At 50.5% G+C, this 123,715-nt stretch overlaps 3 protein-coding genes, 4 long non-coding RNA genes and 1 other non-coding gene across 18 annotated transcripts; 5 read left to right on the forward strand and 3 right to left on the reverse strand.

Annotated features, from left to right (window-relative positions):
* Window positions 1-1,647: 1,647 nt before the first annotated feature.
* On the reverse strand, window positions 1,648-7,502 carry KLF8 (KLF transcription factor 8). Of its 5 annotated transcripts, none has more exons than XM_077185989.1 (5): window positions 7,353-7,502; window positions 3,712-4,258; window positions 2,990-3,092; window positions 2,749-2,882; window positions 1,648-2,581 (listed from the first exon to the last, which is right to left on the reverse strand). In XM_077185989.1, the coding sequence occupies exons 1-5, from the start codon at window positions 7,377-7,379 to the stop codon at window positions 2,400-2,402; spliced, it is 993 nt and encodes a 330-aa protein (XP_077042104.1). In that variant the 5' UTR covers window positions 7,380-7,502; the 3' UTR covers window positions 1,648-2,399. The 5 variants fall into 5 exon arrangements, with proteins under 5 accessions (XP_077042104.1, XP_077042102.1, XP_054497201.1 ...); XM_077185987.1 differs by having other exon boundaries at window positions 2,990-3,116; XM_054641226.2 differs by lacking the exon at window positions 7,353-7,502 and adding an exon at window positions 5,073-5,151 and having other exon boundaries at window positions 2,990-3,116.
* A 3,209-nt stretch (window positions 7,503-10,711) lies between these two features.
* Window positions 10,712-22,178, reverse strand: LOC129125730 (ras-related GTP-binding protein A). Of its 2 annotated transcripts, none has more exons than XM_054641322.2 (10): window positions 21,780-22,178; window positions 21,076-21,109; window positions 19,069-19,168; window positions 17,968-18,034; window positions 17,106-17,328; window positions 16,583-16,678; window positions 15,715-15,837; window positions 13,375-13,466; window positions 12,465-12,580; window positions 10,712-11,176 (listed from the first exon to the last, which is right to left on the reverse strand). In XM_054641322.2, the coding sequence occupies exons 2-10, from the start codon at window positions 21,100-21,102 to the stop codon at window positions 11,079-11,081; spliced, it is 942 nt and encodes a 313-aa protein (XP_054497297.1). In that variant the 5' UTR covers window positions 21,103-21,109; window positions 21,780-22,178; the 3' UTR covers window positions 10,712-11,078. The 2 variants fall into 2 exon arrangements, with proteins under 2 accessions (XP_054497297.1, XP_054497296.1); XM_054641321.2 differs by having other exon boundaries at window positions 21,798-22,177.
* An 89-nt stretch (window positions 22,179-22,267) lies between these two features.
* Window positions 22,268-23,172, forward strand: LOC129125799 (uncharacterized). Its single transcript, XR_008535001.2, has 2 exons — window positions 22,268-22,535; window positions 22,813-23,172. It is a non-coding gene; the product is annotated as an uncharacterized LOC129125799 (long non-coding RNA).
* On the forward strand, window positions 22,473-22,544 carry TRNAE-UUC (transfer RNA glutamic acid (anticodon UUC)). The gene has a single exon. It is a non-coding gene; the product is annotated as a tRNA-Glu (tRNA).
* Window positions 23,173-52,936: 29,764 nt separating the features above from the next.
* On the forward strand, window positions 52,937-64,418 carry LOC143695239 (uncharacterized). Of its 2 annotated transcripts, XR_013184325.1 has the most exons (4): window positions 52,937-53,146; window positions 53,359-53,845; window positions 61,065-61,176; window positions 62,498-64,418. It is a non-coding gene; the product is annotated as an uncharacterized LOC143695239 (long non-coding RNA). The 2 variants fall into 2 exon arrangements; XR_013184324.1 differs by having other exon boundaries at window positions 52,959-53,845.
* LOC143695240 (uncharacterized) lies at window positions 54,250-61,058 on the forward strand. The gene is made up of 3 exons (XR_013184326.1): window positions 54,250-60,324; window positions 60,390-60,669; window positions 60,741-61,058. It is a non-coding gene; the product is annotated as an uncharacterized LOC143695240 (long non-coding RNA).
* Window positions 64,419-68,619: 4,201 nt separating the features above from the next.
* On the reverse strand, window positions 68,620-83,947 carry C14H8orf48 (chromosome 14 C8orf48 homolog). 2 transcript variants are annotated; one of them, XM_077186217.1, is made up of 7 exons: window positions 83,868-83,940; window positions 83,134-83,211; window positions 82,560-82,797; window positions 81,898-82,041; window positions 74,713-74,930; window positions 72,074-72,226; window positions 68,620-69,083 (listed from the first exon to the last, which is right to left on the reverse strand). In XM_077186217.1, the coding sequence occupies exons 3-7, from the start codon at window positions 82,786-82,788 to the stop codon at window positions 68,979-68,981; spliced, it is 849 nt and encodes a 282-aa protein (XP_077042332.1). In that variant the 5' UTR covers window positions 82,789-82,797; window positions 83,134-83,211; window positions 83,868-83,940; the 3' UTR covers window positions 68,620-68,978. The 2 variants fall into 2 exon arrangements, with proteins under 2 accessions (XP_077042332.1, XP_054497609.2); XM_054641634.2 differs by lacking the exon at window positions 83,134-83,211 and having other exon boundaries at window positions 83,868-83,947.
* Window positions 83,897-91,291, forward strand: LOC129125897 (uncharacterized). Of its 4 annotated transcripts, none has more exons than XR_013184328.1 (3): window positions 83,897-83,998; window positions 84,426-84,535; window positions 84,787-91,291. It is a non-coding gene; the product is annotated as an uncharacterized LOC129125897 (long non-coding RNA). The 4 variants fall into 4 exon arrangements; XR_008535010.2 differs by having other exon boundaries at window positions 83,898-83,998; window positions 88,841-91,291; XR_013184327.1 differs by lacking the exon at window positions 83,897-83,998 and having other exon boundaries at window positions 84,055-84,535.
* Window positions 91,292-123,715: the final 32,424 nt, after the last annotated feature.

Genomic DNA, 123,715 nt, shown 5'->3' on the forward strand with positions numbered 1-123,715 from the left:
CCCACTTGTCCCCCGGTTGTCCCCTGGTCCTGCTGGCCGTGCTGTGGGTGGGGCCGGGCCGGGCCCTTTAAGAAGCTCCAGCCTCGACCGAGCCCAAGGTGGCGCCACGAGGCTCTTCAAAAGGTGACAGAATTCCCAAATCCTCTAAAAGTAGGATTTTTTCATTTCTGAAAGGAGTATTTTTTATCATTTCTTTGTAATTTTCTTCCCTGGAATGGGACATTTTTCATGCAAAATCCCCAAAAAGCTTCAATTGAAGAATTTAGAGATTTTTTCCTTAGCATTCCTTAGAGTCCTATATGTGGGTTTTCATCAGGATGAATGATGAAAACCCAGATTTTCAATCTTTCATCATTTCAGGATGATGAAGAGAACTGGGATGAGGCTGGAGCCCTGTGGCACTGCAGTAATGACAGGTGCCAGGCTGCTGTCACCCCACTCTGTCACCCTCCGTGCCCAAGCCTGGAGCCAGTTGCTGCCCATCCCATGTGTGCATCCAGCTGCAGCCCTGACATTTTGTCCAGAAGGACCCTGGGAGAAACAGGATCAAAAGCTTTGCTGGAGTCCAAAAAGATTCCATCTCCTGGCTGTCCTTGATCAGCCAGGTGGGATACCCTGTTGTGGAAGGAAATCAGGCTGGACAAGCAGGACTTTCCCCTCATGGAGATGTGACCAATGACTGTTGTCTTCCCATACCTCCCAGAATCATCTTTTCCATGATTTTACTGGGCACTGAAGTGAGACTGACAGGCCTGTGGGTTCCAGGGTCCTCCTTCTTGCCCTTCTGGAAAATCAGGACAACAGTCCCAGTTTCCAGCCAGCTGGGACCTGCTGGAGTCCCAAGACCATTCAAAATCATCAAGAGAGGCCTTGTGATGGAATCAGCAACTCTTGGAGGATTCTCAGATGAATCCCACCAGGTCCCAAAGGGATTTGGAGGGATCCAGCTGGAGCAGGAGATGCTGCACAAGTTCATTCAAGATCATTCCTGCAGTCCTGCTCATCCAGTTCAGGGCACTGGGACTCCCTTGGTCCATCCTCTGGACACAGAATGCCTTGAACAGCTCTGCCTTGTCCCTGTCCCCTGTGGGAGGTGACATCCTCACCCCGACCAGGCCAATCCATGCTATTCCTACAGTGCCTCTTGCCATTAATAGGTTTGAACAGGCATTCCCCACCTGGCAGCTTTCCTGCCCAGGCCTGCAGGGTGGGGTGGCTGTGCCAGGGGCAGCCCCAGCACTTGCCCAGTGCCCAGCCAGACTCTCCCCTCAGGCTGTGGGGTCAGGGACCACCTCAGGGCAGGAACAAGCTCTGCCCATGGCACACCCTGGCTGGTGGGTGGGAAGCTGAGGAAATGCACTTTCCCAAGCAGCTGTGAGTTGTTTTCAGGGGCCACAGGTCCCTGAAGTGCCTCCCCAGCCTCTCCTCACACCAGTTCCCCCATCCCCACACAGCCAGAGCAAAAGCACCAGCTCAGAGGGAGTCTGGGAACTCCCCACAGGGACTGCCCTGAGCATGGGAGGTGTCATGGTCCCCATCACCCTTCCCACCACCCAACAGCTCTCAGCATCCAACCCCAAATCCTGACACCCTCCCAGCAACCAGGGGGGTTGGCTGGAGGGGGGGGATGAAGAAACACTCCTCAAAAACCATTATTAAAAAGCAAAGCGTGTGGCCACAGCCGCTGGTTTAACTTAGAAACACTTCAAGTGGCCCAGAGTCTTCCAAAAAACCCGAGAGCTGCTGGCCCTCATCCCCCCCACCCTCTCCCACCCCCTCGTAGAATTCCATAAAAGAAAAGTTCCATGTTCCACAAAGTTTCCCTTTGTGTGGTGGTGATAGTCTTGTTTGTGGGTCACTGTTGGGTTGTTTCCCCCTTTCTTGATTCCTCTTTTCCTCCTGGCTCTCTGCACACCCAGCACTTCCCATGAAGCCCAGCACGTGCTGAGGGACACACAGTGAGGTGATGTCCCTTCTCCTGCTGGGACAGTCTGGGGATGGAGCAGGAATGGCCATCAGCTCCTCCACGGGGCCCATCACCCCTTGCCCCTGTCCTTGCCACGGCTCCCAGGCGCTGGGAGGGGCAGGGAGCACACGGGGGACAACAACGGGCAGGAGGCTGAAGAGCCAGAGGCAGCTGCTGGGTGAATTCCAGGTGAAGAGTCAAGGAGCCTCCAGGCGAGGACAAACGCAGGAATAAAAACAGCTGGGGACAAGAGAGAAGGGGCAGCAGTCCAGAATCCATTGTTTGCCGTCCCATGCCGTGCCGGCGGGGCTCCTGCAGCGGGCACGGCTCGGCCCCGGCGCTCCGCAGTCCCCGCCCCGCCCCGCAGGAGCCGCGGGGTGTGGATGGATGGAGGGAGGGAGGCGCTGCCGGCTCCCAGCGCGGCGGGCACCGCTCACATCATGACGTGCCGCCGGCGGTGCAGGGCCAGGTGGTCGGAGCGGGAGAAGCTGCGGTCGCAGTCCGAGCAGCGGAAGGGTTTGATGCCCGTGTGCTTGCGGAAGTGCCGGGTGAGCTCGTCCGAGCGGGCGAATTTCCAGGTGCAGCCTTCCCACGTGCATTTGTAGGGCTTCTCGCCTGCACGGGGGAGCACCGAGGGGTCAGCGCTGCCACAACAACGGGCCCCCAGAGCCCTCACAGAAATTCCCAACGGGGAAGCCCTCAGCACCCCCACCCAGCACTCCCAAAGGGCCACAGCACCATCCCATGGGGAATCCAGGGACACCAATCCCAGCTCTCTCTACCTGTGTGTATCCTCCGGTGGGCTTTGAGGTGGGAGCTTTTGGTGTAGACCTTATTGCAGCCCTCGAAGTCGCACTGGTGGATGCGCCGCTTCTTCAGGTCCGGGGAATCGGCCCTGGGCCCCCGCGCCGCCGGCCTGCCGGGAGCAGGGAGAGCTGGAGCCATGGCCCCACGGCCCACGGGGGGCTCAGGGGGGGCTCAGGGCCATCAAGGGTGGGGAGGCACAGGCAGGAGGACACTCACTCTCTCGGCAGGTCCTGGAAAGGCGCTGGGCCGCTCTCGGAGGCGCTGTCCTCGCTGTCGCTGTTCATGTCCATGGGGTACACGGAGCCAGGGTCCATTTTCACTGGAGGGGTCCGGGAAAGAAAAGCTTTAGGGCACAAAGAGGCAAGGGGTGAGGACAGAACAGAGACGTCCCCAAAGCACCCAGCCCACATCAGGGTGCAGCCTTCCCCCTGCTCCTGCAGTGCTCCTGGCACAGCCTGTCCCTACAGAGAATCAAATCCAACTGGGTAGATGGAGAACCGCCAAAGGGAGGAAACAACTTGGGGCACCACTTTTCGCTGCCTGCTCCTGCCCAGAGCAGGGCAGATCCAGGTCCCCCACCCTGGTTAAGGTGGGAAGCTGGGAATGTCCTGGGAAAGGGGATTGTGGGGGGCACAGAGAGCAGCTGAGCTGAAACCAGAGCTGCTGGCAGCAGGCAGCCAGTGGGAAGGGCAGGGCAGGCTGCCAGCGGCAGGATGGGTGGAGAACAGGCAGTGCCATGCCCTGTGTGTCCCTGCCCTCCCCATGTCCCCTGGGGGGCACAGGCTGGGGGCTGAGAGGCTTTGTATGAGAGTGGCACACGGCAGTGGCAGGGACACTCCACAGTGAAAAATGAGATTCCCCTCGAGGCTGCCCCTCCACGAGGCAGGACAGACACCCTCCACCCCCCAGATTCCAGCATTCTCCCCAGGTGCCCTTACCAGACCCAGCGTTCTTGCCGTCCCCCCCGATGAGGGGCACGGTAATGGCGGTGACGCCGTCCGTGGGCACGGTGGTGTAGACGACGGGGAGGGACTGCACCACCACGGGGATGGTCTGCAGGTTTCCCATCTTGCTGGGCAGGTTGACAGAGGGGATGGTGTGGATGACGTGGAGGATCTGCTGCCCGCCGCTGCCCTGCGTGGAGGCCAGGATGGAGCCGGGTGAGAGGACAGCCGGGATGGCCGAGGTGGAGCTGAGACCGGAGGGCGGGATGGACACGGTGCTGGGAGCGGGAAGCGGGGGAGCCACCAGCATGGGGGAAGACTGGACCGAGGTGGAGGGCGGTGGCGGCGGGGCCGAGGCCGGAGCCACCTTGGATTTATTGAGGGAGAGATCGACGGGCTCGGCCTGGGGCTGGCTGCAGTCGCTGGCCAGCAGCTCCTCGGGGGGCTCCGTCTTGATGTCGGCCAGCAGCACCGGGGGGTCGAGGGGGCCCTCAGCCAGCAGCGCCGACGAGCTCATGGCGGGCGTCGCCTTCCCCTGGCCCTGCAAGAGACCCGCAGCCCGTGAGGAGCCGGGGAAACTGAGGCACGGGGCGGGGGCGAAGGGTTTTTTTTAACGGGCTCTCACCAACCAACCGACCGGGGCGGCGCCTCGGGGCGGCTCCGGCGGGGCGTGGGGCCACCCGGGGGTCGCCGGGCATGGCGGGGCCGGGCCCGCCCGTCCCTCACGGACCCGCCCGGCCCCTCACGGCGGCGGCCGCGCGCGCCGAGGGCGGGAACCGCAGGCCCCGCCCCTCCGCCCGCGCCTTTGTGCCGGGCCGGCCCCGCCCCCCGCGGGCGGGGCGTGGCGGGGGCGTGGCCCGCGCGCGGGGCGGTGGCGGCCCCGCCCCGCTCCTTCCCCCCGCGCCTTAAAGGGACCGCGCCCCCCCGGCCCGCGCGCCCCCGCCCGGGGTCACTCACGCACTGACCCGCGGGGCTCCCACGCGTGTCCGCCGCGCCCGCAGCTCCCCCCCGCCGCCCGCAGCACCATCTCCCGGGCCGCGCCGGCCGAGGTGCGAACGGCCCCGCGGCTCCACCTGGGCTCCGCCGCGGGTGGAGCTTCTTAAAGGGCCCGGCCCGGCCCCCGCGGGAGGCACCGGGCACGGCCCCACCCGCGGCACGGCCGGCGCTGCGCCCCCGCGGGACCGCGACACGACCGAGGAACGAGCGGGACCCCCGGCCCCACCGCACCCCGCGCTGGGTCCCGGGGCACGCGTGGGGACAAGCGGTACGGGGGAACCCCCGGCCGAAAGAGCTCCTCGGCACCCCCCGCGCTGCCCCGGCACCCCCCGGCGCTGCCCCGGGCCCCCCGCACGTACCTGCCCACGCAGGGACCGTCCCCGCCCGCGGAGCCCCCACGCACCGGCCTCGCGCGGCGGCCCCGCCCCGCCACACCCAGCGCCGCGCCCCGCGCACACGGCCCGGCCCCGCCCGGGGGGGGCGGCGGCTACAGCGCACCCCCGGCACCGGCACCGAGCCCGAGCACCGGCACCGAACACTCCCGATACCGGCACCGAGCCCGAGCACCGAACACTCCCGATACCGGCACCGAGCACCGGCACCGAACACTCCCGATACCGGCACCGAGCCCGAGCACCGAACACTCCCGATACCGGCACCGAGCACCGGCACCGAGCCCGAGCACCGAACACTCCCGATACCGGCACGGAGCCCGAGCACCGGCACCGAACACTCCCGATACCGGCACCGAGCCCGAGCACCGAACACTCTCGATACCGGCACCGAGCCCGAGCACCGGCGCCGAACCCCACCGGCACCGCTACAGGGTCCTCAGCGCCGGCACCGAGTCCAAGGCACGGGCACGGAGCCCCCGCTCACACACGGAACCCCGAATTCACCGTGCCCATAGAACCGGGTTCCCCCAAAGCGCCTCCACGCTCAGGGCAGGGATCCCCCGCGAACCCCCGCACCCAGCCAGGGACCCCCCCAACAGACGCACAGAGGCACGGAACCCCCGAACAGAGCCCCCCACGAATCACCCCCAGGTACAACCGGGAGCCCCCAAACACACCCCAAAAAGAGCCAGAGAGACCCCCCCCGTCCCCAGAACCCGCCTCGTCACCTGGGGACCCCCAACACACAGAGCCCCCCCCCCCAAACAGCCCCAAACAACCCCAAACAGAGACACAGACCCCCCCCAGTACCCACATATTGGCGGGACCCCCCAACACAAACACTCAGCCAGGGACCCCCACCAAACACCCCCATAAGCAGCCAAGGACCCCCAAAGCATCCTCCTCACACGCTCACAAACTACCAGCGCCCCCAAAAACCTCCACTCTCAGGTAGGGACCCCCATAGACCCCCCCTCAAAGCCAGGGACCCCCAAAACACCCCCCAACCAGGAGAGACACCCGTCAAACGCCCCATGCTCAGTCAGGGACCCCCTCCAAATCCCCAGGTCCCCAAAGCACCCTCTCCAGCCAGACCCCCCCAAAAACACACCAGGGGACACCCCCAGACAAACACACAACTGCCCCCCGCACCTGGGGACCTCAGTGTCCCCCCAGAGCCCCCCAGGACCAGCCCCTCACACCAGGAGGGTCCCCACAAACAGGTTCATTGAGGGGGACTGCAAAAGGGACCCTGTCCTGCCCTGGGGGACCCTCCCTTACCCAAATTTGGGAGTCCCTTGTACCCCAAAGCCCCGCGGGTGTAGAAGGGTGCGGGATGGGGCAGCTGAGTGGGCAAGGGGAGGCTCATTGCACCCCAAATTCCTGCACTGCTGACCCTCCCCCCCTTTATGGGTGAACTGAATTCCTCCGTCCTCAGCCCGGTGTACCCCAAAGCCAGCCAGGGGTGCGGGGTGGGGGCTCGGGCCCCCCCCCTCAAACCCACATATCGGGGGGCGCTGTGCACCCCTCCCAACGCTTTATGTCCCTCACACCCCGGCAATAATTAGTGCCCCCCGTTTTTATCCCTAAACAGCTTAAGGAGGCATTTCGGGTGACCTTGGGCGGGGGGGTGAGCGTGGGAAAACGCCTTCCACGGGGCCCCCCCCCACCGCTTTGTCCCCTCCGTGTCCCCACCCCCTCCCCCCGCTGCGTGTCCCCCACCCGTGGGCGTGGGGGGGTCACACCCCGCCGCCGCCGCCACACCCCCCCGTGGAATTTCCTCCGCGCTCCACCCTCCGCCGGCGGCCGCTGGGGACACGGCGGGGGCGGGGGGGGCACGGAGGGAACACAGAGCGGGGACCCCCGTGTGGGGGGGGGAGGGCGAGGGGCACGGGGGGCTGGAGCCCAAGCGGGGCCTGTCCCTTTAAGAGCAAAGGGCGTGGGAGGGGAGGGCAGGGCGGGGCCGCTGTGACCTCCCGGCCGCGGGGGGGCGCCCTGCCCGGAAGCGCGCGCGGCGCACGGGGGGGGGGGAGGGACACCCCACGCGCGACCCCCTCGTGAGGGGCGAGGGGGGAGGGGAGGCCTGAGGGGGCGCGGGGGGCGGGGCCCTCCCCCTCCATCCCTCCCTCCCTCCCTCCCGTCCCCTCCCTCCCCGCTCCCCCCGCTCGACCCCGCGCTCCCATTCCCCCCCCCCCGGCCCCCTCAGGCCCCACGCGCGCCCCCCGCGCCCCCGGCCCCACGCACCGTCCCCCGCGCCTCCTCCGAGCGCATCCCCGGCCGCCGCCGCCGCCGCTGCCCCCGGGGCGGTGCCGGGTGGGGCGGGGTGGGGCCCCCACGGGCGGGGAGGGGCCGCGTGGGGCGGAGCTCCCCTCCCCCACCCTCTTTTTTTTGGGGTGGGGGTGCCCCGCCCTTGAGATTACATCATCGGCAGCCAATGGGCGGCTCCCCTCGCATCCGGCGTTGCCATGGGAACGCGCAGGATTTGGGGGAGGGGGGGTGGACCCCAACTTGTTCCCACCCCCCCACACGGAGTGCACCCCAAAACCCGGGGGGGGGCGGTGCTGGAGGGCTCAGCCCGGGGGAGCTCGTGGCACTGATGAGGGGGAGCAGGGACCCCCCCCCATTGGGGGTTTGGGGTTCTCCTGCACCTCCACCCACAGGCGCTGGAGCACCCCCAAACCCGAACACCCAGGGGTGCCCTGGGGGCGCTGTCTGCACTGCCCCTGTCCCACCCAGGTGAACCCCCAGGTATGTGGGGCACCCCCTCAGCACCCCGGGGGGGTCTCCCAGGGTGGCAGGGTCCTGCCAGAGCTGGGGGAGCCCCTCCCGGGGCTGCAGCCGCGGAGGGGTCTGGGGGTCCCCTGGCCCCTTCCTGGGGGCCCTGGGGTGGAAGTGCCAGTGGGAATCCACCCCCATGCTCCCTGAACCCCACTGGTTTTCCAGCCCTCATCCCAAGGGACCTGGCTGCTCTCAGCACTGTGTCCCCAACCACAGGGTGTCCCCAGCCTCGGGGTGTCCCCAGCCTGCTCTGCATTTGCCAGGCTGGGTTAATCACCCCATGTCCCCCCAAATGCAGGACCCCCACCCCCAGCCCTGACCCAGATCATCCCCAGGGATGGGAAATCCTGCAGATGGGGACTCAGCCAGGTGTCCCCTGCTCACCATGTCCCTGCCAGGGGTGACTCCAGCAGCAGGTCATGGCCACCAAGGCGGTGGCACACAGAGCTCATCCAGGGGTGTGGAGGGACCCCCGTGACCCCCACTTCTGCCAAGCCACCACACCATACACAAACAGCACCAAACCGACTTTGTTTTGGCAAAAACCCCTCTCCCTCCTCAGGAAACACCAGGGAGGCCCCAGGACAGGCTCAGGCAGGGACCCTCCCTCAGCCAACCTCCCCTGGGGAGCTTTTGGGGACCCTGCACCCAAAGCACCCCCACCCCAATGTCACTGAGCTGAAGGACCAGCAGCAGGCAGAGGTGACCTCCCAAAAAACACAGAAGAAAGGGGGGAGCAGTGCAGGGGTTCCACCCAAGGCCCCCTCTCCTGCTGCCCAGGGATGCATTTGGGCAGGAGGGGCAGGGAATGGTGCAGAGGCTCCTCACGAGGTGCCCACAAGGCCCAGCTCAGCAGTGACAGTCCAGGGTGACTTTGGAGACTCTGTGACCCCCTGGATGGGTTGGAGGAGCTGGTTCCAGCTGGAGAGCAGCGTGTGGCCACCACAGCCCCATGTCCTCCCCCCCAGCACTTCCTGGGGACAATTCTGTGCCACTAAGGAGGAAAAACAAGTGGAAGCATCCCCAGGGAGAGCCTCAGGAATTGTTGACCCTACACAGCTCATCCTGGGGGAAACAGCCTGGGCAGACCCCACTGGAGCCATCCATGCTCCAAGGCAAGAAATAAATGGTCAAAAAATCTGGAAGTAGCTCCAAGGCAGCCCCAGGGAGCAGAACCTGTCCCAGGGAACTCACCCCGGGCCCCACAGCAGCTCCCAGGGAAAGGAACTGGGCCAAGGGGGGATTTATTCAGGATCTCAGTGACATTGGCATCAAGTTTCTCCTCATTACAAGGTCAAGTGCTGAAGGAAAAGGCTGGATCACAGCCACCTCATCCAGGTTTGGGATGTTTGTGTGAGAAACATCTGGAGCAGGCATCAATATTTTTTTCAGAGGGCAGGAGCTGCCAGAGAAAGTGGGACGAGGGTGACGAGCCTGATCTCCCAAATCTCCCTGCTCAGAATGGAAGGGGCCAGAGCAGCAACCAACCCCAGGCTCCCAAAAAGGCCTGGGATCTGCTTTGGGAAGGGACAAAGGACACACCTCGGTGCCATGGGAGCAGGCAGGGCAGGTGCTGTGACAGAGCCACCTGTGTTTGTCACAGGCTGTCACTCGATGAGCACAGTGGCACCTTGGCCACAGCAAAAGGACCACGCTGATTCCAACAGAGCCCCCATATCTGTGCACTTCAGGAAAAGGGATTTGGAATGGGAGAACAGCAGAACTTCACTCCAACCCCACTGGGGCACTGTCCCAGGAGCTCCAGCCCGGCCAGGATTTGATTCCTGACAGCTCTGGCCATTTGTCCCTGTGTCACCTGCCCCCCACTCCACATCCCCTTTGGCATCATCCCACTTCCATGTTCTGCTGGGGTTTATTCCCTAAGGAAACCCAGCGGCAGCTCCTGTCACCATGGCAATGAGCAGCATTCCCAGAGCTCCCAGCAGGTGCCCAAAGCTCCTGAAGCCCTTCCCAGTGGGATGGGATATCCCAGAGGTCCAACCCAGCATCATCCTCTTGCTCCGGGCCAGGGTAAGGAGTGTGGGAAGCTGTGACATTCCCAGCAGGGGCTGATCCCAGGCACGGGGCAGCTCCAAGGGGGAACAGCGGCTGTGTCAGCGCTGTTCCACGATTCCCACTCCAGGTATTCCACACCTGCACCCCGGCAAACACAACCACAGCCACTGCCTGGCCATTCCCAGCTCTGCAGGGGCTCCCTTGGAGCAGCTCCTCCCCACGGGGACGATTCCCATGGAACTCCCCCAGCCCGAGGCACGGCAGCTGCCGGGTGGGCGGTGCGAGACGCGGCTGTGGAATTCCAGGAGGATGGAGCGGGGCTGGGAGCTCTTGTGCGGAGCCCCCAGGTTCTCCGGCCCTTTTATCTCCTCATTCCCACTCCTGGACTCAGGTTCTCCAACCCTTTTATCTCCTCATTCCCACTCCTGGACTCAGGTTCTCCGGCCCTTTTATCTCCTCGTTCCCCCTCCTGGCCTCGGGGTCTCCGGCCCTTTTATCTCCTCGTTCCCCCTCCCGGACTCGCCCCGGTGGGTTTGTCCCCTTCCAGCGGGTGTGTGGGCAGGGATACAGGGAAGAGCCAGGCACGAAGGCACCACACCCTTTTTCACACAGTAATTTGATGCAGCAAGAGAGAATAAAGGGAGGGAGATGCTGCCAAGCGATTCCCAGTGAAACTCTGGACTGGCTTTCGGCCAAATCCCCCCAAAACCACAAAAGGAGCCACCCAGCCCCTACAGCTCCTGCTTCCCAAAGCTGCCTCAAGATTCGGGAGAAAGCAAACCCACTTTGCAAAACTCTCAGATCTGAAATCCCTGGTAGCAAAAATTTATTTCCATGACCAAAGATGAGGAGAAATTTATAAACTTTTTCTAGCAACCATCCAAGGAAACAGTAAATATCCCATCAGCCGGCAGCAGCGCCTCCAGGAGGGCTCTGCCACACCCCCTGCGGGCACATCACCCTCCTGCCTCCTTCCCCACCCTCCCGTGCCAGGGAATCCGGGAAGGTCCGCGGCGGATCCGGCAGCCTCCAGCTCTAGTGTCCAACGTGATGAGGAGAAAAAACAAGCAGCACACTCATTTCAAAGCCCAACAAAGACATGGACAGTGTTAGATTCTCCTAAAAAGAAGTAGTCCCGGTGTGTTTTTTCTCCCCCCAAAGCCCCGGTGCCTGGGATCAGCGCATGAGCAGGCTGTGCTTTGGTCCATCCACCCTCTCCAGCTTCTCAAAGTGTTTCCTGGCGTTCCGGATGTTGATCAGCGTGGCCGCGGAAGCTGCGACGGAAAAGGGACAGGGGAGATAAAAAGAAGTTAAAAAGGGTGAGAGTCACCACGGCCTCGGGGCTGCCTGGCTCCAACAGCTCTGTCTGCAGGGGCTGGTGAATCCTGCTGCTCCCAAGCCAAGCAAAATCCACAGCGGGATTTTGGGCAGGGAAAAATTTAATGTGAGATGGTGTGGGCAAGGTTTAAGGTGGGATGGTCTGGGTAGAATTCAATGGGGGAACATCTGGGCAAAATTTGATCTGAGATGGCCTGGGTAAGATTTAAAGTAGGAAGGTCTGGGCAAAATTTCGTGTGGGATGGGTAAAAAGTAAGCATGGGAAGGTCTGGGCAAAATTCAGCATGGAATGGTCTGAGCAAAATTTAATAGGGGAAGATCTGGGCAAAATTTCATGTGGGATGGGTAAAAATCAAGCATGGGAAGGTCTGGGCAAAATTCAGCATGGAATGGTCTGAGCAAAATTTAATATGGGAAGGTCTGGGCAAAATTTCATGTGGGATGGGTAAAAAGTAAGCATGGGAAGGTCTGGGCAAAATTCAGCATGGAATGGTCTGAGCAAGATTTAATGTGGGAAGGTCTGGGCAAAGTTTAGTGTGGGATGGTCTGGGCAAATTAAATGTGGGATGGTCAGGGCTGTTGGCTGATCCCAGAAGAACATGAGGAAAAGCCTCTCCCAGGGAGAGCTGCTCATCCCAGAGCTGCTCCCCAGCCCAGCAATGCCCAGGGATCCCAGAGTGTCCCTAATTCCCCAAGGAAGGAGGGCAGGGAAAGCACAGCAGCAGGCCTGGGGTGTGCTGGGCAGTGTCCCTGGAGCCCCTGAGCTCCCAGCAGGAATTCCAAGAGCTGTGTAAACAGGGATCTGCTCCCAGGGGCTGTGGGCTGGCACTGCTGCAGCTCCTCCTTGGGATAAATAGAGGCTGCTAAAATTAGAGCCTGTCCACCCAAGACAGCCCAGCAACACCCAAACATGAGCCAGCTCTGCTTCCTCCCCAAAAATCACCAGGGCTGCCAGCTCCCAATGCCCAAAATAGGCTTTAGGCACGACCTGCTCAGCCAGGTCTGGTTTGGTGGCTCCCTGTGACAGCAGCAGCAGCAGCTCAGCTGTGCCACCACCACCTCTGCAGGGTCCTGCTCACACTCATCCCTCTCTCTTAATCAGTTCTGTAATTAAAAACTCATTTTTCAAGAGAAACACAGTTTAAATTGGACTAATTCCAGCTTTTTTTAGGTTTTTTTCTGTTTTTTTTTGCCCCAAGCAGGTTTCTCTTGGCTCTGACTTACGTATGGAGGGATCTGACATGACCACCATCACGTAGGTGTTGGATGTGAAGATGTCAATGAAAGCAGCAAAGTTGGAGTTCCTGACCTCCATGCTCTGGAAAGAAGCTGCCAGCTTACTGAAAAACAGGGAAATAAAGGGGAAAAAAGAGTGAATGAAGAGCTTTTGTGCCCACATGGCCAAAATCCCTGATCTGAGCTGTTGGGAACAAGGAGGAGCTGGAATTCCCACTTGGCAAGGTGTGGTTACAGCAGGGCTTTGGCTGGGCTTGGTTTTAAAGGCAAATTCCTCAGTTTGGGGCCAAATGAGAACAATATCAGCTGCTTGTGCATTGAATGAAGGAAATTCCAGACACAACCCCTCTGACCAGGCCTGTTCCCCATGGATACCAGGGCTCAGCCATTCCCAGCTGGACACTCTGGATGAGCAGCACAAATAAGCATAAAATGGGAATATCTGGAGACATCTGAACACCTGTAAACCCCCCTAGAAGCTTCTCCATTCTATCCAGCTCCACACACCCTCAGAATTAACCTGGCAGTGGAGCCTGAGGGCTGTGCAAAGCCAAGCTTCCCACTTTTCCACTGCAAACAGGGATAAACAGTGCCTGCAGCCCCATCCTCCCCAAGCAGCCTGTGGGCCTGGGATGGAGCAGAGCTCTCCATTCCCAGTTTCCAAGAGAAACACTTCTGATCACTTCAGCCCTGGAATTCCCCTGCCTTGATCCAGGAGAAGGAGGTCTGGAACAAAACAGCTCCAAAGCTCTCCCACCATAAGCCAAGGAGGATGTTAAATGAACATTTAAATGATTTGTGTCCCAGCAATATTCCAGCTGCTGAGGAGTCAAACTGGGATTCTCTGGAAAGAGCTGGAATAGCCCTGATGTGCCCAGTGCTGATGGGAGCAGCTCACCTGCAGCTCAGCTTGAACTGTTTGATGATGTTGCTGATCTTCTCAAACCTGTGCACGTCCCGCTGCTCCTTGCACTGGTAGTGGGAGATCACCTGGAGAGGGCACAGGCAGTCAGGGATCCCAGCCCAGCCCTCCCACAGCAGCTCTGGGAATGCCTGGGGAGCAGGGAGGATCCCCTTTGCCTTTGGCTGACTGATCCTGGCAGTTCTACAGAAACTCTTGTGGGGTTTTTGTGGAGAAAACTCAGTGACAGGATCAGCACACAAAGGATGGCACAGACCTGCAGGTGACACCACTGTCCCCTGAGGGCTTCACCTCAGCAGCAATTTACATCTTGATCCAAGAACAGGTGGAAACAGAGTAAAAAATGTGTCCATCCCCTCAGGAATGGGCTGAGTGCTGTGATGGATTTTCCCTCCCATCCTGCACAGGCAGTGATCCCAAAGCCAAATCAAGCTGCTCCTCCCCAAGAAAAGCAGCTCAAAGGCAGCTGCTTCCTTGGGAATCCCTTCTCCATTCCTTCTCTGACTCCAGTCAGAGCAGAGGGAGCAGCCCTGAGTGCCTGGGTGCCAACACCCAGAGGGTCTGAAGGGCTTTAGGAACCCTTGAAAACATCTCCATAAACATTCCCTCCGAGCTGGTGGCCCCAGGCCTTTATTCCTCAGCCACATGGAGTGAGAGCTGCATTTCCTGCCCACACAGCTCCATCCCCACAGCAAACCTGACAGCAATCTCTTCAAAACCTTAGGCCAGCTGCTTTGAACTCTTCACAATCCCAAAATCAGCTCTCACTGGACGTGTCAGGAGCCCTTGCACAGGGATCTGGAACTGCTCTATTCAGGGAGTCACATTTAACAGGTTTTTTTTAGGTTTTTTTCCTCTTTTTTTCCCTTAACCACCTTAAACCCAATTAAACTTGCCCAATTATTCCCACAAACACAGTTTTAGCCACATTCAAGACTTGCAGTTGCCAGTGTTCAATTTCCTTCCTAAACTTCCCAGATAAGGTTTTTCCACTACAATTTAAACACAATTTCAGAATAAGATTTCCCAAAGAGATTTTCACAGGAAGATTTCCCTTCAAGAGAAGAGAGTCCTGAGAGCGTTTATGAAAAAAAGGAAGGAGTTTTTTAACAAGTCACCATTGCACTTAAATTAAGCCCACAATTTTTGAAGCAAAGATAATTTCTTTCAGTTAAAAATTTTCCAGTTAAAAATGTCCTTGTAACAATCACACTATCACACACCCCAAGGTGGAACTATTCATTATCTCCAAAAGGTCAAAAAGCAGAACTTGCCAGGCATGGCAAGTGTTTGTTTCTGATAGTTTAAGGAGGAAAAAAAAAGTCATGGCTCCTTTCCCAAATTCCCTCCATCATTTCCAAATCACCAGCAAGGAAAACACTCCAAATAATTCAAGTATTTCCTTCAGCTCAGCAAGAGTTTGGTGCAAAGTGTGAAGAGCCCAGCCCAGCAATCAGAATATGGACAAGCACCAAGAGTGGTTTCATCCAGCAGCTTTGCAGAGGGATTGGAGCACAAAGACCTAGAAAAGCATCACAATCCTATGGCTGATCCCCCATCCATGCTCTGGATTTGCAGAACATCAAAAACCAAAAGAAATCAGGTCCAGCTCAAATGCCCCAGCAGGAGGAACTGAAAAGGTTTGGTTGTGAAGCTACAAAAGGTTCCTGCCCTGTGCAGAGGGGGATTCTCAGAGCAGTCCCACCACAATGGGGACATGAAACACTCCCAGAGCCTGCAAGAGGAAACCCCAACCAAAGCTCAGCTCAGCTGCTGCAGGGGGGAATTCTGGGATGGTCCCACAGGGTCCCAGCAGCTGCTGTCAGAATGCCAAGGCCTGGATCAGGGCACTCTGCACTGGGGCTGGCACCTCCCAGCTTCCATGGAATCCCACAATGGCTTGGCTTGGAAGGACCTCAAAGCTCACCCAGTTCCAACCTGACACCTTCCACTGTCCCAGGAGCTCCCAGCCCCAGTGTCCAGCCTGGCCTTGGGCACTGCCAGGGATCCAGGGGCAGCCCCAGCTGCTCTGGGCACCCTGTGCCAGGGCCTGCCCACCCTCACAGGGAACAATTCCCAATTCCCAATATCCCATCCATCCCTGCCCTCTGGCAGTGGGAGCCATTCCCTGGCTCCTGTCCCTCCATCCCTTGTCCCCAGTCCCTCTCAGGAGCCCCTTCAGGCCCTGGCAGGGGCTCTGAGCTCTCCCTGGAGCTTCTCCTGTCCAGGTGAGCACCCCCAGCTCTCCCAGCCTGGCTCCAGAGCAGAGGGAGGGAAAGGGAGGCTCCACCCAGGGAACCCTTGCCAGGAACTCACCAGGAACGTGGCTCTCTCAAACAGCAGCACCTCGTCTGCCTCGATGATCTGAGCAAAGTTCCTCAGGTTCATCTCCAGCTGCTGCACGTTGGGGATCAGCTGATAGACAATGCTGGACCAGGCCTGGACAGGGAGACACACAAAGGTCCCACCAGCTCCTCTCCTCAGCCTCTCATGAGAAATGTGCTCCCAGAGGGATTTTGGGCACTTCTGGGTGCTGACAGCCTGGGCAAGGCTGAGAAGCTTCTCCACCCTCCATGCCCAGGTCCCAGAGGGAGCCCAGACCTGAGGAGACCCTTCCCTGGCTCCAGCTCTTCTCCAGCAGGGAGAGAGACTACAGTGCTGCTGAACAGACTTAAATCATCCCTGCTTTAAGCTGGGAATGCTTCTGTCTCCTTGTCCCACTTGAATTCACAGAGATCTTTAATCCTGAGCAAGGTCAGCACACAGATGGACACTTGGCAGCTCATCCCTGACCCAAAGTTCCACCTTATCCCAACAGGCCAGGAACAAGCCCAGGAGGGGCTGGGGGATGCTGGGATCAACATCTGTGCTCATCCACACTCGGATTTTCCAAGCTCAGCCTCCCCTCCCTGCCCATCTGCAGACCCAGGTGTGGGGCAGTGGCAAACTCACCCTTCCCAGAGCCAGGGGGATATCTGGGATCCCTGTCTGCCAAGTTCCCAACATTTACCACATGCTCCTGACTTTTTAAAATTAATTAATAAACCCAGGATTAATTTGGGTTTCACTGCCACCCCGCAGAAGCAGCAGCTGCAGAGCTGAACACACCAACAGCAGCTCCAGGGATCCTCCTCCTGCTCTGCTCCCAGTGGGAAGGCAGATGTGGAGAGGAAGCTGCACCAACCTTGTAAAGAGTCTCATCCCAGATGGAAGTTCTGAAACAAACACATTCCAAGGGCCGGGAAAGGCGCTTCAAGTCTTCCTCACGCTCCTTAAAAATCTGGGGAGCAAAGAGAGTTGAGGGGTTGAGTGAAATGTTCCTGCCTGTGCTGTGGCTGCTGTATGGATTTATGGGATGAGTTTCATGGGATGGATCTCTGGGACACTGCAGGGGAGAGTGGCCAGGAACCCTCCCAGGGAGCAGCAGGGCCAGGGATGTCTTGCTGCAGAATCCCAAAATCGTTTGGGTTGGAAGGAGCCAAGGTGTGCTGGGAGCTCTGGAACCAGGCAGGAAAGGCTTTTCTTGTCCCTAAAAACCAGCACTGCTGTTCTCCACTGGATTCTAGCATGACACACTTTAAAAGAAGGCAGGAAAAGCTCTGAGGACACCTGAGAAAGCCTTCGAGGAACAGCCCCTCGGGGCTGCCTTTGAGGTGTGACCCACAGGGCACAGGGGATGCATTTCCATGGCAATGCCAGCTCCTCACCAGATCCCGCTGGTCCTCCTGCACCAAGTCCATCTTGTGCACCAGGCAGAAGATCTTGGCATCAGGAGAGTTCTGCAGGATGGCCTCCAGGCAGGACTGGTAGTAGTGCATGTCCTTCTCCAGCTCCCTGCTCTCCACGTCGAACACGTAGATCAGCACCTCCACGTTGCGGAAGATGTTGTCCCTCTGGCTGGTGAAGTAGTTCTCCATGAAGGTGTCCTGGCTGAGGGGCAGAGCAGGACACTCCCTTTAGGGCAGCTCCTGCCTGGCACGCTGGGTTTGTGGGAAGCTCCTCCTGCCAGGAGGGCAGGGCTGGGATTTGGAGCTGCAGCCCCCACTCGGGAGGCCAGGCTGGGGCTGCGTGCCCTGGGCATTCCCAAGGAAAGCTGGATGCTCCTGGAGAGCATCAGCCCCCCCAGTCCCACAGGAAACCAAAGCTTCCCTCATGTGCTGCTGCTTCTGGCCTCAGGTTGGCTTTAAGGAGCTGTTTGTGAAAGCCCACAGCAGCAGGAACAGGTGAAACGTGACCCAAAGCATCAGTTCAGCCTTAAATCCCAGGATTTAAATCTCCTTTAACTCTGGCTGAACATGACTGAGATGGTCCAGAGGCCATGGAACTGAGGAGGGGACACATTCCTTGAAAAAAGCTGCTTCCAGGAGCCACAGAATCAGCCTCCAGCATGGCCTCTCTGCACAAATCCCACCAGGATGGAGCTGGAGTGAGCAATTCCAGCACCTCAGGACAGCAGAAGGAGCATTCCCTTGGCACCACCTCATCCCAGGGAGAGAAAAATCCCCCCTGCTCCATCCCTGATTCCCCAGAGCCTCCCCCAAAGGCTGGGCAGGAATAATCAGTACCTACCCTCCACAGTCCCACAGGTTCAACACCAGGTTTCCCAGGAATCTGACGTGGGAATGCTCCACATCAACTGCAAAGAGACAGCAGGAGCTCACTGACTGCACCACAGCCAGGGCAGAGCTTGGCAGCCAAAAATCATGGAAATCAGCACCAAATCATGGAATGGTTTGGGCTGGAAGGGATTAAAGGCCTCATTCCAGCCCCTGCCACCTTCCACTATCCCAGGCTGCTCCAAGCCCCATCCAGCCTGGCTCTGGACACTTCCAGGGATGGGCATTCCTCAGAAAGCAGCCCCAGTTTGTAAAATCCCACCAAAACCCCATTTCCCAGAGGAACTCAGGCCTCCCTGCCCACTGCTCTCCTGAGAAGTGCAGTAAGTGTTCCCCTTCACTCACACATTCCCTGATCCCTGGGATATTGTAGGAATGACTGCAGGGCTCTAAGCCATCCCTGACAAAATAAACCAGGAACACAGGGAATGTAAACTTCAGGAAGAGGCCAAATCCATGGCAAGGAGGAAATGCACACCAATCCCTGACCTTAAATCCACACTGGCCCTTCCCAGTGAGAAGCACCAGATCCCAACAACTCATCCACCTCTCCCAGAGGAATCACTTCTTGCTCTTTCCCAGCAAAGGCTTTGGAAAGGGAAGAAGGAAAGGCATTCATTAAACCCAGTGCATCATCCTGCCAAAACCACGGGGGCAATGCAGGATCCCTGTGCTGGAGATCCCTGCAGGAGCAGGAACATTCCACCAACACACAGGAGGCTCTGACAGGTGTAGCTGCACCACAGGCTGCTTCCTGATCCCAAAAACAGGGAGTTAAGGATAAAAGTTAAATAATAAAGCAGCAAAGGCTGCTTTGTGACCCCCAAAAAAGGGAGTTAAGGATAAAAGTTGAACAACAGAGCAGCAAAGCCGATCCCAGCGCTGCCTTTCCCTTCCCTCCACTTCCTGCTGTCCCTGGCTGATCCCGAAGCTCCCAGCAGGGTGTGGCAGCTGCAGGGACACACCCAGGGGACCCAGGGATGGCTGCAGGGAACAGCCCCACCCCTCTGCTGAGGGCTGGAGCCCCGGCTGTGGGAACGGGGCAGGTCCTTACTCGTGGCCCCCAGGCGCCGCGTGTCCCGGGCGATGTAGTTGGCAAAGATAATGGATCTCATGCTGGTCTTGCCAGACCCACTTTTACCCATCAGCAGCACCTGCATACAGGGAAAGAAGGAAAAATGAGCTCCCACAGAGCACTGAGTCCCCCCCCAGCTCCCTCGAGCTGACATCTCAGTGCCAAAGGCACTGAACACAGCACTGGCACAGTCCAGCTGGGAATGCACCAGGACAGAGGCAGAGAGGAGCACGTGGGGAGCAGGACAGACACCCAAGCAGTCCTGGGTGTCACTGAGCCATGGCCATCCCACCTCCCTGCTGGCCTTGGTTCCCAGGCCATGGTCAGATTGAACACTTTCCTCCAAAAACATGGACAGGACCTGGGAAAAGCAGGAGCTGCCTCCCCATTCCCAGCCCCTCCCACCTGAGGCTTTGGGGGCACCAAAGGACTTTAAAGATGAGGAACAGCTTTGTCTCGACCCCTCCAGACCAAAAACAACCAATCAGCTCCTGGTTTTCCACCCCAAACACTCTGTCCCAACCAGAGAGGGTGGGAGGGACCTTAAAGACCTTCTAATACTGCTCTTCCCACAACATGACTAGTTTTCTTTTCCCTAAATACCAGGGAAATTCCCAGTTTCAGGTGCCAGAAGACCAAAAAAAGGGGAAAAGCAGATGAGACAGCCCAGGTCAGCATTCCCAGAGCAGGGGAGACCCTTTATGGCTCCAGTGATGCCCCTCCAGAGGAGACTCTTGGTTCCATGATGTCCCTTCCCTGCAGAGCTCAGGGGAAAGGAGAGGCAGCCAAAAAGCAGGGAATGCTGCTGGGGGTGGGGATGAGGGGAGACAGTCACACCAGGCAAGGCTTTACATTGTGATCTAAAAATAAAAATTAAACAAAACAAACCCATCAGTGGCAGCCAACACAGCGCTGCTCACAAAACCCAGCTGTTAAACAAGTTCCAGTCACAAAGCCAAATGCAGCTCCTGGCAGCAGCCCTGCCAGTCTGCCATCCAGGAGGGATTTCAGGAGAGCAGCCCAGTGAGTGCTGCCCAGCTCCCACCCCCACCCTGGGCAGCAGGGCAGGAGCTGGGCACAAAAGGCAGGCACAATTCCCCAGGGCCGTGTGCTCAGCTCATCCCTGCAGCAGCTCCGGGCTGGGAGCACCCTGGCCACAGGGACGCTGCCCACAGGCTCCAGGGGTAGGCAACAAGGAATGTTCCTGGCTCTTCCACACCCAGGAGGGCTGGGAAGGGCCCCCAGGATGCTGCCCTGTCCTGTCCCCTGAGCTGATCCCAGAGAACAGCCAAGCTCTTATTTCACAGCACCAGCACAAAATCCCAGGCAGAAACTCGATCCCAGTCTGAGGCACGGCCCAAACCAGCCTCAATTCCCAAAGTTTAGGCTGCAGAGGCCTTGCAAAGGGGTCAGACAGCAGCACGGAGAGCCAGACAGGGAACCTAACCCTACCTCACCATGGAGAAGCAGCCAGATATTCCTTTAAGAGCTCTGGACGTGCTCCTGCTGGGATACACCCACCCCTGCCATGCCCAGAGCTGCTGCTCCTTCCCCACGTGTTAAATTTCATCCTCCTGGAGCCCTGAGGGCATTGGGGCTCCTGGGACACCTCGGGAGGGTGGCCCAGGGACCGGGGAGGGACAGGAGCAGATCTTCCTCCCTGAGAACAGGGTTTTGCAGAGGGTTTTGCAACAGCCCCAGCAGCCCCCGGGGAACAGCAATTGCTGGGGAAGGCTCTGCAGGAACCCAGCCCATCCAGGCCAGGATTAAAACCGGGTTTAACCCAGCCCATCCAGGCCAGGATTGAAGCCGGGTTTAACCCAGCCCATCCAGGCCAGGATTAAAGCCGGGTTTAATAATGCCTGGCACCTCCAGCAGAAGATGCAGCACTGACTGAGAGGCACCAGAGCCCCAGCCGAGGGATGGATCCAACAAGCAGTGCTCATGGATGGGGATGGGGAAGGGAAACACCCTGTCCGTCCTTACCTTTTTCTTCATGGCTGTGCTTGGCATCACACACCTGCAGAGAGAAGCCCACTTTGGATCGCTGCTTCCCACACGCACAGGCTCCACTCACCAATCCCAATCCCAAAGCAAATGCCGATCCCAATGCTGATGCCAATCCCAGGGCCGATCCCAATGCCAATCCCAATGCCGATCCCATTGCTGATGCCAATGCCAATCCCAATCCCAGGGCCGATCCCACCCCCGGTACTGGGGAAGCGCTGACACAGTCCCAGCTCCCCTCCCCCTGCTCCGGCCCATGGGGAACTCCCGCTGCTGCCGGGAAACCTCCGGCGCTCCCGAAACCACCCGGCCCGGCTGGGGTGGCTGCGGCCGGGCCGGCAGTGCCTCCGCAGCCCCTTCCTTGCCTCAGGATCCCCGCAGCCCCTTCCTTGCCTCAGGATCCCCGCAGCCCCTTCCTTCCCTCAGGATCCCCGCAGCCCCTTCCCGGCACGTTCCACAGCCCCTTCCTTCCCTCAGAATGCCCGCAGCCCCTTCCTTCCTTCAGGATCCCCGCAGCCCCTTCCCGGCACGTTCCACAGCCCCTCCCTTCCTTCCCTCAGGATCCCCGCAGCCCCTTCCTTCTCTCAGGATCCCCGCAGCCCCTTCTCCCGGCACGTCCTTCCGTTCCCCCGGGATTCCCCGCAGCCCCATCCCCGCGATTCCCCGGGGATTCCCCGCAGTACCGGGCCGCGCCTCGGTACCTCCGGCGGCGATGGGCGGCTCGGGGCCGGCTTGGGGGACGATGCCGGTGGGACCCCCGGCACCTGCGGCGGCTCGGGGGACGCTGCCGGTGTGAGCCCCAGCAGGTCGGGCGGTGCGGGCCGGAGGCGGTGCGGGGCTCGGGCCGGTGCCCGGTGCGGTGCCCGGCGGGCCGCAGGCGGTGCCCGGGGCGATGGCGGCGCCCGGTGCGGTGCCCGGTGCGGTGCTCGGCGGGCCGGAGACGGTGCCCGGGGCGGTGCCCGGTGCCCGGTGCGGAGCCCGGTGCTGTGGCGGTGCCCGGTGCGGTGCCCGGGGTTACCCGGGGCTGTGGCGGCGCCCCCGTCCCGCCCCCCCCCCCGCTCACGGGACCCAGCGCTCGGCGGCCGCCGCCGGTCACGTGAGCGCGCACCCCTCCCGCCCCGCGCACGCGCGCGCCCCCGTTGTCACGTGACGCGGGCGCGGGGCGACCGAAGCCCCGGCCGCCATGTTGGGTGAGGGCAGCGTCTCTCTGGCAAGGCGGGGGCGTTTATTGGGGGCTTCTGATGAGTCCCGGCCATTCCCGGTGACTCCCGGTGTCTCCCATGGAACGGCAGAACAGGGTCCGGCGGAACCGCTCTCGTGGTGAGCGGGGCGGCAGTAGCTCTTTAGCGTGCTCGGGTGCAGCGTTTTTCAGCGCCTCCCATATGGTCTAGCGGTTAGGATTCCTGGTTTTCACCCAGGCGGCCCGGGTTCGACTCCCGGTATGGGAAGCTTCGCTTTTTTCCTGCCAGATCGGGAAACACTCCGCTCTCCTTTCCTATTTTTCCGCACGTTCTCCCTCAAAACTCCTTCGACACTTGATTTTTGCACCTCTGCGGTAAAATTTCTCGGCACTAGGAGCCCCCTTAAGCCTTAGGAAGCGCTTTGCCACTGCAAACCCAGCCTCACACCTATTTAAACCTTTAAGTGCATTGGAGCATAGAGGCCCCAGCTAATTAACATGCTGTTAATTGGCTTTTTCTCTCTTTTTTTCGCAAGCAAGAAAATTCCTGCTTGTGTCCCACGGTGTGTTTTAAACCACCCTAACTTCCTCAAGGCAAATAGGATTATGCTGAAGATACATATTTAGAAATCCACATATGATGTACAGATTTATACGTGTGGGGGCTCATTTATTGCTGAAGGTACTCCTGGCAGCTCCCCCAGACCTGTGGACTCAGAGATATGCTGGGGTTTCCTGGATTCCAGAGATCCTGGGAGCTGCTGCTGCCACGGATCCGGGGCCATCACCTTGGGTGTCCCCTCCACAGAGCCATCAGTCACCTTGGGTGTCTGTGAAAAATGTGTATTTTATGACTGGCTTTTTGCAAATAATACAAAATAATATTATATGTGTTATGTTAGAAAGTTATGCTGTGTTAATTTTCCTAAATCGTGCGTTAAATATAGTTTTAGGTTATAACATAATGTTAAAATAGAAACTATGCTATGTAGGATACTTTTTTTAAACAAAGGTCTCGCACTGAGACAGCAGCCACAGGACACCTAAATCTTTCAGAGAAAGAGAATTTATTGCTCCTTTATCAGAAGAAACGAACTTCTTCCTGCCTTGCTCAGCCCTGGAGACACCATCAGGATTCAGAGGAAAAAGTTGACACTGCCCAGACAGAATCCTGTGTTTGAATGGAATTTATGCATCATGAATGCATGTATGAATATGCAACAGGCTGTTGTTTTTAAGGGTTAATCCTCTGTTAACAGTGGGTCCTTTTTCGGGCTTATTTTCCCCAGAGAAGGTACCTGGACTGTCTATAACTCTTTGTTTTTATTGTCTCATATTGTCCTAAATCCTAATTGTCCAAATTATTACTCTAATTACATTGCTATTTTTATAATAATTTTATTACTATTAAACTTTTTAAATTTTAAACAAGTGATTGGTGTTTTTCACAGTGTCCCCTCCCAGAGCCATCAATCACCTTGGGTATCCCCTTCCAGCCTCATCACCCTGCGTGTCCCCTCTGAGCCTTGTCATCCCCCTCAGTGCCATCACCCTGTGTCCCCTCAGTGCCATCACCCCGTGTGTCCCCTCAGTGCCATCACCCCGTGTGTCCCCTCTGTGCCATCACCCTGCATGTCCCCTCAGCGCCATCACCCCATGTGTCCCCTCAGTGCCATCACCCTGCGTCCCCTCAGTGCCATCACCCTGTGTCCCCTCAGTGCCATCACCCCGTGTGTCCCCTCAGTGCCATCCCCTCAGAGCCATCACTCCCTTGTGTGTCCCCTCAGTGCCATCACCCTGCGTGTCCCCTTCCAGCCTCATCACCCCATGTGTCCCCTCAGTGCCATTACCCTGTGTCCCCTCAGTGCCATCACCCCATGTATCCCCTCAGTGCCATCACCCTGCATGTCCCCTCAGTGCCATCACCCCGTGTGTCCCCTCAGTGTCATCACCCTGTGTCCCCTCAGTGCCATCACCCCATGTGTCCCCTGAGAGCCATTACCCTGCATGTCCCCTCAGTGCCATCACCCTGTGTCCCCTCAGTGCCATCCCCTCAGAGCCATCACTCCCTCGTGTGTCCCCCCTCAGAGCCTTGTCCCCATCTCCCTCCCTTGGCACCTGGCAGCTTCAGGCAGCTCCAAGGAAATTCCAGCCTGGCAAACCTTGGACTGTTCAATGGGCGGGAAAGGCAGTGCTGGTCCCACAGGATTCCAGGTTTTGAAGCTTTTTGAAGCTTTTTTTCCCCCCATTCCTTAAAGCTTTCAAAGCAAACATGGACGTAAAAATGGGTTTGGATTTCTCCTTTGAAAACCAGGAAATATGTCAGGAAAACACCTACCCCCCTTCCTTCTTGTACTGGACTTTAACAAGTGTTTTCTATTTACATTTCAAATATTCTTGTCAGACCCTGAAGCCCAAATTGCAGTTTTGTCTGACTCTGGGTGTGTTCGTGTTATACTCATGCAAAACAGATCCCAGGAGAAGCTGTGACGGTAACTTTGTGTCCCCTAAAACTGTGCCAAGGTCCACAGAATTTGGAGCCATTTTACCTCTTTGTTCCTCTTGCTGAGCTCTCAGATATCCCAATTAAACAGAAAAAAATTCCAAGTTTGATTAGCTGTGAAGGGGGAAGAGACTAAAATGTTTTTTTTTTCTCTCCCACCCCCCTTCCTTCTGGACCTCTCCTCTATTTTTAAAGCAGATTTTTGAAGAAAATGGTCCAAAGTCAGAATATTCTGATAAAATCTGTCTAATTCCCTGATGTTCTTGCAGGAGAACAACTTGTCTCCAATTTTGGAACTCAGTTTCTAACTGAGCTGCACAATGACAACATTCACTTGCTGCCAGCAGCTGCTCTGAGCTGTCCTTGTTCAGCACGAGCCTTCTGCTCACAGATCCTCTACACTCAACTTGTTAATTTTTGAAGTTTTATTGGCCAGGTTTTCACTGAAGAACCCAAAAGCTGTAAAAAGTGCAGCTCAGGGGCTGTGCAGAGATAACCCCTCACTCCAGGAGCCAACTGCACGCCCTGCACAAGCACTGAGCGCTTCAAACTCCTGCTTTTGTGACTGTGGCAGACCACAAAGAGCTGAAGGAGGTGGGGCTCAGCTCCTTCCTTGACAGACTGCCCTGGATTTGGGATTTAGGGCTGTTGGCATGGAGCTATAAAGATCAAGGCACCAGCATGCCCTTCATCTTTAGCAGCAGCTCAGGAAAGCAGGCAGGAAGTTGTGCTCACTCCCAAAAATATCCCAATTTATAAATTCAGCCCACAGGACAAAAATAGCTTCACCAGCAGGTATTGTTTAATTCAGGAGTGCTCTGAAACAAACCAGTGACCCCACAGAATCCCTACTGTCAAGGAGAAAAACCCCAAAGTGAGCTGCCAAAACCCAAAGACTGAAACATTTTGTATAAAATGTGCACAAAAAGCAGCCTGGGGTTCACTGCTCTGATCAGAGCTGTACTCAGGGCTCAGCAAATGCTCCAAGGCTCTCCCTGCCTTCACTGAAGGGTTTTCTTCACACAATGAACATTTCCATCGCTTTTAGGGAACAGAGAGCCACAAAATGAGCAGGAAGGTGTTTCACACAGGCACAAAGTGCTCCCACCTGTCCGTGCCCAGGGAAATGAGGCACCTTTAGAGCTCTGGGCAATTCTGAACCAGGAGAAGTCACCAGCCAGGCCTTCCTTTGTCTCCCTGGCCCACCCTGACTGCAGGGGATCAATAAATGTTATTTAAATGCAGGGCAGCAGTGCCTTGTGTGCAGCACTCAGTCTTTCCAACGCCCCAAAAATCAGCAAAATCCTCTGAAGGACGTGAGGTGGGCTGAGGGTGTGAAGGCTTTGTGTCAGTGCTGCTGTGGGTAATTAGCACAAGGTCATTAATTACCAGACTGGTTTGGGCTGGAAGCACCTTGAAGCTCATCCAGCTCTGCCCCTGCCATGGGCAGGGACAGCTCGCACTGCCCCAGGGTGGCACTCCCTGGGCACACGGTGGTGGCTGTCACAGCTGCTCTGCTGCTCCCCAGGCTCTGTGCTCCCCTTCCAGCTGCCCCTGTCTGCCCTGGCAGGAGCTCTGAGTGTGCAGGGGAAAGGAGGGGAGCAGGGATGATCAGAGGTGGGTGCCTTGTGTCCTGGATTGCCAAGCAGATTTTATTCTATTTGCCATCTGTATGGCAGTTGTCTTCTGTTCAGTGGGCAGTTTTCCTTATTGTTGGAACCCAGGAAATTCCTCTGGCTGCCCTGGAGGGCTCGAGCCCCTGCCCAGGGGGCTCAGAGACCTTGGCACAGAGCCCCAGACCCCTGTGCCTTTGATTTAGCCCTTGGAAAAAACAATTACCAACCTTGTATGAAGAATTACAAGCCACGAAAGTTTCAGTAGAATGAGAGTGAATTTATCATGGGGTGAAAAAATAGATTTTTGGGGTTTTTAGAATGGGGGTTCAGGGGGCAAGATGGAGGGATCTGGGCCTGTCCAGCCTTTCTCCTTCTTCTTCTTGGCCTCCATCTTCTGCTGTGATGGTGGCACTCACAGATTGGTTTAGAGTAGAAGCTCACTGTCTAACACAGGTGATGGGTATTGGAAAGGAATTGTAAACATTGTACATATAATTTTTAGTATAAAATATAACAACACCGCTCCAAGGGTGGGCAGAGTGCCTGGAACTGTCCTGCTGAGCGGACCTCGGCAGGACAGGAGAAAGAATTTTATAGATAAGGAACAATAAACAACCTTGAGACCGAGAAATGAAGAGCCCTGACTCCTCCTTTGAGTGCTGGGCTGGGAAAAGAGACTTTCTAACACATCTCGGGGTCACTGTGAGCAGCAGAGACCCAAGACCTTCTCTCTTCCACACCCACTCCTCCCTCTGGGGGACACCTGCTGATAACAGCCATTGAATGTCCCTGCATGGCTGATAAGAGCTACAGCATCCCACTGGGAGATGTGAGCCCAGAGGAGGAGCCAAGCATTCCTACCCAAATAAAATCTGGAGATTCTGGAACACCAGCACAGCTTCTGCACTGGATTGCCCAGAGGAACAGCAGCTGCCTCTCCTTCCACTGGATCTTCAGAGGAAGAGACTGCACCTTTCTCCAGGATCCCTGCTCCAGCAGAACCAGCCCTGACACTGCAGGAGGGCTGAGCCACAATTCCAATGGGACTGCTGCCAGCACCCTGACCCACAGGGTGTCAGGTTGTGTTCTGACTCTGTCAGTGTTGGTTTAGTTTACTGCATTTATTTTATCTTTTTATTTTCTTCCCTAGTAAAGAACTGTTATTCCTGCTCCCTTATTTTTTGCCCGAGAGCCGCTTAATTTAAAATTTATAGCAATTTGGAGGGGGGGGGGGGTTACATTTTCCATTTCAGGGGAGGGTCCTGCCTTCTTTAGCAGACATCAGCAGCAGAACAGGGTTTGGGGAAGCTCATCATGGATTAACCACAGCCTGGAGCAGCTCCTTGACCACCTCCAATTCTTACTTTGGAGAGCATTTGTGACCGGGTTTCTGCCCTTCTCCTGCTGCCTGCACCTCTGGGACACGAACCAGACCCAGCCTGGAAAACTCCCCCGGCACCAGCACAGCGCCAGCCTCTTCCACGGCGCGTCCCTCAACCGAGATCTGTCACCCACAAACGGCGACTCTTTCCTCTGACCCTCCTAAAGCCACCGTGTGACCCCTGGGACGCCCTGGTCCAGGTCCCGGAGCCCGGGGCCGAGCCCGGAGCCCAGAATCGCTTCCGGAGTCAAAATGCTCCCGGAGCCCAAAACTGCTCCGGAGCCCGGGCCACTCCCGGGGCCGGGGCCAGGGCCGAGCCCGGAGTCCAGAACCGCCCCCGGAATCCAGGGCCGCTCCCGGAGGCCAGAACCGTCCCCGGAGCCGCTCGCGGTTCGTTCGCCGCCGCTTCCCGGAGCGGGGCTCCCCCTCACAGCCCCTGTGACGTCACCGCCACGCCGCCGGCTGCGATTGGTCGCTTCTATTCCCGCGCCTGCGCACTGGCACAGCTGAAGCGGCGCTTCCGGGTTGCTGGGGTTCGCCGCTCTCCGTCCCCCCGCCGCTCCCGGTGCCCGTGGTGCCCTCAGTGTTCCTGGTGCCCCCGGTGCTCCCGGTGCTCCTGGTCGGGCAGTGCGACCCCTCCGCCGCCCGCGCGGTGTCTGAGCCGGCCCGGCCGGGGCGGCGGACACGGGAGCGGGCGCTGCGCGTGCGTGAGGTGCGCTGCTCCTGGCGCCCCCTGGCGGCCGCGGTCGGGGCCCCTCAGGCGCCGGGAGCCTCCGGGGCGCTCTTGTCCCTGAAGGATCGCTGGGGCTGGAAAAGCGCTCCGGGGTTATCGAATCCAGGTTTAGCAAAACCGGGGTTAGCAAAACCGGCCTGTGGCCCGTCCCCACCTGGTCACCAGCGCACAGCGTTCCTTGGCCACCTCCAGCGATGGGGACTCAAACCGCACCGGGCAGTTCCAATCCCTGACCGCCCTTCCCATGGGGAAATTCTGCTGATTTCCACCCTGACCTGCCCTGGCCCAGCCTGAGGCCGTTCCCTCTCCTGTCCCTGTTCCCTGGAGCACAGCCCGACCCCCCCGGCTGTCCCCTCCTGGCAGGAGCTGTGCAGAGCCACAAGGGCCCCTCTGAGCCTCCTTTGCTCCAGGCTCAGCCCCTGCCCAGCTCCTCTCCAGGCTCTCCTGGGGCTCCAGCCCCTTCCCAGCTCTGTTCCCTTCCCTGGACATGCTCCAGCCCCTCCAGGTTTTGCCGGGCTTATCCCAGAGCTGTCCCCAGCACTGGAGGTGCCCCAGCAGTGCCAGCTCAGGGGATGAGCACTGCCCTGCTCCTGCTGTCACACCATGGCTGGCACAAGGTGCCCTTGGCTTTGCCCACCTGGGCACACCTGGGCTCCTGTCCAGCCACTGTCCCGAGCACCCCCAGGGCCTTTCTCAGTTTTCCAGCCCCACTTCCCCCAGCCTGGAACATTCCATGGGGACCCAGGGGCAGGACCGGGCACTGGGCCTTGTTGACCCTCACAGTTCTGCTGTCACCCCATGGATCCAGCCTGTCCTGATCCCTCTGCAGAGCCTCCCTGCCCTCCTGCTCTCAGTGCAGGGATCAGCATTTGGATCTCTCCATGGATCCATCCATGGATCCATCCATCCATCCATTATCCATCCATCCGTCCGTCCGTCCGTCCCTCCTGGCAGAGCAGGAATTGGCTGGGTGGCAGCCAGGTGTCCGTGTGCTGCTGGGTGTGGCCCCACTGGTGACAGGGACATTTCTGTCACTGCAGTAACCCAAAGCTGGACAATTTCCGTTCCTGTCTCCGGGAGAGCAGCGGGGTTGGGCCTGGGAGGAGTCGCTGCTCCAGGAAGGGATTTCCAGGGCAGGGATGAGCGCAGGCAGCAGCAGAAGGAAGAGGCTGTGCAGGAGCTGCCCTGTGCTGCTGACCTCAGCTGGGCTCCGAAGCGTCCCAGCACCTCACCACAAGAGGCATTTTGTGGTTTATAGTGAAAAAATCCCTTTTCAGCGAGTCCCCAGGTGCTCTGTCCCATCCCACTGCCCCAAGCAGAGCAGAGAGATGGAGCTGAGGCAGGAACACCCCACAACATCTCATGGCTGGACTTGAGCCAGGATTTTCCCTCCTTCTGGAGGAGATTCTGGGTCCCCTAAACTGCCTTTCTGCTCCATTATTTTATCCACTTAGCAGGGATCCCTCAGAAAATCCTGTTCCCCTCATGTCACCTGGCACCATTTGTTATCCTTGGTTCCATCTCTAGAGCAAACATATTCTGTGAGATTCTGTAAAATTTAAGCATCAGTTTTTACCAACTACTTTTTCCTTTTCTTTTCATCTTTTCTTTTTTCTCTATTTTCTTTCTTTTCTTTGTTTTTATTCTGCTTTCTCTTTGTCACATTATTTTTCTGTTTTTACATTTATTTTTGTTTTTAATTTTATTTTTACATTTTATTTTCCCATCTCTTTCCCTTTCTCTTTCCCATCTCTTTCCCTTTCTCTTTTCCACTTTCTTTCCCTTTCTCTTTTCCATTTGCTTTCTCTTTCTCTTTTCCATTTTCTTTCCCTTTCTCTTTCCCATCTCTTTCCCTTTCTCTTTTCCACTTTCTTTCCCTTTCTCTTTTCCACTTTCTTTCCCTTTCTCTTTCCATTTGCTTTCCCTTTCTTTTTTCCTTTTTGTTTCCCTTTCTCTTTTCCATCTCTTTCCCTTTCTCTTTTCCATTTCCTTTCCCTTTCTCTTTTTATCTCATTCTCTTTCTCTTTCCCATCTCTTTCCCTTTCTCTTTTCCACTTTCTTTCCCTTTCTCTTTCCCATCTCTTTCCCTTTCTCTTTCCCATCTCTTTCCCTTTCTCTTTTCCACTTTCTTTCCCTTTCTCTTTTCCACTTTCTTTCCCTTTCTCTTTTTATCTCATTCTCTTTCTCTTTCCCATCTCTTTCCCTTTCTCTTTTCCAACTCTTTCCCTTTCTCTTTTCCATTTTCTTTCCCTTTCTCCTGTCTCTTTTTCCTTTTTCTATTTATTTTTCTCTTTCCTTAAGAAAATATTTTAGCACACCACTTGCTGTTTAATGCATAACTCAAAATTTTTTTGAAGCAGTAAATTCCACATTTAAGCTTTGATTATTGGATAGGGAGTTCCCCAACACCCTTTAGGTCAAATCTCTTCATTTGATTCGCATTTATCTCTAAAAACCACAGATTGATTATCCAGGGTTCAAATTCCACCCTCTTTGCTGAGGAGCAAAACTCTCAGACCAATCCCTAAAATTTTACTGGAAAATGCAGCTTCTCACACATCCATGTTCTGGAGCTGTCCCATGGGAAAATCTGCCAGGAACAGGGAGTAAAATCTCCTGTAAAATATCCTGTAAAATACCCCCTGACCCTGAGTTAGGTCAGCAGCTGTGCCCTGGGAATGTCCAGATTGCCTTCCCAGGGTGTGAGAACAGCTTTGGCCAAGGTAAAACCCCCTCTGGTGCTTCCCCTCCCTCAAAACCACCCAAACCCCCAAATCTGAATGGGATGAGTTGCATAAATCAGGATTAAAATCACATTTAGGGCATTTGTGCCTTAACCAGCCTGGGTGAGATGGAATCATGAACTGGGGGTTCACTACAAACCCCAAATTCCCTGGAGGTGAAGGGTTGGCCGGGAGCTGGCTCCTGCAGGGACAGGGGGTGTGGGGAGGGCCCAATGCTCCCCCTGATCTCTGCACGGCAGTCCAGGCCCAAGGGGCCATGGGAGCTGCCCAAAGAGAAGCTGAGAAGTGAATTTTGGAGTCCTTGTGGTCACACGTATCCAGAGCCTGCAGGGAGCAGGAATTAGAGAGTGACATCCTGTGGGATTCATTCTTTGAACCTGAGAGAAGCAGAGAAAAGAATGATTAGAACAATTCCTATCTCATAGGCTGCTTGTGTGTTGTACCAAAGCAGAATGCAATATGGAGATTGTTTACCCACAGTGATGGGGTTTTGTTTCCTTGGCCTGGCAGGGCCTGTCAGGGCCAAACACGTGTGCAGAGTGTGGGTCAGCAGACAGTCAGGAGATTCTGGGCAGTTGAGTGCTTGTGCAGTTTCAGTTGAGATGTAGGGTAATATAGTATAGAATTATACAGTATAATGTAGGACAAGAATGTGGCTGTTTCCTTAGAGCCACATCCACAGCTGGCCTGTCACACCAGGCCCCTGCCAAAGCTCCTCTCTGTGGGATTCACATTCCCTGAACTGAGAGAAGCAGTGAGAGAAGCAGAGAAAAGAATGATCAAAGCAATTCCTATCTCATTGGCTGCTCCTGTGTTGTGCTAAAGTAGAATGCAATATGGAGATTGTTTACCCCCAGTGATGGGGTTTTGTTTCCTTGGCCTGTCAGGGCTCAGTGTGTGCAGACTGTGGGTCAGCAGACAGTCAGGAGAATCTGGGCAGTTGAGCTGAGTTGAGTTGGGTGCTTGTGCAGTTTCAGTCAAGATGTAGTGTAATATAGTGTAAAATGTAGAGAATAATATAGTATAATGTAGGACAAGAATGTGGCTGTTTCCTTAGAGCCACATCCACAGCTGGCCTGTCACACCAGGCCCCTGCCAAAGCCCCTCTCTGTGGGATTCACATTCCCTGAACTGAGAGAAGCAGTGAGAGAAGCAGAGAAAAGAATGATCAAAGCAATTCCTATCTCATTGGCTGCTCCTGTGTTGTGCCAAAGCAGAATGCAATATGGAGATTGTTTACCCCCAGTGATGGGGTTTTGTTTCCTTGGCCCTGGCAGGGCCCAGTATGTGCAGAGTGTGGGTCAGCAGACAGTCAGGAGATTCTGGCCAGCTGAGTTGAGTTGGGTGCTTGTGCAGATTCAGATTAGGTGTAATGTAACATAGTGTAATATAATATAGAGTAATAGAGTATAATAAAGTAATTAATTAGCCTGCTGATATTATGGAGTTCTCTCCGCCATTTCCTGCCTTTGTGGCCGTTGCCCTGCTTTCACTATAACATCCCATAATGTTTCCTCACCATCCTGAAACCCTCTCCCAAACCAGCTGAAGGAACATTTGTTTGGAAGGCACTGGTTTGTTTTTAGGGGTGGACAGGGAGGGCTGGGTTTCCCAGAAATGTGTGATGATGCTAAAGGAGACTCCTGTTATTCCCAAATTCCAGAGCTCCTTCCCACTGATCTTCAACCTTTCCACACCCATGGATTTTCACCTCCTCAGCCCAGCACCACCTTTTGGCTTGGCAAATTGGTTACTCTGATTTCAGGTTCCCAACAGCCAAGGTTTTGTTGATCCATCCTCTGGATAAACCACCTCCCATGGGAGACAGGAATGAATGAGGGGAGGCAGTTTGCAGAAAATGGCCAAAACTCCTGGTCCTGATGCCTAAATTTGCAATTAGCAGCTCATTATTTAAGCAGGGCCTTCCTGGATTTGCTCAGACACTCCCAAACCTTTCTGAAAAGCTCCTCCAGTCTCAGCAGGTCTGAGTCACTTGGAATAATTCTTTCTGCATCCCTCAGAAGAGATTTTAACAAATTCCATCGTAACCTCTGGATTTTAATAATTGCAGAAGCTGCAGGGGAAGAAGTAAAACCAGAAGTAAAACCACTTTCCACTTATTATGAGTTTACCAACATCATCTGTAACATTTAAAACCCAGCAGCAATAAACCCACACAAACACTCTCCCCCTAAGGAACAACCCCATCCTTTAACAATCCTTTTTATCCCCCAGATTTAGCAGGGATGGAATTAGCACTACTCCAATAACAACATTATTTCTGTGTTCTTCAGCAGCTTGTGGCTCGGGGCTCTAAAACCATTCTGGTGTTGGGAGGATGGAGCTGGGCTTTCAAACACACACCAGCAGCAGGTCCTGAGCAGATGAGCCTGGAGTGAGGGATTCAGTTCATTATTCATGGTTCTTGAGGGAATTTTGGTTCACTTGTTATATTTGGGGCTCTTACTTGTTATATTTTGGGCTCTTCTGGTCAAAGAAACCTGCCAGGTTCACCCTCCTACCAGGTTCTCTTGCCCCCATTATCCTGCCAAGCAATTTAGCTCCTTCTTAGTGAATTGCTCTGGAATTCAGTGGGTCTTGCTGGAGGAATGAATCCCAGAGTGCAGGGAATGTTCTGTGGGGCTCAGTGCAGCCCCCCTGAGCAGAGCCTGACAGCTCCACCCCGCTCAGGGAAGGGCTCCAGCAGCTCCTGCCAGGCTCTTTGGGCCCAGTTCTGGCTCCTGAGCAGGACTGACTGCCCTGAAATCGCTGTGTTTTACAGGACAGAGAATTCCCATTTACAGAATTCTCTTATTAAGAGAATTCTCTTATTAATTCTCTTAATTCTGAGCTCCATGGGATTTGTCCAACGCTACCTTGCTGGTTCACAAAACACCTCAAGTCCAGAACAAGAGAAACCACCTGTGTCCTTTCCAGAACCTTCCAGGGACACCTTCCACTGTCCCAGGCTGCTCCAAGCCCTGTCCAGCCTGGCCTTGGGCACTGCCAGGGGCAGCCCCAGCTGCTCTGGGAATTCCAGCCCAGCCCCTCCCCACCCTGCCAGGGAACAATTCCTCATTCCCAATATCCCATCCATCCCTGCCCTCTGGCAGTGGGAGCCATTCCCTGGCTCCTGTCCCTCCATCCCTTGTCCCCAGTCTATTGTAAATAAATGCAGGGCCACCAACAAAGGCAGGAATGATGCATCTGACTCCATCTTATCAAAAGGCTAATTTATTACTTTATTATACTATATTATATTAAAGAATACTATACTATACTAAAGAATACAGAAAGGATACTTACACAATGCTAAAAAGATAATAATGAAAACTCCTGACTCTTTCCAGAGTCCTGACACAGCTTGGCCCTGATTGGCCAAAGAGTCAAAACAACTCCCAGCAGAATCCAATGAAACAATCCCCTGTGGGTAAACAATCTCCAAACACATTCCAAAGGAGCACAACACAGGAGAAGCAAATGAGATAAGAATTGTTTTCCTTTTTCTCTGAGGCCTCTCGCTGCCTTTCAGCTTCCCTGGGCAAAAGGATCAAGTTCAGAGAATGTGAATGCCTCATCCAGCCCCTCTCCAGCTCTCCTGGAGCCCCTTCAGGCTCTGGAAGCTGAATCTGTTCCCTCACTCTGCTCCCAGATGGATTCACCAAACCTCTGCCTTCTCCTGGAACTCTGGGGTTTGGAGCAGCCTGGGATGCTGGTGGAGGGGACAGGGAGAGCTTTAAGCTCCTTCCAACCCCACCCAGGCTGGAATTCCATGGTTCTGTCATTTTTTACCCACAGGGGAGAACTCTGAAGGTTCAGTGGGAATCAACATCCAGCAGAGATTCCTTCAGTTCTGCCCTTTCCACGGCTCTGGAGTGAGGGCAACACTGGGGTGGGAACAGTTTTGCTCTGGAGTTCACTCACCTGAATGACCCTGCTGGAACCCCCCCAGAAACCCCAGATCCAGCAGTTCTTGTGCATCCCAGAGTGGAGAGTCCCTTGTGTAACACCCAAAGACTGGGAGCAATTATTTCTATTATTTCTGTTTCTATTTCATGGTTAGTTATAGTTATAGTTATAGTTGTTATAGTTTAGTTATATTTACAGTCCCTTAGCTGTGTTGGCCAGGAAAGCAAACCTCCAATTGTTGATGAAATTCATGCCTGGATGAGACACAAATGAGGAAATGAGGGATGCAATAAATACAACTGCAGGTTTCATTGTCCAAGGGAACTGCTGGAAGTGTGAAGGGAAGCAGATTCCCAGTTTTTTACACATTTATAATATGAAAACCTTCCTCTCCTACAACTGCCAGCTCCCATGGCCATATTAAGTAACCTAATTTTTAAAAAGTGGGTTTGGAACATACTGATTTGCTCTCTTTTGCCTGTTTTCATTCTGTTTGCCCACAATGACAGAATATATGACAGACAATAACGACAAAATCCAAATGTGTGTGGCTGTGGCTGTGAGGAGAGAGAAAAGCAGGAGGCTGGGCTGTGTTTCCCCATTTTCCCCATAAGGGGATGTCTGTGTGTCTCCTTAACCCTTCAGGCAGCTCTAAGATATATTTAGAGAGAAGCCAGGGAAAAGGAGGCTCTAAATAGCTTCAGTTTCAAACCTATAAAATGAGAAACTGGGGAAAAAGAACGATTGACAAAAGAGGAGAATGTGGTAAAGATATTCTGAGATGGTTCCAGCACTGAATTCCTTCTGTTCCCTCCCACTGTGGGGATAAAGAGAGATTGTTACATTTATAAAATAGGGAATAAATGAATGCCAGTGCAGGGTGGGATGAAAAAGGAGCTCCAGCCCTGTGGGAACAGAGCCAGAGGTTCCTGGACCCACAGAGGACCTGGCCCAGCACAGCTGGACCTGCTCAGGGCCATTCCTGCTCCCTCACTTCCCTCTGCTACCTGGAGCTGGTTCCAAGCTTACCTGATCCACTCAAACCTCAGGGGGGAATAAATCAGTTCTGAAATAGAGGGAAATAAATCAGTTCTCAACCAGGGGGAGATAAATCAGCTTCTCCTCCCAGCCCTGCCTGTGTTAATCTGCATTTCCCACTCATTTTTCACTCTGAGTACAGCTGGAACTGAACAGCCCTGCCAGCAGCACCTGGCAGCTCCAGCTCTGCCTTCCCACACAGATTTAAGCCTGGCCTATCTCCTGATCTTCAGTCAAGGACCTGAGCTCTGTCCTTCAGGAAAAACCAAGCTCAGCTACCCCTGGCAGCAGAGTTAGGCCCAGCCTTGAGGACAGAACTGATTTCAGGACGTTTCTCTGCACATTTTCTCAGCTTCAGATGAGCTGGGCTTACCTGGACAACCTCAAACTTCCACCTGAGGGGAAAATGAGTCAGAGCTCTCCCCTGGCTGGGTTTACTGGGGCATTTTTAGGCTGGTGAGCTGTGAAATACAGGATTTTCTGGGGGCACAGCAGCTCCAGGATGGATCCTGAGCCTCTCTTTAATTTTGCATTCTCCTTGTCCAATAACCCTGTAAATAAAGGGTTTGAGGGCATTTCTGTGGAGTTCTGCTGAGCAAGAGCACAGAGAGCTGCTGGGTTATATTTTCCAAGGATTTTATAGCCATAGAAACAATGAAATCCTTCAATATCCTTCAGTTCCTGCTCACTCTGAAGGCAGAGCTGAACTCTTGTGCTTTAATTCTTGCTGCCAGTGCCAGCTCCAATTCTGCCCAGTCTAAAAAAGCCACCCTGGAGCATTTATCCCTTTAGAAAACAAATTAAACACAAATTAAACACATTAAGGAAGGCAGTGCTCCCTGAAACCTTTGAACAACAGAAATTAAAGGCACCCCAGAAGGTTGAATCAACAAAAGTGAGCCCAAAAAAGAACTAAAGGAGATGAGAGCAGGGAGGAAAATAAACCTGCAATATTCCAGCTCTCAGTCCAAGGGATGAACACATGGCACCTGAGGACATGGACTGTGTCACCATGGTGGTGGCTGATGATCTTAAAGGCCTTTTCCAGCATTAAGAACCCTGTTGTCGCAGACATCTTTAATGAAAAATCCTTTCTTAGGATTTTTCCTTGTGAGAAGCTGCAGTTTCAGCAACCAAAAGTAACCAATGGTTATCTGCTTCTGTGGAATGCAACAGGTAGACCTGTGATTGGTCTCCTGTGGGTGTTTGGATTTCCTGACCACTCATGGCAGAGCTGGCTCTTGCTCTGTCTGAGACACAGATCTTTGTTATTCATTCTTTTCTATTCTTAGCTTAGCTAGCTTCTGAAGAAACCTTTTCCTTTCTATTTCTTTTTAGTATAGTCTTAATGTAACATATATCATAAAATAATAAATCAAGGCTTCTGATCATGGAGTCAACATTCTCGTCTCTTCTTCATCCTGAAAACCCTTGTGACCACAGTCACACCCTGTGATTCCAGGATTTTCTGCCTTTTTCTCCTGCTAATTTAGGAAGGATGGCACACTGACATTTCATCCTGTCTGATATAGCCTAATGCCTTTTCCAGCATTAAGAATCCTGTGATTCCAGGATTTTCTGCCTTTTTCTCCTGCTCTGGGGCTGAGGAACCCCTTGACTGGAGCCACAGGCTGCACATGAGAGCTCTGCAGCATTTTGAATCCATCTCTTTGTGTTTATGGAAGGTGGCACAGGAAATCTCTCAGCCCCAGAGCATCTCCCAGCCCTGCATATCCAGGACAGAGCTGAGGTGAATGATCCCCTCCAAGCTCCTTCCAGAGCCATTCCAGTGGCAATCAGAGGCAGCAATTCCTGGAGAGATAGCTCCTATCAAATTTAGGAGCCTTCCCTTGGGGAGGAAACATCCATTTCCCCTTCTACCTGTCATTCTTCTTCATTTATGGGCTGAATAAGGCACCAAACCTGGCAGGCTTTAGGTAAAAAATGAGCTGTTCATGGCAAAGAGAGCCTCAGTGGATTAAAAAAACCAAAACCCAATGGTTGGAATCAAGATGCAGTTAATAGGAGCAAAAATAAATAGAAACAGGCTCTAAATGTAAATGAACATTACATCACCACTGGCATTTCAGCTCCTTTTCAAACACAGAAATAGAAGCAGATTTCACTTGCAGAAAGTTGCTGTGTTCACACAGCCTGAGCTGCTTTGGGGGCACAGCCCTGAACCTTCTGCTCCCCAAAACAATTCAAGAAAGGAGCAAGAGGGATCAGGCAGAGGGGGCAAATCCCAACTTTCTGCTCAGAAGAGGTTGAGAGAAACACAATTAACCCTTAAGCCCTGTGGAGATGGGATTTGTTTGTGTTTGCCAGCTCCAGTGGAGCTCACTCCACCTCAGGCAGATTGGAGGTGAAAGCAAATAATTCAATTCCAGCCCAGGAGAAGGCTGGGCCCTTAATGAACTGAGAGAGATGACAGAGACAGGGAAAGAGCTCCAGTGCAGTTTCAGCAGCAGATTTCTTTCCCAGCTGTCACCTCAAATCCTCGAGATCCACGTTGGCCACGCAAATCCTGGCACAATTTCCAGCCTGGAAATAAACTCAGAGTGTTCTTGGAGTGAGACCTGAAAGCTGGGGCACCTCAGGAGCCCCTGCCCAATCCCTGCCCCCAGATATTGCCAATCCCACCCCATCCCAGGGGGCAGAACCCTCCTGGGCACTGAAACTTGCCCAGTTCCCAATCCCATGGCACCCTGCCCATCAGTGGATTTCTCTGGTCCTCAGGCTGTGCCAGGGGAGGCTCAGGCTGGATGTTGGGAATAATTCCTTTATGGAAAGGGCTGTCAAGCACTGGAATGGGCTGCAGGGCTCCTGACATGCTCAGGTCCTGGAAAAGGTGGGGGAGAGCAGGGAGAATTCTGCAGCCTTTAACAGGGTGCCTCATCCTCCAGGTGTTTTAAGGGATTTCAGGGAATGAAGGGTTAAAGGGCAGCAAACAAAGGCAGCTAAAGAAGATTTGAGATGATTTTCCTTACCCACCTCAGACATTCCATTTTATACAAGTTTGTGTCTCAGAGCTAAAACCAAATTCTTCTCTGTGGGAAGGAAGAGATGGATCCTGGGCTCCCATGTGCCACAGCAGGAGTGACAGAGGGAAGGATGTTAATTTAGGAAGGATGGCACACTGACATTTCATCCTGTCTGATATGGCAGAGAGATTTCATTTTTTTTAACAGGAAGAGCTTCAATATTTCACAAAAAATGTGTTGCCTGTGATTATTTGTAAAGCATCGAGGATGGACTTGGCACTTCCCTGACAGAAACACTGGCAGGTCCCTGCCTGGAGGGATCTATAATTGGAGCAGAGCAAGGGAAGGTGATGGGAAGAGTGGATGGGAGGACAGGGAGGCAGCAGAGGGAGATCAGGAAGAGAATTAGGGATTTTTTATTCTTTACTGGATTTTTTTTGGTTCTTTTCATGTCATCTGTTTTAAATCCAGGCTTAAGATCTGATTCAACTTCAGATTTTTTTTATTTTCTGCCCAAACTTTCCTCTGGCCCTGACTGGAGCAGAAAACCAAAATGTTGAGATTCCTCCTGGAATAAAGAGAAGGATGGTGTGGGAACAGCCTGGCTTTGCCAGGTGGGAGCATTTCCCTGCAGGTTCATCATTCTGGAACCAATTCTGGCCCACAGGAGGGGAAGCAGAGAGGGGCACACGCAGGGAGTGACACACCAGGGCACAGGGAGGCCTTGGGCTGTCTCCAGGTTTGTTTGTGGAAGGTTTGGGTGGGTCCCTGGCAGGTGGGCTGCAGTGTTTCTGACAGAATGAATTGGAAACAATCCCCCCGTGGATCCCCAGGATGCTCCTGCAGTGCAGTCTCCAAGGGCTTCATGGAATTTCTGCTTTTTCCTGCATGGATAACAGAGCACAAACCCTTTCCTGGGTTCCTGCAGGAGCCCCAGGCACTAAAAATCCCCAAGCTGCACCTCAGAGCTGCCCAGGAGCCAGGAGGGGAAGGGCCATGTCCTCAGCTCCTGGCTGCCAGCTGGGGGAATATTCTGGGATTTAGGAAAAACCTTGGGTTTCCACCTTTTCCCTGCGTGGGAGGAAGTTTCTGCCACCAAGGAACGATCTGGGAGCAGCAATCCCAGCGTTCCTGGAGAGAATTCGTGAGGATTAGCTGGGGATGCCATGAGCTGCTCCATTTCCCTGTGCCTGGGGACACCAGGTGAGGGCAGGGCAGGGCAGCAGGGATGTGCTGGAGACCCAAACCCCACAGGATCCTCCTTTTCCATCCTGTCGGGTCCTGGGGAGGACAAAGCTGTGCTGCAGCCCAAGGCTGGTTGCCAAAAACCCCAAGAGGCAGCGTTCAGGAAGGGCTGGGTGGAGGGGTGAGCTGAGGAGGTGCTAATTAGATTAGGTGCTAATTAGCTGTGCTGCTCGGCAGAGCTCAGCCTTCAGCTGTCACTCACCCACTCCCCAGCCTGTGGAACACATTCCTGGGCGAGGGAAGCTCTGCCACTTCCCTCCTCCTGCAAAAGCACCGGGATCCTGTCCCTGGGTGACCAACCCCAGGCAGGGCTGGAGCCTCAGGAGGGTTCAGAAATGTGGATGTGGCACTGGAGGACAGGGGTTGGTGGTGTTCATTGTCCTGGTTTGAAAAGATGCTGAGGAAGGCAGAACTTCCTTTGAAATGGAAAATGCAAACCCCCTCCTCTGAATTATTATAATTTTGAAAGGGGCTCTCAGGCAAAGATATGGGAGCAGGAATAACAGTTCTTTATTAGGGAAATTAAAAATACAAATGCAACAGTACAAAACAAACCACTGCCAGAGTCAGAGCAGTCCCTGTCCCCTGTGTGTCAGGGGGTGGCACAGCCCCATCCCATGGGGGCTCAGCCCTCCTGCAGTGCCAGCTGTGGCTCTGCTGGAGCAGGGATCCTGCACAAGGGGGGAGTTTTCCTCTGCAGCTCCAGGGCTGCTGCAGATGGGCCTGGGCTCCCTCTGGCCATGCAGGGCAGCAGAAGCTGCTCCTCTGGCAATGCCCTGGGCAAAGGCTGCTGGGCTGTCCCAAAGCTCAGATTGGATCCAGGTAGGAATGCTTGGCTCCTGCCCTGGGCAATGCAGCATCTCCCCATGGGATGCTGGAATTGGATCAGCCCTGCAGGGACACTCAGTGGCCATGGACAGCAGAGATCTCCTGCAGGGAGGAGTGGCTGGGGGAGAGAGAAAGAAAAAACTGCCCCAAGAACAGCAGAGAACTGCCCCAGCTCTGACAGATGGGGACAGAACACACACGCCAATAACATCTTGCAACCTGAGACACCTTGCTGGTGGTGCTGGTGAATCACTGGACTTGATGATCACAAAGCCCTTTTCCAGATATTCTCATGCAAATGGAATATTTATCTTAAATAACACACAATTCAGAGCTCTTTAAACAGTTACATTTCAGTCAGAACTCTGGAAACAATCCCTATGTGAGGTGTTTTTCGTTCCACCTTCCCTCTGCAGCAGCAATTCCATGATTCCAACGTGGATCTCCAGCCCCCTTTTGCATTTTCTGATTTTCAGGCAACATCTCTCAGCTCCAAAAGCTTTTGTAGATTTAATTAAACTTAGATTGAGTCTAAAGTGAATTCAAGCAGGGCGTTCAGGTGTGATGGATGCTGTTAGAATGGCACCAAAATCTGGTGGCTCTAATCCCAGGTGTCACATCCCATTAAACCTCCAGCTCCCTGAATTAGAAAGGAACTTCAATGGTTGGAAAAGAATTCCCCAAACTGAACTGAGAATAAGTGAAGGACTTGGAAATCATCAAAACTGGAAGTCAGATGGATTCAGAGCTGGCTCAGGTGCTGGCACAGGGACGGGAGGTGGAAGTTGCAGACCCTGCCCTGGTTCCTCTCCCAAGGGGGACAGAAAGCTGATGGTGTTCCCAGCTCGTGTGAAATGCAGGGACAGAAATGCAAAATTCAGCAGCGATGAGGAGGCAGCAGCTGCCTGGGAACACTAGAGGGAGCAGAGACGGGGAGCAGGGCCAGGAGGGGAAGGAGAAAGCGCTGCAGCTGCCGAGATGGCTTCCAGGGCAAGGGGAAGGGAGCACAGGGACAAAGGGACGTGTGTGACAGGGTGTGCAGGACAGGAGGCACGGCCTGGGATCTCCTTTGGCCCAGGGGAGCAGCTCTGCCCAGGCTCAGCCAAATCCCAGCTCCCTGTGACACCTTCAGTTTTAGTTTTCATGTTTTCCAGGTCCTGTCCTCCATTGGTGTATAACTCTGAATTTCATGTTGTTAAAATTCAACACATAATTCTACAGGCTAAACTTTAAATGCTTAATTCATATTGCTAACTCAAGTGAACTCCAAAAATCTCTATTTCAGTATAAAGTGTCAGCAGCTCTCCTCACAGCTCAGTCACACAGAACAATCCTTTTCCAGCCCCAGAACCAAGGACACCACTGCAGCTTCAGGCCCAGAAAGTGCAAACAACAGAGAATTGAGGAGAGCAAACTGGGAGGATGGGACTGCATCACCTGAAGCTGGAATTGGACAATTAACCCCAACATGGAAATGGACCAAAACTGATAAAACTTATAGTGAGAACTTGTGATCCTCATCCAGCTTGGGTGTAGCCCTGGCTGGGCTCTTGTGCTGCCCAAGGTGAATCCTGTGAAGGCCTTTTAATAAATCCCTGCTTTATTCCTTTAACTCTGTCCAGCCTCTGCTCCAGGAGCTCCCAAGGCATCACCTGCTGGGGAGGGAACAGCAGGAATGAGTTGTGCTGTGTCCTGGTGAGCCCCAGGAGGGACAGATCCACCTGGGTCTGTCTCAGCTTTGGGCTGGAACTTCTTTAAACTTCCCACACCACTTCCAGGCTTTCCCACTCTTTTCCTCTGTGAAATCCAAACAGCTGCACCTCCCTCTCTTTAAATAACCAGGATATGGCAGGGCTGCTCTCTCCACAGTTCAGTTCTCTCTTTCAGAGTTATTAGGAGCTGTTTGCACCTCAGTTTTCCCAGCTCTGTCTCCAGCAGCCAGCTCTCCCTGAGCTGCACCTGCCTTGTTTCAGAGTTCATTTGTTTGGAAGCAGCTCCAGGCACTGAGGAGATGCCAATTAGTGTCCAGGCAGTTAATTTGGAGAGGGGCAGGAGGAAGCAGAGCTTTAAACTGCTCCAAGGCTTCTTCCTCCTGCACTGGGAAGTACAAGCAGCACCTGAGCTGCTCAGCAGGGCTGGTTTGGGGCCCTGGAGGTGAATTTGGAGCTGATTTATTGCTCAGCAGATGCTGGCCATGAACTGTGCATGTGCTGCTCTGTCAGGATGGAGCCTTCCTCAGCTCCTGATAAATCCTAACCCTCTCCTTTGCTCCTAATGAATCTCCACCCACTCCAGCAGAAGGTTGGCACAGCCTCTGAGAAGTGGCATTTTGACAGGAATATTTTTTTGAATCATTAATTTTTGTTTGCAGATTTCCCTGCAAAGTGCTGGATCTGCATTGGGGTGAAATTCCTCAGTGTGGCTTCTCATCCCAAAAATACTCTGAAAAAGGAGATTTGCCTTCTCTGGGTACACCCTGAGAAAGCCTTTGGAAAGGATTTATCCCAGTCTTAGCATATTAATATGTATTTTAATTATTATTATCAGTAGAACTAATAATTAATAATAATGGAATATCTACAGATTAACAGTGATCAGGAGCAGCCACACAATTCCATGGAGGTGCCAGCAGTCCTTTTGTGGCAATCTCAGCCCAGTTCCCAGCTGTCCAAGGGCTCCTTTTGCTGGCACCAATCCCACTTTTGGCAGAGCTGTGCAGCTCAGTGATATTAAAGTCAGCAGAATTCTCAAGTAAAACTCATTTTCCAGGTTTTGTTCAGGAGGGGACACTCCTGAGGTCAGCCCTGCCCCGTTTGCTGAGGCAGGATTTCAGCCTCCCTTGCTGGCACAGAGCTCCAAGGGAAGGAAAGTTGTTTTGCACAAATCCAATCAAACTGTGCTGGGGGGAAGCAAACACCACAAACCTGGGATTTGCTGACACAGGGGCTTGGCCAGCACACAGCTTTCCCTGTTCCTGGGTAACAGAGTTATCAGAGATCTCCTGAGGAGCTACACCAGTAAAAAACCTGATTTTTGCAGCCCAGGGGCAGCTGCATAAAGGTTTGGATGGCAAAATAAAAAGAATTTGAAATCCCACCTTGGAGTGAGATCGTGCTGGGTCACAACAACCCCAGGGAATGCTCCAGGCTGGGGAAGAGGGGCAGGAGAACTGGGAAAGGGGCTGGGAGTGCTGGGGACAGCACTGGGTGGGCCCTGGGAGAGGGAACAACTGAGAGCCACGAGCCACCAACAGACTCCTAACAAGTGACACCGGGTGGGAAGTGACTTTTCCCCCCCAGAACTGAGAATGCACAGCCCAAGGCACGTGCACACCCAGCAGATAGAAAGGGTATTTTTATTCCCAGCAAGTGCTTGGGAATGAAAAAACCTCAGCACTAAAGCTTGATCCCCACACAGCAACACAAGAGTTACCAAACAGCTGCCAGGAGGAACAAAACTCAGCAAAAACAAAGCAGAGAGGAGCAGAAACTTGTCACCATCACGTTTTCTGAAAAATCCCTTTGCCAGGATTCTTCTCCTGGGAAGCTGAGCAGCCTCAGAGAGAAATGAAAACAAGAATTATCTGATTGCTGCTCCTGTGTTTTGCTGCTTTGGAATGTGTTTGGACATTGTTTACCAACTGGTCATTGTTTGATTGGTTTCATGTGAATTGTTTTGACTTAATGACCAATCACAGCCCAGCTGTGTTGAGGCTCTGGAGAGAGTCACGGGTTTTTGTTAATATCTTGTTAAGCCTTTTGTAAGTATCCTTTCTCTATTCTTTAGCATAGAATTCTTGACTATAATATAGTAACATAAAATAATAAATTAGCCTTCTAAGAACATGGAGTCAGATTCATCATTTCCTTCCTTTGTCGAGGGACCCCGAAAATCCCACAGAAATTCCTGGTGCTTGCTGTGGTTCTGAGGGTGACAGGGACTGCTGTGCAGGGCAAACTGGGAATGAGCACAAACCACAGAAATCCTGCTGCAAGCCCTGCATCTCCCTCCCAGCAGGAGGGACATGGAGATTCCCCGTGGGGATCAGGAATGCAGGACTCCCATCAGTCCCTCAGGAACACCCAGGGCTTGTGTTTCCAGTTCTGCCTCCTTAGGGCTGCCCAGAGAGGTGGGAATTTCCCAAATCCCTGGAATGTCCTAGGTTGGGAGGTGTCCCTGCCATGGCAGGGGTGGCACTGGGTGGGCTTTGAGGTCCTTCCCAGCCCAAACCAGTCTGTGAATTTTGTAATCCTGAGATTATCATTACAGAGGTGGAACTGGAAGAGCTTTAAGGTCCCTTCCTAAAAAAACCCCAACAAACCATTCCCTGACTCTGTAACTCCTGGAGCTGTTGGTCAATTGAAGTCCAATTTCAGAGCAGCTCAGAGGAAATGGTGTTTTGGGAAGAACAGAGTGGATGGAACAAAGGAACAGGAGCAGTCTCCTTAAGCCACCCCTTGTGACTAAGAAAAGCATCCCTGGCTCTTCCTAGAGCACCTGCTGACTCACAAGAGATGGAAATGTCCCCTGGTCCTGGGAAACCCTCCCCAGGGCGTGAGGTGGGGCTGGGAGGAGGCTGAGGGGCCTTGGGCCCAGCTCCAGCCTGGGATTTGGGCACATAACCCCTGCTGGGTTCTGGTAGAACATTCCTCCTTCCCTCTCCTGCTCAGCCTCTGTCCCACTGCCAGGAGTGGCCCTGGAGAAGCTCCTTGACCACTGATCCCCTATTATTAAATGGGAGATTAATTAAAACCCTGAAGCATTAATCATTGATTTCCAGGCCTTGCTGCAGTGTTACACCTGCCATCCTCGGGGGTTAAACCTCTTGCTCTTGCTTTTGTGTCAAGATTAGGAGATTTAGAGCAAAGAATCACTTTTCATTTACACTCAGGATAAACAGAGCAGAAGGACTCCAAGATAACAATTTCCTTAACTAAGGAGATGGATTAAAACCTCTTTGTTTCAAAGTCAATAATGAAACCCCACAAGTTCCTATTCACCAGCCCTGCTCCCTGCAGCCCAACATGCCCACTCTAATGATGAACCCAAATTTGGTGTTTTGCCTTTATTCAGCCCCACAGGGCTCTCAGGGTGGGAGCTGGGCTCTGTCCTGGCCCAAACACGGGGGCAGAGCCCAGTTCACCCAGTTCAGTTCTGCTGCCCAGCTCCACCAGTCTGGCCCTCACCCCACACTGAACTCAGAGCTGGCAACTGGAGCCCCCAGATTTGTATTTAGGGAGAGCATCAGATGGAGAACCCACAGAATCAGTGCCAGCAGAGCCACCAAACACCTCCCATGAAATGTTTACACTTTGCTCCAGAAAACAGCGTGGGGAGCAGTGAGAGGAGTGAGCAGCCAGGAAAGCTGACATTTGTGTCACTGCTGCCAGCAAAGCTGACATTTGTGTCACTGCCTGCCTCCAGTCCCTAACCCTGCAGGTTCCAAAGTCCATCCCTTGTTTTAGCACACCAGCTGCCTCTCCCTGACAGCAGGAGTGTGAAAACCCACCCAGCTCCACTCCAAAACAACATTTCTGTACCTCACACTCACTGTTCAGATCACAGAGCCCCTCTGAACGTGCTCAGGTGAATTTTGGGATATTGCCAGGGTCAGCCATCCCAGGAGGGAGGTGCAGCCCTTCCTGTCACCTCCTCTCCTGCTGGAGGACTCTTCCCTGCAGGACCCTGCCTGGCTTGGTGGAGAATTCTAAATTAACGAGCAGCAATTCCATCTCTGTTTTCTCTCCTTGTGCAGCCCATTTCTGGTGCCTTCCCTCCTCAGGGGTTGCTCAGAACAGCTGAGCACCTCCCTGCTGGAATGTTTTATTGCAGAACAAGAGCATTTCCTCCCTGCTTGGTTTAACCCACTTTACTCCTCCCAGCTCACGTTCTGCTCTGAGCACACATTGTTAATTTATTCCTGGTTTTTCCAAAGTTCACACTGCAAATGCATTTTTGAGTAACTTATTGTCCCATTTTTATTCGACTCACTGGTGAATAAATTGTTAGGAAGTTGCTGTGTTGTGGAAGTGTTGATGAATTTGGGATATCCAGTTTGGCCTTGGCAGGAATGGGGACAGCAGGACAGAATGAGGGACACTGGGAATGAGAGCTGAGGATCTTTAGGCTTGGGATGAGAGAGCAGAGATGGATGCACAGGGGAGTGGAAACCACAGGGGTTTTGTGTCACAGAATCCCAGAATGGGTGGGGTGGAAAGGGACCTTAAAGCCCATCCAGACCCCCCTGCCATGGGACAAGAGGGAATGGAAGGAACTTCCAGGGGTGGTGCTGGCAGGGATCATCCTGGGGTTCCTCAGGGTCATCTCAGAGGGCACAGGAGCCCCCTCAGCAGCCCTGACCTTCACATCCCAGCTCTGCAAACAGGGCCTGGCTGTCCTATCTGCACTCCAGCCCACGTTTCCAGAACATTCATCCTTTGATCCAAGCTTTTTCCAGGAGGGTTTTGATCCAGCAAAGAAAGGGAACTCAGCTTTCCAGTCAGCAGCACTGGGGATCTGTGTGCACAGAAGGACCTCGGGGGAAATCCAGATTTATCTCCCTGTTGTGAAGCTGAATTTCCTCCTCCTGCAGCAGCCAGGAGTAGAGGGAGCAGAAGTGTCTGCAAGGATGGATCCAAGGCTGTTTGCTGGATGGATCCAAGGCTGTTTGTTGGATGGATCCAGGGCTGTTTGTTGGATGGATCCAAGGCTGTTTGCTGGATGGATCCAAGGCTGTTTGTTGGATGGATCCAGGGCTGTTTGTTGGATGGATCCAAGGCTGTTTGCTGGATGGATCCAAGGCTGTTTGCTGGATGGATCCAAGGCTGTTTGTTGGATGGATCCAGGGCTGTTTGTTGGATGGATCCAGGGCTGTTTGTTGGATGGATCCAAGGCTGTTTGTTGGATGGATCCAAGGCTGTTGGATGGATCCAGGGCTGTTGGATGGATCCAGGGCTGTTTGTTGGATGGATCCAGGGCTGTTTGTTGGATGGATCCAAGGCTGTTTGTTGGATGGATCCAAGGCTGTTGGATGGATCCAGGGCTGTTGGATGGATCCAGGGCTGTTTGCTGGATGGATCCAGGGCTGTTTGCTGGATGGATCCAGGGCTGTTTGTTGGATGGATCCAGGGCTGTTTGCTGGATGGATCCAAGGCTGTTTGTTGGATGCATCCAGGGCTGTTTGTGCAGCCCCAGCTCCTGACCCTGGGCTGCTCTGAAGCTGCTTATACACACCCAGAGCTAAAGGGATGCAGGAAATGTGCCCCAAAAGGGAATTTCCTCCTTGTATGTGCTGAGTTACAGCCACAGGCACTGCTGACATTCTGGGTGCTCCCACCCCCACAAGGCACCTTCCCAGGAATCCTTCAAGGCTTCCAGCCCCACAGCACACCTGCAGCAAGGAATTCCATGGGGGAACTCTGTGCCCTGTACAGCAGCATTCCTGACCATTCCTACCATCTGTAATGCCTTTCAATTCCTCTCAATCATTCCTGTCCATTAATATCATCTTTCCTTTCATTTCCTTGCAATCATCAATGCCTTTCAGTTCCTCTGGATTCCTCCTTACTCTCCCCAAATGGCAGATTAATTAGGAATTGCTGACTTCCTGCCCCATGTTTCTGTATTTTCACACCCCCTTTCTGCCTCCTCCCTGGAATAAAGGATTCAGGAGCTGTCAGTTTTCCTCAGGAGCCATTTCAGAGGTGAGGGAGCAGCCTGAGAATTCCAACAATGCCTCAGAAATCCCAGACCTTATTCCACATTTCATGATCAGGCTGAATGCAATTAAAATTAGTGAGACTGAGAGATCAGCAGTGCTGGCTAAGCCACTTTTACATTATGAGCTTTTAACTGTTTTTTTTTTTTTTTTTATTAAGTCAATTTTATCTCTCCTAATAAAGCCAAACCTTCCACTAGGATGGAAGGGAACAACAACCCTGCTCAAACTTTCTGCATGATGAGCTTTCATTTCACTCTGTTTGCCTCTAAATTTTGCTCTTCCCCTGCAGTCAATATTTATAACTTCATCCAGTGAGGAGGAATTTGATGGTCTGGTGTTGATGGGAAACTTTGCTTTGAATAATTCTGGTTTTAGTGCCTCCCTGCTCTGTTGAGAATAGGAAAAGCCACATTCCTGACTCTGCTCCAAGAGGAGGTGGGGACCATCAAAGGTGAGGAACCTGCTCCAGTCTCTGCATGAGAAGAGCACCTTGACAGCAGCATGGACATGGAGAAAACAACATTTCCCTGGGTGTGCAAACCCAGGGCACCACAGGGAATATTTCTCTGTCTGCTCTGGGGTGTCCTGACCCCCAGGGCAGCACTGACTTTGACCCTCACTCATGGAGAAAGTTTCCCAGACTTCAAGATAGACTGGAATCCACAAAAGTGTGGAATAGATTATAGAGAGTAGTGTAGATGTAGCACTTGCTGAGAAATTGAGGATTTGGGATTCTTAGTATGTTGTGGATGGAAGCAAGATGGAGGGCACAGGGTGTCATCCTGGGTTTCTTCTTCGTGCTGCTTCTTCCTCCTTCTTCATGGGTTTGGGTGGCATTTTGTAATTGGGCAGAAAAGTCTGCATTGCAGCTCTTTGGGATCAGTTATTGGGTTAAAAGGGGAAATAATCCAGGTGTCAGCTCTTAATTGGATAGGTTAGTCTTAAAAGACCTTGTAACAAGAGATTGTTGGCCATTTTGTGCCTTCTAATGGAAAGCTGTTGAGCTCATGGTTGTGAGGCTGTTTCACTGATAAGAAATAACCAACACCTGAATCTGAACATGAACTACCTCCTCAAGTGCCTTCAGTCCAGACCCAGAGAAACCCCACAACTGGGAATCCTCTCCTGGGGTCACCACCTGTACCCAGGGACACTTGCACTGTCCCAGGCTGCTCCAGCCTGGCCTTGGACATTCCAGGGATCCAGGGCAGCCACAGCTCCTCTGGGAATTCCATTCCAGGGCCTCCCCACCCTCAGAGACCAGAATTCCATCCTGAAGTCTTACTGAAATCAAGGTTTTCCTGATTTTCTGGGAATTGTAAGTTTTTCTGGGGGCAGCAGAGCTGTGCCACATCAACACTGTCCCTGTCCCTGGCCAAGAGCTCCCTGAGAGCCACAATCTCCAGATTATTGATGCAATTCCTGACCTGTGGCAAGCCTTAAATAGAGGAGATTCAGGAAGTGGAAATCTGATAGTGTGAGGAATTTGAGTGGATTAGTCATAGAGGATTAAGAGCAAGCATTTGAAGAAAAGCTTAAATGTGGCATAAAAATATATTAGAATCTTTTCAGACATTCCTTATGGGCTTAGCTCATTGGCAAAGTGTTGGGGAGGGTGAAATGTAATAAAACCAGAGGAAAAACTCCCCTTGCACCAATGCAAACAGGGAGGAATTTGCATTCCCAGGTCTTTGCATATGTATTTGGGTGAATTTATATAAATATGCATTTAGACACAGATTATGTATAGATTTTCACTTGACATCAGACACTTCAGCAAGCAGCAGGGTATAAAAATATAAAAGGAAAGTTTCATGAAGTGCAGGAGACAGAAAACTTCAGTTGGTGAGGAAGAAAGAACTTGGGGATGGGATATAAATAAGGGGTGACCAGGGCTGGGAGAGCCTTTGGCAGGTCCCCTCCTGCCTGGCAATGCAGGGAGATTGTCACCAAATAACCCCAAACACCTGGAGCTGCTGTGCACAGGGATGGATCCTTGCTGGGCTGAAATCCAGGCCAAAGGAAGCTGCACACCAAGATCAGTGCCCAGGTCCAACCCCAGATTCACCTGGGGAAATCTCCCTGTCTGAACAGCCAGGTGTGTGCTGAGGAGGGCAGGAGCCTCCCATGGAATGGAAAATATAAACTGTACACCCCCTGCTCTGAATTATTATAATTTTGAAATTAAGGGGCTCTCAGGCAAAGATATGGGAGTAGGAATAACAGTTCTTTATTAGGGAAATTAAAAAATACAAATCACAGAGAATCACAGAATCACAGAATCACAGAATGATGAGGTTGGCAGAGACCTCTGAGATCATCGAGTCCAACCTGTGCCCTCACACCTCACCCAGACTGCAGCACCCAGTGCCATGTCCAGTCTTTTTCTAAACCCATCCAGAGATGGTGACTCTGCCACCTCCCTGGGAAGAGCATTCCAGTGCTTTATTATTCTTTTGGTGAAAGATTTCTTCCTAATATCCAACCTATCCCTTCCCCGACATAGCCTGAGTACTAGCAATAGTACAAACCAAAAAATAAATAAAAAAACCCTGCCAGAGTCAGCCCATGCCCTGTCCCCTGTGTGTCAGGGGGTGGCACAGCCCCATCCCATGGGGGCTCAGCCCTCCTGCAGTGCCAGCTGTGGCTCTGCTGGAGCAGGGATCCTGCACAAGGGGGGAGTTTTCCTCTGCAGCTCCAGGGCTGCTGCAGATGGGCCTGGGCTCCCTCTGGCCATGCAGGGCAGCAGAAGCTGCTCCTCTGGCAATGCACTGGGCAAAGGCTGCTGGGCTGTCCCAAAGCTCAGATTGGATCCAGGTAGGAATGCTTGGCTCCTGCCCTGGGCGCAGCATCTCCCCATGGGATGCTGGAATTGGATCAGCCCTGCAGGGACACTCAGTGGCCATGGACAGCAGAGATCTCCTGCAGGGAGGAGTGGCTGGGGGAGAGAGAAAGAAAAAACTGCCCCAAGAAGAGCAGAGAGCTGCCCCAGCTCTGACAGATTAAACAGAGCTCACATCCCCATTTCCAAGCCAAGGCACTCCCATGTCCCTGTGCCAGGCCCAGGCCGGGGCTGTGCAGGAGCAAAGCTGCAGAGAGCTCCCTGCACTCTTTATTTGCCCTCCAAAGAACCAGCTGGGGCTGAATCCTCCCTCCAGCAGGAGCAGCTGCACTCCCTGGAGCCTCAGGAGCCACGGGAAGCAGGAGCCTGGGACAGCTTCTCCCTTTTCTGGGAGAGGAAAGCAGGGAATGGGAAGTTCTGCTCCAGCCAGGACTGCAGTGCCCACCGAGGGACTCAGCTTTGCCTTTGGGTGCTCTCTGATGTGAGGAATGTTTTCCTGGTGTGATATCCTCATTTATATCCTCATTTACATCCTCTCTAATCCAGAGGCTTCATTAAGAAGTTGCCAAGAATCAACATTTTGACTGTTCCAGCCTTTAAGTGCCAAGGCTGGATAATTTTCTGCAAGCTGGAGGAAGGAAAGTCCCTCTGTAGGCAGCTGCCACTTGTTCCATGGCTCCTTGAGCCGTTTTTGGCTGCAGCATTCACCCTCCCCTGGGTTCTTACCCTCCCTGGACACATCAGTGGCAATTCCCCTGGTTCCCAACTCCCTCCCCTGGGTGTTTTCTGCTCCAGGATGGATTTTCTGTGGGGCAGGATGGAGTTTCCTTTGGGCAGAAAGCTCCTGGCAGCAGAGGAAGGAGCCAGCCTACTTTGCACAGCTCATTTCTGTCTCAAAGTGTGGACATGAGGAAGGTGGAGAGGGTGGGATGTGACTTCAAGGCAGATGGAAATGCAGAAGAACAGTTGCTTAGCACCTATAAAAGTCAGGCCCACTCCTTCACAAGATCCGTGTGTATTTAGGGATCCACACTTGAATTCTGGCCTCTGAATAACCCAAACCCATGGCAGCTCTTTGGGAGTGTGTGCTGATGAAATAAACAATGGTATTAAAAGTCACACGGATCCTGGCAGCCAGCAGGGCTCAAATTTGGTGTTACCCCTGCTTGGGAGCTTTGCTGGCCATTAATGAGTGAGAAAGAGCAGGAAAAGGGGCTGGAGGAGCCCAGCTCCACAAGGATTCCTCAGCCCGTGGGGCAGCAGGGACCAGCAGCAGCTCCAGCCTTTGTCTGAGCAGGAGATGCAAATTAAAGACAGAGAGATGCAGGTTTGAGGCAGAGGTGGATATTCCACCTGGGCTGTTGCATGTGGTGCTTGGGAATGGGTCCAGCATCCATTTCTCTGGGGCTGGATCAATGCAGCCAGAAACGGGCAAAGAAAAGGCTGAGAAATGCTCGACAGGATAGATGGATGTGCTCGAAAGCGCTCGGGAGCTGAAAACATTCCTTTCACATCGCTCTCTATTTCGTACTTGATTAGGAAACCGCACCTGCTGAAAGGAGCGCGAAATTTACCCCGTTCCATGGCCAGAGAAGGGGAGGAAGGAGCCGAATTCCCGGCTGCTCCCCTGCCTTTGTCTCGGCTCTCTGTGCCGGTGGCCGTGGCTGGCTCGGCTCTCTGTCGGTGACCTGATTCCGCACCGCACGCTCCTCCCAGCTCGGTGAGGCTCCCATGTGATCCATTCTTCCCTCTAAATAAAGTTGACAAATTCGGCTGGGCTCAGATGGTGCTGCCGAGGGGGTGTGCGGCGCTCCAGCCTCGCTGCGGCTGCGGCAGCGCCGGCTCGGGGCCACCGCGGGTCCCGGGGCTCCCTGCCCGGTCCCGGGGCTCCCTGCCCTGGCTCGGGGCTCCCTGCCCGGTCCTGGGGCTCCCTGCCCGGTCCCGGGGCTCCCTGCCCGGTCCCGGGGCTCCCTGCCCGGGCTGCAGCCGCGCACAGCCCCGCAGCCGGAGGACGTGGCCGGAGCAGGTGAGTGAGCGGCTGCCGCGGCTCCTTTGTGCTGGAGGGACGGAGGGACAGAGGGACGGACGGAGGGACGGACGGACGGACGGAGGGAGGGAAGGGGCCGCGGGGCGATGCCCAAACAGCCCCAGCCCCGTGCCCTGCCCGGAGGGATGCGGGGATTCCCGGAGCAGCGGCGATCGCCGGGCGCGGGCAGCGCCTGCGGCACAGCCCGGGGATGCTCCGCTGCATCCCGGCCCCGCAGCCCGCGGGGACACGGCACGGCTGGCACGGCACGGCACAGCATGGCATGGCACCGCATGGCATTGCACGGCTGGCACGGCTGGCACGGCATGGCACGGCGGGCACGGCATGGCATGGCACGGCACGGCATGGCACGGCACGGCTGGCACGGCATGGCACAGCACGGCTGGCACGGCACGGCTCGGCTGGCACGGCACGGCCGGCACGGCATGGCTGGCACCGGCGGGCACGGCACCGTGATCCCGCGTGCAAGGCTGGCACTGGGTTGGCACGGCACAGCCCCGGGCAGCGTGGGACCGGCTGAATGGCACGGCGAGGTACCGGGGCAGGCAGGCACGGCACTGGGCAGCGCAGAAGCTGCCTGGCACGGCACTGAGATACCCGCGTGCAAGGCTGGCACGGCTCGGCACGGCGATCCCCGGGCTGTGAGGCTGGCACGGCACGGTCCCAGTGACTGGCACGGTCCCTGGCAGGCTCCAGGGCTGCCCTGCCCACCCCGCTGCCCCCGGCCCAGCCCAGGCCGCTCGTGGTGCCCACCGGGCTCCTGCTCCTGCCCCGAGTGTGCCAGGGGTGCCCCTCCTGCCCCAGGTGTGCCCCTCTGGGGTGGGTGCCCCTCCTGCCCCTCCGCTCCCAGGGCTGTGCCGGGCCCCTCTGGGCACCCCTGCCCTGCTCTCCGTGCCGGGCTCCAGCCCTCCCTGAGCCTCCCATCCCTCCTCCCGCACCCGAGTGTGCCCCTGCGGGTGCCCGTGCCCTCCCAGCCCGGCAGCGCTGCCACCTCTCCCAGCATTCCCGAGCCCACATCGGGGCTTTTCCCGGCTGGAATGGGCTTGGCAGCCCAGAGGAGGGGCAGTGCTGGCAGCACGGGATGCTCCGGTCTCCATTCCCTCCTCCAGCTGGGACCATTCCCTGCTCACCAGCCCAGCTCCCCGGGCTGCAGCTGGGCACAGCTGGGAAGCAGCTCCCAAATCCCACAGAAACTGTCCCCAGTCTGTGCTGTGGGAAAAGAAATGTGATTTTATTCCAGAAACGTACAGACAAAGTAGCTGCCTCTAAACTGACACTCATCACTCCCCCTCCCAGCCCCTGCTCCCTCCCACCCTTTAACTTCTTCTTTCCCTGCACAATTTAAAGGTGAAATTCCCTGAGCACTGAATTTATGGCAGTCCCAGACTGGGCCTGTTCATCAAGAGCAGGAGAGTTTTCTTTTGAAAGGAGATGGATGAAAACTGGAATGTTCAAACAATCTCTTGCTCTTTTGCAATATTTTTTAAAAGAAATCTATCCCTGCAGGAGTTTCAGTCAGATTTTAGATCCAAGAGAAAGGCTGCAGTGTCTCAGCTGTAATAGATTTCCTTGCTCCTGGTAGGGCAGGAGAAAATGGGAAAAGAGAGATTAAATAGGGAGGGGGATACAAACCCAGATCTAATTTGTTCATCCCTTCACAATTAGGCCAGAATTAAATCCCTCCTTCACCTGCACACAAAATGAGAATTGAACAAAAAGGCCATTGGTTGGCCCTGGTTGTATTTTATGGGGGTTCTTAGGTTTGGGGTTTTCATTTGAGTTCAGCTCTAAACAGCTTTTAGTTTCCATTTCTCTTCTGACTCAACCATTAATCATCCACCTCTACCTGCACTACTTGTCCTGGCTCCAAAATCCTGGAATTTTGGGGCAAACTGAGCTTAAAAACAGCAAATGGGGAAAAAAACAATCACTGAGCAATTTAAGCTCAGTGCAGGTTTGGGGACTGCTCACCCCAGGGTTTGTGTTTGCACAGAATAACTTCTAAATTATGGACCAAGGGGAAATTCCCAGGCTGCCTCTGTCATCAAAGGATGGAGCTGCCCCTGATTTGGGAGGGAAGAGCAGCATAAAAATGAGTCTGAAGCAAATCAGCAGTGAGTGAACCACAAAACATCATTTCAAAGGGACAAAGAATCCCCATTTTGCAGGGTGTGCTCTTGGGCTGCTGATGGAAGCTCCTGTGGCAGGAATGGCTGAGCAGGAAAATCCACCCTCCAAAAGCAGGAATTGTGCTGCTTGGAGAAAAACAACTACAGAGCTTTTAAAAGGAGTGAAGCCTCTTTGGAAGGGAACACCTGGAAGGATCATGCTCAGGGAGAAGCTGGATACAGCACTGTCCTCCAAGCTTAAAAGGGGAAAAAACCAGACCCTTTCCTAGAGAAAAATTATTATTGTTGTTGTTATTATTATCATTATTAATGAAAATAATAAACCCCAGTGTCTCCTCCTCACATGTTTGTGCCAGCTCAGTCCTCACACCTCTGGGAGCATTTCATGGAGATTCAAAGCCACCCTAAAAATGGCATCTGAGCATTCCAGTGCTCAGGATAATAAACTTTCCTCACATTCCCTGGACAAGAAGGTTCAAATGTCTGTCCAGGTGCTTTCCAGAGGCTGCTTTAGGGAGGGAATCCATCCAGTGTTCAGTCTGCCCATGGCTGAGGTGCAGTTTGCTCCTGGGAACAGGAACCATTCCAGAGGGATTTGGACTTTGCACAGAGCAAAGCTGAGATTTGCCAAAGCAGGCAGTGAGAAGGAGGCTGTGATCACACCCTCAAAGCTGCTGCTGTTTATCAAATCACACTTAGGCTAAATTAACACATTAAACTATCAGAGGTCACCAATAAAATCAGTGGGATGGAGATCAGCTTGAGAGAGAGCCTAAATCCAGGCACACCTGTGGCTTTAATTAATCTCCACTTCAAGGATTACTGAACTAAAATTAAAACCAGAATTGGTCTCACATGGGTCCTCTGTCAAACAAATGCCAGGAAAGCAGCACCTTACATCCATGGCCCTGCTGAGCACAGCCCCTGCCCACAGCAGCTCCCAAAAATGGATCCCAAAAGTCTCCAGGGGTGGTTTTTCTCAGGATCCTCCAAGCAGAGGGAAGATGGGATCAGGCTCTGCTGTGAAATTTCCTGGTTTTGTTGTGCACAGAGTTCTCCAAGCCCAGGGAGAATCAGGATCCCACCAGACACTGATCCTTTTATAGGAGCACAACTCTGCCCTGGTTCGTGGATCTGGCCAGGGCTGGAATGAGAGATCCCAAAACTCCCAGCCTTTTCCTCTTCTTCAGGAATAACAAAGGCAGAACACCTGAACAGCAATGGAGAGCAGAAATTTCCTCTTCTCTGGGGTAAAAGCAGGGCTGGAGTTTTGTGCACTTCATTAAAAGGTTACTTTGCCTGCTCCAGCCTTTCCCTAAGGTGCCATTTCTGGCACTGGGGCAATCCCAAGGGAATTATGCAAATGTTGTTCCTAGGGGTGACCACATGGAAAAACCTAACCCAGATCATGGTTCCTCTTAGGAGATTAACTCTACAGAAGAAAGAGGCACAAAGAGGTTTAGTGTGAGGACTTTGCAGGGAAATCTGTGGTGCTGAACACCCACAAACCTGGTGACCCTACAAATACAGTGCCTGGGAGCAGCACACACCCCAAAGGCCACAGAACCCCCCAGGAATTAAACTCAGCAGCACTTTGGAGACTTGAAACCTGCAGATTTCCAAAAGAATGCAGTCATCCCAAATTAAATACATATATATTTATGGGCCTATTTTAAACACTCTCAAAGCCTGGCCTTCTGTTCCTATGAGTTTATAGAAGATGCAGCAAGGCTAAAACATCTCACTGTGCTTTTCCAAGCATTTTCTGCCTTCTCCCATCCCTTCCTCCTCCTCGTCCCCCTCCCACTGCTCCCACTCCCTTTTATCTGAGCACAAGTGCTGGAGTTGATGTCTCCAGCTCAGGGGGAGGAGGAGAAAGGGCCCTTTCCACCCAGGTTGAAGCATGAGGGACACCTTTCATCCCAATGTTTTCACATCAAAAAGATGCAAATGCAGAGAGAGGAGCTGCATTCTTCCCTAATGCAATTAAAATGGAAGAGGCAATTTGAAAGGCTGTGGGGACATTTACAAGAAAGCTGAAGGCAAAAGGGAAGAAAGCAAGCCTGAAACCATGTTAAAAAATCAATATATATTTAGAGTTACATAAATGAAGGGAGTAACTCAACAGTGGGAAGAGCACAGTGAGGGGAGGATGAGGAGATGAGACACAAAGACAGAACCCAAGGCTCTCCTGCTGTCAAAGAGATTTTTTCTCTCAGCTCCCAAGGAGGGTTTGTGGTTTCAGGGCACTCACCTTTCCTTTGGAAGCTGCTTTTGTGTTCCTCTGAGAGCAGGGCTGTTCCTTTTCCCCAGGTTTGATGTCCTGATCAGCCCCATCAGGAAGTGTGAGTTATCCTGGGCTCAGGGATGTGCCCTCAGCTGCAGCTGCTCACTGGGACTCCTGCCCTTCATCCCTCCAAGAAACCTGAAATTCCCAGACATTCACTGAACTCAGCCACTCAGACTGAAATCAAAACCAGACTTCTCCAACTACATAAAAGCCTCAAACCATATCCAGTAAAACTTAAGTCTCCTCTTCCACACGTTATTTGGATTTTAAAATTTATTTCTTTTTAGGAACACAGTGCAAATTGTCATTTCTGTCTTGACTGCAAGACTGATAACATCATTATTGCCATGTCTGGCAAACAGAGGCAAGGTTTGCCCTGATGAAAGGGAGGACTCCCAGGGAAATCAAAAAGCTGTTGATGAACATTCTTATCTCTTTTGAGTAATTCAGTATTTGACAGATGCCAATAACCTGAATTCATCTGGAGACACTGCCTTTTTTTGCTGTCATTTCCTTTGTTCCTCTCATACAAATCGCTTCCAACCCTCTCTTACTTTCCACCTTCAAAAACTGTAAAAAACCTCAAAAATCTATTTCTCTCTGAGGTTCTCAAAGGTCAGACTTGGAGAACAAAGGGAAGACAATGCCTGTCCTAAGGATATTGCAAATCAAGGAGCAGATTTTGTCTTCCCCATCTTGTACTGAGTTGTACTTTACTTTATAACTTGCTAAAAAAGACAAGGGAACATGAGCCAGGGCAGGAAGGTCCATCCCAAGGCAAGGACATGCAACATCAAGAGCCTGAGCTTGTGTAAGTCCCAGAGTAAAACAAGATTATTTCATTAAAAGCTTTCAAAATGAATTCAACTTTCAGATATTCTAATGTGCTTGCACAAGAAGTTTATTCTAACCAATTTCCAGATTGAAAAAAATCACATTATTTTTGTCAATACTTGAATCTTTCTAATATATTTTAATGGGAATTCAATGTGCCCAGCCCTGAGCTCCTGATTGCAATGTTTGCAGTGCTCAGGCCAAAGCCACTGAAGGCTTATGACTCACACAAAGCCAAGCAAACAATCTCAGCTTTATTTATTCTCTGCTGCTGGAATTCAGCTAAAGCCTGGAACAGGAAGAGGTTTGGGGGATTTTAATGGGAAATGCCTCCTGAGGATGTGCTGCCCCTTGTATTTGTGGGGTTCCCAGATGGAGGAAGGAATGATGAGTCTGACTCCATGTTCTTAGAAGGCTTAATTTATTATTTTATGATATTATATTATATTAAAGAATGCTATACTAAACTATACTAAAGAATAGAGAAAGGATACAGACAGAAGGCCAGAAAATAATAATGAAAAACTCCTGACTCCTTCCAGAGTCCTGACACAGCCTGACCATGATTGCTCATTGAGTCAAAACAATTCACATGAAATTAATGAAGCAATCACCAGTTGGATAAACAATCTCCAAACACATTCCACATGTGAGCACAGCACAGGAGAAGCAAATGAGATAAGAATTGTTTTCCCTTTTCTCTGAGCCCTTTCAGCTTCCCAGGAGAAAATCCTGGGCCAAGGGATTTTTCAGAGGATGTGACTGCCCATGGTGCCAGTGAAATTCCAGAGGATGGGATGGGATGGGATGGGAGCTGATCCTCCCAAAGCCTGAACCTCACCGAGTTCCTCTGCTCTGGAGAGAGCCCAGCCCCTCTGCTTCCCTGCCTGTGCAGGAGCAGCTGCCCCACCTGTGCCACCATCCCTGCCATGGCCACGGGAGGAGCCTCTCCCTGCAGCTCCCTGGGCGCTGCTCCTGCCTGTGCCCACACCAGCCCAGGCCTCCAGCCATGGATGGCACTGCTGGGGTGTCTCAGCCTTTGCTCTGCACTCTGGGTCCCCAATCCATCCCTGAGCAGCAGCAAGGAGCATTCCTGGCCCTCAGGCAGCAGAGGTGGCACTGCTGTGTCACCCACAGGAGCAGAGGTGGCACTGCTGTCACCCACAGGGGCAGTGGTGGCACTGCTATCACCCACAGGGGCAGTGGTGGCACTGCTGTGTCACCCACGGGCAGCAGAGGTGGCACTGCTGTGTCACCCATGGGAGCAGAGGTGGCACTGCTGTGTCACCCACAGGGGCAGTGGTGGCACTGCTGTGACCCACAGGGGCAGTGGTGGCACTGCTGTGACCCATGGGAGCAGAGGTGGCATTGCTGTGTCACCCACAGGGGCAGTGGTGGCACTGCTGTCACCCACAGGGGCAGAGGTGGCATTGCTGTGACCCACAGGGGCAGGGGTGGCACTGCTGTATCACCCACAGGGGCAGAGGTGGCACTGCTGTGTCACCCACGGGAGCAGAGGTGGCATTGCTGTGTCACCCACAGGGGCAGTGGTGGCACTGATGGCACTGCTGTGTCACCCACAGGGGCAGTGGTGGCACTGCTGTGACCCACAGGGGCGGAGGTGGCACTGCTGTCACCCACAGGGGCAGTGGTGGCATTGCTGTGACCCCAGCTTAGGTCCCTGTCACTCTGAGGCCACAGCACAGGCAGCAGCAGAGCCCTCAGGGGCTGTTCCCCAGGGATTTGCCCCAAACCACCTTTTCCTTCCCCAGATGCAGCCAAGCCCAAGCAGAGCTTGGCAGCTCTGAGGTTGAGAAGCTTTGCTGGTTTGGTTTGGGATTTCACCTCCTGCACGGGCAGGGCAGGGACAAACCCACCCTGCCCCTCGTGGAGCAGCACAGAGGCAGCTCCATGGTGATTTTGTGTTTTGTTCTCTCCTCCCCAGGATCCCGAGAGCTGTGGGCACAGATGAGATGAGACCCAGGCCAAGGCAAGTGTGACAGAATCAGATTTCCCCTGGTGCTAAGACATTCCCCCCTCTGGACTTCCCTGGCCAGGTGGGCACTTGGCTGCTCCATCAATCAGAGGCCATTTCTCAGCTCCTCAAGTGCTTTTATTGCAGTTCCTTTCTTCAGGCTGCTTGAGAGAGATGTTGAACACACGGGGAGCACTGAAATGTTCTCTTGTCACCCTCCTGATGCATGGCTTACCAGCAGTGCCCCTTGCAGACATTCATCAAAGATGGGCCACTGGGTCCCTCCTGTGAAATGAGCTTTCCATCAGCTCTCCCTCAGCAAAATCTGAGTTTCGAACTCCCTTGAAAATCCCCATTTCTGGCTCTGTGAACATATTGTTCCAAACTGGCAGGAACTGTTATTTACATCTTTTAGCACCAACAGAATGCTGAGCTATATAAACAGTGGTTATTACTAATCAGAATGTGCTGTTAATTAGGAAAAGAGACCCTCAGTTCTCTGCGAGCCTGAGTGGGATGAACTTTATTTCTATAAAGAGGATGAACTGCATCCTATCAAACACAGCATCTCCAAACAATGATGCTCCAAGATCTCTGAAACCTAATTTTGGCCTCCAAGCATTTGGGAGGAGGGTGGGGGTGGTTTGGAGCAAGCTGTTGTTTGAAATAAATAGCCCTGAACGTCCTTACAGCTCCTCAGAGGAAAATATCCCGAGGCAAATCCTCCTGTCCCGATTGGAAGCAGGAATCCAGAGCAGAGCAGCCTTGTTCCTCAGGTTTAACTCCAAAATGGGATTTGGATCAGGGAGGGAATGGGGAGGGCAGAGCAGCTTTGGGCTTCAGAACGGCTCAGATGAGTGAATTTTTTAGGATTTGTCACACTCAGCTCATATCAAAGGCAAATGACTTAAAAGTCTCTGAAATTCCAGCAGAACTGTGGAAGGGTGGGGGGGTTAAATTCAGTTTACAGCTCAGTGCCTGTAGGGGAGCTCACCTCTCCACTAATCCGGGTGGTTTTTCACCCAGGACCTTTCTCCAGATCCCAGATTTGCAATCAGTGAGGAAACCTCCTCAATCCCACTGTAACTAAAACTCCAGAGGATTTAACCCCAAATTCCAGCCCAGTCCAAGAGCAGATGCATAGAAGAGGGGAAATGAAACCCCTTCATTAATGTGAGAACTCCCATTTGCAGCTGATTTTGTTGCTGTGGGTAATGTACAAAACAGGCCTTTGATTTCCCTCTCTTCTGGGAATATTTTGGCAAAGAAAAAAAATCTTCCACTGAAACAATTCCTCTGATAGAAAGTTACACTTGTTGCAGCACTTGGTTTGCTTTCAGCCCCAGGACAAGCTCTGCCACCACTGGAAAACTGATTGGATTTTCTCCAATTATCTCTTGCAGAAAGCAAGGAATCCCAAACTGGCAGCTGGCTGAGCCTTCCCTGCCCCTTGATGAGGAAAGCAGCACATTCCTGACCCAAATCAGGGATAAAGCTGGGATATAAAGCTGGGCTAAAGCTGGCCTGTGCTGGAGGCTTTGTGCCCAGGCTGCAGCTCCTGCTCTCCACTGCTGAGCCTCCCCCATGCCTGCAGCACCCAAAGGTGGCTCCTGGATGTGACAGGGCACTCCTAGATCTGCTTCTCCAGCATCCTGAGAACACTCCTGAGTCCCAATGAGGCCCAAGTTGAGGGAGGCTCCTGGAGCTGCCCTTTTGGCCTCAGCAGAGTATGAGAACTTTGCTGCTGTGAACTCCACCGGGGACACGGAGAGCGAGCAGCTGCAGGGCTCCCTCTCGTCCACCATCGCCCTCATCGTCGTGCTGGTCATCATCTTCTCCCTGGTCATGACATCCCTCATCACCTACTGCTTCCACAAGTGGAAACTCAGAGGGAGAAGACTGCAGAAAGCACAAGAGGAGTATCAGAGAGACCAAGAAAAGAGCATTTGCCAAAGCACGCCTGGACTTGTTTCATAAAAAGAGAAAACCAGGATCCGCCATGAAGGACTCTTGAATTACCTGAAAATGAAAATCGTGAGAGAACTGCAAATTTGGAATTTCCAAGCAAATACATCCTTGTTTTATCTCATTTCTAAGAGTTGTTAGCAGTTTGGAGATTTCCTACAGCTTTATTATACATATATATATATATATATATTTATACATTTAGTCTCATTTGTGCAAAGTAAAACCAATGCAATGATGTATTTTTAATCTCTTCTGTCATTTTAATCCTCACTGGGCAAACTGGCAGTGCCTGTGAGGGTGGGCAGGCCCTGGCACAGGTGCCCAGAGCAGCTGGGGCTGCCCCTGGATCCCTGGCAGTGCCCAGGGCCAGGCTGGAGCACCCTGGGACAGTGGGAGGTGTCCCTGCCATGGCAGGACTGGAATGGGATGAGTTTTTAGCTCCATTCCAACCTTAACCACGATTTTCTGTAAATTTTTTCACAATTTCCAGTAGTTCAAGTATTTCAAATATTCCAAATGTCACCCAGTTGCTCTCACTGCTCTGGGGTGCCCCAGGAGCTCAGCTGCTCCAGCCCAGGGGGGCTGAGCTGTGCTGGTCCCAGCAGGGCTGGAGGTGCTGCAGTGAGAGCTCCCAGCTGGGGCTGCCAGGCTGCTCCCCCAGAGCTGCTCCTGGGCCCAGAGGGACATTTCAGGGCTTCCTTCACACCAGGGCTGTGCTGAGAGCTGCTCCTGGCATTCCCACCAGTGGATGAAGGACATCCAGTGTTAATGGAACTCAAATTCCTAAGGGAAGAGACAGCCTAAACCCCTTTTTTTAATTAGCCATCAAATCCTTTTTAAACCACCCATACCACGGCGTGTTTCTATTTCCATAGCTGTCCTGTGATGTCACAGAGAAATGACAGATTTCTTGTGAGTAGCACATCTAAGTAATCTTTTCTAACCAAGTGATGGATGTAATATTAATAAGTGTCATTGTTTTATAAAGTAGAAACCATGTGAAGTTGCCACCAGCCCCCTGCTCCAGTCTCCAGCTTGCTTGCAATTACCAGTACTGCTGTATGTATTTTTAAACAAGCTATAATACTGTGATGATGCTGTAAACTTACCTCTGTAGGAAAAAATGTTCTATTTCAAAATGTCAGGATGAAGGATGTAAATGTTCTGAAAGTGCTATCAACAACAACAACAACAAAAAAAGAATTTTCACAGAATATTCTAAAGGATTCTGTTACATGCTACAAATCTATTTTACAAGGGTATTTATGGATCATACAGCCTAGTCTGTGAGAACAGGACTATTTTATTACAGAATAAATAAATGAATAAATAAGCAGTGAATATCCATGCCCAGAAGCTGGAAAATGTTTGGGTTTTTTTTAAGTACCTTGATCAATTCTTTAGGTAATCTGGAAAATGGAGGATCCTGACAGAAGGAATCCACTCCCCCTCATCTCCCATCCACATCCTGGTGTTGTCAGTGCTGCCAAAGATCTTCAAAATCAGTTGTGGAGGGAAAAAAAAAGGACAAAGAGTTGCATGAAACCAATGCAAATGTGGTGTTGATAAGATAAATATCAGTGGACAGGATTAATATCAATGGATAGGATTAATATCTGTGGATAGGATTGATATCAGTGGATAGGATTGATATCAGTGGATAGGATTGATATCTGTGGATAGGATTGATATCAGTGGATAGGATTGATATCTGTGGATAGGATTGATATCTGTGGATAGGATGGATATCTGTGGATAGGATTGATATCTGTGGATAGGACTGATATCTGTGGATAGGACTGATATCTGTGGATAGGATTGATATCTGTGGATAGGATTGATATCTGTGGATAGGATGGATATCTGTGGATAGGATTGATATCTGTGGATAGGACTGATATCTGTGGATAGGATTGATATCTGTGGATAGGATTGATATCTGTGGATAGGATGGATATCTGTGGATAGGACTGATATCTGTTTTGCCATCATTTAAAGGCAGAGCAGGCAGGAAAGCAGCCCTGGGGCAGGCAGGGCTGATCTGCACACACCCAGTGGCTCCCTCAGGGGCACAATCAAAAGTCACTCTCTGAAAATCGCATCCAGTGGTAATAAAATCACAGCTTGAGGAATGCAAGGAGATTGGAAAATGCTTGAAGAATGCAGAGCTGGGAGCACTGCAGCCCTGGCTGGAGGATATGTGGATGGTTTGAACTGCTCTCAGCTCAGGATTTACTGAGAGCTGGGGCAGCCCCAGCTCCCAGGGGAGCCCTTGTCCTTGGTGCCAGCAGCTGGAAATTTCTGTCAAGTTCCCAATAGGAATAAGTGAGTTCAGCTCCTTTTCTTGGAACCTCATCAAACTGGCTGTGGTAAAAAATAGAATTAAAAAACCACCCAAGTCTCACCACACCCCAACCCTGTGAGGGACATTTCTGAGGAGGCACTGAGGGTCCCCAGGGGAGCCTGGAGCATTGCAGATATTCCTGTAACTTCAGAGAAATGTTCAGGATTAAGGGAAGGAGGCCACAAAGGTGCTCTGAGGGCTGGAGCCCCTCTGCCCTGAGGAACAGCTGAGCTTTGGGGTGTCCAGCTGGAGAAGGGAAGGCCCCAGGAACGTTCCTGTACCTGAAGGGGGTCACAGGAAAGGTGGGGCACAGCTCTGAGCAGGCCCTGGGCCCCCAGGACAGGGGAGGATGGTTTTTCCTGCAGGAGGGCTGCTTTACACCAGATACAAGAAGGTTTTTCCATTGAGGGAGGGCAGGCCCTGTAATAAAATTCCCAGAGAAGCTGTGGCTGCCTCTGGATTCCTGAAAGTGTCCAGGTCTGATCAGCCTGGAATAGTGGGAGGTGTAAGGTGGCCTTTGGAAGGTCTCTTCCAACTCAAACTCTTCTCTGATCCTACACTGGACCAGTGGGGCCACAAAGGGTTTCCTCAGTAGCTGGAAATCCAAATTCAAATATCCCAGAACTGTGGAATGGTTTGGTTTGGAAAGGACCTTAAAGCTCATCCAGTGCCACCCCTGCCATGGGCACGGGCACTTCCACCAGAACAGGTCCTTTGGGAATGCTCAGCTTTGTTGCCAGCTCATACCCAGGGAGTGAATGCCACTAAAACTTCATCCCTACCCAGAGCTGGGCATTCTCACTCAGCCTGCTGGGACTGAGCTGGAAGATTTTCTAGAGGTACAAATTCCCAGAGCAGGAGAGATGGCTGGAAAGGAGACAAGGAATGAGGGAGCCTGGAGTGCAGGGTGGTTTTTAGAAAGCTAAAGCAAATGAAAGGGGAAGTTCCAGTGCTGCAGTCCATGGGAAATTGATTTTAATGACAATGTGAGGAATGCAAGCTTCTCCAAAGGGTCAGTTACACAATCCAACACCCCAGAAGTGGATATCAGCACACACAGAGCATGAAACAACTGAGATGGGAGAAACCTTCTCTGTGAGCACAGAGCAATGAACCCCACCACATCAGCAATCATCCAGAAGATTAAATCATCCAGCTCTGGGTGCCATGAAAGCCACAAAGGCAAAGCTGCAGAGCACTTTGAAGAGGCAGATTGATTTATTTCACAGCTGCTTTGCCCAAGCAATCCCTCCTGAGCCACCCTGCTCCTTTTATGCCCCAGCAAGCACAAACCAGGCCACAGATGAGCCAATATTCCTTGACCAGAGTTTTGAGGTTTCTTTGGATCAAAAGAAAAATCTCCTGCTGGAGGGAGGAGCTCCTGGAAGGGGAAAAAGGAAGATCCATCACCCACCCTCATTCCCACATCCTCCCTGGCAGAGTTCTGGATCTCCAGCCTCAAAAAGCGCAGGATTAGAAAATAAATTATTTAGGAGATCAGATCATTCATTCCATTGCATATCTCTAAGAGCTGCTAAAGAAAACACTCAGATCTCAGAGTCATTGCTGATAAAAGAATGAAACAACTGTAGTGAGCAGCAGGAAAATGCATCCAACAGCCATCAGCAAAATCTGCTTTGATTTTCCTGAGGAGTTACCTGAGTTCTGTTTGTAACATTTATGCAAACAAACAAGAGCTGTGCAGGCACTGTGTGTGAGCAGGCTGCTGTTCCACAGACAAATACTGTCAGACTCATAACCCAAATAACTCAAAGCTCAGCATTCCCAGAAAGGCTGACAGCAGCTGCAAAGAAATTTCAGTAGCTCTAGAAAGCTTCTGTGTTCTGAGAACAGAAATATCAACATGTGCATGGAAGTCACTCTCTGTGGGTCTGCAAGGGCTGAAATTCTGTGCTACAAAATGACATTTTCAAAGGATTCAGTTCCTGATCACCTCCTGTACACCTGACAGCCCTTCCAAGGCTCCACCTGAAATTCTGGGAGCCTCTCCCAGTGTCTGCAGACACTTCCAGAGGCTCAGAGAACCAGGGAGTGCAGAGCAAAACAAGGAACAGAGGGGGGGCATCCAGGAGGAGATTGGAAGGCAGGAGATTGAAGGGGTTTAAACATTTCCAAGGATCCCAGAGCAACAGGAAGGAACAAGCAGAGTTCATTCATTATCCAGGTGCCCTGCAGGGCCAATTGAAAAGGGGATGCTTTTGGGGGAGTATTTTTGATGGACTATTAAAGCTGTTTGCAAGGACAGGCAGCACTGAGGAACTCAGGGCTGGGCTGGGCTCCCACCTGGGCTTGACCTACTCAGGATCCATCCCAGGGAAATCACTCTGAGCAGGTTTTTAAGCAGCAGAAGGCAGAACTTTGCTAACACTTCTGTTTATATCCCAGCATTTCCCTCCAGGTTTTCCATGGTTTGTGGGAAGTGAGAACAAGAGGCTAAACAGCCCTCAAGGACTCTGATCAACAATCAGAGCACGGGGAGGGAAAGAACCCCATGAAGTACAAATCCCAGGTCAGCAGTGAGGGCTCTTGTCCCAAAATGGGGGAAGAAAATCCAACAGGGGGATTAAACTCCCTCTGCTTTGGCACAAAATACAGTGTGGGTTCACAGATAGGGATATCCCTCCAGGATTTCCACAGGGAATGCAGAGAAATCAGGAAATGGGAGGGTAAGGAGAGTCAGGCCATGGCTGGAGCAGGGGGCTGAGCCCCTGCTTTGGTCCCAAAGGGCTGCAGAGGTGCCCACAGAGCAGCAGCAGGCTTTGGGGGCCACACTGAGGATGATTTCACTGTCTAACCCAAAGATTCCCAGCACAATTCCATCTTATTTGGATGTGTACTGAACCCCAGATCCAGTCTTTGAATAACAGTGATTTCATCATCTTGAAAAAATTACAAATTCCAAAGTATTTTCTTGCAATTCTTCTCCCAGTTTTCATCTGTTGCTTGTTTTTCTCTATCTTACATAGATTCCATGGTTAATTTATTATCATTTCTCATCCTATTGGCATCCCCAGTCCTGCTGATTGATTTCTGTTACAACCTCATTAATTCCCTTCTATAAATACTTCATTTCATTTTACTGTTTTTTATAGTTAACTTTGCTTTTTGTCTTCCACCTGGGGCTCTCACTTTCAATTTACCATCAGGCAGTGGGCAAAGCCTGAGCTGAGTTGCAGCAATTCCACCTCCCTGCCCTGGCAAACAGAATCATTTATTTTCCTTATGGATGGAAGCAGCTGGGAGCTGCTCTGCAATCCCACAGCAATCCCACAAAAACAATACTTCTGCCTTGCCAGATTAATCATGGAAACTGTTGGCTTCTGGAATTTGAGAAACCTATGGAGATGGATTACAATATACTGCAACATTTGCATTGAGGAAAGGTTGACTCACACCCCTGCCAGGCAGATCTGGTTCCACCTGCAGGAATATTAAAGCAGCAGCCAATCCATCACTGCCAGAGCAGCTCAGATCCAAAACCATTGGAATTCTGGAGCTGAGTGCCCACAGGAAGCTCTCCCAGTTCTTCACCCACTGCAGTTATGGTTCATTCAGTCTTTGCACTCCTGACCCTTCAGCCTTTGCCACAAATCCCTGGGATCCTCTGAGGGTTTGGGAAAGCTTCTGAGTGCTTCTCCTAGAAGTGTGAGCATGTCCTGAAACAGAAAGCAAACATGGGATTATTCAGGATTGTATCCCTGCCATTTCTCATGGCCTGGAGCACACACCCAGCCCCTCAAGCCTAGCCAGGTGAGCAGCACTCATCCCCACAGTTTGGTGGGTTTGAAAGGATCCTGTTTAAAAACTCTGGCCCAAAAAGCAGCATTCTTCCCTAAGGAGGGACAGGGAAAAGCAGCTGGCCTTGCAGGGAAGCAGGGGGGAAAAGTGGGAAAAAGTGAAGCCTCACGTGAGGCTGAAGCTCTCAAATCTTAGGTAGGGAGTGAGGAAGAGTCAAAATTCTGGAGAGTGGAATTACATTAGGGAAGAAAGGAATGTGTGGTACAGCACAAACTCCCAGCCTGCTCATCAGCTGGGATGGGAGCTGGGAGCTGCAGGAAGGCTCTCCCATGGAAGGGACCTGGGAGCTGCAGGAAGGCTCTCCCATGGGAAGGGAGCTGGGAGCTGCAGGAAGGCTCTCCCATGGGAGCTGGGAGCTGCAGGAAGGCTCTCCCATGGGAAGAGGAGCTGCAGGAAGGCTCTCCCATGGAAGGGGAGCTGCAGGAAGGCTCTCCCATGGGAGCTGGGAGCTGCAGGAAGGCTCTCCCATGGAAGAGGAGCTGCAGGAAGGCTCTCCCATGGGAAGAGGAGCTGCAGGAAGGCTCTCCCATGGAAGGGGAGCTGCAGGAAGGCTCTCCCATGGGAGCTGGGAGCTGCAGGAAGGCTCTCCCATGGGAAGAGGAGCTGCAGGAAGGCTCTCCCATGGGAAGGGAGCTGCAGGAAGGCTCTCCCATGGAAGAGGAGCTGCAGGAAGGCTCTGCCATGGGAGGGGAGCTGCAGGAAGGCTCTCCCATGGAAGAGGAGCTGCAGGAAGGCTCTCCCATGGGGGGGGAGCTGCAGGAAGGCTCTCCCATGGGAGGGGAGCTGCAGGAAGGCTCTCCCATGGAAGAGGAGCTGCAGGAAGGCTCTCCCATGGGAGCTGGGAGCTGCAGGAAGGCTCTCCCATGGGAGCTGGGAGCTGCAGGAAGGCTCTCCCATGGGAAGGGAGCTGCAGGAAGGCTCTCCCATGGGAGCTGGGAGCTGCAGGAAGGCTCTGCCATGGGAAGAGGAGCTGCAGGAAGGCTCTCCCATGGGAAAGGACCTGGGAGCTGCAGGAAGGCTCTCCCATGGGAAGGGAGCTGCAGGAAGGCTCTCCCATGGAAGGGACCTGGGAGCTGCAGGAAGGCTCTGCCATGGGAAGGGAGCTGCAGGAAGGCTCTCCCATGGGAAGGGGAGCTGCAGGAAGGCTCTGCCATGGAAGGGGAACTGCAGGAAGGCTCTCCCATGGAAGGGGAGCTGCAGGAAGGCTCTCCCATGGAAGGGGAGCTGCAGGAAGGCTCTCCCATGGGAGCTGGGAGCTGCAGGAAGGCTCTGCCATGGGAAGGGAGCTGCAGGAAGGCTCTCCCATGGGAAGGGAGCTGCAGGAAGGCTCTCCCATGGGAGCTGGGAGCTGCAGGAAGGCTCTGCCATGGGAAGGGAGCTGCAGGAAGGCTCTCCCATGGAAGGGGAGCTGCAGGAAGGCTCTCCCATGGGAGCTGGGAGCTGCAGGAAGGCTCCCCCATGGAAGGGGAACTGCAGGAAGGCTCTCCCATGGAAGAGGAGCTGCAGGAAGGCTCTCCCATGGGAAGGGAGCTGCAGGAAGGCTCTCCCATGGGAAGGGAGCTGCAGGAAGGCTCTCCCATGGAAGGGGAGCTGCAGGAAGGCTCTCCCATGGAAGAGGAGCTGCAGGAAGGCTCTCCCATGGGAAGGGAGCTGCAGGAAGGCTCTCCCATGGAAGAGGAGCTGCAGGAAGGCTCTCCCATGGAAGAGGAGCTGCAGGAAGGCTCTCCCATGGAAGGGGAGCTGCAGGAAGGCTCTCCCATGGAAGGGAGCTGCAGGAAGGCTCTCCCATGGAAGGGAGCTGGGAGCTGTGGAAGGCTCCTCCCTTCAGGCTGCCCCCTTGCAAGGAGGGAGAGAAGAGCTCTTCCTTCAGGAGGATCTGTGGTGGTGTTCACAGGGGTCTGAGGATGAGGGAAGAGATGAGAATGTTGACTCCATGTTTCAGAAGGCTTGATTTAATATTTTATGATATATATTATATTAAAACTATACTAAAAGAACAGAAGAAAGGATTTCATCAGAAGGCTGGCTAAGAATAGAATAGGAAGGAATGACAACAAAGGTTTGTGGCTCGGACAGAGAGTCTGAGCCAGCTGACTGTGATTGGCCATTAATTAGAAACAACCACATGAGCCCAATCCCAGATGCCCCTGTTGCATTCCACAGCAGCAGATAACCATTGGCTACATTTTGTTCCTGAGGCCTCTCAGCTTCTCAGGAGAAAAAAAAAATCCTAAGGAAAGGATTTCTCAGAAAATATCATGGCTACAAGGATCCTCCTGAAGAACAGCCACAGGAGGCCCAGGGAATTCTGCACATTTCACTGCTCTCCCAGCTGCTCCAGAGGCACTCCCTACCAACAAAGCTTCCATCTCTGGGACACTGGCACAGAGACAGGAATTCCAAGAAGAAATCTCAGAGTATCCCAGAAAAAATCCCAGTATTCCAGAAAAACCTCAGCCTCCATCACACACTGCAGTGTCCCACTCCAAGATTCCCAAAGGACGAGCAAGGAAGCCCAGCAGGGGCAGTTATCTCCTATCTCATCATTTAATTTGCCATTTCAGCTTGGGCAGCCCAGCAGAAAACAAACTGGGGAGACACAACCAAAAGAGAGCCAAACCCATTCCATGACAGCCTGGGAATGACCTTCAGCTTCCACAAATCAGCAGCTCAAATGCCTTGAGGAGAATGTTGGTCCCAAGCATTTTATTAATGAAATGGACCCAAATTCTATTTTGGTTTGCACTGATCTCACTGCCATAAATCAGGGAGAATCTGAATTACAGATTCTTTCATTACAGCACCTAGAAAGTGTAGCATGAAATTTTTTTCAACAATATTTGCTTACCCTGGAGTAAAACTGTTCTTCCACTTTCTCCTGGATTAAAGCACCTTCCAGCAGAGTCTTTTTTTGCCTGAGAAAGGCAACCTTGGCCAGCTCTGCTTCCTTCTGCTGGCAGTCAGGACAGGTTGAAACCTCATGGATTTCAGCTTCTGTCACCTGGAAGAGGAAACTTTGATGTCATGAGCAATGTCAAGCCTGGCAACTTGGAGAACAATCCAAAAAATACACTCAAGACAAAAATTGGCTTTTTAGGCAGTGGTAAAATAATTCAGAGTCACAATTCCATCATCTATCACTGTTCCTATGCTGGCTGTGTGCAAGGCCTTAAGCAGCAACCAGAGGGGCTATGATTATAAATTATATTGATACATTTTATAAATAAATTAAGAGGCAAATAAACTCTGGAGCCATTAGTTCAAAGATGCAGCTCTGAGCCAGAATCCAACCCAGACTCTGTGCTTCTGTGTGTAAGATATTCAGTGCTGCTCAGTGATTCCTGGGTCAGTTCATCCACCATGAAATCTTAAGCTTATTTAACAGCATTACACAAATCCCAGGGTTTGTGCTTTTATGAAATATCAATGGTTTTATCTGATCTAATTGACTCAGATTCCATCTGGCTCCATAAACACATTCAATTGCTACAAAGACAGGGGAATGAACCCAAGAAGTCCCATCCCAGGCCTCTCTGTCCCCTCTTCCCTCACTCCTGTGGATAAAAATGTTGTTGTGTGGAGCTACAGACAGAACCAAGCAGAAGAGCAGATGAAGTCACTCTTCTCAGGGAATGTATTCCCACCATGGAAGACAAAGAAAGAGGAAATTTAAAATTCCACTAAATTTGTAAGGTGGGTTAACATTAACAGAAATTTAAAAAGCAGATGGCTGAAATGTCAAAATTGTTTTAAAAGACAGGAAGCCTGAAATAATTATCACACCAGAACTGACTTTAAAGTGTTATTTTTAGATGCAAGGCTGAGGGGAGGAGCCACATCCCATCCTGTGGTGGGAAAAAACCACTGGGCTGGTGACAAAAAAAAGAGATTTGAATAGGGTAAAGATGAGCCAGAGGCTTCTTAACCAGGGACTGAGGTCAGCAAGATTTTATTGGAATTGCTTTTATCAATATTATTTAATATCTGAGAAAGCTGGGAGCACAGGGAGATTTTGTCTTTGGAATTTTTCTAATCCTGGAGTCACAAAGACTTCATAACAAATAATATGCAAAATAATTTGATAAATAATTGGGGCAAGCACAATCAGAGAAAAAGGCTTTTTCTATCAGCTGATCCAGGGCTTCTTGTAAAATAAATGATGACCTCAGCCTTGCTTAAACACAGAAATCAGGATTTTATCAGCAGATACTATTTTATGGTGATTATTTGCTACCATCTACAGTGATGTATTGTGATGGTGTTTGCAGGGGTCTGAGGATGAGGATCTGACTCCATGTTTCAGAAGGCTGATTTATTATTTTATGATATATATTATATTAAAACTATACTAAAAGAACAGAAGAAAGGATTTCATCAGAAGGCTGGCTAAGAATAGAAAAGGAATGGAATGATAACAAAGGTTTGTGACTGACTGAGACAATCTGAGCCAGCTGGGCTGTGATTGGCCATTAATTAGAAACAACCACATGAGCCCAATCCCAGATGCACCTGTTGCATTCCACAGCAGCAGATAACCATTGCTTACATTTTGTTCCTGAGGCCTCTCAGCTTCTCAGGAGGAAAAATCCCAAGGAAAGGATTTTTCAGAAAATATCATGGCTACAGTCAGCAAGATTTTATTGGGATTGCTTTTATCAATATTATCTAATACCTAAGAAAGCTGGGAGCACAGGTAGGTTTTCTTTTTGCAATTCTTCTAATCCTGAAGTCACAAAGACTTCACAACAAATAATAGGTAGAATAATTTGATAAATAATTGGGGCAAGCACAATCAGAGAAAAAGGCTTTTTCCTTCAGCTGGTTCTGGCCCTCTTGTAAAATAAATTATGACCTCAGCCTTGCTCAATCACATAAATTAGGATTTTATCAGCAGATACTATTTTATGGTGATTATTTGCTACCATCTACAGTGATGTATTGTGACCGTGTTCACAGGGGTCTGAGGATGAGGGAAGAGATGAGGATCTGACTCCATGTTTCAGAAGGTTTGATTTATTATTTTATTATATATATTATATTAAAACTGTACTAATAGAATAGAAGAAAGGATTTCATCAGAAGGCTGGCTAAGAATAGAAAAAGAAAGAATCATAACAAATGCTTGGACAGAGAGTCTGAGCCAGCTGGGCTGTGATTGGCCATTAATCAGAAACAACCACATGGGCCAATCCCAGATGCACCTGTTGCATTCCACAGCAGCAGATAACCATTGGTTACATTTTGTTCCTGAGGCCTCTCAGCTTCTCAGGAGAAAAAACCCTAAGGAAAGGATTTTTCATAAAATGTGTCAGTGACAATGTCTAAGAAATGAGAAGATTAAATCTTAGGTTGTCAACCCAAAACCTCTTGCAGAGGCCTGAGCCTGGCATCAGTAAGGCCTGCCTGCCTTGATCCTGTTATTATGGCTTTTTTTTTGCAGTTGTTCTCCAAAATTTAGGGGAAATCTCCCTTTGTCTCCCCCAGTACCTGTTTCACAGCCTCCCTGGTGTTTTCCAGCAGGATCCTGTTCATCAGCTGGGCAGGAACAGCACAGGACTCTGCTGTCTCCGTTTGCCTTGCTGGGCCTCCCCAGTGCTGCCTGCTGCCCTTCTGTGCCCGCTGCTGCTGCTGCTGCATGCTGCTGATCCTCCTGCTGCAGAAATGGCTGAGAGCACCCAGCTCCCCCTGGGACAGCCCAGCAGCTCCTGCAATCAACGGGACAGGACATCAGTGCCTGGGGCAGGGAGAGAGGAACGGCTGCTCCTCATCTGTGGGACCTCGCGCTGGCCAAGGAGAGCCAGGCCAAGGAGCAGCCCTGCCTGCAGGAACACAGCACAGCAAACACAATGGGATGGAGTGCAGGAACCTGAACATTAAATGGCTCCAAAATCAGAGTTCAAACACACTGGCATGGAGTGCAGGAACCTGAACATTAAATGGCTCCAAAATCAGAGTTCAAACACACTGGCATGGAGTGCAGGAACCTGAACATTAAATGGCTCCAAAATCAGAGTTCAAACACAATGGGAGGGAGTGCAGGAACCTGAACATTAAATGGCTCTAAAATCAGAATTTAAACACAAATGAGATGGAGTGCAGGAACCTGAACATTAAATGGCTCTAAAATCAGAGTTCAAACACACTGGGATGGAGTGCAGGAACCTGCACAAGAAATGGCTCCAAAATCAGAGTTCAAACACACTGGGATGGAGTGCAGGAACCTGAACATTAAATGGCTCCAAAATCAGAGTTCAAACACACTGGGATGGAGTGCAGGAACCTGAACATTAAATGGCTCCAAAATCAGAGTTCAAACACACTGGGATGGAGTGCAGGAACCTGAACATTAAATGGCTCCAAAATCAGAGTTTAAACACAATGGGATGGAGTGCAGGAACCTGAACATTAAATGGCTCCAAAATCAGAGTTCAAACACACTGGCATGGAGTGCAGGAACCTGAACATTAAATGGCTCCAAAATCAGAGTTCAAACACACTGGGATGGAGTGCAGGAACCTGCACATTAAATGGCTCCAAAATCAGAGTTTAAACACACTGGCATGGAGTGCAGGAACCTGAACATTAAATGGCTCCAAAATCAGAGTTCAAACACAATGGGATGGAGTGCAGGAACCTGAATATTAAATGGCTCCAAAATCAGAGTTTAAACACAAATGGGATGGAGTGCAGGAACCTGAACATTAAATGGCTCCAAAATCAGAATTTAAACACAAATGGGATGGAGTGCAGGAACCTGCACAAGAAATGGCTCCAAAATCAGAATTTAAACACAAATGGGGACGGGAGATGTAGCAACTTGCACAATAATAGGCTCAAAAACAGACTCCAAAATCAGAATTTAAACACAAATGGGATGGCAGTGCAGGAACCTGCAAAATAAATGGCTCTAAAATCAGAATTTAAACACAAATGTGCATGGGAGCTATGTGAACTTGTACAATAAATGGCTCTAAAATCAGAATTTAAACACAAATGGGATGGCAGCTGCAGGAACCTGCACAAGAAATGGCTCAAAAATCAGAATTTAAACATAAATCTGGATGGGAGCTGTAGGAACCTGCACAATAAATGGCTCTAAAATCAGAATTTACCCAAATGGGGATGGGAGCTGCAGGAACCTGAACAATAATTGGTTCTAAAACAGGCTCCAAAATCAGAATTTAAACACAAATCTGGATTCGGAGCTGTAGGAACTTGCATAATAAAAGGTCCTAAAACAGGCTCCAAAATCAGAATTTAAACACAATGTGGATGGCAGCTGTAAGAACCTGCACAATAAATGGCTCTAAAATCAGAATTTAAACAAAAATGGGGATGGGAGCTGTAGGAACCTGCACAATAATTGGCTCTAAAACTGGCTCCAAAATCAGAATTTAAACAAAAATGTGGATGGCAGCTGTAGGAACCTGCACAATAAATGGCTCTAAAATCAGAATTTAAACACAAATTGGGATGGGAGCTGTAGGAACTTGCACAATAAATGGCTCTAAAACAGCTCCAAAATCAGAATCTAAACACAAATGGGGATGGGAGCTGTAGGAACTTGCACAATAATTGGCTCTAAAAAAGCCTCCAAAGATGTGAGGAACTAAAAAGACAAAAGCTTAATGGCACAGGATAAATAGATTAGCAAAGCAAGCAGTTAAATACTATGGCATGAAATAAACTGGCTGTCAATAATACAGATTTAGCACCTCACCACCTGAAACTGCAACTTGCTAACCCAAATTAATTAATATATCAAGAGAGATCTCATCAATAACTCTAAGGAGCAATTTGTAAGAAGAATTAGAGGCAGTGTCCACTGAAGCCACTCTGGAAACACCTCCAATAAATTCCACAACTACAGAAAGGCAATTTTTTTGGAGAAAATGCAATTAGCAAACACTTCTTATCTGAAGCTTCAACAATCATTTCCTAAATTCTTGATAAGATCTTCTTTCAAAACCATCATTCCCTCTTTCATCTTCCCTTCTCCTTCCCAGTGGCAGTAAAAATAAATAAAGCAGAGATCAGACTTCAGCTGGGCGGGTTCGGATGGATTTCCAGCTTCATTCAGGGCTTTTGGGGAGATTTTCCAGAGCTTAGGGCACAATCAGTGCAGTATTTCATGGACAGCACCTCGGGCTGGGGCTCTCCAGGTTTCCATGGGCAGATTTCCCCCAAAGTCAGGCAGGTGGTGACTCCAAAGTGTGGCCAGTTGAACCCCGAGGATTCACCCCCAAATTCCAGCTGGGAGCCTGGGTTTATCATTTGAACAAGACCTCCACATTCTGTCTTTTCAGGATTAAATTCAATTTCCACACAGGCACTTTGATTCCAGTCCCACAAGAGAAATCCTCAAAACACTGAACCACTGGAATATAAAACTTCCCCCAAACTCCATGGGATTTATTTAGTCCTGAGTGCACAGGACACAGTTGTGGAATTCTGCAAAGAAACTGAGCATCTCCTCAGAAATCCAGTGTTTCTAAAGGATGAGGGAATCCATAATTAAAACTAAAAGCAGGAATTTTGTGGCTTCACTGACAGCATGGAAAATGTGTTTATGTTCAGAATTGAGCATCACAGAGCAATTTACTCCTCCTAAAGAAGATGATGTATCAAAATGATTAAAAGGAAAGACAATTTATAGACACATAAATAAGGATTAGCAACACCTTCAAATGAAATTTAATTTTAAAAAATTCTGAGGGAGCATCATAAATATCTGAGTGGAAACCTCCACTTCAGTCATCAGGTGATTTTCCTTACAAGAATTGTGTAAAAAAGTGGAAATCATGTGCCACTACTGGGTTTAATCACACTAATAAAATATTCCTGGCAGGTTCATTTATGTTGAATATAGAATGAATAAAAAGATTAAAAAGTTACAATTGTGAGGGGGGAAAAAACCCAGAACAAAAGCATTTGAGTACTCAAAGGGAGAAGTAAAACACATCAGGTCCACTGAGCATTTAGTGACAGTTTAATACCAGCCTGAATAACTCACTTAAGGTTCTTCTGACATCCACAAGTGCAATTTTATTAAGAATTGGTTTCTAATAATGCATAAATCCTGTGCTGCCACACACCCACCCATCTGCACCTCCAGACTTCAGAAGAAACACTGGCAAAGGGAACAGTAATTTTTAAACCTCACTGCACGACTCAGTGCTGGAGTTATTCCTTCATATTAAGTCATGCTTAACAGGAAGTTCAGAAAGAATATAAATTAGGGATCAAGGACTAGAATTTTTCTGCAAGAAACCCAAAAAATGATGAGGAAAGTTTGTCTTTGAACTGAAGTATTTGCACATTCAGACTGCCCCTCCCAGGTGTGGGAGATTCACCTGCCCAGGGGATCTCAGCCCCTGCTTTGGGGTTGGGTTTATTCCATGTCTCTCACACATTCCCTGTTTTCCACGTGTGATCCAGACCTGCTGCAATGCTCCTGCTCCAGCTGGGGTGGCAGATCCAAGGGCAGGGCACAGAATCCCTGCCAGTGCCACTGACTGTTCCACAAGGACATTTCCCTGATGTTTGTTACTCCAAACCCAGTGATCCCTCTCTTCACTGCAGAAGGGTGACAGAGCAGGTGACAAGAGCAGCCCAAGTGACAGCAGCACAGCAGCAACCCCAGCCCCACCTCACCCAGCAGCAAGGTCCCAAAATGTGCAATGTTTAGGCAGCAAAGCCCCAGGAAGCTGCTGTGATTCCAGCAGCCCAGGAGAGACCAGCCAATCCTCATGTCTGCACCCCAAACCCTGCTGAGGGGGTGCAACTCAGTGACCTGTGTGAGTTTTGGAGGTTTTTTTCAGTGACCTATGTAGGTTTTAACTCCAGCCTTAAGTGTGACATTTGAAATCCACCAGGAGGGAGTAAAAGAAGAAAATATTTATGAGTTTTCTTTTCCTTTGATGTCTAACTTTGACTTAATAGGAAAACTGGCAGGCATTTTGTTGTTATTATTCCCTACCAATACTCTATTTTAAAGAAGGTAAAAAGAGATAACTGTGGAAGGCAATAACCAATAACTGCTCTTCAGTAAGGTTTTACTTCTGCAGCTCCAGATTGCATCTTCATAATGACCTAGATTGATTTTCCAGTTCAGATGAACGTGCTGACAGCCTGACCAGCAAAGAACACGAGAAAGACCCCGGCAGGTAACACAGGGCAGAGGAACAGGCTGAAATGTCAGGCTGTTCATCACAAATAGGAACTGAAAGTGAGTAAAACTCCTCCAGCACAGTGAATCATCCCAGGGTCACACAGCAACCTGGGCTGCAAGGACCTTAAAGCCCATCCAGTGCCACACTGGGACACATCCCCCTGTCCCAGCTGCTCCCAGCCCCAGTGTCCAGCCTTGCCTTGGGCACTTCAGGGATCCAGGGGCAGCCCCAGCTGCTCTGGGCACCTGTGCCAGGGCATCCTGACCCTCCAGGGAACGATTACAGGAACAGTCAGAAAAACAACCAGGCAAAGCATTTGATGGAGACACTTTACAAAAGTGAGAGGCAGCTTGTGAGCACAGCACCAGCCAGGGGGCTAAAGAGCCCCACCTGAATTCTCAGATATAGCCAAGCTGAAGAATTGCCTTTTCCTGAGTACATTTTAAAGATGACTAACATGGAGCAATCTCTGTGGAACTGAGGATTTACACTCATGTTGTGATGCATTTGCCTAACAACAGCTCATGCTTCCACACTGGGGTGCAGGGACAAAGAACTCTGATGAAAATTTCTCACTTCTCCTGAGGCCAGTGTGTTTTCCTTCTTTCAGCTCACAAAGAAAACCATGAAAAATAAAAATGACATTCCAGAGTGTTCCTGCAGGCAAACCAGAACCTTTTGCTCCCCCCATCACATTTAACCCTATTAGCAGTAAGATGAGAAGGAAAGTCTTGAGGCAATAAAACAAACCCCAATTCAGAGTACCCTGTGTGCTCAGTGATTCACTGAGCTGAGTGTTCTGAGGGGACTCACTGTGCAGCAATCCACTTCCAGGTGAGCTCATCTACTGCACTAAAAAACATCTCCAAGCTGCTAAAACAATACAAGAGTTGGAGATTACCAAGTGCTGAAGGATGAAGTTCAAGAGAAGCCTTTACAGATATCAGAAGAGTTGCTGTGTTTATTTTATGGTAATATTCTGCAATAAAAAAATGCAATGCCTGGCTAATTATGATTGATTTGGGGATAGCATGGCTGGGCACTGTGTTTGCATCAAAGAAAAGCATAAACCATATTTTGTGCTTTTCATATGGAACACTGGAAGCACCAATGTACCTGAGGCTGCCACAGGGACAAGTGACAGCAGCAGCAAGGACAAGCCAGCTCTGCATCCTTCACCTCAAGGTCATGGCACAGGATTTGCTGCTCCAGCCCTAGTGAGCACTCTGACCCTCCCTGCCATCAGCAGCCACCAGCCAAAGGCACAGCATTCCCTGGTGCAGAACTGCAGGGATCTGCAAGGGCTTCCATGAATAAAATCCTCTGAGCACAACTTTCAAGGGAAAACATCCTCAACCTTCAGCTGTGGCTCATCCTTCCTTCAGTGCCTCTGAACCCACCAGGTCCCATTCTGTGTCTCCAGGAATCAGTCACAGGACTTTGATGTATTTTGGGAAGATTCTCCTGGAGGAAGAGGCCAGGAAGAGCTGCTCACACTCCCCTGAGTGCAGAGCAGAGGAGTGCAGGAGATGAGTCAGGAGCCCCCAGCACTGCCACTGTGGGGAAGGAGCTCTGCCTCAGACCAGCCTGGCAGTGACCTGAGCTGCTGCTTCCTTAGGACAGGGGGTTGTTCTGAGGATGCTGTGCACAAATCCCACACCATGAAGGGCCCAGGCAGGAGGATCACTGTCCCACAGTGACCTACAAAACTCCAAGTGTGCTCACCTCCCATCAACATGTAGATTGAGGACGGTTCCCCGGCTGCTCCCATTATTTTTTGCTCAGTTACAGCTTTCTTGCTCTTTTTTCTTAATTAAAAATAGCATCTCTGACCCACTTTTTGACAGACTTTAGCAGGGCTTGCATCCCACCATCTGCTCTCACAGTTCCTTGCATAACTGGTACATGGAAATGGATCCTTCCTTCCTCCTTTCCCTTCTCCTCCTCCTCCTCCCTGCACTCCATCATTATTTGGGTAAAGCTGCTCCATTGTTCCTGCCAAAATTGGTGCCCTACTGCCTCCCTCAGCTTGGGAAAGGAACTAAAAAAGGGCAAACAAATAATTCAATTATCAATCCTGTTGATTAACAAGGGGGAAAACCCGTTTCACACAATAAATTCTGAGGTCATGTTTATTTTGGAGGGGAAAATGCCCAAATTTCCTAGTACCTCTACAGCTGGAGAGAAAAAAACTGAATTAAATTAAACAATTAAATGCCAAACATGGGGACATTTTTGAATGTACTTTTCCAGGTTTTGTGGTAATGCATCACCAGGATAATGTCACTACATGGGGGCAGCATCAAAGCCATGTGTGATATGGGACACAAACTGCTCTCCAAGAAAGCATAAAAGAGAAACTTTGCACTTAATTACTTGGCTAATTAAGCCAGGCTAATTAGCTGGCTTAATTTAATAGCCTGTGTATAAAATTTAAGTCAAGTTTACATGTCCTTCCAAAAGAAACAATTACAGGCTCTGCTGAAGTTACCCAACTCACCAGCAGGAGTTCTGAGGACAGATTTGTCCGGCCTAATCCCAGTGTCTTTATTTTTCAGATCAATCCATTTTCCCATGGCATCAATCCATTTCCCTATGGCAGCTCTTTCCACAGCTGCAGGATCCACTGCTTCAAACTCCTCCTCTGCAAAGAAAAAAGGCAACTTTGAACACACATTGTGAGGAAAGCAAAGTGGGAGGCAAATAATCCTCCACTTGAATGTGCCAGTTCTCCCTGCTAGGGAGGAGAAACCCTGAGCCACAGCAAAACACAGATGAGGCCACAGATTTCAGCTTCTGCTTTATCCCTCTTCTGCTGCAGCTTTAAGGTCCTACCCAGCCCTCTTCAGTATTTCAAATCATGGAACTATCCCATGGAAAAACTGTTTTATGGCCCAGCTACTTTTCATACATGGTAAAAAGTAGCTTGGAGAATTGTTTTTTAAGATGCCAACAGAATTTCAGCATCACAAGATTACTAAGGAAGGATTTCCATGGCCAAGTCCTTCCCATGGAGCTGTCTGAAGCATGGATCTGGTGGGCACCTTGCACAGCAAGGACACTGTATGCAGTTTTCACATGTTTATTTTTACTGATTCGAGTCCCCCCTGCACTGACTGAGGCTGTGGAAGGCAGGCCTCAAGCAGGGAGAGCTCTGCATACCTGCAGCACTTTGCCCTGCCAGTGATGCTGAGCTTTCCAAAGCCTCTGACACAGCTGCCCCCTCCAAATCCTCTGTGGAACACCACGATCCAGGTGCTTCACTCTCCTCCTCCTCGCTGAAGGACTCAAAGGTGTCTCCTGAATAGTCCAAGGCAGAGCTGCTGTGACCCTGGCTCAACCCCAGCCCCTTCCCATGGCTCTTGGAGCTCTCTGCTGGGGCAGCTGCCATGGGACAGCACTGCAAACAAAACCAAAAACAAAATCAGGTTCAAAGGATTGCTCACAGCAACATGGGAGGAACACTGGGATGCTACAGGCACATCCCACCAGATTTAACCACCACAACAGGTGGGTAAAATCACAACTCAGTCGTGATCAAGCCAAAGCAGGATTAGAGCAGCACACGTTCAGATCCACAGGGTAAATGTACAGAACCAACTACCACTGAACATGAGCTGTGAAATCTGAGCACTGTTCTTTTCAAATCTGTAGTGGATTACAGTAATGCTTGGATAAAATTCTTCATTAAAAAAAATTCTAATTTCCCCCTTTCTAGTGTCTAAAAGGAACTTACAGGAAAGAAAAGGTAGGACTATTTACAGGTAGGTAAGCCTGTTTAACAGCAGGTAGTGTCAAAACAAGGGGGAATGAGCTGAAATGGAAAGAGAGTATGGTTAGATGAGAGAGTGGGAAAAAACCTTCCACCATCCCAGGCTGCTCCCAGCCCCAGTGTCCATCCCAGCCTTGGGCACTGCCAGGGATGCAGGGGCAGCCCCAGCTGCTCTGGGCACCTGTGCCAGGGCCTGCCCACCCTGCCAGGGAACAATTCCCAATTCCCAATATCCCATCCATCCCTGCCCCCTGGCAGTGGGAGCCATTCCCTGTGTCCTGTCCCTCCATCCTTGTCCCCAGTCCCTCTCTGGAGCCCCTTTAGGCCCTGGCAGGGCTCTGAGCTCTCCCTGGAGCCTTCTCTGCAGCACTCCCAGCTCTCTCTGGAGCCCCTTTAGGCCCTGGCAGGGCTCTGAGCTCTCCCTGGAGCCTTCTCTGCAGCACTCCCAGCTCTCTCTGGAGCCCCTTTAGGCCCTGGCAGGGCTCTGAGCTCTCCCTGGAGCCTTCTCTGCAGCACTCCCAGCTCTCCCAGCCCGGCTCCAGCCCTGGAGCGGCTCCGCAGCTCCCCCGGCCAGGGCCGTGCCCGCCCCTCACGGGCTCCGGGAGCTGCTCTGCCCTTCCCTCACTGCTCTCAGCCCTCAGGGACGGGCTCTAAGACCGGCTCTTCCCCCCTCTGGCCTTCAGAACCTCGCTCCTTACCCCGGCCCGGCTCCCCCGGGAGGGAAGGGGCGGCCCCGGGCGCTGAGGGCGGAGCGGGGCGGGGAGCGGAGCCCGGGCCGGCCGCGGCTGAGGCGGAAAATCCGGCCCTGAAATCCTGCCGGGTTTGTGGGGTCGGTGTTGGATGGTGCCGGGTTTGTGGGGTCGGTGTTGGATGGTGCCGGGTTTGTGGGGTCAGGGTTGTGCTGCACGTCCCGTCCCGGCTGAGCCCCACAGCGAGTCTGGGTCTGGAGAGAGCTCTGAGGAGTTGGAGCGAGTGCGAAGGGTGAGGGAGCGGGGCTGGGGGAGCTGAGCTGGGTGTGTTTGATCCCCCCCGGGTGTGTTTGATCCCCCCTGGCTGTGTTTGATCCCCCCGGCTGTGTTTATTCCCCCCCGGGTGTGTTTGATCCCCACAGGATCCCCCATTGCACAAACACCGAGAAAGGGCTGCCCGGAGCTGTGACAGAAAAGCCCCGCACGGTCAGCTCCAGCTCTGCCACAAGGACACAAAAGCCAAGAGAAACACTAGGGGATTTTTTAAATTACTTTTTTTACCTTTAGGACAGTGTATTACACCCAAGAAGATGAAGGCAGATGGCCTTGGATGTGACACTTCATGGAAATAAGATGCAAAAAGTATTCCAGGGCATGAAATCTTTCTGTATTTTCAGGTACAATTGCCATAGGTTATATCATGATAAAAGCAACTCTTCTCTATTCTGGGATCTTGCTTTAAAATTGCTATTTCAGGTTAGCTAATACCACTTCCTGTTTTGGTTTTTTTTTGAGGTGTTTTTTTTTGGTTTTTGGTTGATGGTTTGTTTTTGGTTTTTTTGTGTTGGGTTTTTTTTTTTTTAATTGGGATTTTTTGGGGTTTTTTTGGTTCTTCTTGTTGTTTGGTTTTTGTTTTTTTTCACTGAAGTCTTTTTTGGCAAGAAAACCTGATTCTCCAGTCCTGGGGTGCAGTGTTATCTGTCACTGGGGTCTCGTCCTCATGCTGAGTTTGGACTGCCTGGCCAAAGGACAAGAGATTTTTGTCTTCTCTCACATTTGAAGTGCAGCAAAAGTGATCTTGTGTCTCTTGGAACAGAGAACTCTGTGCTGATCTCTACATTTCATATAAAGAAGGATTGGGCAGCATGAGATGGATGCAGGAGAGTAATAAATGCATTGATGCAGTGGTGGAATCAACAGCTCTGCCTGCCCATTGTGAAGTTGGAACATTCACTTGTTTGCTGAGTGAGCTGCTTGGGGCTGGCCCTTTTCTTGTCGTTTGCTGCAAGAAATTAAAATAATTTATGTGCGATAAACATTTCTTGTACCCTTTGTGCCCATCCAAACCAGAGCAGTGATCAGAGGGGTGTGTGAGTGGAAGGGCAGTGCAGGAGCCAGCTCAATGCCAGCAGCTCTTGGAGACAGGAACCTGGAATTCTGGGATTATGGAATTCTGGAATTCTGTACCAGCCAGACCTGCCTTGTGTCCTAAACCTGTCCAGCCCAGAGGTTCACCTTGCACTGGCTGCTCTGAGGTGTTTTCCTTCTCAGGAAGATAATGTGGCAGCCAGGCTGAGAGAGGTCAGGATCTGGAAGGATCTAGAAAATAAAGTGAGAGATTTCATGCCCTGGGTTAAAAACCACAGGGAAACAGGGCTGGGAGAAACATTTCCTTTTCTTTAAAAAACTAATCAACATGCACAGAGAATAACACAGGATAACTGAGAATAACCCAGATCCCCACAGCTCCCACTAAATGCTTTGATTATTTATCATTGCCCATTTTTTATGGAAACAGTTGACATTAGATTATTAGTGACCTGGGTGGTATTTGATTTTTTTCCCCTGGAGGTTAAAGACTTTGTAGTTTCCTGTTCTAGGTCCTTTTTAAAATTCATTTTAGAGCATGAAAAATATATTGTTCCGTCAAGTTTATTTCTCTGACATTTATTCAGTGCAGAGTGTGATCCTAATATTAAAGGTTTTTGATTTGAAGCCCAGGATACAGACAAGGCTTTTCAGTGGTCTTCCCTAAAACAGGACATTTCAGCACTGCCTGGGAAGTTATGATGTTGGAACAGCATAATTATTTGAAGGAGTATTTGTTTTTCAAGGATTTGTGGGTGATATTAGATGGCTCAGCCCAGTTGTGTCACAAGGTATTAAGGTTTCTGCCTGCTGAAGGCATGGAGCTGGGCCTATATAGAGCCATAAATAAAATTGTGGGGGAGCCAGTGACAGACTTTGACTCCAGCTCAACTCTTTATTACTTGTTATATTAAATTTAAACACAATTGTTGAATTCCTTGCTCTGGGCAAATGCTTTTTGATGTCTCCTTCTATTAAAGTTGTACTATCCCTTTTAGCCTGTGAAACTCACTCTTGCCAGGTGTGTTTCTCCAATAATTAATGATGCCAGCAGAATGAATTGGGCTGTCAGCACGAGGTTGGGTATCCAGTTGGGAATGATGGGGTGAGGCCAGTGGAATTAAGCACATTTGGATTGTGGGGAAAGTTCCTGGGGCTCAATAATGAGATGCTCATGGGCATTACTCTGTAGGAAAGGGCAGTCTCAAGCTGGAACTTTTTTTTTTTAACTCTGGAAATATGAAGGACAAATGCAAGAACTCTTAGGAAATTTGCAAGCATTTGTTGACAATTTAAGATACAGTCAAGGTTCTCCTCTTTATCAGCACAGAAAGTACTGCCAAGGAGCCCCCAGACACCATAAATCATCCAGGAGAGTGCAGAGGCTGAGAAGATGACAAAGGGAAGGCTCTGGGGCAGGCAGCAGGCTGAGAAGTCATTGTTTAGGGGCTGCTGTATTTCAAGTGGTCATTTCAGCTGCCATTAACTCCCATCCCTAATTAGCAAATGGATTGATCTTTGCTGGAGACTGGCAGGTGTCCCTGGCAGATCAGAGCTCTGCATACCAATGAGATGGTGAACGTGGCAGCTGAGTTCCAGACAGGGGAAAAAAAGAAAATCCATATTGTGGGCAGCTGTTGTTAATTATGCTTTGGGGTTGGTGTTGGAAATGACACTCCAGTCAGCAAGGCCATCCCTGCCCTCCTGGTTTTCCTTGTGCTTTTAGCTGGAGAAATATCCTTCCTCCCCCTGTCCTAAGGAGGTGGGAAACAGCAAATTTCATCTTCCTCCTTTGTGCCTGCAAACTGCAGATTTCCTCCTGAGTCCTCCCTTCTTACAGAATTTCAATAACCCAGTGGGAAAACATCTGAAAATGCAATAAAGTTCCATGAGGCAGCATTATCAAATCTCCATTCACAGGGATGGATATCCATGTGTATGGAAACATCCAGCTCCTCAGTGGACACTGAATTTCTAATTCCCATCTTCCCCAACAGCCTCAAACCTTTTGTGTGTGAATAACTCAGTGCTGCTTCACACCAGCAGCCTGGAAAAGCCCAGGTCCTGCTGCTGCCAGGGACACCCAGAGGGGTTGGTTTCTAGCTCAGTTTGGTTGTTTGTCTGCAGGTTTGCATCAGTTCTTTTTCCAGAATTATTGTACAGAGTTATTGCAGGGGATTTAAATAGCTGGATGTTGGAGAGCAGTGGTTTTTCCTTGTTTTTCCAAGGAATGTTACAGCTTGAACATGACATGAATTCATGGGAAAGAGGAGAATCAGAAACCTGTCTAGTGAAGGCTGGAGATTCCTTCATTTTCTTCTCTCCTTTTATTATTTTTGCCCCATGATTTCCCTGTGGCCCATCCTGCTGAATTCCCAGTGCATTGCAGTGGGAAGAGCTTCCAAGGGGATCAGCAAAGGCATCCCCTGCTCCTGGCAGATCAATCCTGCACTTATTAATCAGTTTGCTTTGGTAATAGGTTGACTCTTTTGGGAATCTGTCAGGACTGCCTTCAAACCAATGAGTTACTTTGCCAGTTCAGCAAATGCTTTAATTTAGAAATTAGCAGCTTTTTATACTGACTCTGTTTTAGCCTAAAACTACAGAATTTATTCATTCCTTATTCATTCCAATTTCTTGAAGCACTGAAGTGCCCTACACCTGCTGTGGGTCCTATCAGCAAGGGATTTTCTGTTTTCCTTTCCAGTCCTTTGCTGGTGGAATATTATTTCTACTGGAGAACCTGGACTGATTTTGTAGTTCAGAGGACTTGTAGAATCTCTCCTGAGCTTAAGCTCATTTCTGAGCAGCCTCATGGTCCTGGAGGCAGGAACATCAATGTTGCTCTGAGCATTTCCCCTGTGGGAAGGAGGGGACTTGTTTTGAGTGATTATATTTTTTGGGAAAGAACTTCTCTCTTAATTTTCTGTGGCTGTTTGATAACTCAGAAAATAAACATTCATCTGAAGTTTGGCAACTGGTTTGTGCCACTTTTGTGTGTAGATATTTGAGGACTTCAGTGTCCTGCTCTGAGCCCCTATAATCTTAAATAGTGATTTTATTTGTGGACCAGGCAAATTCCTTGCTGCTTTCTGGAACATTCCTCAGGTCTCTGTGCTGAGTAATGCTGCAGCTACTGAGTAAACCTGTCCTTCCCTCTGGTTATAAACATAACAACTGTAAAACTGGTAACTCTCAACTCCCATTAATAGAATGACCCTCAGGTGTCAGTTCTGGTCCCAAATTATTTCAGGCTTTTAAAAGTTCCTATTAGACTTGGGAGCATGCAGATGCCTAAAATGGCCTTAAAACCCAATTAAGGGTACAAATGGGAAGACAATTTGTACTGACTCATATAATTTTGAAGACCATTTAAAACACTGATTACTGTCCAAAGACAGGGAAAATAAGGGTGAGTGCTGGGAAATCAAAGGCATAAAGAGAAAATGGCTCCTGTAAGGTGGGAGTGGCAGCCTGGATTCTCATTGGGGCACTTCTTGCTGTGACAGATGTTATTCATTATTAACCTTTGTTAATTGCTTGTATCATTGGGAGTGAATCACCTTTCTCATCCTCAATATGGGACCCTCACAAGTCCTGTGCTTTCCCCCCAGGTTTCCTGAGCTCACTGGTGGGTATTTGTGAAATGCCTGTGCTCCATGTGAGAGGCTGAAGCACCAGAGCAGGAGAAGCTTGATGGGAGGAAGCTGGCAGGGAGTTTGGCAGGCAGGTCACACATGCCATGCCCAGGAGATTCCCAGGTGTGGGGATGAAGGGGATTTCAGGGTGCACAGCCTCCCAAATGTTACAGATACATATTAAAATATTGGCTTTTTGCAAGTATTAAAATGGATTTTATATGTGTGGTGTTAAAGTAACTTTGTTATAAAGTTTTTATTTCTGTTGTTTATTAAGCTCAGTGAAATAGCTGATATAAGTATGCCTGTGTTAAAATGCTGCTTGGATGGGATCACATCCAATAAACACAGCATGAGGACCCTGCTACAGATATTCCAGTTATCAGCACCCAGTGTCTGAAGGTTTGTGGACCAAGGCCCAAAACCAGGAGATGATAAGAGTGGACTAAAACCACAAGCAAGGAATCTGCATGCCCTAAAAGGTGGAAGTGAGGAGGAGCCATGCTAAACAATTCTTGGAACATGTAAACTAGTTTGGGGAAAGAGTTTACCATGCATAATTGTTGATGAATATGTAGCAGGCTGATGCAATAGAAATGGGATATAAAGGTGTTCCCAAACTAGCAGGTGTGCTCTTGGCTGATCCCATAATAACCTCTGCTCTGTGGTCCCTGTCTCCCATGGTCTTTTATTAAACTTTTGACATTTTCCCAGGACAGTGAACGTGTTTTTCACACAACCCTGTCAGAGGCAGCCCAGGTCTCCTTGTGGGAACCACAGAGATCCCTCCTGTGTGTCTGAGATGCTGGAGCCCAGCTGTGCTCCTGGTCCTTCCATCTGATCTCTCACTGATCTCTGTTGGGGGATGGAGGGAATCAAGGCCAGGGTTTGTGTCTGAGACCTTCAGCTGAAGGCTCCTGCTCTGCTCAGGGCTGTGCAGGGGAGCAGAGGCTGATTCCCTCTGACTCCACCCTGAGCCAGATTTCCTGAGCTCTGCCTTCCTCTCTGAGAGCTGCCAGCCCACATCCACCAGTGCCACTGAGCCTTCCTGAGCTGTTTATTGAATTTCTAGAAGCATCAGAAAAGCACTAAAGCGACAGGCTCAGCTCAGCCCTGGTGTGTGCTCTGGAGTAAATCACCTGTGCCATGCCAGGAGATCAAGGCTCCAGCAGAAAAGGAACTTGATGATCTGATTCTAATTAGTTTCTTGATTTAATGGCAGTAATTTTACTTTCATGGTGGTTGCCATTGCCCCAGCTAGCAGGGATAATAGACTTGGTTTCCTCAAAGGCTCATTTCTGATGCAGCCTCTGTTGAATCTTAAGCAATAACAACCAGAAGCCCACAGTTACCTCAAAATTATGGCATTTCAGTGGTTAAAAATGTCATGTTCTCTCACCTGAGGAGTTGACTGGGAATTGCCAATATAAGAAAATGAACAGTCATAAAATTAAAATATAGCTTGAGTTGACTCCAATTCCTTCTAAGATGATCTTTTTGTTTCCTTGCTGATTTAAACACCTGCAAGTTAAAGTCCTCTTGAAACCAGAAATGGGCAAATAAAATTTTTAAGGAAATTAAACAGCATGGGATGGGATGTGTTTCCACCAGTAGAAAACCAGAATGACTCCACAGTAGATAATGAAAAACAAGGGAAACAAATGGACTGATCTTAATGACCTAATGGGTGAAATTTCATTAAAGTAACGTTCAGTTAACCAAACTGTAATTTTTGTCAAAAATTACACCTGAGCTGCAGAGCTATCAAAACTTGTAGCTTTAATTATTTTATTTTCCTTTTTAACTTGTAAAAATTTCACTCTCCACAGCTGGATTAGGATTGGATGAGGGATCTTCACTTTTCCCCCTCTGTGATTTGTACAATCCACTGATGGATTCAGCTGGGGAAAGCTGTCTGAAGGTTTTGCCTGGTTTGAGCTCCTTGCCAAGCTTTATTCCCTTCATGAAGGGTAATTCTACATCCCCTGCCTTTGTCCTGCATTAAATGGAATTTCCCATTATTATCTCTTGCACCTATTTACCTTTCTAAATTCTTCAAACCGAGGAGTGCTTCCAGCTCTGAGGCCTTGAGCTCTCCAATTCCTCATCCACAGAACACCTGCTGACTCCTGTGATAACTCAAAAGCCTCTGCTGGATTGTTCCTGAATTTTGAAAAGCAAAATACAGTCACAGTCCTCTCCTAGTTATGAATAATAATAATCCAGACTCTGATCCACTGCACACTTATTTATGTGTAAAGGTGTAGCCATATGTGTAGTGCCTTGGGAGCAGTTTATTAAAGAAAAGCCAAATTGATTCTATGTTGCATTTTCTGTGATGTTCATTAAATATTTGAAGTAAAATACTTGTAAAGAATGTATGAAGATGCATTTTGAATGAAAATACATAAATGGAGAAAACACACACTGGAATGTGCTGATTGTTTTCATTAAAACTTGAAGTGTGAAGATGTATTTCTGTTCTGCCAGGGATTTGTGCTCAAATGTTCTGGAAGATTCACAGCTCCTGAACGTGTTCCCATCCTGCAGAGCCCCAGACACACAGGATTTGTGAAGAGCTCTTCTGTTTGCAGAGCTCTGTGACGAGCAGCCTGAGTGTCTCCAACAAGGGATTGCCCTGAAGTACAGGCCAGAGCACAACAAAGAGCAAATCCCAGGCAGAGCAGAGAGGAAATACCAAAACCACGGCTCAGCCCCCAGGGGGACAGAGCAGGATGGGTCAGTGAAGCTGTGGCACCATTAGCAGGGAACAGAAGCAGTTCTAGTGCTTCAATGCATTCTGCCCCAATAAGAAATAATCAAATCAAATCAAATTGCTTGTCCTTACAGCAGGGCCTGTCACTGTGGGCCCTGGCAGCAGCAGGGAGCATCACACACCAGGCTGCTGTCTGAAAACTCAGGAGTTTGATCTCAGCTGGGAGAATCACAGCAGCTGCAGGAGTTTTATTATAACCTAAAAGCCAGGCTGTTGTTCCAGCTTTATTCTCTCCCCTCCCCAAATAAAGGAAATGTTGACAAAATCTCCTTGTCTGGCTGGGCCAGCTGAGGGCAGCTCCATGGGGTGGGTGCTGGCTGTGCCAGTCCTGTGGGGGCTCTGGGAGATGCTGCTGTTCACCAGGATTGCTTGGGGGGTCACACCTGTGTCCCAGCCACAGAACCATCCTGGCTGGAAAAACCCTCCAGGCTCATCCCATCCACTGCAATTCCAGTCCTGTCCCACTGCTGCTCCAAGGCTGGCTCATGGGGGATTGTGGTGGTGTGAGGGTGCCCAGGACATGGTGAGAGATGAGAATTTGACTCCATGTTCTCAGAAGGCTTTTATATTATTATTTATATCATATCATATCATATCAATCATATCATATATATTATAATAATGTGTTCTAATAATATATGATATATAATTTATAATATATAATAATATATAATAATATATATAATATATGATATATAATTTATATTATATTATATTATATTATATTATATTATATTATATTATATTACATTACATTATATTATGCTATACTAAAACTCTACTAAAGAAAGAGAAAGGCTACATTAGAGGGTTTAACAAGAATGAATAATAAAAACCCGTGACTGACTCAGAGTGTCTGACACAGCTGGACTGTGATTGGTCATTAATTAAAAACAATTCACATGTTTGGACAAACAATCTCCAGACCACATTCCAGAGCAGCAAAACATGGAGAAGCTGAGGCTTCTCATCTTCCCAGGAGAAGAAATCCTGGTGAAGGGATTTTTCAGAAAATATCACAGTGACAGGGGCTGGCACAGCTGCTGCCAGCCTGGGCTGCTTTGGAGACAAAAGCAGAATTTCCTGGCTCTCCTCAGTGAACTCCAGCACCAATTCCACCTTTCCTTCTTGGTTCAAACCAGGTCTTTTCGTCCCTGTGAACACTTCCTACTCCGTGTACACATGGAAATCATGCAAGAATTTAGATTCTTCATTTCTTTGAGTGCTGGGATCCTCTCCCAAAATGGCCTGGAAGCTTTCTCCTTGTGCAGTTCCAGCTGCTGCTTTGGAGGGGATGTCTCCATCTGGTTGTGTTTTCCTGCTTTCCCCTGGGCATTCCCAGCTTTGTTGAGTTTTCCACAGGCACAGCTGCTAGTGCTGGCATTTGGGATCTTTTCAGCCACATCTAAAACACTTCCCCCTAATTCCTCCCTGGCCTAGGTCACCTTATCACTTCTGCTATCACACCCAGCCTCTTGTTGCAATGATGTATTCAGTGTTACTGAGTCAAAAAAAAACCATTTTAGTATCTTTCATTTAGAAAGGAAAATAAAATTATGGAGTCACAGCAAGTGTTGCTTGTGGACAGGGCTTCCAATGGCTTCAGGTGCCTCTTCATTATTCATTTTGCATGTTTATTACTGCAGACAAAGAATTACAGGTGTCTTGAGGGCCATCTGTGTTCAACTTCTGGGTATAAGACACTGTCCTAATGGCAAAAAAGTAATTTAAAAATTACCCACATGGCTTTTCTGTTCTTAAGGCAGTGCTGAGTTGGAGCATGTGATGTTTTAAACAGAAGTTCTTGAAACACTCCCTGGCCAGCCCTTTCACCAATATTTTGGCAACAATTTCTGATATTTAATCGAAGTCTTGTGTAACAGGCATGGCCTGGTGTGGGAGCCTGGCAGGGAAATCTTCAGGTGCTCCCATTTGGAATCTGCTTTGCTGTCCCTGACCCCAGGCAAGGACAGAGCTGCTGAGCTGGGCTGGACACTGGTCCCAAAGCCTGTGCAGGGTCAGTAAAATGTTCATTATTGTGGTTTGATCAGCCCAGGGGGACACTGAGGCAGAGCTGGTGGAGGAGCAGAGATGTCAGGCTGTCCTGGGCTAAAACAGGAGCTGATTTAGGAGCATAAGGAGATTAGTGTCCTGTGCAAGGTCAGGAATAGCAGCACATCCTCAGTGCCCTGGTTTGCACAGCGATGGATTGGGTGGGGAGATGAAAGCAATTTGCCCATTTGCCCATTCCAAGGAAAGTCAGTAACAAAATATTATTTCCACTGTTCCTCACTCTGTCCTCTGCTGACAGGACAGCTCTCCATCATTTATCATTTTTCCATGGGTAGAAATTCCATGTTTGAAAAGCAGAATGGGATCTGATCTGTCTTTTAGAGCCTGCTAAAATAAACCCCCAGATCTAAACCAGCCCACATTTTGTCAAATTCAAATTTTAATGCTGAGGCTTGAACCCACATTTCTTTATTAACTACAACACATTAACAACAGTTTAATTAGAAGCAGCCCTTCTAAAGCCAGTGCATTTCTGCTGTGAAGGAAATCAAGGATATCAGAGTGCTTCTAAAGCCTTCAGCATCTGCTTCCCACCAAGAGAGGTGAATTCTGTAGCATAAAACCCATTGCTGTGCTTGTCCCTGAGTTCATCTCTGCCTGTCTCCAGCTGGATGCTCAGAGCAGTTGCTGGGTAATTTACTCAGTCAAATGTGCATTTAAGGCTTCAATTGCTTCCTGGAGGTAGAGCCCCCTCATTCTGGATTTCACAGAAAAACAGTAGAGAACTGAAGATGTAAAATGGAGTGCTTAAAAATGGGCTTTGCAGTGCTGGTTAACTGTGTCCACATCTCTGCAATCCTTCAAATTTACAGAAACAGGGTGGAGTTAATGAATGTAATGATGTTTTCTGTCATCCTTCCCAAGAAACTTTGTCTTCCAGGAGCAGCTGAAGCACCAGCAATGCTGTGAGCTGTGTGAAACTGAGTTTCTGGATTATTTTATGGGTGTATCATCATGCAGCCAGGGTTCTGCTCAGCCACCCAGAACCATTCAGCAAGATCAGCCTCAGCATTTGGTTCCTCTCTCTTGACTGGTGAAAGGAGAAAAGCTGCCCTGGCTGCCTGGGGTGGATGAGGGCTGTGCAGGGATGAAATGCCCCAGAGCATTGTTATCACACTGAAATACTGGCAGCTGTGCTGGTGCCAGGAATTCGTTTCATTTATTTACCAGCACCCCTGAAGAATGCGAGGCTATTTGTTGTGTTAGCTGTGCTTGTCACAAAGAAACAATTCTGTGCTGACTGTGATAAAGCTGAAGCCATTGTTCTAAAAGATGGGCTGGATCTGAATTTCAGAGGGGGAGAATTTTAATTTCTCAGACGCTGAGAGACAAAAAAGGTTGTGGTTAAGTTTTCCAGCACATTTTGCTTTCCTTGGTTGAGATTTTTCATCCTGATGAGATAAGCTTCCTTTTTAAGCAAAATTTCTCTCTTTCCCAACATATCCACTTGGGAGGTTTCAGCCCCTGGGCTGCTTGATAATGAGATTGCAGATGTTTGCTTTTTTAAACAGATTACTGAGGTGGCTGAATGTGATATTGAGATTTAACAGTTGTTATTAGGCCTCATCTTCCTGCAGGTCTGGGATGGGAATTTCAGTTTAATCACTGCAACTCAGAGTTATGAAGTTCAGCTAAAAGAACTATTTGCAATTATGTGGCTAAAGCCTCATGAGAGAGCTAAAACTCACCTCAGAGTGAGATTCAGTAAACAAATTTCCAGCCCTTCCCTTCCCTTGCAGGATCTCCTCTGCAGGAGCTCAGGTGTTGAACACTCTCAGAGGGGTGATGGGGCCAGGCTGGACAGGGCTTGGAGCACCCTGGGGTGGTGGAAATGTCCTTGTGGAGACAGCCAGGAAATGCAGAGCATTTAGCTCTGGAATGCTTTCAGGAGCCCTCAGCAAGGGATTTTAAATTATCTGACTTTAAAATATGACTTGGTTAAACTTCCTGGATGGTTATCCCTGCTCACCTGAGTGGGGAGGACATTCAGAAAACACCTTCTTTGATGGAAGCTTGTTGTGTGGCACTAAAAGGTTATTTAGTTGTTGTTTTGCACTGGCTGATTGGGGATTTGCACTGAGTAGTCTTTATGTTGCACTGATAGTTTGTTCTATCACATGGTTTGTTCTTCCCCTCTCTTATCACAAGGTTTTTCCCTATCTCACCCCTCTCCCCAGCACCCCTTCCAGAAGCTGTGGCAGATTTCCCCCATTTTCCTCTCTGCTCACTGGGATGTGTTTTGCCCTTTCCTTTGGGGATCTGAAGGAAGCTCTGCCTGTCAGAGCAGAACCCACCTGAGCACTCAGTGGCCGCCTCACATCTGGAATTAACCTCTGGAGATCACACTGAGCACCTCCCTCCCTCCCCCCAGTAAAACCCAGGCCATTTTCTCCACAGAGCAGTGAAGAGTGAGGAGCACTCAGCTGACCTGTGGAAAATGGGACATAAAATGGGAGGGGAGGAGTGCAGAGCACTGGGTGTCCCTCAGGCTCCAGCTCTCAATTCCATCAGGATTTGGGTTTGGGTGGCCTCTGGAGCCCTGCCATGTTTGCAGCCCTGCATGCCCCCCCTGCCCCTGGTGCTGAAATCTCTGCTGTTCTCAGCTGCCCCCACCTGGAACAGCCTGAATTCCAGCACAAGGGAACATCCTCTGGATTTCTCTTGCTCTTCAAACCCCAGAGCACGACTGAAACTTCAATCACTGAGGCCAAGACCTTGGGGAGCTTCAAATAAGGATTAGACAATTATCTGAATAAGAATGGGTGAGATAAAAAGATAAAGGCTGTCAAGTTCCCTGCATCTGCTTCTAAATTCCTCACCAGGATCCAAGGAAAGCAGAAATCCCACAAGCACTGGCACCAGTGCTCTCCTGCAGCAGTGGCTTTGGGGTATCTCTGGGTTGCTAAGAGATGTTTGAAACAGCCCTCATGTTTCAGGTTTTGCACTCTCTGCCACCCAGGCTCCTTTGTTGTGGGAAGAGATGATGCCTGAAATAGCTCAAACCCTTGGAATGTTCCCTGTGGAGCAAGAAGGGTGTTGCCAATCATATGAGCTTAGCTGAGCTCCAGATAGGTCGATTTTGCTCATATATTTAAATTTCTGCCTAAGATTTGTAGCAATTATTCCCTAGTGCCTGATGGGAAGGGAGCAGGCCCCCAGCAGTCCTGGCACTGCACAAATGCTACAAAATCTGGGGGAGAAGTTTTGGTTTTAGGTTTGTCTTCCCCCAGGTGCCTGAAAGTGAAATATCCTTGTGAGGGGGGCAAAGGGCTGCAGATCTCTGAGGGCTGCTGATGTCAAAGCTTGGCTTGGTGTCTGAGCTCAGCTCCTGCACTGTCTCTGCCCTTGTTCTGCCTCCAGGGAGAGCCAGAGCTGGGATACCCAAGTGCAGCTGGAGTTCATGGAGGCTTCATGGTTCTCCTGCCTCCACAGTTCCCATCCCTCAGCCCAGCTGCTGTCCCAGCTCTGTCCCCCTGGGCTGTGCCAGCCTGGCTCCTGGCTGGGACCAAGCTGGGATGTGTCCCAGTGTCGCAGACATCTTTAATGAAAAATCCTTTCTTAGGATTTTTCCTTGTGAGAAGCTGCAGTTTCAGCAACCAAAAATAACCAATGGTTATCTGCTGCTGTGGAATGCAACAGGTAGACCTGTGATTGGTCTCCTGTGGGTGTTTGGATTTCCTGACCACTCATGGCAGAGCTGGCTCTTGCTCTCTGTCTGAGACACAGATCTTTGTTATTCATTCTTGTCTATTCTTACCTTAGCTAGCTTCTGAAGAAACCTTTTCCTTTCTATTGCTTTTTAGTATAGTCTAATGTAACATATATCATAAAATAATAAATCAAGCCTTCTGATCATGGAGTCAACATTCTCGTCTCTTCTTCATCCTGAAAACCCTTGTGACCACAGTCACATCCCAGCATCTGCTGGGATGTTTCCCAAACACATCTGTCTGTTTTCCCCTCAGTGACAGCCCTGAACCACATTTGTGCCTTCCTGGGCATTCCCAGTGCCAGCAGCACATCCACTGAGGTGTCTTAGGGCACAGGATGTTATTGGGGTGTGTGTTCTGTCCCCATCTGTCAGAGCTGGGGCAGCTCTCTGCTGTTCTTGGGGCAGTTTTTTCTTCATCTCTCCCCCAGCCACTCCTCCCTGCAGGAGATCTCTGCTGTCCATGGCCACTGAGTGTCCCTGCAGGGCTGATCCAATTCCAGCATCCCATGGGGAGATGCTGCATTGCCCAGGGGAGGAGCCAAGCATTCCTACCTGGATCCAATCTGAGCTTTGGGACAGCCCAGCAGCCTTTGCCCAGTGCATTGGCAGAGGAGCAGCTTCTGCTGCCCTGCATGGCCAGAGGGAGCCCAGGCCCATCTGCAGCAGCCCTGGAGCTGCAGAGGAAAACTCCCCCCTTGTGCAGGATCCCTGCTCCAGCAGAGCCACAGCTGGCACTGCAGGAGGGCTGAGCCCCCATGGGATGGGGCTGTGCCACCCCCTGACACACAGGGGACAGGGCACGGGCTGACTCTGGCAGTGGGGTTTTGTGCTATTCCACTTGTATTCTAATTTTCCTAGAAAAGAACTGTTATTCCTGCTCCCATATCTTTGCCTGAGAGCCCCTTAATTTCAAAATTAGAATTATAACATATAATATTATACTTATAAATTCTATATATAATGTGGTGGTGTTTGAGGGTCCCCAGGATGAGGGAAGAGATGAGAATCTTGACTCCATGTTTCAGAAGGCTGATTAATTATTTTATGATATATATTATATTATATTATATTATATTATATTATATTATATTATATACTAAAACTATATTAAAAGAAAGAGAAAGGAGACATAAGAAGGCTAGAAAAGAATAAATAATAAAATCTCATAACAGACCAGAGCCCTGACACAGCTGGACTGTGTTTGGTCATTAAGTAAAAACAATCCACATGAGCCCAATCCCAGATGCACCTGTTGCATTCCACGGCAGCAGATAACCATTGGTAACATTTTGTTCCTGAGGCCTCTCAGCTTCTCAGGAGAAAAATCCTAGCAAAGGTATTTTTCAGAAAATATGTCAGTGACCATGTAATTATATAATATTTATATTATATATACAATTATTTTATATATATATATATATATATATATATATATATATATATATATATAATTATTTGGAAGGAGGGGGTTTGCATTCTCCATTTCAGGGGAGGCTCCTGCCTTCCTTAGCAGACACCTGGATTTTCAAACCCAGACAGTGAGTCAGATCCTCCTGAGACAAAAAGAGGCTCCTTCTTCCCAACATGGGGATCCTTTCCCAAGAAATGGGGAACACATTTCCCTGAGGTTGTGTCACCCCAGGATTTGTGGCACACAGGAACAGTTTGGGTCTCTCCAGCAGAAAGAAGTGAAGCACACACAAGATCAGGTGAGAACAATGTTGTTCCCTCTGGTTTGTGAAATGACACTCACTGAGGGGCTAAACCCACAGAAATAACATCTAACAATATCCAGTTATTTTAGATAAATCTCTCTCTGAATTATCTACAGACAGCCTCTCACTCACTCTTCCCCTCATTTCATACATCATTGACCAATATTCCCATGCAGCCATCTCCTATTAGAAAGGAAAGATTTTCTCCTAGGCGAGGGGAAAAGAAATGAAAATATTATTTGCTTGCACAGCTCATGTGGAGCAGGGAAATCAGGTGGGATTTTTTATTCAGCAGAAGAAGCAGGAGCACTAATGACAAAGAAAAAATCGTTTATAACCCAGGAGACAGAAACACTTTCCCTACATGTGGAATCTTGCTTTTATTTGTAGTGGTTGTGGCACTGATGTAAATGTGATTTCCTGTTCTGTTGTTATCACCCAGGCAAATTTCAGGGTTGCTGGATGGGCTCCTGAATTCTTTTGTGATTGCAACTTGAGTAGTTGTGTTTGATTTCTCTCTGAATAATTGGTGGCAATAATCATCTAATTGATCAGGGCATCCTGCCTTTCCCAGCTCCTCTGACAGGGATTTCTGTCTCCTTTAAGCCTTCCCAGCCCCCTGTCCATTATTGGAGTTAAACACACTCCATGCCACACTGGTGTCCTCAGCAGCTCAGGGACATTCCCAGTGCAGTGTCTGGGTAACTGAACTCATTTCCAGCAGCTCCTGTGGCAGCCAGGGCTCAGCACCAGGGGATTCCAGCCCCAGGGAGGTGTCAGGAGGTGCTGAGCAATCTCCTGCTGGCAGCAGCCACCCAAAGGCAGCTGAGCAGGCAGCTCTGCTCTCATCCTGCTGCTCCCCACAGCCCCAGCCCTCACTGCCACCTTCTTTAGGGTCAGCTGGAGTCTGTGAAATTCCTGCTTCATACCTGAAAGAGCCAGGAATGATCAAATTATGACTTTTTCCCTACAAATGAGGCCACTTGGATATAATATGAGAGGAACTGCAGGACTTTGTACTCACCACAACTCTGATGTAACATTCTGAAGTAAAATAAATCAGTGTAAGGTCACATTTGTTTATCCAAAGTCTGTGAATGCCAGAGAATTACAGGAGACATTTCCCAACTTTTTATTTTTCCAATCTGCTGTTGGATAGGCAGCACTAGGAGGGGGAAAGCTCCAGCATTTCCTTCTATCCAAGTAAGATTTGTAAGGGCTCTGCTCCTGCTGGTGACACCTGTGGAGTCCATTTAACAAGCCAATCCCTCAGGATTCCCAGCTGGCAGGAGCTGTTAAAACACTCCAGCAGTGACTTGTGGATTTTGACAACTCCTTCCCATCAGTATCCCGCTGGGAAGGGCCTGGCTGCAGCCAGGAGCTGCTCCTCAGGAAAACTGCCTGGAATCTCACTTTGTTCTTCCCTCAGCCTTTAATTCTTCAGGCATTTGGAGTGTCCAGTTATGGGAAAAAAGGAAAAAAACCACCAAGCCACTGGAAGAGAGGAAGCAACACATTTGTGGTTTATTATCTTTGTGTAGCATCTGTACTGAATTACATTTCAGTGAAATCAGGGATAGAAGTTGCTCCTTTAGCAGCACTGAGAGTCCATGAGGGACAGGGCAGTTTTTCACCATCAATTTCCTGCTGGAAGTGAAAGGTTTAGTCCAGTCCTGCTGTGCTTTACAACCCCACAAATAAAAACCCCACAAAGGCACTGCCCTGTCTTGAGCTGCTGAGCAGTGACAGCCACAGAAACTGAGCCCAAATCCTCTGAAATGTCCCCAGAATGTGGCATGGCAGCCTGAAAGGACCAGGGGAGGCTGGAGCTCATTTTTACAGCTTCACTCAGGCCTTGAGCAGGTGTGCAGGCCTCAGGATCTCACATGAAAATAATCACAGAACCACCAGGTTGGAAGAGACCTTCAAGATCATGGAGTCCAGCCCAGCCCCAACCCCTCAGCTAAACCCTGGCACCCAGTGCCACATCCAGGCTTTGTTAAACACACCCAGGCATGGGGACTTCACCACCTCCCTGGGCAGCCATTCCAGAACTTTCTCACCCTTTCTGTAAAAAACTTTTCCTGACATCCAACCTGTATTTCCCTTGGTTCAGCTCGAGGCTGTGTGCTCTGGTTGTGTCAGTGCTGCTGGAGAAAGAGCCCAGCCCCAGCTGAGCACAGGCACCTTTCAGGAGCTGTGAGAGTGATGGGGGCACCCCTGAGTCTCCTTTTCTCCAGGCTGAGCACCCCCAGCTCCCTCAGGGGATCCTCTCAGGGTTTGTGTTCCCAGCCCCTCTCCAGCCTCATTGTCCCCTCTGGATGTGCTCAGTGTCCCAAGGTCCTTCCCAAGCTGAAGGGCCAGAGCTGGGCACAGCACATTTTTTGTGGCCAAAATGCAGGACTGGGCCCTTGGACTTATTAATCATCATCTTATTGGACTCTGCCCATCCATTCAACCATTCCAGGTCTCCCTGCAGAGCCCTCCTACCTTCCAACAGATGGACACAGCTCCCAGCTTAGTGTCATGTCCTGGTTTGAACAGCCAGGTGTTTGCTGAGGAAGGCAGGAACCTCCCTTGAAATGGAAAATGTAAAACCCCTCCTCTGAATTGTCATAATTTTGAAATTAAGGGGCTCTCAGGCAAAGATATGGGAGCAGGAATAACAGTTCTTTATTAGGGAAATTAAAAATACAAATGCAGTGATACAAACCAACCCTGCCAGAGTCAGACCATGCCCTGTCCCCTGTGTGTCAGGGGGTGGCACAGCCCCATCCCATGGGGGCTCAGCCCTCCTGCAGTGCCAGCTGTGGCTCTGCTGGAGCAGGGATCCTGCACAAGGGGGGAGTTTTCCTCTGCAGCTCCAGGGCTGCTGCAGATGGGCCTGGGCTCCCTCTGGCCATGCAGGGCAGCAGAAGCTGCTCCTCTGCCAATGCACTGGGCAAAGGCTGCTGGGCTGTCCCAAAGCTCAGATTGGATCCAGGTAGGAATGCTTGGCTCCTGCCCTGGGCAATGCAGCATCTCCCCATGGGATGCTGGAATTGGATCAGCCCTGCAGGGACACTCAGTGGCCATGGACAGCAGAGATCTCCTGCAGGGAGGAGTGGCTGGGGGAGAGATAAAGAAAAAACTGCCCCAAGAACAGCAGAGAGCTGCCCCAGCTCTGACAGATGGGACAGAACACACACACCCCAATAACATCTTGCAACCTGAGACAGGTCTGCAGATTTACTGATGAAAGCCTCAATCCCTCATCCATGTCATCAGTGCAAACATTGATCAGAGCTGGCCCCAGCACAGAGCCCTGAGGGACACCCCTGGTGCCAGGCCCCAGCTGGATGCAGCACCCTCAGCACCACTCTCTGGGCCATCCAGGCAGGTCTGAGCCCAGCACAGAATGCTCCTGTCCCTGCCCTGGGCTGCAGCTTTCCCAGGACTGTGCTGTGGGACACAGAGCCAAAGGCCTTGCTGGAGTCCCAACAGACACATCCAGAGCCTTTCCCTCATCCACCAGGGGGGTCACCTGGTCATAGAAGGAGACCAGGTTGGTCAAACACGACCTTCCCCTCCTAAACCCCTGCTGGGGGGCTCTGATCCCCAGCCATGCTGAAAGTGCTGGGTGATGACACTCACTAGAAACTGCTCCATTTCCTTACCGGGTACTGAGGTCAGGCTGGCTGGCCTGTAATTACCAGGATCCTCCTTCCTACCCTTGCTGTGAATGGGTGTCACATTGGGCAGCTTCCAGTCATCTGGAACCTCACCAGGGAGCCTGGACTGCTGGAAAATGATGGAGAGCTATTGAATTTGCAGGGAATGCCCCAACAAAGGCAGGAATGATGCATCTGACTCCATGTTCTCAGAAGGCTAATTTATTACTATATAATACTATATTATATTAAAGAATACTAAACTATACTAAAGAATACAGAAAGGATAATTACTCAATGCTAAAAAGATAATAATGAAAACTCCTGACTCCTTCCAGAGTCCTGACACAGCTTGGCCCTGATTGGCCAAAGAGTCAAAACAACTCACAGCAGAATCCAATGGAACAATCACCTGTGGGTGAACAACCTCCAAACACATTCCAAAGGAGCAAAACACAGGAGAAGCAAATGAGATCAGAATTGTTTCCCTTTTTCTCTGAGGCTTCCCAGGAGAAAAATCCTGGGCAAAGGAATTTTTTCAGAGAATGTGACTGCCACAGAGAGCAGCTTGGGAAGCTCCTCAGCCAGCTCCCTCATCGCCCTGGCGTGGATCCCATCTGGTCCCAGGGATTTATGAACATCCAAGCAGCTCAGCAGTTCTTTGACTGCCTCCTCTTGGCTAATGGGGGCACCATTCTGCTCCCTGACACCACCCACCAGTTGTCCCGAGGACAAGCTGCATTCCCACTAAAGACTGAGACAAACAAGGTGTTAAACCCCTCTGCCTTCTCCTCATCTGCAGTTCTTAAGTTCCCTCCAGCATCCAATAGAGAACAAAGGTTGGTCTTACCTTCCTTTTACAATGGATACATTTGTAAAACTATTTTTATTATCCTTTACAAAAGCTGCCAAATTAAGTTTGAACTGAGCTTTGGCCTAATTTTTTTCCTATATGCCCAGCTGCCCCTTAAATACTTCCTGAGAGACCTGACCCTCCTTCCAAAGATGATACATCCTCCTTCTATTCCAAAGTTCCCCCAAAACCTCCTTGCCCATCCAGGCTGGGCATTTGCCTCTTTGACTCATCCTTGGGCACACAGGGACAGTCTGTTCCTGTGCCTCAAGATCTCTGTTTTGAAGCACACCCACCTTTCCTGGACTCCTTTAAGGGCTGCTTCCCAAGGAACTCTCTGAATAAGTCTCCTGAACAGGCCAAAGTCTGCCCTCTGGAAGTCCAATGTAAAAGTCTTATTGATGTTCCTCCTGATTTCACCAAATATTGAGAACTCTATCATTTCATGATCACTGTACCCCAAGCAGCCTCCAACCCCCAGATCTCCCCCCAGCCCATCTCTATTTGCAAACAGCAGATCTAACACAGTCCCTCTCCTGGTGGGCTCACCCACCAGCTGTGACAAAAAGTTGTCCTCCACACACTCTGAAAATTTCCTGGACTGCCTCTTTTCTGCTGTATTGAGTTCCCAGCAAATGTCTGGTAGGTTAAAGTCACCTAATGAACAAGGGCTGGTGATCCTGAAACATTCTCTAGCTGCTTGTAGAATGAGTTGCCCACCTCTTCCTCCTAGCTGGGTGGACAATAACAGACTCCCAGTAGGATGTCAGCCTTGGTGGCCTTCCCCCTAATTCTCACCCACAAGCATTCACCTTCATCATCATTAATTTCAATACCCATGGTGCCCAAAGCCTCCCTAATATAAAGGGCCCCCCTTCCACCTCTTCTCCCTTTCCTGTCTCTCCTGAAGAGCTTGTATCCATCCAGTGCAGTGCTCCAGCCATGTGAGTCATCCCACCACGTTTCCCTGATGCCAATTACATCATAGCTCTGCTGTTGGACCATAGCCTCCAGCTCTTCTTGTTTGTTACCCATGCTACATGCACCTCAGCTGGGCTGCTGATTTCAGCCCTAACTCAGGCTTGCCACCCTTGGGCCTGCTTCCAGACAGCCCAGCTGCTTCCCTACCCCCTTCAAATCTCATCTAAAGCCCTCTCAACAAGTTCTGCCAGGTCATGAGCTAAAATTCTTATACCCTTAACAGAGAGATGGAGCCCATTCAGTTCCAGCAGGCCAGGTGCCATAAAATTGGCCTGTAATCAAAGAACCCAAAATTCTGCTGATGACACCAACCCTCGAGCCAGTTGTTGACAATGTGTGGGCTCTCCTAATCCAAGTTAAAAAGCCCAAGAAGATCCAGTAAGTTCTAAAATGGCACCTTCAGAGCTGTAAAAAGCCAAAATCAAGGCACAAAATTGCTGCAAGATTGAAAGTCTTCCTTTCAGTCCCAGAGAACTCCTTAGAATGATGAGATGGGATCTGGCTCAGTGAGGCACCCTCAGACATTAACAGCTGGGACAGTACAGGGTCAGCCAGTGTCACCCCAATGGGGACAGTGCTGGCCCTGTGTCCATGGGTTTTGAGGAAAAGAGGGGCCCCAAGGGCAGAGTGGGCAGTGGGGACCCTGTGGTGGCCACGGGAGGGGTGTGAGAGCTCTGCAGAGCAGGAGGGGAGGAACTGAGGGTCTGGAGCCAGCCCTGGGACAGGAGGGGACAGAGACACACAGGGGCTGCTCTGGGGGGCACTGCCACAGAGCTGGACAGGGCACAGGGCACATCAGCCTCCAGCAGCCACATCTGGCCAGCCCTGAGTCCACCTGGCCGCCCCTCAGGCAGATTTGAAGCATCTGCAGCAGCAAATTCCAATGCAGGCACCACCACCACCAAATGCCACAAACACAGAGCTGAGCAGGAGGAAGGGCAGGAACCCGGGCACTGCAGGGCACAGGGACAGCTGCCAGGCATTCCTGTGGGGTTTGGCTTCTGTTCCAATCCCTTTGGGGTTCCAGATTCTATCCCCATGCCCATCCACATTCCAGATTCTATTCCCATCCCCATGGAGGGGTTCCAGGTTCTATTCCCATATCCATTCAGATTCCAGGCTGTATTTCCATTCCTGTGGGGGGTTCCAGGTTCTATTCCCATATCCATTCAGATTCCAGGCTGTATTTCCATTCCTGTGGGGGGTTCCAGGTTCTATTCCCATATCCATTCAGATTCCAGGCTGTATTTCCATTCCTGTGGGGGGTTCCAGGTTCTATTCCCATATCCATTCAGATTCCAGATTCTATTCCCATCCCTGTGGCAGTTCCAGGTTCTATTCCTGTTCAGATTCCAGATTCTATTCCTATCCCCATGGGGTTCTGTTGCAGTGTGATGCAATATCCTGTTTTAGCTGTTTTAGCAATATCCTGTTTGAGCTATCCCAGTCCTTTCCCAGGTGGGCCAATACCTTCTCCCTTCCCCTCCCCTTGCCTCCTGCTGAGTGCTGTCCATCAATCTTTGCATTCCAGCAAGGAGCCGTGTGGTTGGCAAAAGTTCAAAAGATGCTCTCAGCCCTGGGGCCATTGGGCTGCCCAGGTGTCACTTGTCCCCTGAGCCTTCCCCCCTCCCACCTGGTTGGTGGCACACCTGCCCCTTCCCTCCCCCTGTCCCCGGGGTTAAAAGACACAGGACCCCACGGTTCAGGGTTCTGTAGGAGCTGTTACAAGATTCAGAGATCTGTGACCCTGGAATAAAGCTCTGGATCAAACCCTCCGGCAGAATCGGTCTCCTTTTCCCTTCACCATCACCTAAAGCCTTTCCACCAGAGGTAAAACTGAGTTCCTGCATGCCTGGACCTGTTCCAAGTGCCAGCTGCAGCATCCAGCCAGCCAAAGGTGTCTCTGGGGTGAAAACCATCTCAGTTACCTCCTGTGGCCAAGCAGCAAGGGCCAGACGAGCCCAGGCACGTCCCACCGGAAATATTGGGATCGTATCTCAATAGGGTTCCAGATTCTATGCCAGTTCAGATTCCAGGTTCTATTCCCATCCCTGTGGAGTTCCAGGTTCTATTCCCATATCCATTCAGATTCCAAGTTCTACTCCCATCCCTTTAGCAGTTCCAGGTTCTATTCCTGTTCAGATTCCAGATTCTATTCCCATCCCCATGGGGTTCCAGGCTCTATCCCCATCCCTTAGCACACCCCTTCACCAGGGTGGTTTTACTCTCAGCTCTTCTCTTGCTGCACAAGGAGGTTAAAACCTGCCAAATGCTGCAGCACCTTGAGAAAACTGAAGTGCAGGGGCTCAGAGCAGCCAATTACTTTATTGGTTATTAGCAGGTTGTTATTCTGTATTGATTGGTCACTCCAGCCCTTGCTGCCACAGTTTAATTGAGGACCAGTTAGAAATTCAGACTGCTAACCCAGATTTGGAATTAGGGCTGGAACTGGTGCTGGGTTCCCTCTGGCTCGGGCTTTGAGGGCTGCAGGGCAGAGCTGGAGCTCAGCCCAGAGGGGTTGGCAGGGCAGTGACAGCCCTGCTCACCAGGGACAGCCACTCCCAGCTGGCTTTGGGGACAGCTCTGAGGCTTCTCCAGGAGGAGAATGGATAGAAATGGAGTGGAACCCCCCAGTTATTCCCTGCTCCCAGAGACGGGACTGGAGCAGCTCTGGCCACAAACAAAGGCTGTGCCAGGTGGGACAGGGCAGGAGGTGGCAGTGCCAGCAGGGAGGGTGCCCAGGGAGCACAGGGGGCAGTGCCACAGGGGAGGGATGCCCAGGAGTGTGACCGTGTTCACAGGGGTCTGAGGATGAGGGAAGAGACGAGGATCTGACTCCATGTTTCAGAAGGCTGATTTATTATTTTATGAGATATATTATATTAAAACTATACTAAAAGAACAGAAGAAAGGATTTCATCACAAGGCTAGCTAAGAAAAGAACAGGAATGGAATGATAACAAGAGCTTGTGTCTCAGAGAGTCTGAGCCAGCTGACTGTGATTGGCCATTAATTAGAAACAAGCACATGAGCCCAATCCCAGATGCACCTGTTGCATTCCACAGCAGCAGATAACCATTGGTTACATTTTGTTCCTGAGGCCTCTCAGCTTCTGAGGAGAAAAAATCCTAAGGAAAGGATTTTTTATAAAATGTGTCTGTGACAAGGGAGCACCAGTGGCAGTGCCACAGGGGAGGGATGCCCGTGGCTGTAGGTGGCAGTGCCACAAGGGAGGGATGCCCAGGAGCATAGGTGGCAGTGCCACAGGGCAGGGATGCCCGGGAGCACAGGTGGCAGTGCCCAGGGCTGGAGGTGGCAGTGCCACAAGGGAGGGATGCCCAGGAGCACAGGTGGGAGTGCCCAGGGAGCACAGGTGGCAGTGCCCAGGGCTGTAGGTGGCAGTGCCACAAGGGAGGGATGCCCAGGAGCACAGGTGGCAGTGCTCAGGAGCACAGGTGGCAGTGCCACAAGGGAGGGATGCCCAGGGAGCACAGGTGGCAGTGCCCGGGGCTGGAGGCCCTTACCTGGCACAGGTGTCCCGGGCATGGGCAGTGCCCCTGCTCAGCCGGGCCAGCCCAGCCATGGCAGAACTCCCTGCCCAGGGCCAGCAGCAGCACCAGGGCACAGCCATGGGCAGCCACCGCCGGCTGCCCCTTGGATTTTGCAGTGATTTTGGGAAGGGCAGAGCCCGAGGCACCCCCTGAGCTCAGGGACAGGAGGATTCATCCCCCAGCCTGGGACCTGCCCTAATCCCCTCTTTGTAACAACAAAAAAGGAGCTGCTGACTGAAACCCATCGCAGCTCCCCAGCTCACCTGCCTCATTTCCCTCCCACACTCCCACTCCCATTCCTGCTGGAAGTGGCACTGAACTGGTTGGACTTTTGTTCTGGGTCTTCTGTGGTTGAAATGGCTCCTGAGGTATTAGAAAGTCTCTTTTTCCCAGCCCCGTGACTGAAGAAGAAGTCGAGATTCCTCAGCTCTGGTTCTCAAGGTTGTTTATTTTCTCTTATCTGTTTCATTCCTTCTCTGACCTGCTGAGATCTGTCCAGCAGGTTGGTTCATGGCACAGTCCCTGCCCTTGGGGTGCTGTTGGCTTTTTATACTGGCTGAACTCCATGTACTTTATTTACAATAATTTTCCAGTACCTATCACCTATGTTGGACAATCTGTCTCTACTCTAAACCAGTCCAAAAGTGCCACCAGCACAGCAGAAGATGGAGGACAAGAAGAAGAAGGACAGGACAGGCCCAGATTCCTCCATACTGCCTCTTGAACCCCCATTCTAAATCCCCAAAATTCTACTTTTTCACCCTGTGATAAATTCACTATCATTCTACTCAAACTCTTGTGGCTTGTAACTCTTCACACAAAGTTGGTAATTTTTTCTATGGACTAAAATCAAAGGTACAGGTGTCTTTGCCTCTGTGCCAAGGTCTCTGAGCCCCCTGCCAGGGTCTCAATCACCCAGGGCAATGTCCTGGGTCCCAACAGTTTCCACTTGTAGGGAAGCAGGATATGGAAAACCCCAGTGCCAAAATTTCATTCCTTCAGGGTCTCTTTAGTGGCTGAAGTGTCAAACTTGGGACAACTCATGGTGACAGGCAAGAAATCAAATTTCTAGAGCAGGAATAAAACACAGGGATAATCAGCTCCTGGTGGGCTCTGAGGTGTAACTGATTCAAACTGACTCAAGGAGATTTTTACTTGGTTAACATGGACAATCCACGACATAAATATAAAGATTTTCATCTGAAAAGGCAGGAAAAAATACTCTTGAAAGCTTTAAGTTGGTTTGGTTTCTGTCTCTGTAGTTGAGGAACTGGAGTGTCGGGTCCGTCTGTCTGTCTGTGCCCCGACACGGGTAGGGTGGTTCTTGGGTGGCACGCGATTCAAAGGACGAGTCTGGACTCTTCAGCTTTTCCATCTTCAGATTGTTTATTGTTTCTTATCTACAAAATTTTCTGTCTGCTCAACAGAGGTCTGATCTGCAAGGCAGCCAAGGGCACTCTGCCCACCCACGGGGCGGTCATGTCTTTTTATACTAAAATCTACGTACATGATATTTACCTTTATTTTCCAATACTTTTCACCCATGTTAGCAAGTGCACCTTCACCATGAACCAATCTCCAAGTGCCAACATCACCACAGAAGATGGAGGACAAGAAGAAGAAAGAAGAAGGACAAGACACGCCCTGATCCCTCCATCTTGTCTCCATAACCCCCCTGTACCAAAAACCTTAAAGTTTATATTTCACCCTATAAATGCGTCTTTTTTACACCCTTCACTCTAAAGTGATTCTCATGTCCTCAAACTGCTGTCACTTCTGTGGATGGATCAAAATCAAGCCACCAAACACTCCTGGCAACATTCCAGGATTTCCAAGACCCCCAAGGGTTCTCTCGGTAATTCTGGACATCCGGAGTGATGTGCTGAGTTCCTACACTGGAGGCTGAAAATTTGAAAAGGCCTTTGACACTTCTGGTTTACCCACACAGGGTGCAGTCCCTGAGTTCAACTCTGTGGGTCAGGGAATAAAATGTCTGTTTTGAGATCTCCAGAAGTTTCATCTACACAGAAAAACCTGAAAATATTCCAAAGACCCCCTGGAAGCACAGGAACGGTGGTGAGCTATGGGAATAAATCACACGGACTCCATTTTCTCCATGGTGGAAAAGCCCCTTCTTTATCCACACAACTCCTTTTTATCCACTTCCACAGAGCTTGTGTGTGACTCCAGCTGGTCAGGAGCTTTCTTGCCAATCACTTCATTGGTTATTAACAAGTTGTAATTCTGTATTGATTGGTGACTCCAAGCCCCAGGGTGGACGTGCTGGAAAAGCTGTTTGTGAGAGACAGTTTTCATCTCTCTGTCTACCAGTGTAAAACAGTCTGCACAGGTGTAAGTTGGTTTTTACCCAGGAACAGATTGTTATGCTAACAAACTGCTCATACCAGGCTTGCTTTCACATGGGAGCTCACAAAGTGCCAGCTTCAGAATGCCAGCCATCGATTTTATAAGGCTTTTCTTTATAATTTCTCTACCTTTCTGCACTAGTGACCTTTTCAGCTTTGAACTAAAATTAAACCCAGACCCTTTGGGTCTTTCACAGCCCTCTGCCATGTCCAAGTGTTGTTGGATTCCCAGGGCTCTTGTCTGGAGGCCTCCTTGAAGACCTCAGAACATTGAATGTACACAAAAGCTGGGCCCACAGGAATTTTTTTTAGGAGTGTTGCTATTGATTGTTAAAGGAAGCTGTCCAGTGATGCCAACTTTTAAAAAGATTTGCACCAAAATACCTCCTTTCTGATGGTTTTTGTTGTAATATTTGATAACAGCTTGTGCATTTCTGCTTTATTAACTATGCTGTAGGTTCAGCTGAGTGGTAATTTAACCTGCTTAAGACATCAATTGCTCATCACCTCTTGTGCATCATTTTTAATTGGCTTTTTGGCAGTTCTCATTAGAGAGATCCTTGGATTCAGAGTTGTTGAATGTTTGAAAGCAGAGGCACTTTGGGATGTGCCTTTGCCCTGCTGTAAGGTTGGCTACCAGTGTGGGACTAATCCTGTAAATCCCTGGGAAGGATTCAGGAAATCCTGAAGCATTTCCAGGCAGCCAGAGGTGAGAGATGAGCTACCAAATCACTGAAGTGGTGCTGCAAGTCCAAAGCTCCTTTTGCCTTCAGGTAAATCCTGGCTCATTCCCACATTCTCTCAGCCCAGACCAAAACCCAACTTTCATTATTTGTTGTTGTGGGAAAAGCAGCCTCAGCCAGGCTCCTCCAAGTGCTCAGAAGAAAATGGACCTCAGTGAAGATAACTGGATGCAATTATTTCCTCCCATTTTCCAAGTTCAAGGAGTTCAAAGCCTCCTGCCAAGGCAGAAATTCAAATGCAGGAGATTCCTGGAGGTGAATTCCATTAACGCTTCTTGCCTGCCCTGGCTGATCACCTCTCTCTGCATGCAAACCATGTGGATTATTTTCCCTCCAAGGGATTACCCTGCCTCACTTTGCAGGGATAAAATCCTGGAAACTAAATGGAGAGTTCCTGTTCAGGGTCAGAGTGTGTTTGGGTAGCTTTGTGAGAGGTTTCTCTGTGTGTTTCAGGGGGCATTTTTTCCTCATTTCAAAATATTTCACCTTTATTTTGCCATGGACTGTTGTGTGCTGCAATGTCCATTGAACCACTGCAGGAGCAGATGTATAATTGTATAATATCACATAGAATTGTGTATAAAATCATGTATCCTTACATGACTTGGGGCTCCCTCCAGGTTCTGCCAGGATTAAAAGGGCTGCATGGATATTGGGATGATGGCTGTGAACTACCAGGTGAAATCAGGAAGAATTTTCCCAATTTTTCCCCAATTCCTGCTGTTCTGTCACTCTCAGCTTTCTTAGCTTGCAGTTGCCAGGGTGGAATTTTGCAAGCTTGTCCCCTGCCAGCTTTGGGGAGGTTTTAAACCAAATCCAGCCTGATTTGCATGAGAGGACAGTGATGGTTTCATAATTAACAACAACCTTGTTACCTTTGCCAGTACTCCCACAGCCAAAACAGCTGGAGCTTGGCATTTACACGTTGCCATGGAAATAGCCCTTGGAGAGAAGCCTTTTTTCCATGTGAGGCTTGTTTCTCTTATTTAGGGAAATGCTCGTTCCCCTCCTGTCAGTTCGATGTAGGCAGGAAGGTGATTAAAAATTCCTGTTATTCTCCAAGCACAAACTGGAAACTTCCTGATGTGCAGCTGCTCTGCCTTCCCTGCAGAAGCAGGGTCTGGAATCAGGATTTTCCAGGGGAATTGCTGAGTGGAGAGAGGCTCAAAGGTGAAGAGAGAATCAGACCTGGCTGAGAAGGAAAACAAATGAGCTGGAGAGTGGGGGCTCATCCTCAGCAAAGAGAGTGGGACAGAAATGGCTGAAATCCATGGATTTAACCTCTCTAGATGTTCCTGTGCCCAGATCCATGGATTTAACCTCTCTGGGTGTTCCTGTGCTCAGATCCATGGATTTAACCTCTCTAGATGTTCCAGTGCCCAGATCCATGGATTTAACCCTATCAGATGTTCCTGTGCCCAGATCCATGGATTTAACCCTATCAGGTGTTCCTGTGCTCAGATCCATGGATTTAACCTCTCTGGGTGTTCCTGTGCTCAGATCCATGGATTTGACCCCTCTGGGTGTTCCTGTGCTCACATCCATGGATTTAACCCTATCAGGTGTTCCTGTGCTCAGATCCATGGATTTAACCCCTCTGGGTGTTCCTGTGCTGGATTTAACCCCTCTGGGTGTTCCTGTGCCCAGATCCATGGATTTAACCTCTCTGGGTGTTCCTGTCTTCACATCCATGGATTTGACCCCTCTGGGTGTTCCTGTGCTCACATCCATGGATTTAACCCTATCAGGTGTTCCTGTGCTCAGATCCATGGATTTAACCCCTCTGGGTGTTCCTGTGCTGGATTTAACCCCTCTGGGTGTTCCTGTGCCCAGATCCATGGATTTAACCTCTCTGGGTGTTCCTGTCTTCACATCCATGGATTTAACCCCTCTGGGTGTTCCTGCACTCAGATCCATGGATTTAACCCTATCAGGTGTTCCTGTGCTCAGATCCATGGATTTGACCCCTCTGGGTGTTCCTGTGCTGGATTTAACCCCTCTGGGTGTTCCTGTGCTGGATTTGACCCCTCTGGGTGTTCCTGTGCTCCCTGCTGGCTCTTCCCAGGCTGCCCAGCCCAGGGGCCTCTCCTGAGGAGCCCCAGACCTCTCCCAGGTGGTGGCAGAGCTGATGGAGATGGAGATTCCCCGAGGGATTTGGGAATGTTCAGCCTCAATTCTCTGCATTGTTCAGACACAATAAACCTGATTTTCCAGAGGAGACTCCTGGTGGTTTCTTTGGAGCTGCTGGAACTTTCTGCAAGAACCAGGTGAGCTCTGTCTGTGCTGGAAATTAACTAATTTTTAATGAGTTGTTTTAATTAATGGTAAGCCATGCCCACTTTTAGCCAGCACCAGTTCATTTTTTTCACAGGCTCTTGTTGTTGCATTGATCATTAAATCACCAAAACTTTAAATCTGCTAAAACTAACACTGATGAGCTTCAATAAGCAGAGCCAAAGGGAGGTGAAGGTTGGACATCTGGGATCTTTAATTTATGACTCTCCAAGAATGTTGGAATAACCAGAAGGTACAAGAGATTAAGGCCTGGAAAGTTGGAAATTCTTGTCTGAGCTAAAAATGACAGAAGGACGAAAGAATGTGGCCCATCTTATCTTGAAGAGAGAAAAAAGTCAATAACCAACAGGGGGTTAATTATTAATTAATACTGATTAATGAAGAGAATTATGTGACTTAGAACCAGTGAACATTCATTTCTTTGTTAGAAATGTATAAGTAAATAAAAAAGTTTTGCATCAGGGTCTCTGAGGAGGCTGGGACTTCGTCAGCCAAACACAAACCCCGGCCAAGAATAAAGTAATGCCTGACTTGCAGTCAATAAAAAAGACACTAGAAATTTAGGGAAACTCTTCTTTTCCTGTGTTTTCAGAGGATTTTGTGAACATCCATGGAAAGCTCTGGCCCAGGTGGCGCTGAACAGTGCAGGTGGAACCAAAACTCAAACCCAGGAAGAGCTGAACCAAACCTTTGCTGCCTCAACGTCCTTGGACCTCAAACAGGGCTGGAGATTTTCTCAGGTTAGGCAGCTGCAAGTTTTTCTTTCCTTTTTTGAGATGCAGCTCCTCCAGAATTGAAAGGATGAGAAGCCTGAACTACTGCAAATCTCCCAGGAAAACCTGCTCTTCAAATCTCCAGCTCTGAACGGGCTGAGTCTCTGACCCCTGGGCTCTGATTATTTTCTGCTGAATTTTCCTGCAGCAGGATTGCTGAGCTGAGTGTCAAACCCTGCTGCCACAGCTTGGCTTTGCAGCTGACCTCGAGGCTCTGAGGGGACCCTGACACTTCAGACTGTGCTGAGCTCCTGCTCTCTGCAGCACTGGGGCTCTCCAGAGCACGGCTGGCAGGCTGGGGAAGAGCAAATTAATTTGTATTTCTGGCTGTGCATTCCCTGCCAGACAGGGGAGCTGGGCAAGGTGCTGGGAAATAACCCAGCAATGATTTCCTGAGGAGCTGCTTGATGGGGCAGAGGGGCTGGGGATCAGCTCAGGGTGAGCTGCAGCTGCCAGCACAGCAGAGATGCCCTGCAGGAGGAGCTGGGAGTGGTTACAGGCACCTTGTCTCAATCAGGGCAGTGGAAAGTGCACAAAAACCCAATTTCACTGAGGCTTTAACAAGCTGGAGGCTTTCTGGGGGCTGGCAGGGAACTGCAATGAGCAACCTCAGAGAAAAAGGTGAAGAGCAATCATGAAGGTTTTGGAAACTGGTTGAGGAAAAAGCTATGGAGATGCTGGAAATAAAGAAAAGAAACTTCTTGAGAGGAAAATGCCAGCAGGGAAGACTCAGAGAGAGGTTGGAGCAGACAGAACTGGGTTATATTTATCAAGGTGATAACCATAACAATATGTTGGAAGTCTGGCAGGGCTGCTCCTAAAACCACTTGAAACACTGAAAATCAAGACAAGAAAATTACCAGCTAATTTCATGCAGGAACACATCCTTCACAGTTATGTTAAGAAAAGAAGATGGGATAATGGAGAAGCTTTGCTAAATGGCTTCTTTTTTAGACAAGGAATGAGGTGGTGCCACAAATGGAGATTTGGGAGTCCAGAGGTGCAGGACAGATACAGAGAATGCACAAAGCAGCAAAGAGCAGTTCTGAATAAACACTCAGTATGCAACCATGAAACTGGGCTTGAGGAGGCTGCAGAGCCCTCCCTCCAGGCTGTTTATCCTGAATTCTCCCAAAATAAAGCCTGGGCAAACCCTGGGATTGTGGATGTTGTTTCTCATTCCAGCCCCACCACCCAGGCTGGAATAAAAGCCGGACTCAACAGGCTACAAAACCTGGGATAGCACAGGGATCAAATATTTTTTTTTTTTTTTCCTGGTGCCCCTCTCTTCTTTTCCCTCAAAGTTACACCAGGGATGAATTTGGATCTGGAGATCTCAAATGTCCTGACAAGAGCTATGTGGACACAAAGCAGTGAGCTCAGGATGGAAAAGCAGCTGGGAAGTCCCTGAACCACAAGCTCTGGCATGTCCAGTAAAACTGAGCACCTGGAATTTAGGCAAAGGCAAGTATTAAAGGCCAACAGTTCACCAGACTGTGCCCACAAATATTTTAAGAGATTTAGAAAAGTTCTGTTCACTTGGTGTTTTTACTGTATTTTAATTTTTGCTCCATGGCCATTAAAATAAAATCGGATTGATTTATTATTATTAATAATTTATTGATTAGAAAAGGAAGGAAAATGCCCACATTTCATTATATCCCTATGCCCAGGAAACAACAGAAAATGTTGGAAAAGCCAAGTGTCCTTCCTGTCCTGTTAACCAAGAGGCTCAGAGCACAGGGATCTGAGGATACTTGATCAGAGCCAAACCTTGACTTCTGAGCCTCTTTCAGCTTGACCATTATTACTACAAGTGATGTTTTAATTTCCATCTAAAGCCAAGAAAAGTGTTTTATTCTCCACAGCTGGCTCAGGGATAAGGACTGAATCCCCAAAGATGAAGTCATTGAGCAGTTCTCATGTGTTTCTTTATTCCCCTGCTCAAAGCCCTTCTCCTCTCCTCACTGGTCTCTGATACAATGCAGAATAGAAGGAGAGGGTTTGAAGTGTGGCTTTGAGGTCTATGCCATGTTCAGGGCTGTGGCCCTTCTGTCTCCAGCCACCTGAGGGGTTGGCTCAGATCCCTGAATTCCATCAGGGAACACTCCAGGAGTTGAAATCTGCACTTTCACTGGGATTTGCCTCTGATTTCACCTGGCAGGGAGGCTCTGCCATGCTCCCAGCAGAGATCAGCCCTTGGCTGGTCCCAGGATCTTGCCAAGACCCACCACAATTCCAAGGGGTCAGGACAGGTTCAGGCAGTGACTTCAGTGCCAGAAGAAACTCCTGTCAAAGAACCCAGCTCTGCCCTTGTGCCTGAGCAATGAAATCCTCCCTGAGAGCCCTCTGACACCAGAGGGTGCCAGGCACTGGGAAACGTGGATTTCAGAGCTCCCAGTGCTCCTGAGCACGGGGAATACCCAGAGATGGGAAAATCAGCTTTTATTTTCAGCTCCCTCCTTGGAAGGGGAGGTGTTGGGCCTTGGCAGAGTTCAGGAGAGCTGGACACAAAGCCCCAGCACTGGCACTGAGGTTTTCCAGGGGAACAGCCAGGTCCAGCCCCATTCTCCATCTGGATCCAGCTCCAAGGTGCTGGGAAGGGATCCACCCCAGGTGTTCTCACAGTGCACAGCTTGTAAAGGACCTCTCTGTATTCTTGACCACCACCAAGAGCCTTGGAAGGGGCTTTCCCAGAACCATGGAATTATTGAGGCTGGAAAAGCCCTCCCAGACCATGGAGTCTGTTCCCCCAGCACTGCCAAGCCCAGAACAAACCCCTGTCCCCATGCAAAGGGAAAATTGAAAGGGCAGTTCCTCACCTGAAATAAAACTTTTCAACCTGATTAATCATCAGCTGAAGGTTTGACCTAAAATCTTTAATTTCTTTGACAGAGAAGATAAAAATAATTGGTTCTTCTCTGTTAATGTATTCTTACCTGTCCCAGCAATGGCAAATTTACTCCTTTTTCTCCCACCAGCCCTCTAGAAAGACCAAGGTGAGAAACCACCAGGCTGGAGCTTGTTTTACCTTGCCTGAAGTCAACATGTGGGTGACAGGAATTTCAGTGGCAAACCCAGAAATGAAATTCCCACGTTTTCAGATCCTGTTCCCATTGAAACATCCCCTGACAGTGGCAAGGTTGAACATTTGAAATGAAGGGTGGTGTTTGGTCTGCAGATCTTTAATTATCAAAGGGCTGAGCATGGAGAAATATCCATGGGGTGAGTCTGTCTATGCTGGGATGGGGATTTTTACTGGCATATCATGGAGCTGGAGCTCTGGGATGAGATTTTATTTCCCCATGTATTTAACAGAGCCCCCCTTTGGTGCTGTAACCATTCCCTGAACTCTGCTGGAATGTCAGGCAGGAACCACCTGCAGCAGTGAGAGGCTGGGGGACAGGGACAGGGACAGGGACAGGAAGCCATGGCAGAGACAGGCTGGACTGCAGGACTAATGAGGCAGCATTCAGTGCTGGGGGGAGGCAGATGTGACACAGGAACGAGCCTGAGTCTCATCTGGCTGACATTTCCCAGCTGCACAAGTGTCCCTGGAGTGATTGGCACTGTCCCCATAGGAGGAAGGGCTGGTGATGCTGGCTCAGGCTCTGGGGAGCCCTGGCACTGGGTTAAGGCAAGGTGAGTCTGCAGAGCTGTGTGGGCAGTCCCTGCCCTGCCCTGGCACAGAGAGCCCTGAGCACGCTCTGGGAGCACTGGTGGCATTCCTGGCACCCCCAGCAGCTGTGGCAAAGCTGGGCTCTGCCAGCTGCTCCTTAACTCAGGAGCTGAAACTGAACTTAGAGAGGCACAGAATTATTCAGGTTGGAAAAGCTCTCTGAGAACACGGGGTCCAGCATCCCCTGGCACTGCCAGGTCCCCCAATGCCACATCCACACAGCCTTTAAATCCTCCAGGGATGGACACCTCAACCACTGCCCAGGGCAGCCCTTTCCAGGAAGGGATTTCCCCCAGTGCCCCATCTAACCCTGCCCTGGTGCAACCTGAGGGTGTTTCCCCTCGTGCTGTCACTTGTTACAGGGACAAAGGACTGACCCCACCTCACGACCTTCCAAACAGCTCCAGCAGCCTCTGGAGATGTGGCTGCCCCAGGATCAGGGGGCTGATGCTCTGTGCACAGCTTTCCTTGGCCATGGCACAGGAGAGTTGGTTCCAGAAAGAAAAAGCCTCATAAAATCCTCATAAATAATAAAAAAAAATAGCTTCAAACCAAGGGGATGTGGCAGAACATCCTCCCTGCCCCCAAGGTGCTTTGCTCCTGCTCTGGGGGTGATGGATGGGGTTTGAGTCACACAGGGGCTGACAGAAATCACTGCTTGGCATGAGCTCCCTAGCCAGGCTTTTTTTGTTTATTGACTCCCAAATTGCAATCAAATCTTGGTTCTTGGTGAAGGCACTGCTGTCCCAGCTGATGGCCTTGGAGAGGGGATGGCAGCTCCCAGTGGAGCACATTAAACTCGCACACTGGACACACTGATGGATGGCTGGGCTGGCTGTTTAAGGCTTGATGTTCTTCCTCTCTATTTTTAAATTGCTCTGGTTTGAGTCTCACAGCCAAAAGCAATCAATAAAACCCACAAATGTACATGTTAGAAAAGAAAGGTGTAATAGGAGAGCACAAGGAGGGTGAGGAATTGTTCACACTCAAGACAATAATGGATTTCCTGAAGGGGATGTCAGCTTTAGGGCTGTGAGGCACAGAAGCACAGCTCATCTTGTGGCAACTTTCCTTCCCCCTGCATTTCCCAGACTTTAATGGAGGTAATTATTATACTTCCATTAATTGACCCTGTCGGCAGTGAACAGAGGTGGCATGGAAGTTCTGGGATGGTATTCCTGGGAAATGGAACCTAACAAAGCACTCTGCCCCTCTGGAACAGGCAGGCATGGCTCAGGGCAGCTGACTCTGGAAAGATCAGGGAAACCCTTGGGATCAGGGATGAGTGGGCTGATCAGGAAAAACACCCACGTTCAGTTTGCCTTCCCTTCAATCTGCCACTGTCCCCATGGATAAAGCCACAAAGGTTTCAGCAGAGTGCGTTGGTTTTCCTGGGTAAGGACAAAGTCACCTCGCTGTCCTTTCTCACTCAGAGCCTGAGTCCTCCCCACGCTGCTGGTGACACACCCTGCACTCGTCCTTTTGTCCCCCTGGTGCTCCCCTGACCCTGGGCTGACTCAGCCCAGCCATGTGTACCGGGTGAGCACAATTTCACAATAAAATAATCGGTCACTTCTCAAAAAGGGGCACATTTACTCAGCCACTTGGAAGAAAAAAGGGAAACACAGACTATAATTCCTTTTATTTACAGTGAGAAATGAAGCATGAGCAAGATGATTAGAACTGTAATTAAACAAGAGAGTCAGACCCACAGATTGGCACAAGATGGAGAAGGAGGCTCTTGGAGAGAACAGCATCCTGAATCTTGAAGTATTTTTCCCACTGCAAGCCCCAGGGACACCTCTCCTTAATTTGCTGTCTAACAAGAAGCTCTGCCCAAAAGCCCCTCTGTTTACCTAGGAATGAAAGCTGGGCCTGAGGAAAAGGTCGAGCCAATTTTCTCACTGAAATATCCTGCACACAGAGATATGCAGAGATCCTGAAATCTGAGCTTCATTACAAAGGGGAAAAACAATTTCCTAAGGATGACGGGGGAAAGGCCCAGAGGAGATTCTGTCTGCAGCCAAGTAAAGCTGGAGTCTGGCTCCAATCCTGAATTCCACCCCTCTCTGGCACTTGCCAAACACCAGCTCAGCTCTGCAGATGCCATGAACATCCTACCACCACGTTGCATTCCAGTCCCATGGCTGCTGTCCTTCCTGGGTGATGCAGTTCTTGGCATGTTTTCCACAGCTCTCCGGAGCCCACATCCGAATTCCCTGGGATAGGTTTCGGTGTCCTGCTGGGAGGCAGATAATCCACCCTTTGTCACCAGGGATTGATGCCTCAGAACAACGACATTGCATCAAAGAAAAGCACTTAGGAATAAATTTGCCACTGCTAACAAGCTTGACTGGGTCAGAGCTTTGTGTGCTGGAACAAAGAGTTTAAGACCCTGGAACATGTTTGGATTGCAGAGGAAATTCCATTCAGTCTCGGGAATGCACTGGATCACTTGAGTTTGTAGATCGGGTCTTGCAGTGGAGGAAGATCAGACCTTACAGGGCTCTGCTCTAGAGCTGGTCCAACAAGATCTGGGGTTTTTTGAGGTGTCAGTGGCAGACAGAAGACACCAAATTCAGCACAGTGCCAAGGGGAAGACAGTAATTCCCAGCTCTGTCATTGGCTTATTCATCCATGCAGGGCTTAAATCCAACTGGGAGCCCAGTGTGCCATGGGAGCTGGTAAAGAAGAGTTCCAAGAGACAACTTTGGCATTGGCAGCGGGGTGAGGAGAGCAGCTCTGTCCTGGGGGATGCAGGGGGATGGAGACTGACAGGCTGTGCTCTGCAGCAGTGACAGACACACTGCACTGCCTGAGCTGCAGAGATTTGTCTGGAGCTGTAAACACATCTGCTCTGGCCTTGCTCAGCCCTCCCTCCCGCTCCCAGTCTGTCAATGCTCATGCCAGGGAGCTCTCAGGAAAGCTGTCTCGTTGGGAAAGGCAGACTGATGGATGTTTGCTCAGGTTCAGAGCAAGGAGAATTTCTGTGAATGTGCCTTGGGATGCTCAGGAGGCTGTTCCCATTCAGGGGTGCAAACCACGTCCCTGAATTATTAGACTGTTAAAAACAAGAAGTGCCGCTCAAATTGCAAGACAATAAACGAGAAGATTCTTGTAGAATAATTTTGAAACTGAGAATCATCACAACCTGCTCCTGGCTGTTCACTGGAACAGAGAAGGAAGTTCCTTGTGTGGGCTGTTTGTTCAGACATCCAGTTCAGCCCCAAGAGGGACAGTGAAACTCTGTGTTCTTCACTTCCCTTCCTGGACTCTGCTGGAAGAGGACACAAGCATCAGGTGATTCCATCACACCCACTAAGATGACATTTTATCTTCTTTCCATTAAAGCCATCCAGCCACAGCAACTGTGAAGGGAAAAAAACCAACTCTACCAAACCTTTGCTTCCCTCACAGCCCCTCAGTGATTTTTCATCTCTGCAAGTGATGCTTTAATTAATGCCATCTCCTGCCTGGGAGCAGGGTAGGGGCCTGTCCCAGAGCCCCAGCACAGCGTGGGGAGCAGGTCATTAATCCAAGGCAGAGCAACACAACCAGGGAGGCTAAAAATACCCAGGACACCTGATTGCTCCACCTGATTGTAGGGAATTGAGAGGAGGAGAGGGATGGGCCCTGCATGCTGAGTGCTCAGGCTGCTGCAATCACAGCCCCTGCCTGCTGGAAAACCTCTGGAAGGGAGAGCAGGGGCTGGGATTTGGTGTTACTGCAGCAGGATCAGCTCAGAGGCAGCACCTGTGGGACTCCTTTAGCAGCACAAGGGATGAGCTGATTGTGTTTGGTCCAGCAGATCCCTGGATATCCCATGGCACGGAAATCCAACCCCAGAACCACTGCACTGCCCCAGACTTGTGGCACTAACATCATCACTGCCCAGGGATGTCAGCAGGAAAAGGTGGAACAAACAGCAGAGATTAATTTCCATGAGCTACTTTCAAAACCTTCGGTTGCATAATTTCAGGTCTGTCAGCACAGGCTGTAATTATAATCCCAGAATCCCAGACTGGTTTGGGCTGGAAGAGACCTTAAAGCTCATCCAGCCCCTCCCTGGCAGGCACACCTTCCCTGGCCCAGCTTACACAGGGGTGTGCAATTCCTCACAAGGACCCTGACAGCAGCTCAGGAGAGCAAAACTCACTTAAAAATCCCCTGGGGATAAGGAGAGTCCCAAGGGTTGAAGTCCACAGGAGCCCCTGCCCAGCTCTGCTTTTGTTCCTCTCAGCAGCCTCACATTCCCTGGACTAAGCTCCTTGTGTATTTCTCCTCTCTGGGAAGATACTTCACAATCTATTTGTTGCAGTCAAAATTCTCAAATACAGGCAGGATCTGTTCTCCCTCAGGCTCTTTTTGAGAAAGCTCTTTCTTGACTATCCCTCAAGTGAGGAAAACAAACTCCAAAGGCTGAATTCCTGCTGTGTTTCAGCTGCCCTTGGCACCCTCGGCACATTCCTTGGGCTCTCTGCTTCCCAAATTATAGCACCCAGTGTTTGGGCAGGTGCTGAGGGTGGAATTGTATCTAAACTCATCATCTCAGGGTATTTTTGGCAGCATTCTCTTGATGACACTTGTAGACAAGGCTCTGCAACAGCCCCTCTGCCACTCAGTGTGGGTGTCTGGTAATGCCCCCTCCCACCTTCTCGCAGTAAAAATAGCACAAGAAATTGTTCTTTTCTCAAACATCTCCCCCCAGAATGTCATTTTCATCTGCATCACACAAGATTTGGCTGTTTTGTTGATAGGGATTTATTGTGCTAGATTTTATCTGCCTGTTAAACACTTCCTAAGTGGGGAGTGAGTAATAAAAATGAGATTACAGGAATTGCTTGGTGGGGAACAGACCAGACCTACAATTTAGCTTGCTTGTTCCTGTAAGCTGAGGAACTTCAAACTGATCTGCAAATTGCAAAATAAATTTAGAAAATCACTTTTCTAAATTTTCACAGCACAAAGCCTGTCCAGCATGAGGGTGAATGGCAGAATCAATGCCAATGTAGGGAACTCAGAGCAAGACCAAAAGAGTTACAGATTCCTGTAGTACAGGGGAAATTCTGGAATAAATGTGACTTCAAATGACACCAAAAAATGGGGATGCTGTGGGTGGTACTCAGCAGTTCAGTCAAGGATGGGACATTGCCTTGGTGGCCTTGGACAGGACATTGTGCCAGTCTTCCCTTCCCTTCCCTTCCCTTCCCTTCCCTTCCCTTCCCTTCCCTTCCCTTCCCACTGGAGGAGAGGTGGAATTGCCCCTTTAAGTCCAATTCATCTCTGATCTGGGTGGGTTTTTATGCATTCAGCTTCCTCAGATGTACTCAAAATACATTTTCTAAGCTTCACACCGTGGCCTCATTCTCTGTTTATTTTCTTCTGACATCTTTGCCTCATCTCCTCAGGCTCCATAAATGCAGATTTCAGACAGAAGATGGGCACAACCCATCTGTGACTTGGGAGAAGCTCCCTGGAAGAAGTCAGCTCTCCTTATTCCCTGAGATTCCCACTCAAACTGATCCCTGTGGCACAAGTTTGGGGAGAAGCTGTGAGGGTGGCAGTGCCTGGCTGAGCAATGCAGCTGTTCCTTCAGCTCTTCTCATCTCCACGTCCTTATTTCTTCCCTCATTTTTTATTTTTGTCTTGTTTTTGCACTTTCCTTAGGGAAGAGGAGGAAGCTG

This window comes from Agelaius phoeniceus, chromosome 14, assembly GCF_051311805.1.
Source record: "Agelaius phoeniceus isolate bAgePho1 chromosome 14, bAgePho1.hap1, whole genome shotgun sequence".
Classification (NCBI taxonomy): Eukaryota; Metazoa; Chordata; class Aves; order Passeriformes; family Icteridae; genus Agelaius; species Agelaius phoeniceus.

Excerpts from the sequence above, each read along its gene's own strand:
- KLF8 (XM_077185987.1), bottom strand. The coding sequence starts at position 7,379 with ATGCGCTCGGAGGAGGCGCGGGGGACG. Across the intron at positions 4,259-7,352 it reads CGGAGGAGGCGCGGGGGACG|GGCCAGGGGAAGGCGACGCC; the intron begins GTGCGTGGGGCC and ends GGTCTCTTGCAG. Across the intron at positions 2,883-2,989 it reads TTCCAGGACCTGCCGAGAGA|GCCGGCGGCGCGGGGGCCCA; the intron begins GTGAGTGTCCTC and ends TGCTCCCGGCAG.
- LOC129125730 (XM_054641322.2), bottom strand. The coding sequence starts at position 21,102 with ATGCCAAGCACAGCCATGAAGAAAAAG. Across the intron at positions 16,679-17,105 it reads AGGAGGACCAGCGGGATCTG|ATTTTTAAGGAGCGTGAGGA; the intron begins GTGAGGAGCTGG and ends TTTGCTCCCCAG. Across the intron at positions 15,838-16,582 it reads GGGATGAGACTCTTTACAAG|GCCTGGTCCAGCATTGTCTA; the intron begins GTTGGTGCAGCT and ends CTCCCTGTCCAG.
- C14H8orf48 (XM_054641634.2), bottom strand. The coding sequence starts at position 82,788 with ATGGCAGCTGCCCCAGCAGAGAGCTCCAAGAGCCATGGGAAGGGGCTG. Across the intron at positions 72,227-74,712 it reads CCAGGGAGGCTGTGAAACAG|GTGACAGAAGCTGAAATCCA; the intron begins GTACTGGGGGAG and ends TTCCTCTTCCAG. Across the intron at positions 69,084-72,073 it reads AAGAACAGTTTTACTCCAGG|GACATGCTCACACTTCTAGG; the intron begins GTAAGCAAATAT and ends TTTCTGTTTCAG.